Below are 144,179 nucleotides of genomic sequence, written 5' to 3'. Positions count from 1 at the left end.
GTGAGTGGAAAGGAGGGAGTGGAATATAGCAGATGCCAATTTGGATTTTGAAAATCTTGTGGCCGCAATCTTATGCAAAGATGAGTTCCTCACTCGTATTATTTGTCTCTATTGACTTGGTTCCCTGTGTCTCGATCATTCGCATTCGTAAGTGATTTCACGAGGCTGAGTAAGCCTAGTTCCAGCAATCATACCAGGATTGTTATAATTGGACGAACTGGGAACTGAAATCAAGTTTTTCAAGTAAGAGGTAGCAATGTCCTCTCCAACACGCCGAGTAGTTTTGCATCATACACAAAGGCACTTCTCAAAAAGTGAGAACTACAGTATGCTGTATATATTAAATTTGCCAGCCCATGATAAAGCGAATTGTTCATGACCAAGAACGCCGGCCACGTGGTCTAGGGATAGCGCGCCTGCCTCTCAGTCGGAGGTCCCGCTTTCGGTTCCTGGCTGGTTCGCGGTCTGCTCAGCCTACTTTATTAGTTATTACTAGAGCTCGGAGGTAGAGGAAAAGTCTTTTTCTCGAGTCTCTGAAGACGAGGCCAAACATAATATATGTTCATTCTGGGTAATTTTAGGCTTGAAAATAGAGACGTTTATTTGTCCTTTTTTGCCTTTTTCGGCGTTTGTTGTATTATTTATCCTTCATTAGTCCATTTTCTAGTCCTTTTGAGGTCCTAACCTCTTCATTTGCGACTTCACCTTCTTTCGACTACATTTTTACTGCCCATTCTCAATTCGAATCGTCATTAATTCATCCATTACCTCTTAAACCTCATTTCTCTAGTAAATACAAATATTTGAACCATATCTGAACAGAGAGGAAATGAAATGAAATGAAATGAACCAGTGCTTGAAATAAACCAGGGGTATCAAATTATGGGCAAGATAAGTGAAATATTAAAAGGAGAAAATTTTGATGTAAGTGTTTTTTTTAAAGGAAAATCTCACTTGCTTTTCAAATATGAATCCTTATCATCCATTCTGCCAACAAAGAACTAAACATAATGTCTACCCCAAGTACCTTGGCATCACCTTAGACCGTTCTTTAACATGCAAAAAACACCTGGAAAATACAAGTCAGAAACTTAAGTCAAGAAACAACATCATGAAACTAGCTGGTACGACATGGGGAGCTGATGCATCTACACTACGCACTAATGCCGTCACCATGGTTTATCCAGTGGCTGAATATTGTGCCCCGGTGTGGCAACGTAGCGCTCATACTAGGAAGATAGACGTCCATTTGAACGAATGTATGAGAACCATAACAGGCACACTAAAATCCACCCCCATCCCGTGGCTACATACGTGAGTGGAAAAAGTTACACATCCTGATCATCCACAGAATCTCCGAATCCATGAGGTCCTTACTGACCTACCTCCTTCTCGTCTTAAATCAAGGAACCCAATATGACATGACATAACTGGCTTCAATATCCAGGAAAGGTGGCGTCAAAGCTGGAGCTCTGCATCTGTGCAACACCAAGGCATCCAAGACCCCACAACTGGACTCCCAGGATTTCACCTGAAGAGACACCAATGGTCTAAACTCAACCGTTTAAGAACAGACCACGCTAGATGTAATGCCATGCTACATAATCCCCTGCCTGTGATTCCGGAGCCCCTTTCCAGTCAGTGCAGCACATTATTGAAGAGTGCCCTCTGAGGAAGTATGGTAGACCAGTCTAAGAAGTCATCAGTGCTACACCCCCTTCTTAGAATGGCTAGAGCAACTGGACTTTGATTTGTAAATGTGAACGCTACTAACATTCTTGTCCTTGTATATAGTGTAAATTACCGAGCTCGATAGCTGCAGTAGCTTAAGCGCGGTCAGTATCCAGTATTCGAGAGAGCGTAGGTTCTGAACCCTTTAGGTCCATATTGAGGGATACCTACCTTTCTTACCTATCAGCAAAGTTCATGAGATCAGTCTCTTGGGTCGCACTGTCGGCAGCCCTGAAGATGGTTTTCCGTGGTTTCCCATTTTCACACCATTCAAATGCTGGGGCTGTACCTTAATTAAACGCCACGGCCACTTCCTTCCCAGTCCTAGCCCATTCCTGTCTTATCGTCGCCGTAAGACCTACCTTTGTCGGTGCGACGTAAAGCCAATAGCAAAAGAATAATGTATATAAATAGTGTAAATTTTCTTTTTCGTTTGATTACTTGCCATACGATAAATAATAAAAGTAAAATCCACTGATGTGGAGAGAAGTTTCTCGAAGATTCGCAATGTGTTGTCTGAAAACCGACGATCCTGTTACACGCAAGAACCTGGAGATGACTGCTGGGATATACTGAAAAGCCAACTGAGGTAAGGCTTCCGAATTCCAATTTCTGTAACCCTAGTGTGGTTAAGCCAAATATCATTCCAGTTATACTAATTTCAATTTCTTTCTCCAGGATGTCCATTGCAGGTTCACTGAAGTCATTGTAGGTGGAAAAAATATTTCATTCTAAATTTTGCAGATACTTTTTAACAAACACGGAATTCCTTTTTTTGTATTGCATGTTCAGTCCGTCAGCGATACCGCTGGTGGTATCCTCAACAGCTCTGCCATCAGATGTCATAGATGGCCTAGGCATCACTGAAGAGGCGTACTAGGGAAATGAGGAGGGAATTAGTTTCCCGTTGCTTTCCTCACCGAGCCAGAGTTGCTATTACATATCAGTCGGCCAAGCCCACTGAAATGCATGCATCAACCGACCCTATGAGCAACATTTTCACACCATTCATAGCGGGGACTGGCTGCATATGGATTGACATTACTATCATCGCTCATACCTCAGTCACTTTCATATTGTTAAAGCCAAGGATAAGACAGAGACAGATCTATGAAAGTAACAAAATTGTTCTAGCCTATACCAGAAAACATAGTGCACTGTAAACACTAGGTCCCTCCAACAAAGGCATGATTCCTTTTTGAAATTATGTTTATTTTAAAACTAGCTGATGTACCCGTGCTTCGCTACGGTATTCTCAGAAAGACTGACTTGGTGGTTTTCCTAACTTAGTCCAACATAGGTCATTACAAAAACGTCAGTAGGAATGTAGCGATTGAAAGCAATGTTATCATATAAAATACTCGATCAAATGAAACACCGCAAACTTTCTCACTTTCAACGAACAGTACTACGGTGCCGATCTAAGAGTCCGCAGTTCCAGAGCTGGAATAACCAGGTCGCAGACTGCCGTGAACACTCCTCTGTCATTATTCCGTTAAACATGCACACTACTCATTCCAATCAGTGCCTCCGAGTAGGGATTGAATAGCTCGAATACTATGATGAACCAATGTGTTACGAACCAGATATATCAGAATATGTATGAACCAGAGGAATGGCATGCTACTTCCCGCCAATATACAGGCAGGCTGTTTCAGTCGGTACGACCAGGCGAGTTGGCCGTGTGGTTAGGGGCGCGCAGCTGTGAGATTGATATATATAGATTTATCTATACGACCAATAATGACATAAATAACTTATTTGAGAATTACATTTCAGGCCTTCCCCTAAACTACCATTTCACTCAGCGTGAATAAAATAATTTATAGCCTAGATTGTAGTGGATCATCACCCGACATTACATGACGATTTTCATTAAATTCTCTTCAGCCGTTTCCTCTTGATGCGTGTACATACATACATATAGACGGACAGACAGAAATTACGGGAAAGTAAAAAAATGCATTTCCTTGTTACTGTAGACATGACAGATACAGAAATACCATTCATTTCAAATTCTGAGCTATGTACAGGCAAAACACTTATTTTATATATAGACTAGCTGATGTACCCGTGCTTCGCTACGGTATTCTCAGAAAGACTGACTTGGTGGTTTTCCTAACTTAGTCCAACATAGGTCATTACAAAAACGTCAGTAGGAATGTAGCGATTGAAAGCAATGTTATCATATAAAATACTCGATCAAATGAAACACCGCAAACTTTCTCACTTTCAACGAACAGTACTACGGTGCCGATCTAAGAGTCCGCAGTTCCAGAGCTGGAATAACCAGGTCGCAGACTGCCGTGAACACTCCTCTGTCATTATTCCGTTAAACATGCACACTACTCATTCCAATCAGTGCCTCCGAGTAGGGATTGAATAGCTCGAATACTATGATGAACCAATGTGTTACGAACCAGATATATCAGAATATGTATGAACCAGAGGAATGGCATGCTACTTCCCGCCAATATACAGGCAGGCTGTTTCAGTCGGTACGACCAGGCGAGTTGGCCGTGTGGTTAGGGGCGCGCAGCTGTGAGATTGATATATATAGATTTATCTATACGACCAATAATGACATAAATAACTTATTTGAGAATTACATTTCAGGCCTTCCCCTAAACTACCATTTCACTCAGCGTGAATAAAATAATTTATAGCCTAGATTGTAGTGGATCATCACCCGACATTACATGACGATTTTCATTAAATTCTCTTCAGCCGTTTCCTCTTGATGCGTGTACATACATACATATAGACGGACAGACAGAAATTACGGGAAAGTAAAAAAATGCATTTCCTTGTTACTGTAGACATGACAGATACAGAAATACCATTCATTTCAAATTCTGAGCTATGTACAGGCAAAACACTTATTTTATATATAGATTACATTTCAGGCCTTCCCCTAAACTACCATTTCACTCAGTGTGAATTACATTATTGATAGCCTAGATGATAGTGACCTATTCCCAGACTTTGCATACCAATTTTCGAGAAGATACAACCACTAATACAATAAATGTTTGACAATTAAATTTTAGGCCTTCCCCTAAACTACCATTTTTCTCAGCGTGTATAGCCTATATTGTAGCGACTTATTTCCAATGTTTGTCTACTGATTTTCATTAAGGCACGACCACTAATAACATAAATATTTGAGAATTAAATTTCAGGCCTTCCCCTGAACTATCATTTCACTCAGCGTGATCAAAATAATTTATAGCCTAGATTGTAGCGGTTAATCACCCGACTTTATATTCCGATTTTCATTAAATTCTCTTCAGCCGTTTCTCGTGATGCGTGTACAGACAGACAGACAGACAGAAATTACGGAAAAGTAAAAAAATGCATTTTCTTGCTACTGTGAACATGACCGATACAGAAATACCATTATTTTCAAATTATAAGCAATGTACAGACAAAACTCTTATTTTATGTACAGGATGAAGCGAAATTCGCGCACTCAGGCGTCGCAGCGCAACTGCTCACATGCCAGCAATAAAAAAATGTCTCTCACAAAAGTTCGTCCTTCGAGTATATCATCATCATCTGTTTACCCTCCAGGTTCGGTTTTTCCCTCGGACTCAGCGAGGGATCCCACCTCTACCGCCTCAAGGGCAGTGTCCTGGAGCTTCAGACTCTTGGTCGGGGGATACAACTGGGGAGAATGACCAGTACCTCGCCCAGGCGGCCTCACCTGCTATGCTGAACAGGGGCCTTGGTGGGGGATGGGGAAGATTGGAAGGGATAGACAAGGAAGAGGGAAGGAAGCGGCCGTGGCCTGAAGTTAGGTACCATCCCGGCATTTGCCTGGAGGAGAAGTGGGAAACCACGGAAAACCACTTCGAGGATGGCTGAGGTGGGAATCGAACCCACCTCTACTCAGTTGACCTCCCGAGGCTGAGTGGACCCCGTTCCAGCCCTCGTACCACTTTTCAAATTTCGTGGCAGAGCCGGGAATCGAACCCGGACCTCCGGGGGTGGCAGCTAATCACGCTAACCACTACACCACAGAGGCGGACCCTTCGAGTATATCCGGCAGAAAAAGGGCGTTGAAGAGTGGCAATCTGGCAACACCGTAACCACATGTAGGGTAACTACCTCTGTCAGCACGTATACTTTGTGCTGTACAGTTGGTGCAGTGGTTACAGTTTTGGGTTAGCATTCAGGAGGTCGAGGGGTCGATCCTGGGTTGAAGCGTATTTTTTTTATTTCATAAATGTAGTCCAGGTGGTATGGTATCTGGCAACTAAATCGTCAACAGCCATTGCAGCGGGTCCTCTAGAAACCCTTTGCACTTACATACTACGATCCTACAAATGGACGAATAATCGTTTCCCTTGGTCAGCTTTGAAAGACGTCCTTTCCACGTCGTGGGCGTGAATTTATTCGCACAAATTCATATACTAAATGCGAAACCTGTTTTCTTTCTACCGTCCTCCAACGATCACATAGATTAGTAGCAACTGTTATTCTTGCCTCGTTCAAGTCCATTGTATTTCGTAAGGGCTTACGTTACCAGCAGGCCTAGCAAGGTATTTGTTGTGTTCAGCGTTACAAAATGTTGTAAATGTAGGATACATGAGACCTAAGGTACGGTGTATTACTGTATTACAGTATGTAATGTCCGATGGAAATTAGTAAACAGAAAATTGCGTCTTAACACAGGATCGAATCCTCTACCACCTGCATGCCAACCCAAAACCCTATCCAATGCACCAACTGCTCAGCACGGATATATGATGCTGACAGAGGTACTTACCGTACATGTGGTTACAGTGTTGCCAGATTGCCACTATTCAACGTCCTTTCTCTGCCTGATATACTCGCAGGACGAACTTTTGTGAAAGACATTTTTTATTGCTGGCATGTAGGGAGTCGCACTGCGACGCCCGAGTGCGCGAATTTCGCTTCACTCTGTATATAGATTACATTTCAGGCCTTCCCCTAAACTACCATTTCACTCAATGTGAATAACATTATTGATATCCTAGATTATAGCGACCTATTCCCCGACTTCGCACACCAATTTTCGTGAAGATACGACCACTAATACAATAAATATTTCACATTTAAATTTTAGGCCTACCCCTAAACTACCATGTTTCTCAGCGTGTATAGCCTATATTGTAGCGACTTATTTAGCATGTTTGTCTACCGATTTTCATTAAGACACGACCACTAATAACATAAATATTTGAGAATTAAATTTCAGGCTTCCCCTAAACTACCATTTCACTCAGAGTGATTAAAATAATTTATAGCCTAGATTGTAGCGGTTCATCACCCGACTTTACATTCCGATTTTCATTAAATTCTCTTCAACCGTTTTCTCGTGATGCGTGTACATACATACAGACAGACAGATAGACAGACAGACAGAAATTACGGAAATGTAAAAAATGCATTTTCTTGTTATTGTGAACATGACCGATACAAAAATAGCATTCTTTTCAAATTCTGAGCAATGTACAGACAAAACTCTTATTTTATATATATAGATTACATTTCAGGCCTTCCCCTAAACTACCATTTCACTCAGTGTGAATTACATTATTGATAGCCTAGATGATAGTGACCTATTCCCAGACTTTGCATACCAATTTTCGAGAAGATACAACCACTAATACAATAAATGTTTGACAATTAAATTTTAGGCCTTCCCCTAAACTACCATTTTTCTCAGCGTGTATAGCCTATATTGTAGCGACTTATTTCCAATGTTTGTCTACTGATTTTCATTAAGGCACGACCACTAATAACATAAATATTTGAGAATTAAATTTCAGGCCTTCCCCTGAACTATCATTTCACTCAGCGTGATCAAAATAATTTATAGCCTAGATTGTAGCGGTTAATCACCCGACTTTATATTCCGATTTTCATTAAATTCTCTTCAGCCGTTTCTCGTGATGCGTGTACAGACAGACAGACAGACAGAAATTACGGAAAAGTAAAAAAATGCATTTTCTTGCTACTGTGAACATGACCGATACAGAAATACCATTATTTTCAAATTATAAGCAATGTACAGACAAAACTCTTATTTTATGTACAGGATGAAGCGAAATTCGCGCACTCAGGCGTCGCAGCGCAACTGCTCACATGCCAGCAATAAAAAAATGTCTCTCACAAAAGTTCGTCCTTCGAGTATATCATCATCATCTGTTTACCCTCCAGGTTCGGTTTTTCCCTCGGACTCAGCGAGGGATCCCACCTCTACCGCCTCAAGGGCAGTGTCCTGGAGCTTCAGACTCTTGGTCGGGGGATACAACTGGGGAGAATGACCAGTACCTCGCCCAGGCGGCCTCACCTGCTATGCTGAACAGGGGCCTTGGTGGGGGATGGGGAAGATTGGAAGGGATAGACAAGGAAGAGGGAAGGAAGCGGCCGTGGCCTGAAGTTAGGTACCATCCCGGCATTTGCCTGGAGGAGAAGTGGGAAACCACGGAAAACCACTTCGAGGATGGCTGAGGTGGGAATCGAACCCACCTCTACTCAGTTGACCTCCCGAGGCTGAGTGGACCCCGTTCCAGCCCTCGTACCACTTTTCAAATTTCGTGGCAGAGCCGGGAATCGAACCCGGACCTCCGGGGGTGGCAGCTAATCACGCTAACCACTACACCACAGAGGCGGACCCTTCGAGTATATCCGGCAGAAAAAGGGCGTTGAAGAGTGGCAATCTGGCAACACCGTAACCACATGTAGGGTAACTACCTCTGTCAGCACGTATACTTTGTGCTGTACAGTTGGTGCAGTGGTTACAGTTTTGGGTTAGCATTCAGGAGGTCGAGGGGTCGATCCTGGGTTGAAGCGTATATTTTTTATTTCATAAATGTAGTCCAGGTGGTATGGTATCTGGCAACTAAATCGTCAACAGCCATTGCAGCGGGTCCTCTAGAAACCCTTTGCACTTACATACTACGATCCTACAAATGGACGAATAATCGTTTCCCTTGGTCAGCTTTGAAAGACGTCCTTTCCACGTCGTGGGCGTGAATTTATTCGCACAAATTCATATACTAAATGCGAAACCTGTTTTCTTTCTACCGTCCTCCAACGATCACATAGATTAGTAGCAACTGTTATTCTTGCCTCGTTCAAGTCCATTGTATTTCGTAAGGGCTTACGTTACCAGCAGGCCTAGCAAGGTATTTGTTGTGTTCAGCGTTACAAAATGTTGTAAATGTAGGATACATGAGACCTAAGGTACGGTGTATTACTGTATTACAGTATGTAATGTCCGATGGAAATTAGTAAACAGAAAATTGCGTCTTAACACAGGATCGAATCCTCTACCACCTGCATGCCAACCCAAAACCCTATCCAATGCACCAACTGCTCAGCACGGATATATGATGCTGACAGAGGTACTTACCGTACATGTGGTTACAGTGTTGCCAGATTGCCACTATTCAACGTCCTTTCTCTGCCTGATATACTCGCAGGACGAACTTTTGTGAAAGACATTTTTTATTGCTGGCATGTAGGGAGTCGCACTGCGACGCCCGAGTGCGCGAATTTCGCTTCACTCTGTATATAGATTACATTTCAGGCCTTCCCCTAAACTACCATTTCACTCAATGTGAATAACATTATTGATATCCTAGATTATAGCGACCTATTCCCCGACTTCGCACACCAATTTTCGTGAAGATACGACCACTAATACAATAAATATTTCACATTTAAATTTTAGGCCTACCCCTAAACTACCATGTTTCTCAGCGTGTATAGCCTATATTGTAGCGACTTATTTAGCATGTTTGTCTACCGATTTTCATTAAGACACGACCACTAATAACATAAATATTTGAGAATTAAATTTCAGGCTTCCCCTAAACTACCATTTCACTCAGAGTGATTAAAATAATTTATAGCCTAGATTGTAGCGGTTCATCACCCGACTTTACATTCCGATTTTCATTAAATTCTCTTCAACCGTTTTCTCGTGATGCGTGTACATACATACAGACAGACAGATAGACAGACAGACAGAAATTACGGAAATGTAAAAAATGCATTTTCTTGTTATTGTGAACATGACCGATACAAAAATAGCATTCTTTTCAAATTCTGAGCAATGTACAGACAAAACTCTTATTTTATATATATAGATGTACAGACAAAACTCTTATTTTATGTACAGGATGAAGCGAAATTCGCGCACTCAGGCGTCGCAGCGCAACTGCTCACATGCCAGCAATAAAAAAATGTGTCTCACAAAAGTTCGTCCTTCGAGTATATCCGGCAGAAAAAGGGCGTTGAAGAGTGGCAATCTGGCAACACCGTAACCACATGTAGGGTAACTACCTCTGTCAGCACGTATTCTTTGTGCTGTACAGTTGGTGCAGTGGTTACAGTTTTGGGTTAGCATTCAGGAGGTCGAGGGGTCGATCCTGGGTTGAAGCGTATTTTTTTTATTTCATAAATGTAGTCCAGGTGGTATGGTATCTGGCAACTAAATCGTCAACAGCCATTGCAGCGGGTCCTCTAGAAACCCTTTGCACTTACATACTACGATCCTACAAATGGACGAATAATCGTTTCCCTTGGTCAGCTTTGAAAGACGTCCTTTCCACGTCGTGGGCGTGAATTTATTCGCACAAATTCATATACTAAATGCGAAACCTGTTTTCTTTCTACCGTCCTCCAACGATCACATAGATTAGTAGCAACTGTTATTCTTGCCTCGTTCAAGTCCATTGTATTTCGTAAGGGCTTACGTTACCAGCAGGCCTAGCAAGGTATTTGTTGTGTTCAGCGTTACAAAATGTTGTAAATGTAGGATACATGAGACCTAAGGTACGGTGTATTACTGTATTACAGTATGTAATGTCCGATGGAAATTAGTAAACAGAAAATTGCGTCTTAACACAGGATCGAATCCTCTACCACCTGCATGCCAACCCAAAACCCTATCCAATGCACCAACTGCTCAGCACGGATATATGATGCTGACAGAGGTACTTACCGTACATGTGGTTACAGTGTTGCCAGATTGCCACTATTCAACGTCCTTTCTCTGCCTGATATACTCGCAGGACGAACTTTTGTGAAAGACATTTTTTATTGCTGGCATGTAGGGAGTCGCACTGCGACGCCCGAGTGCGCGAATTTCGCTTCACTCTGTATATAGATTACATTTCAGGCCTTCCCCTAAACTACCATTTCACTCAATGTGAATAACATTATTGATATCCTAGATTATAGCGACCTATTCCCCGACTTCGCACACCAATTTTCGTGAAGATACGACCACTAATACAATAAATATTTGACATTTAAATTTTAGGCCTACCCCTAAACTACCATGTTTCTCAGCGTGTATAGCCTATATTGTAGCGACTTATTTAGCATGTTTGTCTACCGATTTTCATTAAGACACGACCACTAATAACATAAATATTTGAGAATTAAATTTCAGGCTTCCCCTAAACTACCATTTCACTCAGCGTGATTAAAATAATTTATAGCCTAGGTTGTAGCGGTTCATCACCCGACTTTACATTCCGATTTTCATTAAATTCTCTTCAACCGTTTTCTCGTGATGCGTGTACATACATACATACAGACAGGCAGACAGACAGACAGACAGAAATTACGGAAATGTAAAAAATGCATTTTCTTGTTATTGTGAACATGACCGATACAAAAATAGCATTCTTTTCAAATTCTGAGCAATGTACAGACAAAACTCTTATTTTATATATATAGATTACATTTCAGGCCTTCCCCTAAACTACCATTTCACTCAGTGCGAATAACATTATTGATAGCCTAGATTATAGCGACCTATTCCTCGACTTCTCATACCAATTTTCGTGAAGATACGACCACTAATAAATTAAATATTTGACAATTAAATTTTAGGCCTTCCCCTAAACTACCATTTTTCTCAGCGTGTATGACCTATATTGTAGCGACTTATTTCCCATCCTTGTCTAGCGATTTTCGTTAAGACACCACCGCTAATAACATAAATATTTGAGAATTAAATTTCAGGCCTTCCTGTTCCGGCCTAGCTATGGCTAGACCACCTAGTTGCTCGCTACCACTTCCTAGGACAGATAGCAGCACCCTTCAGCACCCAGCCGGAAGTGGTGTGGATGGAAGGGGATGAGAGACTGTTATGCTTGGGTGCCTCGTGCGAGAGGACACGAGAACATGTGACTGACTGTTATCGAGGGCATCTGCCCATCAATACTCAGTATTATGTATTTATAATGTGTTATATAAGTGTCTTAAATGTAATAAATGTTAGTATTTAATCAAGTGAGTGAGTTTACGTTCAAAACATGGTCCAATTACCGGGCCGGATTATCTACACCACGAGGACCTCGTGAAAGCAGCGTGGCGTGTAGTATGGACGACTACTTTCTACAGTAACATGGAAATACTAGGAAGTTCACTTCAATGACATCATCTGGCAGTCCCAGGTTCGATGTTCCAGCACCAGAGGTAAACTAAACTGAAGGCAGGTCAGTACTATTCATTTAAGGCTCTCCTTTTCTCCTTGTTATTGTCTTACCCCCTCCATCATGGAATCTTCAACAAGACAAAAGCTTCTTAAGCAGAGGTCGCGATTTAAAGCGCAACTTACCCGCTCGGAAACATTCGTTGAAAATTTCATCGCTCAACAGCATTCGAATTCGCATGAAATTAAACTGCGATACGAAGACATGAGTGCATTAATGTCGAAGTTTGATGACGTGCAGTCAGAATTAGAATTAGGAGACGCTGAAAACGAGCAAGCTCATGATCAGGCGCGTGCCGAATTCGAAACCAAATACTACAAGGTAAAGGGCGAAATGAGTAAAATAATAGCGAACCTTGAAGAGTCATCACGCGACACGGTAGATTCAGGAAGAACTCAGGTCAGCAGTGTCGCGAGTTTAAAGTTACCGGCTATTAACATTCCACATTTCGATGGAAAATACGAAAACTGGCTCTCATTCGCAGACAGTTTTCAAGTTATGATTCATAACAACAATAATCTGCCAAGTGTCCAGAAATTTCACTATTTAGCATCTGTTCTCGAGGGCCCAGCCAGCCAATTAATTCAAAATTTACCCATCACAGAGGCAAATTATGAGGTAGCGTGGAAAATGTTGAAGGACAGATTTGAGAACAAGAAACTAATAGCAGCTACTCATGTTAAGGCACTCTTAACTTTAAAATCAGTCTCCAGTGAAACAGCCACAGAACTGTTAAGGTACTCTAACACTTTTAATAGTCATTTGAATGCACTCAAGGCCCTAGAACTAAACATTCCACTGCATGAAGTTATTTTGACTCAACTGTATGCTCAAGGACTTGATGCTTGTACTAGACGAGACTGGGAATTATCACAGGCAGACACTCGGGTTCCATCACTTGATGACTTGCTGTCATTTGTTGAGCATAAACGGCAAGCTCTGGAGAACTTCCCTAGCTCACAGCACACTGCACCATCGCACAGACAACAAGCTGACAGAATTAAGCCTAAACCTCAAGGGGATACTCAACCACGTTACACTTACACCACTACCAGTCTCATAAAGTGTCCCTGCTGTCATGGTAATCACCCGATATTTAAATGTGAAGAGTTTGCAGCTCTCAGTGTGGAAGATAGACAAAGAAGGGTTAAGGAAATGGACTTATGTTTTAACTGTTTGCGTACACAGCATTCTGCCAAACAGTGCAAATCACGTGGCTGTAAATTATGTAGTAGGAAGCATCACACCTCATTACATAATCCATCAGGTAGAGAGGGAGGTACAGCCCATCAAACTGCATCCAACTCCTCTCACACATACTGCAATACAAAAGACCCTGTAGGGGTTCTGCTGTCCACTTCCATGGTCAAGGTACTAGATTGTAGGGGGCAAATGCAGGTCTGCCGGGCACTTCTTGACAGTGGCAGCCAGGTTAATCTTTGCACTGAAAGTCTAGCACAGCGATTAGGCCTTAAGAAAATGAAGAATCCCATACCAATCAGCGGCATAAATGATTCCATTTCTCAATCAAGGTACAGTGTTCAGTTAGAATTGCAATCCACTGTAAGTAACTTCACTGTGAGTATGACTTGCTCTGTCTTTCCACGTATCACAGGTAACATGCCCAGTAGTTACATTCAGCATGAGCATTGGAACTTGCCCACTGATTTGAAGCTCGCTGACCCCAAGTTCTTCCAGCCAGGTGGCATTGAATTGTTAATAGGCGCAGAACATTTCTTTTCATTACTGAAACCTCGGCGCAGAACTCGATCACCAGATTATCCTATCCTTCAAGACACTGAACTAGGATGGATTATTGCTGGACACTACCATCGTAGGGAAGAGAAAAATCCTACTCTAACTACATGTTTCTTGAAGTCAGAGGACAGGTTAGACACCCAACTACAACGGTTCTGGGAAATAGAAGAGCTTACGTCACGAGTCATGACAAGAGAAGAGAGAGCCACAGAAAAACATTTTACAGAGAATACTACTAGGGATGCTACAGGTAGATTCATAGTTCGCTTACCCCTCAAGCAGAAACCTGAGGTTCTGGGAAACTCCTTTAATCATGCCATGTCAAGACTAACTCAATTAGAACGGCGTTTCAGCAGGCAGCCCTCACTTAAGCACGAGTACTCTAACTTTCTTAACGAGTATGAGGCGATGGGGCATATGGTTAAGGTGGATACATCTACTCAGTCAGGGAATGAAGATGGAAGCTATTATCTACCCCATCATCCAGTTTTTAAGCTTAGTAGCTCGACTACCAAAACTAGGGTAGTATTTGATGCATCTTCTAAAACTTCTAACAACATTTCATTGAATGACATATTAATGGTTGGAACGACAATACAAGAGGATCTTTACTCTATCATTCTAAGATTCAGAATGCATACCTTTGCCTTCACCGCAGATATTGCTAAAATGTATCGGCAAGTCATGGTTCATGCAGATGATAGGAAACTTCAGCAGATTATCTGGAGGGAATCACCTAGGGACCCACCCTCTCACTATGAACTGACAACTGTAACATATGGCACAGCATCAGCACCCTTCCTAGCTACCAGATGCCTGCAGCAACTTGCTGAAGATGAAGAATCGAGGTTCCCCAGAGCAGCACAAGTTGTTCGCAGAGATTTTTATGTTGATGATTTATTAAGCGGCTGTGACGATATCCAGGATGCTCTTCAGTTGCAGTCTGAAATTATTAATTTACTAGAGAGTGGAGGATTTCACCTCAGGAAATGGTGTTCAAACCACCCAGCATTACTAGAAGCAGTTTCAGAAGAGGACAGGGAAACCCAGCTGCCTTTAAGTCTTGATGAAGGCACTAGTGTGAAATCTTTAGGCCTATTATGGCATCCAGTCACTGATCATTTTCTCATTTGTGGCAATCTGTATTCAGACAGTCTCTATCATGCTGACTCTCATGTAACTAAACGAAAGGTCTTATCTGTTATTGCATCAATATTTGATCCACTTGGGTTGGTCAGCCCTTTGGTAATTTCTTACAAGGTTTTTATGCAGAAACTTTGGCTAGTCAATCTGAACTGGGATGACAGACTACCATCTCAACTAGTCAGAGAATGGGAAGAACTTCACTTTAAGCCACAGGCAGTAAGAGAATTTTATATTGAGCGGTTAGTCACATGTAAGGGACCCCCTGTTGATATACAAATTCATGGTTTTTCTGATGCTTCAGAACAAGCTTATGGAGCTTGTCTTTATGTACGGTCTGTCGACAAAGGGGGACAGACCTGTGTCAGATTATTATGTTCTAAATCCAGAGTAGCACCGGTGAAGAAACTGACACTACCAAGACTTGAACTGTGTGGAGCGCTACTACTTGCCCGACTACTCCACAAGACCCTTCCAGCTTTGTCTCTGCCAGTCAGCAAGCTGTACCTGTGGACAGACTCCACCATTGTATTAGCCTGGATCGCATCTCCTGCTACTCGCTGGAAAACATTTGTGGCCAACCGAGTCTCTTCAATTCAAGAATACACTCACAAGGCTGAATGGAGACATGTTCCTACCAGTTGTAATCCAGCAGATTTAATATCCAGAGGTGTTGCTCCAGAACAACTACGAGGTATGAACCTGTGGTGGCACGGACCATCCTGGTTAACTGAGCCCACTGAATCATGGCCAGACACAAGCTCAGCCCATGCAGAAGAGGAACTACCTGAGTCACGAAGCACACTTCCTGTAGTTATGTTGATAGGTACAAACTGGGATGAACTTATGCTGAAGTACTCGTCACTGTCCCGACTGACTCGAGTTACTGCATATTGTTGGCGATTTATTCACAATAGTGCCAATCCTCAAGACAAGAGGTTGGGGATATTAAGTACACAAGAGCTGCAGATGGCCTTGCACTCCTGTATCAAAATTGCACAGCAAGTGTGTTATGCTCAAGAGATAGCCAGTCTCAACTCTAAGTGTTGCATTTCAAGGAAAGTAAAATTGCAGATTTACATCCTTTCTTAGATGATAAGGGAATGCTAAGGGTAGGAGGAAGACTAGTAAATTCAAAACTACCTTATGACAATAAGCACCAGCTTATCCTTCCTCCCCAGCATGCTCTCACAAACCTTGTTGTGATGGCAGAACACATTAGGCTTTTACATGCAGGTGCTCAATTAGTAATTGCATCATTAAGAGAAAGATTCTGGATTCCCACGGCTAGGGCAGTTGTTCGAAGAGTCATCCACAAGTGCCTGACCTGTTTTAGATTCAAGGCGTCAACAGCTGAACAGCTGATGGGACAGCTCCCTGTTACCAGAGTGCAACAGAGTCGCCCATTCCTTAATGTAGGAACTGATTATGCTGGTCCTTTCTTCGTCAAGAGGGGAAATGTAAGAAGCAAACAGACAACGAAGATCTACATTGCATTGTTCATCTGTCTGGCTACCAAGGCTCTTCACCTGGAGGTAGTGAGTGATCTCTCTACTGATGCCTTTATGGCAGCCCTGAGGAGATTCATAGCTCGACGTGGGAAATGCTCCATCATCTATAGTGATAATGGGACTAACTTCATTGGTGCCAATAGAAGAATGCAGGATCTCCAAAAACTATTCCTTTCAACCAGCTTTTGTGAAGAGATAAGGAATTCATTAGCGATGGAAGGCATCACGTGGCACTTTATACCTCCCAGCTCTCCACACTTTGGCGGACTGTGGGAAGCAGCTGTCAAGTCCATGAAGTACCACTTGAGAAGAGTTGCGGGTAATGCGCTATTGACATTTGAGGAGCTATGTACCCTTACTGCACAGATAGAAGCCTGTCTTAATTCTCGCCCCCTATCTGCCTTATCTAATGACCCCAGTGACCTTAATTATTTATCACCTGCTCATTTCCTAATTGGTGCCCCCCTTACAACCATCCCTGAGCCTGACATTACTGACCTGCCCATCAACAGATTGTCTCGATGGCAGCGTATCCAGTCAATGCAGCAGCAGTTGTGGAAGAGGTGGTCTGCCGATTACCTGAACTCACTGCAGCAGAGGAAAAAATGGACCTGTCCCAAGGAGAACCTAGCTACTGGTACAGTTGTTCTTCTGAAGGAGGACAATCTTCCTCCTCTCTGTTGGAAGTTGGCTGTGGTGGATACTGTTCACCCTGGGAAGGATGGACTTGCACGAGTGGCTACCATCAGGACAACCAGTGGTCTTTTTAAACGACCTGTTAACAAGTTAATTCCATTACCTATTGAAAACTAAACAGGATCGTTGTGGCTAAAAAATAATGTGTTTCGTGTGAATATTTTTTCTTGTTCATTTCAGAGTGTAATTATGGTGTTGTGTGTGTGATTTGAACTGAGAACTTACAGTGTGCTTAATTCATATTGCATAATAATGGATGAGGACACAGTCAACCTACTTAGTACCTTCTGTTAACAGTGTAAATATTTTGTTGCTTGTGTTTCTGTTTTGCCTATGTTTATATGTACATTTTGTTGAATGATCAACTCATTTTGGTTACTGTACATGAACTCTGTATGTCAGTGCCTGTGATATTTGAACTGAACTCTCATGAGGGCATATCAGGCAATTAATTCGGTTGAATCATGGTGATTCAACGGTGGGGAGCATGTTCCGGCCTAGCTATGGCTAGACCACCTAGTTGCTCGCTACCACTTCCTAGGACAGATAGCAGCACCCTTCAGCACCCAGCCGGAAGTGGTGTGGATGGAAGGGGATGAGAGACTGTTATGCTTGGGTGCCTCGTGCGAGAGGACACGAGAACATGTGACTGACTGTTATCGAGGGCATCTGCCCATCAATACTCAGTATTATGTATTTATAATGTGTTATATAAGTGTCTTAAATGTAATAAATGTTAGTATTTAATCAAGTGAGTGAGTTTACGTTCAAAACACTTCCCCTAAACTACCATTTCACTCAGCGTGATTAAAATAATTTGTAGCCTAGATTGTAGCGGTTCATCACCCGACTTTACATTCCGATTTTCATTAAATTCTCTTGAGCCGTTTTCTCGTGATGCGTGTACATACATACAGATAGATAGACAGACAGACAGACAGAAATTACGGAAAAGTAAAAAATGCATTTTCTTGTTACTGTGGACATGACCGATACAGAAATACCATTCTTTTCAAATTCTGAGCAATGTACAGACAAAACTCTTATTTTATATAGGGCCTATATAGACTAGCTGATGTACCCGTGCTTCGCTACGGTATTCTCAGAAAGACTGACTTGGTGGTTTTCCTAACTTAGTCCAACATAGGTCATTACAAAAACGTCAGTAGGAATGTAGCGATTGAAAGCAATGTTATCATATAAAATACTCGATCAAATGAAACACCGCAAACTTTCTCACTTTCAACGAACAGTACTACGGTGCCGATCTAAGAGTCCGCAGTTCCAGAGCTGGAATAACCAGGTCGCAGACTGCCGTGAACACTCCTCTGTCTTTATTCCGTTAAACATGCACACTACTCATTCCAATCAGTGCCTCCGAGTAGGGATTGAATAGCTCGAATACTATGATGAACCAATGTGTTACGAACCAGATATATCAGAATATGTATGAACCAGAGGAATGGCATGCTACTTCCCGCCAATATACAGGCAGGCTGTTTCAGTCGGTACGACCAGGCGAGTTGGCCTTGTGGTTAGGGGCGCGCAGCTGTGAGATTGATATATATAGATTTATCTATACGACCAATAATGACATAAATAACTTATTTGAGAATTACATTTCAGGCCTTCCCCTAAACTACCATTTCACTCAGCGTGAATAAAATAATTTATAGCCTAGATTGTAGTGGATCATCACCCGACATTACATGACGATTTTCATTAAATTCTCTTCAGCCGTTTCCTCTTGATGCGTGTACATACATACATATAGACGGACAGACAGAAATTACGGGAAAGTAAAAAAATGCATTTCCTTGTTACTGTAGACATGACAGATACAGAAATACCATTCATTTCAAATTCTGAGCTATGTACAGGCAAAACACTTATTTTATATATAGATTACATTTCAGGCCTTCCCCTAAACTACCATTTCACTCAGTGTGAATTACATTATTGATAGCCTAGATGATAGTGACCTATTCCCAGACTTTGCATAAAAATTTTCGAGAAGATACAACCACTAATACAATAAATGTTTGACAATTAAATTTTAGGCCTTCCCCTAAACTACCATTTTTCTCAGCGTGTATAGCCTATATTGTAGCGACTTATTTCCAATGTTTGTCTACTGATTTTCATTAAGGCACGACCACTAATAACATAAATATTTGAGAATTAAATTTCAGGCCTTCCCCTGAACTATCATTTCACTCAGCGTGATCAAAATAATTTATAGCCTAGATTGTAGCGGTTAATCACCCGACTTTATATTCCGATTTTCATTAAATTCTCTTCAGCCGTTTCTCGTGATGCGTGTACAGACAGACAGACAGACAGACAGAAATTACGGAAAAGTAAAAAATGCATTTTCTTGCTACTGTGAACATGACCGATACAGAAATACCATTATTTTCAAATTATAAGCAATGTACAGACGAAACTCTTATTTTATGTACAGGATGAAGCGAAATTCGCGCACTCAGGCGTCGCAGCGCAACTGCTCACATGCCAGCAATAAAAAAATGTCTCTCACAAAAGTTCGTCCTTCGAGTATATCCGGCAGAAAAAGGGCGTTGAAGAGTGGCAATCTGGCAACACCGTAACCACATGTAGGGTAACTACCTCTGTCAGCACGTATACTTTGTGCTGTACAGTTGGTGCAGTGGTTACAGTTTTGGGTTAGCATTCAGGAGGTCGAGGGGTCGATCCTGGGTTGAAGCGTATTTTTTTTATTTCATAAATGTAGTCCAGGTGGTATGGTATCTGGCAACTAAATCGTCAACAGCCATTGCAGCGGGTCCTCTAGAAACCCTTTGCACTTACATACTACGATCCTACAAATGGACGAATAATCGTTTCCCTTGGTCAGCTTTGAAAGACGTCCTTTCCACGTCGTGGGCGTGAATTTATTCGCACAAATTCATATACTAAATGCGAAACCTGTTTTCTTTCTACCGTCCTCCAACGATCACATAGATTAGTAGCAACTGTTATTCTTGCCTCGTTCAAGTCCATTGTATTTCGTAAGGGCTTACGTTACCAGCAGGCCTAGCAAGGTATTTGTTGTGTTCAGCGTTACAAAATGTTGTAAATGTAGGATACATGAGACCTAAGGTACGGTGTATTACTGTATTACAGTATGTAATGTCCGATGGAAATTAGTAAACAGAAAATTGCGTCTTAACACAGGATCGAATCCTCTACCACCTGCATGCCAACCCAAAACCCTATCCAATGCACCAACTGCTCAGCACGGATATATGATGCTGACAGAGGTACTTACCGTACATGTGGTTACAGTGTTGCCAGATTGCCACTATTCAACGTCCTTTCTCTGCCTGATATACTCGCAGGACGAACTTTTGTGAAAGACATTTTTTATTGCTGGCATGTAGGGAGTCGCACTGCGACGCCCGAGTGCGCGAATTTCGCTTCACTCTGTATATAGATTACATTTCAGGCCTTCCCCTAAACTACCATTTCACTCAATGTGAATAACATTATTGATATCCTAGATTATAGCGACCTATTCCCCGACTTCGCACACCAATTTTCGTGAAGATACGACCACTAATACAATAAATATTTGACATTTAAATTTTAGGCCTACCCCTAAACTACCATGTTTCTCAGCGTGTATAGCCTATATTGTAGCGACTTATTTAGCATGTTTGTCTACCGATTTTCATTAAGACACGACCACTAATAACATAAATATTTGAGAATTAAATTTCAGGCTTCCCCTAAACTACCATTTCACTCAGCGTGATTAAAATAATTTATAGCCTAGGTTGTAGCGGTTCATCACCCGACTTTACATTCCGATTTTCATTAAATTCTCTTCAACCGTTTTCTCGTGATGCGTGTACATACATACATACAGACAGACAGACAGACAGACAGAAATTACGGAAATGTAAAAAATGCATTTTCTTGTTATTGTGAACATGACCGATACAAAAATAGCATTCTTTTCAAATTCTGAGCAATGTACAGACAAAACTCTTATTTTATATATATAGATTACATTTCAGGCCTTCCCCTAAACTACCATTTCACTCAGTGTGAATTACATTATTGATAGCCTAGATGATAGTGACCTATTCCCAGACTTTGCATACCAATTTTCGAGAAGATACAACCACTAATACAATAAATGTTTGACAATTAAATTTTAGGCCTTCCCCTAAACTACCATTTTTCTCAGCGTGTATAGCCTATATTGTAGCGACTTATTTCCAATGTTTGTCTACTGATTTTCATTAAGGCACGACCACTAATAATATAAATATTTGAGAATTAAATTTCAGGCTTCCCCTAAACTACCATTTCACTCAGCGTGATTAAAATAATTTATAGCCTAGGTTGTAGCGGTTCATCACCCGACTGTACATTCCGATTTTCATTAAATTCTCTTCAACCGTTTTCTCGTGATGCGTGTACATACATACAGACAGACAGACAGACAGACAGACAGACAGACAGACAGACAGACAGACAGAAATTACGGAAATGTAAAAAATGCATTTTCTTGTTATTGTGAACATGACCGATACAAAAATAGCATTCTTTTCAAATTCTGAGCAATGTACAGACAAAACTCTTATTTTATATATATAGATTACTCTGTGGTGTAGTGGTTAGTGTGATAACCTGCCACCCCCGGAGGCCCGAGTTTGATTCCCGGCTCTGCCACGAAATTTGAAAAGTGGTACGAGGGCTGGAACAGGGTCGACTCAGGCTCGGGAGGTCAAATGAGTAGAGGTGGTTTCGATTCCCACCTCAGCCATCCTGGAAGTGGTTTTCCGTGGGCTCCCTCTTCTTCTCCAGGCAAGTGCCGGGATGGTACCTAACTAAAGGCCACGGCCGCTTCCTTCCCTCTTCCTTGTCTATCCCTTCCACTCTTCCCTTACCCCCACAAAGCATAGCAGGTGAGGCCGCCTGGGCGAGTAACTGGTCATTCCTCCTAGTTGTATCCCCCGACCCAATGTCTCACGTTCCAGGACACTGCCCTTGAGGCGGTAGAGGTGGGATCCCTCGCTGAGTCCGAGGGGAAAACCAACCCTGGAGGGTAAACAAATTAAGAAAGAAAGATATTATTATTAATTGAATATGTAATTCAAACTAAAATTATGAATGAATTTGGATCGCATTTTCACGTCCTTATTTCCAGCTTTTAGGTCTTTTTAGGATATTGCAGGTCTTTTTAGAGAATTTATGGGTCTTCAACTTTCGAGCCCTAGTAATTACAATTGAGGAGCTGTCTGACGTTGGGACAGCGACTCTGGTCTATAAAGCCAAGGATACGTCAAAGAGAATTCGTCACGCTGAGCACGCGTCACCTCGTAATCTCCAGGCTTTCGGGGTGAGCACCCGTCGCTTGGTTCGCAATGCCCAGCAGAGCTGCAGTGCCATGAGTACTTTTTTACAAGAGAAAGACCAAATTCACTTTGGACCATTTAATGATGATAATTATTCTTCGCCCTCTGCTGTTTTTCCCACACCCTAGTGGGAGCGTAGGTAGAATGGTTTCAGCACGTGTTTACCGTGAGCCTGTTTCACGGCCGGATGTCCTTGCTAATGACAACCCTAAGTGGAGAGGTGTGTTCAGTACTGTGTGTTTCCGGGGTGGTTGTTAGTGTGATGTGTTCTGTGTCTGTGAATATATCTGTACTAAAACGAACACAAACACCAAATCTCTAAGGCAGAGGCATTAACCAGACGGAGCTAAAATTCCGACCTAGCCACGATGCAAACCAAGGACCTCCTGAACCAATGGCCACGACATTGATCAATTAAGGAGCTGGGTATCTAAGTGCTAAGAGAAGAGTATTAGTTTGCTTGTCAGAAAGGCAGGTAGATTGTGTAAACGTGGCCCACAGATGGCCGTAAATAATAGAGCTCAATGTGGCAGTGAAATTACAGTCCAGGAAGTGTTATAGATGGGAAACAAAATACATTGTCGTAAGGGAGCATGAATAGATGAAATTAGACCTAAAATAGTGAAAATATAGTGAGGATCCGGGGGTGAAATATTTTTATAGTGTAGTAGGATTAGCACGGAATGAACGTAGCTTTTGATTGTACGAAAGCAGTAATTGCATATGTGTATAAGCAAGGTGACAGGAAGGTATTTTGGAAAGGAGGATGTGATCAATGGTGGATTAAAAGTTGGATGAAAAGCAATATGGTTTCAGACCACAAGATCAGAATTTCAGAATGCGTGAAATGACTGAAAAATTTAATGAGAAGGATAGACAGTTGGGCCTATGTTTATGTTTCGTAGATCCAAAGAAGGTATATGGCAGAGTACCTGGGGAAAATATATTAGCCGTAGTGAGGGATTAGAAATGTAGGGGTAAGCTGTTACAGGTAAACAATGGCATTTATTTATGGTGAGAATCGGGCAGCTGTGAGAATTAATGGTGGAATGAGTTCTTGGTCCAATACTGTGTTCATAGTATAGCCAACATTGGCCGTTTACTGAAAGGTGTAAGATAGCACGGAGAGATTCAATTGGGTGGAAATGTAGTAAGCAGTTTGGCGTGTTTCAACGAATCAGTTTTAATGGTGGACTGTGTTGAAGGCCTGCAATATACACGGCCTTACAAAAAAGATGAAACACCCAAAAGAAATGGTCGAATGACAATGTAACTTCGTACACGTACACGCTATCGGCGGGTATGCAAATGATTATTGATTAGATTCGCAATTCTCTGTGACAGAACGCCTACGAGAGTGCATTAGTGTAGTTCGTATTTAGTGTCGTTACCAGGCCTGGTAAGGTATACAAGGGGCGTGAACAACGTCAGATGGTGCATGATCACTGTGAAGGACAGGAGTTGCCGCGTGCTCGTGGGAGACAGCATTATCAGCATCTGACGGAGTTTGAAAGGGGCCTCATTGTGGCTCTCCATTTGGTCGGCTGGTCGAATCGTGCACTATCCAGATTTGTGGGGCATTAGGTTGTGACAGTGGTACGATGTTTGACTGCATGGGAATGTGAGGGCAGGCATACTCGTCGTCAAGTTTCCGGTCGACCACGTCTGACCACCACAAGGAAGGATAGCCGTATTGTTCCCCAAGCACACAGTAACCCCTTCACATCTGCGCTTGCCATCCGAGAGCAAGTCATGAACTCTCTGCAACATTCTGTGTCATCCCGCACCATTGGTAGAAGACTAGCAGCAGGACTATGGAATTGTCGTCCCATGCGTAGGTTGCCGTTAACACCATAACACAAACGGCTGCCTTTGGAGTGGTGTAGTGACCGGGAAGCTTGGACTGTTGATGAATAGCGTCGCATTGTGTCAGCGATGAATCGCGGTCGTGCACTATCCCGAATGACCATCGTCTGCGAGTATAGCGGCGACCTGGTGAAAGTTCCCATTCTTCCAATGTTTTGGAGAGGCACACCGGTGTTACTCCTGGCGTTCTGGTATGGGGAGCGACCGGGTATGACTTCTGGTCATGGCTGGTAGTGATTGAAGGAAATCTGACGGCACAATCCCGCGTCCTCATGTGTTACCTCTCCTGCGAAAGTATCGTGGTGCCATTTTGCAACAGGACAGTGCTCGTCCACACACGGCAAGTGTCTCTATGAACTGATGTTGAGGTACTCGCGTGGGCAGCAAGATATCCAGATTTGTCCCCGATAGAACATGTGTGGGACCAGCTTGGACGTAAACTCCGTCCCTGTGCCAGTATTCAGGATATCAAGTACCAGTTGCAACAGTTGTAAGTCAGCTTACCTCAGAAGAGGATACAACGGCTTTGCGACATCCTTCCCAACGGAATCAGTGGGTTCGTACTACCAAGTTCTTTGCAAATTTTAGTCGATTTTGTAACCACTGAAATAACATTACGTAACCTCTCAACACACGAAGATCCATTTCGTTTCCTCCTCCCTTTCATTTTTTTGTCAGGCAGTGGAGCTTGGAGCTAGAAAGGTTTTGCAATGAGTATGTTATGAAGATTTACATATTCGTGACTAAAGTGACGTCAGCAGGGAAGAAACCTAAGAGTATCGAATGCTAGGTCATAAATAGAAAACCGGAGTGGGTGGATGATTTCAAGTATATAGGACGTGTATTCTCCCTGGATGGTAGTATACTAACAGAAATTGAATTTTTGTGCAACAAAACTAATCTAACGAGTGATCAACAGTATTCTGCAAGAAATAAATGAGTTCTCGGACGCGTCGGTGGATGCAGAGTGGGTCTCGACCCACAAGTGGCCACAACTGATCCGTCGTCCACCAGCCCTGCACTCCGACCGGCCAACCGATCAGAGGAGGGGTGGCCACGGCTCTACCGTGGCTCTACGTCTCTGCATTCGGAAGACGGGACAGGGCTGTGCCTTTCTTTTTTTTAATATAAAATGCTATTTGTTCGGGGCGTCGACCTATAGAGATATTTTGCCCCTGGGCTGTACCGTACGGCCAGCCCCAACCGTCGGCTGTTCTGAGAATGGTTTTCCGTAGTTTCCCACTCCTGCACTAAGGCGAATGCCGCAGCAGTTCCTAATATAGGCCACGGTCGCCAAACCCCTCATTTTCTCCGAGCATCTCCTTCACCGTAACGAATCTCCCGGCCTGAGAGACGACGTTACCGTCTAAGAGGCCCGCCATCCCCTTCAGGGGATGAATGGAAACGTTTTAGTAGTAGTAGTAGTTCTCGGACGAAGCAATCTGTATACTGTATACATCTTATGTGGGTGGACTCAGGATATCTTGTTCGTAAGTTAGAATTAACAGAATTGAAGGAGCTAGCATGATTGCTGGAACAAGTAGATGAGAACAATGACAGGAGGGTACTCGGAATAAGGAGATAAAGACTAAATTAGGAACTAACTGTATGGATAAAGCTGTACACATAAGATGGATTCAGTGTTGGGGTCGTGTGAGGCGAATTGAGGAGGATAGGTTACTTAGGTGGGTAATGGACTCAGCCGTGGACTGTACGAGATGGAAAGCTATTGCGACGAAGGTTAGACTTAAGTATTTAATGATTTAATAATGGGAGGTGTGGAATGAAACGAGGCCACAAAGCTAGCAGCAAATAGACGATTATCGAGGCGTTTAGGTAATTCACAGAGGCTTGCAGACTGATTGCTTGGAGGAATAGCGATCTATAATAATAATAATAATAATAATAATAATAATAATAATAATAATAATAATAATAATAATAATAATAATAATAATTTAACGTCTCTTCAGTTGCTTATTTATTAACAGTGTTGGATCGTTGTGCTACTTGAACTCATTAACGTGTCGGACGCTTATGCAACATACATACATACATTACATACATTATCATTATAGACTGTTATGCCTTTCAGCGTTCAGTCTGCAAGCCTCTGAGAATTTACTAAACGTCGCCACAATTCTCGATTTGCAACTAGTGTTGTGGCTTCATTTAGTTCTATACCTCTTATCTTTAAATCGTTAGAAACCGAGTCTAACCATCGTCGTCTTGGTCTCCCTCTACTTCTCTTACCCCCCATAGTAGAGTCCATTATTCTCCTAGGTGACCTATCCTCCTCCATTCGCCTCACATGACCCCACCACCGAAGCCGGTTTATGCGTACAGCTTCATCCATCGAGTTCATTCCTAAATTAGCCTTTATCTCCTCATTCCGAGTACCCTCCTGCCATTTTTCCCACCTGTTTGTACCAACAATAATTCTTGCTACTTTCATGTCTGTTACTTCTAACTTATGAATAAGATATCCTGAGTCCACCCAGCTTTCGCTCCCGTAAAGCAAAGATGGTCTGAAAACAGACTGATGTAAAGATAGTTTCGTCTGGGAGCTGACTTCCTTCTTACAGAATACTGCAGATCGCAACTGCGAGCTCACTGCATTAGCTTTACTACACCTTGATTCAATCTCACTTACTATATTACCATCCTGGGAGAACACACAACCTAAATACTTGAAATTATCGACCTGTTCTAGCTTTGTATCACCAATCTGACATACAATTCTGTTGAATTTCTTACCTACTGACATCAATTTAGTCTTCGAGAGGCTAATTTTCATACCATACTCATTGCACCTATTTTCAAGTTCCAAGATATTAGATTGCAAGCTTTCGGCACAGTCTGCCATTAAGACCAAGTCGTCAGCATAGGCCAAACTGCTTACTACATTTCCACCTAACTGAATCCCCCCATGCCATTTTATACCTTTCAGCAGATGATCCATGTAAACTACGAACAGCAAAGGTGAAAGATTACAGCCTTGTCTAATTCCAGTAAGTACCCTGAACCAAGAACTCATTCTGCCATCAATTCTCACTGAAGCCCAATTGTCAAGATAAATGCCTTTGATTGATTTTAATAATCTACCTTTAATTCCATAGTCCCCCAGTATGGCGAACATCTTTTCCCTCGGTACCCTGTCATATGCTCTCTCTAGATCTACGAAACATAAACACAACTTCCTATTCCTCTCGTATCATTTTTCAATTACCTGGCGCATACTGAAAATCTGATCCTGACAGCCTCTCCGTGGTCTGAAACCACACTGGTTTTCATCCAACTTCCTCTCAACGACTGATCGCACCCTCCCTTCCAAGATGCCAGTGAATACTTTGCCTGGTATACTAATAAATAATCAATGAGATACCTCAATAGTTGTTGCAATCCTTCCTGTTCCCTTGCTTATAAATAGGTGCAATTACTGCTTTTGTCCAATCTGAAAGTACCTTACCAACACTCCACGCTAATTTTACTACTCTATGAATCCATTTCATCCCTGCCTTCCCACTATACTTCACCATTTCAGGTCTAATTTCATCTATTCCTCCTGCCTTATGACAATGGAGTTTATTTACTATCCTTTCCACTTCCTCAAGCATAATTTCACCAACATCATTTTCCTCCTCCCCATGAGCTTGGCTGTTTGCAACCCCACCAGGATGATTTCCTTTTACATTGAGAAGATGTTCAAAATATTCCCTCCACCTCTCCAGTGATTCCCTGGGATCTATTATGAGTTCACCTGAATTACTCAAAACACTGTTCATTTCCTTTTTCCCTCCCTTCCTAAGATTCTTTGTTACTGTCCAGAAAGGTTTCCCTGCTGCTTGACCTAGCCTTTCCAGGTTATTACGAAAATCTTCCCATGACTTCTTTTTGGATTCAACAACTATTTGTTTCGCTCTGTTTCTTTCATCTACGTACAAATCTTTGTCTGCCTCGGCCCTTGTTTGGAGCCATTTCTGATAAGCCTTCTTTTTACGTTTACAGGCTGCTCTCACTTCATCATTCCACCAAGATGTTCGCCTTTTCCCATCTTTACACACAGTTGTTCCTAGGCATTCCCTTGCTGTTTCTATTACAGCATCCCTGTATGCCACCCATTCACTTTCTATATCCTGAACCTGCTTACTGTCTACTGTTCGAAACTTCTCACTAATCATATCCATGTACTTCTGTCTAATTTCCTCGTCCTGGAGATTTTCTACTCTTATTCGTTTGCAGACAGATTTCACTTTCTCTACCCTAGGCCTAGAGATACTTAGTTCACTACAGATCAGATAGTAGTCTGTATCATCGAAAAATCCGCGAAAAACTCGTACATTCCTAACAGATTTCCTGAATTCAAAGTCCGATAAGATATAGTCTATTATGGATCTGGTGCCCCTAGCCTCCCATGTGTAGCGGTGAATAGCCTTATGCTTGAAGAATGTATTCGTAACAGCTAAACCCATACTAGCACAGAAGTCCAGCAAACGCTTCCCATTCCCATTAGCTTCCATATCTTCCCCACATTTACCAATCACCCTTTCGTATCCTTCAGTTCTATTCCCAACTCTCGCATTGAAATCGCCCATTAGCACTATTCTATCCTTGCTGTTGACCCTGACCACGATGTCACTCAATGCTTCATAAAACTTGTCAACTTCATCCTCATCTGCACCCTCACATGGTGAATACACGGACACAATTCTAGTCCTAATTCCTGCAAGTGACAAATCTACCCACATCATTCGCTCATTTACTTGCCTAACAGAAACTATGTTGCGTGCAATGGTATTCCTGATAAAGAGCCCTACCCCAGACTGTGCCCTTCCCTTTATAACACCCGTCAAGTACACTTTATAATCTCCTATCTCTTCTACGTTATCTCACCTTTCCCGAATATCACTTACTCCTAGTACATCCAGATGCATCCTCTTTGCTGACTCAGCCAGTTCTACCTTCTTTCTTCCATAAGCCCCATTAATATTGATAGCTCCCCATCGAATTCCATTTCGTTCGCCAAGTTGTTTCCAAGGAGCCCCTCGCCTGTCAAATGGGAGTGGGACTCCATTACTCCCATAGGTCCGAGGCTTGCTTAAAGTGTTCTGAGCTCGGTTAATTCATGAAGCAGGATGCTGCCCTACTTGCACATAGTCCAAGTGAGGATCTCTCCTCTAACGGGTTATGGACCACCGGTGAATTGTATAGTCCTAGCCGCCTGAGCACAAGGAGGGCCACGACTCAGAATATGTCCGAGATGCCCACTCCCATTCCATAGCAACTGGTATCCCGACTCTCAGGACCACTTATTAGGCCACTCAGCCGTTGCCCATGGTTCACGAACTAGGACGTGACTACAGTAACCCACAAACATGAAGCAATTGTGGTTTAAATACAGACACGGATAATATAAGTCCAAAAATACACAGTGATATTTATTCATGCAAGAAGATAGATAGATAGATAATGCCTTTATTGGTGGCGAAGTTAGGGCTCAAGGCCCTCTCTTACACTTAACCACTAGACGAGTATACATGTACATAACTTATACAGTATTTACAAATACAAATAAAACAAATAATATTAATAGCAAAAACAATAGTAATAATATTAAAAATGACAGCAAAAGAATCCTTAATTTTAAAATACACAAAGTAATAATAATAATGTTATTTGTTTTACGTCCCACTAACTACTTTTTAAGGTCTTCGGAGACGCCGAGATGCCGAAATTTAGTCCCGCAGGAGTTCTTCTACGTGCCAGTAAATCTACCGACACGGGGCTGTCGTATTTGAGCACCTTCAAATACCACCGGACTGAGCCAGAATCGAACCTGCCAAGTTGGGGTTAGAAGGCCAGCGCCTTAACCGTCTGAGCCACTCAGCCCGGCAAATACACAAAGTAAAATCCACTGCAATAATCCGTTCATTCATCCCATTCGTTCTTTCATTCACTCAACAATTATCCAGCAAGTCAGCAGGATCTACTCAACAAATACTCGCGGCACGCCACTTTAAACTTGCGATGAGAGGGATTGTCCCTAATGTTCGCAGGTAGCAAATTCCATGCCCTGGACGCAGAGATTATGAAGGAGCGGTTGTAAGCAGCAGTGCGGTTTAGAGGTGTGGTAAGAGAGGAGCCAGATCTCGTATTGTGGTCATGATATGAAGAGAGGTAAGAAAAAGGTGAAGAAAGATAGTTGGGAGTATTAGTGGAAAGTATTTTGTGCAGAAGTGATAACATGTGAAATTCACGGCGCTGGTGCACTCGAAGCCACGACAATTCCTTATAATATGGTGATATGTGAGCATCATATCGCAGATTAAATATATATCTTACGCAGCTGTTGAGGCTCCGGTCGAGTTTCTTGTTACTGTCGCAGGTAATTTCAGTCAACACAGTGTCACAATAGTCAAGTATAGGTAGTATAAGAGAGTGAATTAGTTGTACTTTAAGTCGAACCGAGAATGCATTGCAGAATCGCTTCAGAGGATATAAGCATTTGTGTACTTTATTACATGTGCTTATCACCTGTTGAGTCCAATTTAGGGTCTCACTAAGTTAGTCACTGAAGTAGAGTAGGGTATGATTTCATTGTTTGAAATTATTGGAGAGATGTCCCGTTGCTTAAGGGAATATAGGTTTTTACTGGTACTAGTACAAGACAATATGTAAAAACACACCTTAACCCTTGTACTTACGTCAGATCCACCCTTCTTTCTTTAACTGTAGCAAATATCTCGATCATAACTAGCGTATTTTTACTTCTCAGTTGCCATTACACTTCTCAGGAATATCTCTATTCTGTTTCATGTACGAAGGCTGGTTTTTATCAACGTCCGGTGTGCTATAAAAATAAGACACATTGACATAACAAAATGAGTTATCACTAAACGTTTGGTAGTTTCATGCTCATTTTTCCACATAATTAGCAAAACGGTTCAGGCGTTTGTCATATCGTGACACCAAATTTCTGTTGCCCTCTGCAAAGAAGTCTGCCGCCAGTGAGTTAGTGTGCGTCTGGACAGCCTCCTGAAGTTCTTCGTTTGTCGCCACAAATGGAGGTATATGATCAGTGAACTTTCTACAGCAATTCCAAATATTTCAAGGTCTTTTCTGTACACAACTGTGACTCAACATTTAGGATACCGGGAACTTTGTTGACGTTTGGTCCCAACAATTTTGACTGACGATCATAAAACTCTGCGAATGACTTCAGCCGTAATGTTTCTCACGCGTTACCATAGTGGTGGTGGTGGTGGTGGTGGTGGTGGGGAGAGTTTCTAAAGTCTATCGTTACTGGCGATAAAACTTGGATCCTGTATGACACTCCGGAAAATAAAGAACAGTTTAAGCAGTGGATGTATCCTTCTCCTCCAAACAAGCCAGAAATGTTTAAACTGACACTGTGCAACAAGAAAACAATGGCTACCGATTTAGGGACCATAAAGGTGTCTTGTAGGTGGACTATATGGATCAGAAGGCTGTCCAGACGAACATTACCTCATTGGAGGCAGACTTCTTTACAGAGGGCATCGGAAAGCTGGTGTCACCATACGACAAAGGCCTAAATTTTTTTTTTTCGATTATGTGGAAAAAGAAGCATGAAACTGCTAAACACTAACTGTTAAAATCATTTTGTGATGTCAATGTGTCCTTTTTTTATAACCCACCGGCTGTTGAAAAAACAACCTTCCTAGATGAACACCTTTCTCTCTTGACAGTAGCCATTGGGACTTCCAAAAATAGCACATTTGGAAATACAAGTAAGTGAACTGTGTAGCTATCTTTTCTTGCTTTTCATCGAGGCTCTTTGATTACAGCAGGCCTCTTCTCCAGAAAATATAGCCAATGGCAACGTTTGGAGGCCATATACTTTAAACGCCTGCTCTACAGTCACATGGAGGTTGTGATACACAGGTAGGCCTCGTTATACACGTTAGTTATGTTCCGCGGAATTGCCGCTCATACCAAAACCGAGAGTCATTGTATATGGTTAAGTTTCCGTTTACTCACATATTAAAATAGCAGAGATTTTTAGTTTAAAAAAAATAACATTATCACGTTTCTGAAACGCTTTTTAATGCAAAATTCATACACTTAAAACTTTAACACAGAAACACGCCTTAATATGCTAAACTCTGCATACAAGCTCTTGGCTTTAGCTTCAGTAGCAGCTCCAGGGAGAGACATGTGTTGTTGGTTGTGATGCTCGATCCAATGGCTCAGCATTTCCCCCCCATTCTTTCCATCGCTTCCGAGCGAGATTTGGTCACTAGTCACACTTACATCAGTACAAGGTTTTTCGAATTGATTGCGCATTATCATGGATCTTTGCGGTGGATTCACTAACAGTAAGTCCCTAAGCACGCTGAATATCAACAATACGCTCACCCATCTCATAGCGATCCAAAACTTCTAACTTTGTTTCTAACGAATACGACTTTAGTGCACCGAGCTCGATAGCTGCAGTCGCTTAAGTGAGGCCAGTATCCAGTATTCGGGAGATAGTGGGTTCGAACCCCAATGTCGGCAGCACTGAAGATGGTTTTCCGTGGTTTCCCATTTTCACACCAGGCAAATGCTGTGCTGTACCTTAATTAAGGCCACGGCCGCTTCCTTCCCAATCCTAGCACTTTCCTGCCCCATCGTCGCCATAAGATCTATCTGTGTCGGTGCGATGTAAAGCAACTTGCAATAATAATAATAATAATAATAATAATAATAATAATAATAATAATAATATTTTCTTTTACCCGGATTTAAAGTACGAAACCTGTCACATGCAACTTCACAGCTCTTCTGACCAGAACTGACGATTCATGTCTCGATAAACACGACAGATGATGCGCGTAGAGATATGCTTGCCCCGTTCAATCTTGGCGCGCAATGTACAGTGTAGGTTACAGAGTTCGGAATGCATTTCTGTACCCGCCTTAAGGCAGTACAGTTTCCGCGTACAGTTATCAGGTGGCAATACAAGACTTAAAAGAAAAATCGCGCATATGAAAAATCGCGGTTAACGAATCCGCGTATAACGGGGTTTACCTGTATTAGATTTTACGCTCTGTCCTGAAGCCAGATTTCTCAGTTTAGAAGTACTAGTCACCTTCCTTATGATCTGTGTCCTGTCTACAATGTATGGGAAAGTTAAAAAAAATGTGATGGCACGTGACCCTGTGACGTTTTGGGCCGGCCACCACTGTGTTGTTGCATTATAACAGCGTCAAATACCACTCTCCTCTGTTGGAATTGAACCCGTTTTCTTCGAACCGATTGCGCCCATCAGGTTGGCTAAGTGTATAACAGGGACTTTTCACCCATTGTGCTCTGCAGTTTTCTGTTTACTATCCGTATTCACAGTATTATCTTTCACCTTGTATGTATGTATGTATGTATCTATGTATGTATGTATGTAGAGTAGCCTAGTTACAAATATGGCCAACTCTATTTTTTTTAAATCGGGGTTTTTGCCGATTCATACTGTAAAGAATATGGGGAATCTCATTACGAGATTAGTTAGTATCAAAATCGGCCATAACAGTGTTAATTTATCATTATAAAATCAACCTAAGTTACATAAACGTCCAACTCCTTAAGGCATTGGTAACAAAATCGACCAATTCCACGTCGACCAATCATAATTTTTAATTTAATCACGTGACTGGCACAGATGTTTGTGGAAACTGGAAGTAAACAGTGGTTGTTGATATTGTGTGATATGGACGATTGCTGTACTATAAATTTTTAGCTGGTGTTAATAGTTTTATTTTACCGTAAAAGGAATTAGGTAATTATACATCAAAAGGTTACTTTGTGATATGGAGAAAAATAACACTGGCCATTCTTACATGCCGAGCGATAGAGTTTTTGGAACAATTGAAAGAGATTTAAAGAAAGTGGATACAATTGTTCAACTAGAAGACTACCACGATGATTTTAGGAAACATGGAATGGTAAAGCTCCTGAAAATCCACTGGAATAATCTTGATTGGAAAGCTGAAGCTAAAACGTGTGTGAAAGATCCTGGAGCACTTCACTTTAAAATTTCACAAATTAAAAGACTTGTGCTTACAAGGAAGTCAAACTCGATTACTGTTAGTGGGGAACTCAACTATAATTTTGAGATTGCGCAGTCATTGTCACTTACGAAAAAGGTAAACGGTAAAGGTAAAAGGTAAACGACCGAAAGATATAAATCCTACAGAACTAGTTCCTGGCATCAGAGTAAAGCCATTGAAGATACAAGATGTGAGAAATTTGCTTCAGAAACACTATGGAGAGGAGTGGAACAAACATGAGAAACTGAAATGGTTTCAAAAGATTATTGACGAAAATGACACCAAGCCAGAGGTACCTGCAGCGGCTGATTGTTGTGAATGTCTCATTCAGAATACTGAGGGTGATTTTGAAGTTGTTGAAGTGATTCTGCAGTTTCAAAAACTGAAAACTATCATAGAATGTATGAAAGATCAACTTTCTTATATTTGTCTCATTTATAAAATAATCGCATTTTCTTCATTAAAATTGACAATTTTACATATTACATGTTTGTTGAATGCATCTGTCATAAATTTTAGAATTACTGACCATTTTACTATGTTAAATCAGTGCATTAGGCGTGGAGTTCACTTACAAAGGTGGCCAGCTCCATTGTTTACTTACAAACTTGGCCAACTCCATATTTCAACAGTGATTTTCTACTTACCTATGGAATATCATATGAAAATATTTATGTAAATATGTTTCTGATATTGCGGAGAATCTGCATTCAAAAAATTAACTCAAAAGGTAAGTAGGAAATGTATTAAACAGTTTTTTGCCTCTCCTGAAAAAATTTAAGAAATGGAGGTGGCCATGTTTGTAACTGGACTACGTATGTATGTATGTTCAGTTCTCAACCCTAAGGCTGGTTGGATGCTCAACAGCTCCGCAATCAGCTGTCATAGATGGCCTAGTCATCACTCAAGAGGCGTACTAGGGAAATGAGGAGTGATGTAGTTTCTCGTTGCTTTCCTCACCGAGCCAGAAGTTGCTATTACATATCAGTCTGCCAAGCGCACTGAAATGCATGCATCAACCGACCCTATGAACAATATTTTCACACCATTCATAGCAGGGACTGCCTGCATAAGGAATGGCATTACTAGCATCGCTCATACCTCAAAGCCAAGGGTAAGACTGAGACAGGACAATGAAAATAACAAAATTGCTCTAGCTTCTACCAGAAGACTGTAAACACTAGGTCCCGCCAACAAAGGCATATCTTTCACCTTATGATACACTATAATGACCCCTTTTCGCAATTTAAATGGCTCTTTATTTTCCATTTTGATTTATCCATAGCTCCGGATGACTTTTCTCGCCTCTACCATAATAATATGTTTATTTTAATTGTTTATAAGTGAAACAGTTTATCCGAATTGACATGTAATATTTTGTTTCTTTTTAAGGCTTTTCCAGCCAACTGGAAGAAGTTAGATGGAAGAGTGCCATTAATCACAGTAAGTAGAAAACATTTATTTTTAAAAGCACAACATTTCTCATTTGGTATTGTAAGGGTTGAGGTTTCGTGAACGTAATATATGCTACATTCATCATAAACTATTTTAGTACAGTAGTACAAAAAATTGTATTTTGTAAGTGTTCATCTTGAATTTGAAATGAGCTTTGCATTACTAGAGAGTCACACATGATAAATCTGACACGGATGGATCAATCAAGTTGGTTCTGTACTGAGGTTTTTACTTGCCTGTAAATACTTTGCAGAGTATATTGGTAATTTCAGTCAGCGGATTTTCTTTTACTTTCACGAGCTTCAAATTCAGTACTAAAGATGGACATCAATGAATGCAGGGAACATACTGGAGATGTCTGTTACTTTTAATATTAAACAATTGCTCTTTTAATTTTCATTCTTAAACTTTATAATTATTGTATGTGGATACCGCCTCATAATCCTAGTATATGAAGACTCCACTTCCAAAACTGCCTACATCCTTAACAAACGATTTTGTAAAAATCGCTGAAATTAATAACTCCTTTTGCTGGCAATGGCCAACATTTTTCAGTTTATAGCTGAATTATGAAAATCAAGACTCGATATTTGCGAAGTTATTAAAGATTTTGGTCGGATGTAGAATGTTTTGGAATTGTTCGCTGGAATGAGAGAATTTTGAAAATGAATTCATCATTTAGATTAAAGTAATATTATAATTATGTACTGTACATACCTGTAAGCAGAAATCATAAACTTGAAATACTATTATCATTACCATAAAACTGTAAAATATTGCCGTAGGTTTCTGAAACTCAAACCATGCATATAATATTAAGCGCAGTGACATCATACTGATTTTTCCCTTTGCTATGGAAAATGTTTGAACATTAAATCAAAATTAACACAACAGTTCAAATCCTCAGGTCATCGTCTACTTCAATGTAATTCCACGTCGTCTTAATTTGAGTATGAATTACCCTACATGTGCATATTTAAAGAATGACAAATCATTCATATTTCTCCACTCGGACCCGCGTTTATCATGGTCTATTTTGAATAGTTGGCATAAAAGGCTGCATGAAATTTTCGTATATCTTGCACAACCATAAATACACTGTTTTGATTACGTCCCGGAAGAATAGAGAGTGAAGTAGGCCTATATCTGAAAATAAATAAATTAAAAGAATCAGTATTGATATTATTTTGTATTATTTATACCAACTATTCAATTTACACGAAATTGTTTGAAGCATTAGGACTTGCACCGTCGGAATTAAAAATGATAGGTACCCTTACCTCTAATATTTCCCTTGGTTTCCCTCTATTTTGACGGATCATTCAATCTCTTTCGTCCTCTGCCAGGAGGTGATAACAATCAAGCCTATACAGTTTTGTTAATTGTTGAAAACATGAATTTAAATTGACCTTGTAGGAAAAAGTAAAAGAAGGATGGAGACAGTTTTAGAAACAAACAAAATAATGTAGGGTAATCTTTCTTATGGATTGAAGAAGTTCTGAAAATAATTCATGTAGGGAAAAGAAAAGGTTTGGAGCAGTATACATGGTGGAAGGGAAGAGTTTTGAAAAATCACATTTTTGATGCTAAGTTACAAAGAGAAAGAGCAGGTTCAGCCATGAAATGGGTAACAGATTTGTTAGAAGATTTTGTTTAAGAGTGGAAGGGAGCAGCTTTGGAAGTGGAGTCTTCATGTAGTGCTTGTTACTGGCGTGTGTGCAATTACATTACGTTCAGTAATAGAATCCGGACAATTCAATTGTGTTTGTATTGGGGTGAACAGTTGTGCAACCATGTGAGGGTATGTCGGGCTGACTGTCCGCGGTGATTAAGGGCATGCTCTGTTCACCCAGAAGGACATGGGTTCGATTCCCTACCAGTAAGTTCGAACATTTGAAATGAATTCTCCACTTGTAGAGAGTGACACAGTTAGGGAACATAACATGATAAATGTTAAACGCCGGTACAAAGGAAGTAGAAATAGTCCATCATTTTTTATATTTCACTATTACTCTTAACTTTTGGATATGAAGATAATTTGGTTGGAATTGAGAAGGAGCACTGGGGACTTGAGAAATAATTCTCTACCCTAAAAGTAACTTAGTTGTGGAAAAATAGGCCTATATTTCAACCCACTTTCAGAATGGATGTTATCGATGGAACGGTAAGTCATGAGGTTGTGTTTCGGATTTAATGGAAAACTGTTGGGCCCGGTTTATTCAATCTCAGTTAAAAGAACGCTAACGCACTGTTTCTTAACACAGGATTAACAATTTAGCAGCATGTTAAGATTCTTGCATTTAACCAAACATTTCCTGGGAACTGTTAGCTGACATGGGGTTAACTCTAAAAAGAATCACGATCAGTGGGAATCTAGAACCATGCAGTTTTTGAGCGCTCTCCGATGCGCTTCTCTTTAAAATCGTCTGTAAACCAAGGCCCTCGAAGTCAATATTAGAATGTTTCGTCTTCACAGTAAATTTCCTGTTGCTCTGTAGACAAATATGAGAAAACCGAGAAGAGAATGCATGGTTGAAATTTGTCTTCTTTTGGAAATTATATACCTACGAGTATAGAAAGTAAGCAAACTAATGGACCCGTGCTCAAAGCTGAAAGTGACGCTTGACAGAAGATTTGTAGTGAATTCAATGTACATAATGACGTTAGCCAACGTAGGATACAGCAACTGAAAAAAAAGGCTGTAATATCACGATATAATAATGAAAGATCCTGAATCCCGTATTTGTGATCTGATCATGTTTGTGTGTTGTAGTAAGACGCCGTGATAACTGGCGGGAAGGCGTAGAACCTTGCGTCCCTGTGATAAATAAGTGTACGGTAACTAACAAGTATGTACTTGTTACTAACCGTAGAAGGATATAACATTTCTATTTTAATTCTTAAATCAAATCAGTGAGTGGAGGTAGTGCGCAAGCAAAGTCCTAAAACACTCGAAGAAGAAGAACTGTAGTAAAATAATCTCTTCTGTTTGTCTTTCTGGAAAAGCTATCGTATTCCAATTACAGAAGTTCTTCATATAATGCACCTGCCATATATTGAGCTGTCTGAGAATTTAACTGCTTGAACCTGGATAGTTAAATTAACTGAGAGTAACATATTGTTAGTTTTAACCAATGTTGTTTAAATGCTAATTTGGTTAGGTTCACCGTTAAATTATTTTAACATGCAGTTATTCTACAATTGGTTTTACGTCGCACGGACACAGATAGGTCTTATGGCGACGATGGGATAGGAGCGGCCAAGGAGTGGGAAGGAAGCGGCCGTAGCCTTAATTAATGTACAGACCCAGCATTTGCCTGGTGCGAAATGGGAAACCACGGTAAACCATCTCTAGGGCTGCCAACAGTGGGGTTCGAATCCATTACCTCCCGGGTGCAAGCTCAGAGCTGCGCGGCCCTAACCGCACGGCGAACTCGCCCGGTAACATGCAGTTAAATGTTAACTGAGGTTGAATATACCGGGCCTAGCTTTTGTGCCCCATGAGTTAACAGTAGCAGTCCCTTGCTAGCTTTGTATGACTGGATGCCTTTGCCGCTAGGAATGAATCTGCTGCAGTGAGAATGTGTTTTAAGGACATACTCCTCTCTAGAAGCTGAGGAGCTGGAGAAATATCGCTTCTAAATTATTTGTATTACTGACGGAAAATGGAACCCTCATCCTTCGGAATGAACCAAGGGCGCCTTAACGGCCTAAATTAGTCAGCCCTCATCAGGAGTTGAAGGAGATATTGAACGCAAACAATTACATGAACCTACATTGCGATGATATTGGACTGACTGACTAATCTTTTCTAAGTTTTTTGACTATTAACACTTCTGAGTGGCACACTTGAACTTGAGTGACAAAATTAACTGAGGCTCGATACTATCTCATTCACTAATCCAGGACCTTGTTTCGGGTTGTCTCTCTGCCTTGAGTGGTCAGAAGTAGTGTAAAAGTAGAATGTTTTATTGTCGTCCGGCTAAAGTTTGTGAAAGCTAGGGACGAAGGTTAGGGGCTGTGGAGGGTTCTGTCCGAGAAGACAGGAGCGGCTAACCTTATGTTGAAATGAACTTATAATAGCTTCTGCTGTGATGTTAAAATGACTTCTTACTGGGCGAGTTGGCTGTGCGGTTAGGGGCGCGCGGCTGTGAGCTTGCATCCGGGAGATAGTGGGTTCGAATCTCACTGTCAGCAGCCCTGACGATGGTGTTTTCCGTGGTTTCCCATTTTCACACCAGGCAAATCCTGGGGCTGTACCTTAACCGGCGAGTGGTTGCTATATGAGATTTTCTCTCACATTATGTTGTATTGTGAGGTTACTTCTCAGTGATGCAGGGGAGGTGACTGGTCCTTCTTCTAGCTGAGTTGGTAACTGTCGTGAGTAAGGCGAAGATTCGTCAGAACGAAGATTCGTATGAGTTCGTGCACCTTGTGTGAGAGGTTCTGTCATCGCGGCCAAGTGTCCCAGTACCGGTGTCGCTTTAGCGATCCTCACCTGGGCTGTTTAGAAATAGTTTTAAGAATAATAAAAATATATTGTTGATTGATAATAATAATAATAATAATAATAATAATAATAATAATAATAAAGGTTGTGGAAAAAATGCGATGATGTTGGATTGCCTTGCCTTCGCAGACGATGTCGTTCTTATTACAGACAACCGTCAAACAGCCAAGAAACAAGTCGAAGAACTACAAAATGTTGCAGTCAAAACAGGGTTAAGAATCTCTTTCGAGAAAACAGCATTCATGGATTCTATAAAAAAAGGCGACACAGACAGACTTGTTACATTGTATGGGGATATCCAGCGTGTGCAAAAATTTAAATACCTGGGAGAAATACTCACCCCCAATGGAGATGAAAAGGAGGGATTAAAGGAGAGGGTGAGAAGGATGGAGCTGGCATTCAGACTATGTCATGACACCTATAAGTCCAAGTCTCTCTCAATTCAGGCCAAGTTAAAACATTACTGCACAGTGGTTAGAACAGAGTGCCTTTATGGAGCAGAAACCTTGACGAGGATGGCTGACCCAGTCCTTGAAAAAAGAGAAAGAAGATTCTTGCGAAAAATCTTAGGCCCTAGAAAGTCGACGAGTGACCCAAACACATTCCGGTTAAGATCGAATTTGGAGTTCTACAAGACAGTAGAAAGAATCACGACTGTGATGAGAAAAAGGAGACTGACGTTTTATGGACATATCAAAAGAATGAACCCTGAGAGATTGACCAACAGGATACTTCTTCTGCAGGAAAGGTGGAAAAAACAACCGGGATGGCTTACACACGTGCACAATGACTTGGCAGAAATAGGTATCAAGGAGGAGGATATAAAAGAAAGGACATCATTTAGGAAGAAGGTTGCGGGATTGAGGGATGCGTCTGAAGAGCAACATGCGAAGCCACGGAACATCTCGGTGGAAGAACGAGCAAGAAGAAGTCAAAGACTCAAGAATCTTTGGCGAGAGTGTAAAGAGAAGGGTATCAGTCTGCGTGACAGAAGGAAGATTGTGTAAACGTGGCCCACAGGTGGCCGTATCGATTAATAATAATAATAATAATAATAATAATAATAATAATAATAGATGTGTTGAAATAGTGGCATTCATAGGAAGAATGTCGGATATTGAGCGTTAGCTTGGCGTTCGAACGTGTGGTTTCGTTTCATGGCTATTGTGATAGTTCCTGTTAATGTGTGTTTCAATGACAGGCAGCTGACTCGGTGGTCGCCCATCCAGGTACTAGCCATGCCCAATGTTGCTTCACTGCGGTATTGGCAGAGATGGCGCCAGAGGGCCCTGTCATTGTTTGGTACGCAATTAGTTTGCGCGTGCGTGGTGTTAGTAGCACTGAAAATTTTTGAACTAATTTAAAAGTAGCATCGTAGTTTGCAGCTTTGTGTGTGACCCGCCTCGGCGTCCAGTTGTTTCCAGTGCTTCTGTTATGGTGGATTTTGGATTGTTTTTATGGTGTTTGTGGTAGGTAGTTGAGGTTTGTGAGCAGGTTGTTGCTGTTTAGATCTGCTTGTGGGGTTGGTGCAAGGCTTGAAGGCTGCTGTTATTTAGTAGGAAGTGAGGACTTTGCATTGATCTTCTTGGGCTTGGCGGGGTTTATGCTTGGTTGGGGCAAGGGGTGGGAGTCGTGATGATGCTGGGGGGTGTGGGTATGGTGGTTGGTAGGTTGATCTGGTTGGATAGTAGGTTCAGTATTAATAAATGTAGAAGTGTGCCTGTATCTGGGGTGTGAGGTGTGGGGACGGTTATGAAGGGTCTTGGGTTCGGGTGTGGTGGTGGTGGTGGTACTGTGAGGTTGAGTAGTGGGGGTGGATTTGGGTTTGCGACCACTGGTGTTGGTGATATCTTGAAGTCGAGAGGGAAACTGTCTCGTGTTGTCGACGTCATTATTTGACTTAAGTGGCGCGCGAAACGTTTTCCATTTGCAGTTACTGATAAATGAGTCTTCAAAAATTGAGGCGAGGAACGATGCTGGGTAATAAGCGCTGTTACAAAATCCAGCTAACTCAAATATTAGAGAGAACACTATTGTACTTTATTCTTGCATTCGTATTGCGTCTGTCAGAAAGTCCTATATTCATAACAATGTTATTGGTTTTACGTCCTAATAATTACTTTTATAGTTTCCGCAGATGCCGAGGTTCCCGAATTTTGTTCCACAGCAGTTCTTTTACATACCAGTAAATCCACGGCTGACGTATCTGAGCACTTTCAGATAACTACCGGACTGAACCAGGATCGAACCTGCCAACTTCGGCTCAGCGCCTTAACAGTTTGAGACATTCAGCCCGGCACTCTTGTGAATATTACGTACTGACATGTGACTGAACTAGTGAATCATTTCCATTAAGTGGTATTTTTTCTGTAATATACGGCTAATCACTTCATTTTTAATCTAATATGTATAACGCAGATTTTGCGTCTCATTTCAGTAATTCATTTCATTCTTAGTCCCCGCCAAATTTATGGAGATGTATTTATTTTAAATGAAGTTTAATGCGAGAGAAAGTCTCACGTGCGACCACTCGTGTTACAATTCGCCTAGCGACCACTCGCGGGTTAATTAAGGCCACGGCCGCTTCCTTCCAACCCCTAGGCCTTTCCTATCCCATCGTCGCCATAAGACCCATCTGTGTCGGTGCGATGTAAAGCCACTAGCAAAAAAAAAAAAAAAAAAAAAAAAGAAAAAAAAAACTTCTTACGTCTGATCACGTCCAATAATCACAACTTGGAAGGCGGGGAAACTCTTATATGATACTTTCACGGCCCGAACTTGGAGACACGATATAGGCTTTTGGGTTTTGCCGTGTGAAGAAAGCAAGGTGAAACTCTTTTACGTTTTGCAGAGGATTTTGTTCCGCGTATTCAGAAGAAAATCTTCACGAGGAAGAGGAGCGTACCACTACAGCAACTAACGGTAAACCCTCGTTATTGTAGAAGTCTTCCTCGTGAACAGCCGAGATTTCCTTCTGAAGACGCGGGCTAAAGTTCTCTGCGAAATGAAAAGAGTTTTACCTTGACACGGCATAAGCCGAAAAGCCTATATCATGTCTACTAATGATGCTTCCTTTTTGTCATTTACTATCCGGATTCGGCCGATCCACTCAGACCCAATACCGACGTCAGACTGTCCAGGAGCTGTGCACAATCTACTTCAGTTGGTGAGGGGAAGTTGATTCCCCGCCCAGGTGGCCGCGAATGCTGGATCGAACACGGGACTTTCAGAGACTTCAACCAACCACTACATAGCCATCCTTACGCCGGAGTTTACTTCTCTGGTACCGCCAGAAGCCAAACACAAGACCTTCGGTATCAGAGTCTCAAATTTCCCGGGTTCAAACTCCGCGATGTTGTTCTCTTTCGGGCACTGATGACCTAGATATTAGGCCCCATAAAACAATATTCACCATCATCATCTTCACCTTCGAATCTCCCCACGTTTTATGCAGTGACTAATTTTGACCCCAAGTACTCTCAAGTATTAGCACTTTTAACGGCAGCAATACAAACTGTCAAAACATGTGGTGTGCAGCAGTCACATGTTTGAGTAAATATTCAAGACAGAGCACAAACTCCTGCACATACAGTAGCATATAATATTTATGTTTGATCGTACGGCAAATTACTTGTCCATATTTATTGTGCACGAAATTGGGCTTCTGCAATGCTTTAAGTTATTCTAAAGTGGTTTACTTATCCTGTACTGTACCGAGTAGTCCAGTTCCGGCTCGCTGTTGACAGTTCATATCTTTGGACTACAGCGATTCGAATGCGCGGCCTCTGGGTAAGAGGAAGGCACGTTATTCCTAAACCACTGCGCTGGCATCATAGTAATACACGACTACACTAATAAAAGAAAGAAAGAAAGAAAGAAAGAAAGAAAGAAAGAAAGAAAGAAAGAAAGAAAGCTGTGGCTTATCAACCCAGTAAGGCTCTAGGCCTGCTATTGCGACTGCTGCCGAGCCGGTTGGCCTGCAGGTATTGAAGTGTCACGTGATCGACCTTGTTACCGTTGTGTATACAAATAAATTTACCCCAAACTATTTGAATTATACATTTTATAACTAATTATTTTTGTATAGGAAATTCAAATCCTTGTGACTGTGTCTATGGCAGAAGCTACAGTATTCACACCATGTGCCATTAAAAAAAAGGTAGACTCACATATCTCTGAATTTTATTAATCACATGTTTTAGAGAATTTTTTCGAACCCATTCGATGAGACTGATATTCTTTGCGGTTGTTACAGGGTTCTAAATAATTGAACTGTAGGCGTGCTGAAGTTTGGTCCTTAAGTAAAGAAAAATTAGGAGGGTCTGTGGGCGAAATGAGAATAAATTCTGTCGCTTGTATAATAAAAAATATAATTCATAATCTTGTTCAAAAGCAGAAATTTCTGAGAGAACTTTGGTCACTTTTTGATTATGGTTCATTAAATCATAAATCTCATATTTATTCCTATATTATGATGATTATCACCATTATTATTAACGTTCGTTTCTTAAATAGAGAGTGTGAGAGAGAGAAAGATTTTAGAAGAGTCCGTTGCCATTTTACTACATTCCTGACATTCTGCACACTTTAATTAAGGCAAAGCTGAAAGTAGCCCTAGCTGAAGTTTAAGTAAAGTAATTTCTTCTATCAAGGGACCAATTTGTTATTTAGGGATTAGCGCAGTAACGAAACTTACTGAGCGCCAATATTGCTACAGGACTAATCATGCCTCCAGGTATTCTCTAGAATATCTGTTTTGATACAGGTTATCTTCTCTTAGTCATACTTTATATTAATCGTTGTTCTTTTCCTTTTTCAGATTACGGATGAGGACACTTCCGAGTCGTCCGTAAGTATGAATTTTCTCTCTGGAGGTTCTTTTATTTTTTATTTTTTTCAGAGGGAAGTTCGTGTATAGTGATTAATTTAGTGTCTAATTTCTTGATTGGTGATAACCAGGGAACGGATTTCTGTGTAATAAATATCTATTTAATTAATTCTATTTTGTATTTCTTTAAAAATCATGATGTGTGGAATTGAAAAATGCAATGTTAATTTTTCTTATTTTTTCGTATTTTGTAGTTTAGCCCATATGTTCCATATTCTTAGTTATCAAAATCAATATAGTCCGTATTTCGGGGAAAATATATTAAATTAATGGTACTCTCAGTAATGGGGAAACAAATTAACACTTTATATTTAATCATTGAATATTTTAAATTCTTGTACAGCTCAACAATCGGCAGTGTTCCAGAGGTTTCCCTATTATTTCGTAATTCGGGCATTCACTTTCATTGCTTTATGGTACTCTATTAAGAAGTTAGACTCTGAAGATCCAGCCTCAACTAAAGCTGCAAAACAGTTGTATGTGACACAAGTGTGTGGAATGACTTTTCTTATAGTCAGCATAACTTTTCATGTATCACAAGAGCACTCAAAAGGCTCCAATACTTGCATCTGTCATTTTCTGATAGTTTCGAAATTGTGAATAATACTGTGGAACAACTGAATCGTGATAGAAGTAAATTTGCAAATGTAGCGAAAATGAAGATGGGCACTGTACTTTTAAAGAAGAAATCGGAAAGTTTGCTACAATGTTGTGGGGAGATTTAAGCGTGAAGTTTACGTTGAACTTAATCCCCAGCAGACATTGTGAAGATCAAATATGCCCTCATTACCCCTTCTGATGTTGAATGCAGTTTCAGTCAAAACATAAAACAGAAGATCTTTCCAACACTTAAAAGAACATTTTTAATCCATTGTTTTGTTAACATGGAATAAAAGATGGAGAGTTCTTCGAGGTTCATATTAAGGTGAGAAGTGCAACATTATGTTCCAATCAATCAATCAATCAATCAATCAATCAATCAATCAATCAATCAATCAATCAATCAATCAATCAATCAATCAATCAATCAATCAATCAATCAATCAATCAATCAATCAATCAGTTAATCAATCAATCAATTAACCAATCAATCAATCAATACTGATCTGCATTTAGGGCAGTCGCCCAGGTGGCAGATTCCCTATCTGTTGTTTCCTAGCCTTTTCATAAATGATTTCAATGAGATTGGAAATTTATTGAACATCTCCCTTGGTAAGTTATTCCAATCCCTAACTCCCCTTCCTATAAATGAATATTTGCCCCAATTTGTCCTCTTGAATTCCATGTAGGGCTACTTTATTTAGCTTCATTGAACTATTGAATATAACTGATATTTTTTGTAATTTTAAGTCCGTATATAATTCCATATTTCACATCGGCTCCGTGGCTAAATAGTTAGCGTGCTGGCATTTATCTATGTGGAAGGGAAAGAAGGAAACTTAGGTAAACTACATCCGATGGCGTTTGGTAAAATGATTTATCGGGAGTGTCTATCTCAACGTCGAAATATCAAAGATATTTCTTGCATCGGGAAAAATCGTCTTAAAATGGAATTCCATTCAGCACAAGCAGCAAACTGGTTCGTTAGTTCTCCTTTCTTTTCCTCACATCAATTAGAAGGTTACATCCCGTCTCACGTCATAACTCGACAGGGTGTCATTCGAGATGTGCATACAGAAATAGAGGAAGACGAACTACTACAAGTGGTAGATTCTTCTGTTAAAATCAGATGAGTCCGTCGTATGTATAGGTGCACACTGAAGGACAATGTTTCAAATGCTGTTCCAATACGGAGTTGTGTGGTTACCTTTGACTCTCAGACTCTGCCAGACAGTGTGTCAATATATGGAGCACGTTGTGAGGTTTCTCCATATGTTGCTCCAATACGTATTTGCTACAATTGCTTGCGCGCCTCGGACACATTAGTAAACACTGTCGCTCTGAGGGTTGATGCAATAACTGTGGTGTGTCACACGCTTCAAACCCCTGCTCACTGCCTCAGCCTCAGTGCATACATTGTCGAGGTCAACACAGTGCCCTCAGTAAAGAGTGCCCCGAGTATAACAAATGATTAGAGATAAACGAGGTTTGGGCCAAATATAACATGCAATTCAAGGAAGCTGTTATGAAAAATCATATCCTGAAGTGGTTCAGCCATTACCTCTCACAAATGAGCATGTTTTTCGTCCCTTACCAAGACAACAAAGTCACGAAATTACCGTTTTTCAACGTCGGCGACCTCCTCCGGAGTTACCCAGAACATCCATCGCTCACCCGCCGTTATTTTACCATCCCCATGAAGTCAGTGTGGGTCCAGTTGGCCCAAACCCTTATCCACCTCAGCCGCACTTAATAGCACCCCACAGTGCAAGTCCCTTGCCTGGCAGCTCTTCTCAACTACCACTTACCTAATCAGAATCTCTTATTAGTGGTATCCTTAACCTAGTTACACAGCTTCTACACGGCATTCTTCTATCAAATCGTGGTATCCCTTCGGCATCGGAACTTCGCGAAATGATAACACAAAACATTCATGGAAGCTTTTAAAGTAAAAATATTGCAGTGGAATAGCCTATCAGCGCTGGCTCATAAACACAGTCTTCAAAAAGTATTACATGATCGGCACATCAACTTGGCAGCATTATCTGATATTTGGTTTCGCGCTGGTGTACCAGTTATGTTTCCTGGATATCGTTTTCTGCGTTCAGACTGAGATGATGGATATGGAGGAAGTGGTCTATTAATAGGCAACAATATTCGTCACAGTGCAATATCCATTACTTTTCCCGGAGTTCTTTCATTCCAAGTGGTAGCTGCTCGTATCTTCCTCCCCACGGTTGCATTTACATTAATATCCATCCATTGCCTATCACGTATTGTAATTCAACCAGGCGAATGGGGCAGGTTATTTAACCAACTGAAACCTCCATACATTATATGTGGAGACCTTAACGCCCATAGTGTAGCTTGGGGATGTGCTTAAACGGACCGTGCAGGAATAGCCCTTCAAGATATGATGGATGACCACCACCTCGTCATACTCAACGATGGCAGTCTTACCCTGATATCTCGGCGTTGACATCGATCATCGGCAGTAGATGTAACTATTTGTTCTCCAGCCATTGCTGACAACCGAACCTGGGAAGCACGACGATACTCCCTGGGATCTGATCATCTTCCTATCGAGATTCATTTACAAAACACCTACGCCTTACCTACAACCTTCTACCCCACCACAAAATGGAACACCAAACGAGTAAATTGGATTGCCTTGAGCGGGAACATAGACACCGATCTTCGTACTGCAACTCTTCCTACCGACCCACTTAAAAATAGGACTGTTTAATACACATCACAAATGTTGCAGCTTCGGTTAGTATTGCAGTGAAACAGCCTTTCTGTTTTCCGAAAGATACCCCTACGCCGTGGTCGGACACAGAATGCTCCCGAATGATTGCAAGAAGAAAACGTGCTTTTAAACAATATCGACCTCATTCTTCCTGGGAAAATTTATCTATCAACGCATCAACGCACAGGTCAAAAATTTTAAAACAAAAACAGCGATCCAGTTGGCGAAGGTACTATGAAGAAATCAGTAGTGACCCCGCTTACAACAATCTGGAATAAAGTAAGGTCCTTAAAAGGGGTGGGGAGTAGCTCTCCACGTTCTTCATTTCCGTCTGATTGCGTCGATGCTTTTCATATTCCTATTGCTCCACCGAATGTGCCGCAATTACCGGGTTGGCGCTTTTCATCCAGCTGGAATCGCAATCATTTTCTGTTACGGTCATTTACTTACACGGAACTCCAGCTGGCGTTAAAATATAACAACAACACTGCCCCTGGTAAGGACTACAGCCAGTACTGGATGTTCTCCCATCTCTCTCGCTCAGCGCATGTTGTATTACTAGACATTTTTAACAACATATGGTCACGGGAAGAATTACCTTTGGACTGTATTATTCAAATTGTCATCCCTATTCTGAAGCCTGGAAAGGACCCTCGCGACCCTTGTCCTTATAGAGCAATTGCTCTTTCCTCGTGTGAGGTAAAGACTCCGGTTAGGATGGTGAAAACACGACTTGAGTGGTGGTTAGAACACCGGCAGCTTCTCCCTCAGTCGCAGTATGGATTCCGCCGTGGGAGAGGAACATTGGACCATCTCAGTGTATTCACTTCTGCAATAGAACATGCTTTTGCGATTAATGGATGTCTTACGGCTCTCTCACTGGATATCAGCTCAGCTTATGATAACGTCAGTATACCAGTTCTCTTCAGTAAGCTTCAAACATTCCATATTCCTTCAGCCTTTATTTATGGTCTTCAGACATTGTTACAAGAACGATATACCTACGTACGAGATGGACACAGTCGTTTGCATGGCCCTCGTCGCGTGTGTAAAGGTCTCCTACAGGGCGCTGTGTTCTGCCCGCTATTGCATACAATTTATACTGCTGATCTTGAGCATCTGTTCAGCCCCTCGATTCACGTTTTACAATTTACACTACTTCCTCTAGCTTCGAGGTTACATATCTTCGTTTATATTATGTGGCCTGCGATCTGGCAAAATGGTTGCATAATAGTGGACTTGAATTGTCTCCATCGAAATCTACTGCGGTGACTTTTACTCAGAAGAGGACTTTACTTCAGCTTGGTGATACCCATTTGGGACCATTCACATTTCCAGTGAAATCATCATTACGCCTATTGGGTATGCACTTTGATAGTCGACTAATTTGGAGTTGCCATATTGCTCACATTCTTCCAAAAATTGAACGAGCGATTAATCTTCTCCGCTTTGTGACCCGTACCTGGTGGGGAGCTGATACTGTTATACTTTTGACTCTCTATCGTTCTATGATACGCTCCATGATCCATTATGGGAGTTTTTGTATGGGAATGCTCCTGCATACGTCACGAAGAAACTCGACACCATACAATACTACCTTGTGTTTCCATCTTTGATCTACGAGAGAGATCACAGCTTCTTCCCCTCCAAGGAAAGTGGAAATTTGCGTTTGAGTGAGAAATACGAATTAAATTCTACACAATATTTGACCAAGGATGTGTAATCTATGATTTATTGGGACCTTCACTGAAGGAAGATTTTTCTGTTGTTTTCACTTTAGGACAAAATATTTCAGATTGGTATTACTTAGGACTATTCGTGAGGAGTCCGCTTCATTCCGAATGTGGTGAGATAAAAATAAAAGGAAATAAAATAAAATAAAATAAAATAAAATAAAATAAAATAAAATAAAAGAAAATGAAGGGCTGAGGGATTAGGACTGTACAGTCGAGGCTGTAAGTTCTTTCTCTCTTTTATTTCAATTTGTTTTACGTTGAACCGACACAGATAGGTCTTTTGGTGACGATGGAATAGGAAAGGGCTAGGAGTGCGAAGGAAGCGATCGTGGCCTCAATTAAGGAAAAGCCCCAGCATCGAGTCTGGAAGTTCCTTCTCTCTTTTATTTCAATTTGTTTTACGTTGAACCGACACAGATAGGTCTTATGGTGACGATGGAATAGGAAAGGGCTAGGAGTGGGAAGAAAGTGACCGTGGCCTCAATTAAGGAAAAGCCCCAGCATTTGCCTGGTATGAAAATGGGAAACGACGGAAAACCATCTTCAGGGCTGCCGACAGTGGGGTTCGAATCCACTATCTCTCGAATGAAAGCTGACAACATCGCGACTCTAACCGCTTGGCCACTTGCTCGTTATGTTCCACCTCAATTTTTCACATGACGCTAAGTAAAACTTCCATGAAATCCTACAGCCGGCTGTATAGCGCAGTTGGTTTCCAGCTTGCCTTCTGTACTCAAGGTGACAGGTTCGGGTATTGGCCCCATCAGTTTGTGCTAAAGACTGTTAAAATGTGACAGACTTGTAAAACGTAAGAGAACTACTTTTCTGGTCAAAAGTATGTCACTGCGGCGTCTCTTAAATCGATAGTTATTATTATTATTATTATTATTATTATTATTATTATTATTATTATTATTATTATTATTAGATTTTCAGTATGCGCCAGGTAATTGAAAAATGCTACGAGAGGAATAGGCAGTTGTGTTTATGTTTCGTAGATCTAGAGAAAGCATATGACAGGGTACCGAGGGAAAAGATGTTCGCCATACTGGGGGACTATGGAATTAAAGGTAGATTATTAAAATCAATCAAAGGCATTTATGTTGACAATTGGGCTTCAGTGAGAATTGATGGTAGAATGAGTTCATGGTTCAGGGTACCTACAGGAGTTAGACAAGGCTGTAATCTTTCACCTTTGCTGTTCGTAGTTTACATGGATCATCTGCTGAAAGGTATAAAATGGCAGGGAGGGATTCAGTTAGGTGGAAATGTAGTAAGCAGTTTGGCCTATGCTGACGACTTGGTCTTCATGGCAGACTGTGCCGAAAACCTGCAGTCTAATATCTTGGAACTTGAAAATAGGTGCAATGAGTATGGTATGAAAATTAGCCTCTCGAAGACTAAATTGATGTCAGTAGGTAAGAAATTCAACAGAATTGAATGTCAGATTGGTGATACAAAGCTAGAACAGGTCGATAATTTCAAGTATTTAGGTTGTGTGTTCTCCCAGGATGGTAATATAGTAAGTGAGATTGAATCAAGGTGTAGTAAAGCTAATGCAGTGAGCTCGCAGTTGCGATCTGCAGTATTCTGTAAGAAGGAAGTCAGCTCCCAGACGAAACTATTTTTACATCGGTCTGTTTCCAGACCAACTTTGCTTTACGGGAGCGAAAGCTGGGTGGACTCAGGATATCTTATTCATAACTTAGAAGTAACAGACATGAAAGTAGCAAGAATGATTGCTGGTACAAACAGGTGGGAACAATGGCAGGAGGATACTCGGAATGAGGATATAAAGGCTAATTTAGGAATGAAGTCGATGGATGAAGCTGTACGCATAAACCGGCTTCGATGGTGGGGTCATGTGAGACGAATGGAGGAGGATAGGTTGTAACGTTCCAGACGTTACAGTGTAATTATGTTAATTTTATTATGTGTAATTAATTTAGGAATTTAACGTCATGATATTTATTTTAGTATGTAATTGTATTATAATTCATGTTTAATCATTTGCTCACTATCATTTCATTACTTTGTAACTACGACTTATAAACGAGGGCTGAATATTCTAAGATTCACTTAGATTCTTGCGACATTTGTTTAAAATTAACTTGCAGTAGATTTCCGCTATCTTGCCACATCACCGAGGAGGGAGAAAGGACAAATTTAGACACCAAGTTCTGGGAAAAGCGAGCACGTGTTCACGCTTCCTAACGTAAGCTACCGTATTTCGACCAGAATTATTCAAACTGTTCAACGCCTATATTTTGAAAGGAGCGTCATATTGCCATGGATACTGAGAGAATGGACCAATAGAAGAACAGTTAATATCAGAGTTAAGACCCGTCAACTCTAATATCTGGAGTGGGGAGAGACATGTCATCTGATTGGACCATGTGTAGCGACCTGTAATTAGCACCAGTGAAGGTTATAAAAGGGCATGTTGGAGCTCGTGGCTTCATCTCATCTTGGATCTTGGATCTTGCATCTCTTCTACCAGATCTTCTACGTGACCGGCTACTTATTATTCTTCATTTGATTCTGCAGTAGTATTCTACATTAATTACTTCATTTACCACGACGTGGTACTTAGAAATTCTGAATGAGGGGTGTATAGCCACTCTCATCAGGAAGTACGTACAGCTCGGCTACAAGACCGGTTTGAACCAGTCTAAGTCAATAGGTAGTATTAATCTAGATAGAAATGAAACTTCAGAGAACATTTTCAGTAAAGTTGGAAGGATTCTTAATTGAGTATCCTCTCCAAATAACCCAAGGTGGTTCTTCTAACTATGACTTAGGGCTTATCTCCAATATATGGGATAAAGCATAATAGGGAGTGTTAGTTTTGAAGTCATCTTCCAATTAGTGGTGGGTGCAATTTGCAAGGCAGGAATGGTACTTAGCTGCAGATGAAGAGATATCAAAGACGACCGATGATGTTCCAGCTACAAGGATGGAAGCTTCCCAAGGACCAGCAGAACAAGACTAAATGGTGAGCAAGCGAGTTAAAGATATTGCAAGTTTTCGCGAAGTAGAGTCATTCAATTCTTTATTAAATTCATTTTCTATTTTAAATTCAGTCTTCGTTAAACCGTCGTCATTTATATTAAATCTAATAAATAGTATTTTTCTAGTTCACTTTAATCAATCTGCCTTAATTAGCCTTTTGATTTTTAATTCTCCTGCTTAATGATTAGTGCACTTTCACCCCACCCCTGTGATAAGAGTCCGTCCAAGCTTGATTATAAATTTTTATCTTTAAGTCTTCAACTTAAAGATTGGCGCCCTTAGCTTGAATGGTTGCATTTCTCGTTTGATGATTGTTCTCCGAGAGGGGAAGTCACATAAATGCCGCTCCAACGTGTGGCGAGAAAATCATTAAGTACGGAGCAGTTAATGACAGTAACGATATCAGAATTCGTATTATGGGCAAAATTTGGATATCCACGTTTCATTAGGAGTGTTTGATTGTGGGAAGGGTCATGGCTGATCAGACGAAAGAGGAGAGGATGTTGCGCAGTGGACGGGCGATAAAAGGCAATAATGTATTGAGTTCAGAGGAAGAGTTGTGTAGTCTTGTAGAGGAAATTGAAGATAGAAGTGTAAGTAGTATGGAGAGTGAAGGCAAGCAGAAAGAAGTCAGTATGGAGTCAGATGATAGTAGGATGGGGGGCGAAGCGGAAGTAAACACTAACAATGATCAGTTAATGGGAATGATGCAGTTAATGTTAAGTAAGATAGAGGACAGTAAAACTGAAATAAAAAATGAATTGGAACAAACTAAATCTGAGCTTAAAGGTGAATTGGAACAAATTAAAACAGATGTAGAACAAACTAACAATAAAATTGAGAATATTAAATATGAACTTAAAGAACAGTTAGAGCAAACTAAAGCTGAATTAAGCAGGGAGATGAGGGAAAATAAGGAGGAAGCGAATCGGAGAATGGACGAACACAGTAGACAGTTACGCGATCTGGTGTTAAAAAATGAACATTTTAATAAGCGATTAGAGGACCAGAAAAGTGAATATGAACGGCGAGGAAAAGAGGTAGAAGAAAAGTTTGCGGGGCAGAGAAGTGAATTCCTGGAATTAATGGGGAAGGAAAACAACTCTACTAGGGAGGAAGTAATGAGGCAGGTCACTAGTATTGATAAGAGAGTTGAGACTCAAGGAGGGGAAATACGGATATTTAAAGACCACGTCCAACAAGAGATTGACACGGTAAAGCTTAGAATAGAAGATGAGACCCGGGCAAATGAAGAAAGGTTTGCGATAGCTGAAGAGAATAAGATTGAAATTAGGACATTGAAAGAGAAGCAGGTTAATTTGGAGAGAGAAATTGATAGGAGAGACAGAGATGTAGAATGCCGGATGGAGAAAGCAGAAAATCAGTTAAAACAGGTGGCAAAGGATAAACAGGTTTTCACGGGAAGGCAATGTCTAGGAAATAGCTACATTAGGGAAATAGAACTACCTAAATTTAATGGGAAACAAACGAACCCGCTAGATTTCCTGAAGATGATAGAAAAACGATTTGAAAAGCGTCTAGAGGAAGGGTCTATGGACTGGGAAGACGTTATGGAAAATATTGACCATGCTTTTGTAGGAGAAACACGGTCTTGGTTCATGGTATATAGGCAGACGATGACGAACCTGAAAGAATTCAGAAATAAATTTAGAGAGAAATTCTGGAATGAAGCGATACAAGCTCGGGAGAGAGAAAGGGTGGTATTTGGGAGGTACAAACAGCATGAAGGAGTCACTATGACCGAGTACTTCCTGGCACATGTCATGATTTGTCAGAACTTAGATGGTATAACCGAGGGGTCTGATGTAGTAAGACTACTTTTAAGACATTTTCCGGACAGGGTGAGAGAAGCAGCCTGCATGCAAAAAGTTGGTACTATTCAGGAGATGGAGAACCTACTAGGCAGTTTTGATGCGTTAGGTAACCTTAGGAGTAGAACGGAGAATATTCAGAACTTTAGTCATCACAACGGAATGAGACATAACGGTAGAACACAGAATCACGAAGCTCGCAATCAGTTCAGACCTCAGCAGAACAGCAGGAGCGGAGCACAGGAATATAGGACAGGAAATTCCCAACGGAGGCCAGAGCAATGTACTAATGAGTCCAACGTCAATACACAAAGGGAACCTTTAAACTAACTAGAGGCTGTAATGTTAGGTCAGAATTCCAGCCTAGTACGAAGGTAGCGAAGTGTCTTGCCATGAAAGTGTTACCATATGACCTCGATGTTAGAGACGATTTGTTGTATGAACCCGAGCAGAATAATGGAGATTCAAGTAATAAAGTAGTCAATCCCGTTGTTAAATTGAAAGTCTGGGGGGCGTGGGTTAAAGTTTTGATTGATTCTGGTAGCCAAATATCATGTATTGGTTCTCAGTGGTATGAGTCATTAGTGAAACAGGGTATTCAGTTGGAGGAAATGCCTGTTAAGTCTACTTTCATCATTACGGCTGTTGGAAAGAAGTCTAAGCAAATTTGTAAACAAGTAGCTGTCCCGATCTGCATTAATAATTCTATTAGCGTTCAGATATGTTTGGTAATTCCGCATTTGATATTTGATCTTATCTTGGGATCTGACTGGTTAACGTTAAAATTGGCTCAGTTAAATTACAATGATCTAGTGCTAAATTTGAGGTGGAATAATGAGGATATCAAGGTCAAGTTTGAGGAGGAAATTCAGAGGAAAACGGAAGTTAGTACAGTGTGGAGAATGAGAGAGGTTTCTAAAGTAAATGAAGAGGCTAGTGAGGGCCTGAAGTTGTGTCAGTTGTGGATTAATGAGGATAAGATATGTGGCTTGAAAGAAGCCGTAAGTAGAAGTGAAGTAAATGAAATCCAGAAGGACAAGTTATATGAAGTGTTGTGTGAACACGTGGAGATTTTTTCCGAGAAACCTGGTGTTACCCATCTGTATGAACATTCTTTTTCTGTGCTGGATAAGACTCCATTCAGCGGACCGCGGTATCCGATACCACACAAATATGCAAAAGCCGTAGAGGATCAAATTCAAGCTATGTTAGCAGACGATGTGATTGAGTTATCAAACAGTCAATATGTTAATCCCTTAATTGTCGTGCCTAAGTCTGATAGATCAATACGTCTGTGTATTGAATGCGAGAGCGTAGTGAGAGTGTTAGGTTTGCCTGAGGAACCACCTCGTAATACTGAATTTTACGTCCGACTGGCACGGGAGAACCTGATTAAATCTGGAGATAAACGTAGAAGGCAACAGAAACGTAAGGTACTGGATAACTTTGAAGTAGGTGATATGGTTTTGGTGAGAGTTCCTATGTTGTCAAATAGTGAGGATAAGGTAACAAAGAAATTTTTTCTTTTATATCAAGGCCCTTATAAAGTACATAGAAAACTTGGACCCTGTGCTTACAAGTTAGCGGATGGCGAGAGCGTAATGAATGGTTCATATAACATTAGTAGTTTACGGAGATACCTGTCGTGTGAGGTGTCTGAACCGGATTGTGAGATATAGGTCAGTAACTCGGAGAAGTTGCTACCTGTTATGTCAGACTACGAGTGGATGAGTTTACGTCTCTATTGTGGTGGTATTTCCTAGTTGTGTTTGTAAACAAGGGAGGTGTTTGTGTGGCGGTAGAGTTACGGTCGTTCATTGACGATAGATCATCTGTTTTCCGTATGTGAGGCCATGAAATTTTATATATTTGTTTTCTGAGATGTTACAGAAGGCTAATTAAAGCCGACGACGGCATATAATTAATTTTCCCGTATGTGCATTTCTAACTTGCAATAATTTTACCGTGAGCTTAAATCACGTGTGTATTCGAGTGAAGTGTATTGCATCCTGCTTCAAGATAAGGTTGAAACATTCGAAAGAGTGATAAAAGTGTAAATTGTTTGTGTCATTTGTTTTCCATGTTTCTAATGTAAAAGATTGGAAGAGAATGTGTTACTGCTATCTAGCAAAGAATGTCGGAGAGATGTGGGGAGTAAAAGGACAGATAGACACTCGGCAGAGTCTGTAATCTGAATTGTATATATATTATGTTATATTTTCTAGGATAATCTTTTTTTTTTTTACAAAAGTGAAAAGTTGCTTGTGTTGGGCATAATTTTGTAGCTATACCTCAAGATGAACTGAAATAACAGACAGTCGCAATGGTAAGCAGTCTAAGAGAGATATGATGGAAAGAGTGAGATATAATTAATTGTATGAAAATAATGTCGCTCGTTATGGGCAGGTAATAGAGGTATTTCAAGTCAATGTGGGAGTAAGTGTGTGAGTTCTCAACTCATGTGATATTTGTTAAGAACTCATGGGGGCGTATGTAACGTTCCAGACGTTACAGTGTAATTATGTTAATTTTATTATGTGTAATTAATTTAGGAATTTAACGTCATGATATTTATTTTAGTATGTAATTGTATTATAATTCATGTTTAATCATTTGCTCACTATCATTTCATTACTTTGTAACTACGACTTATAAACGAGGGCTGAATATTCTAAGATTCACTTAGATTCTTGCGACATTTGTTTAAAATTAACTTGCAGTAGATTTCCGCTATCTTGCCACATCACCGAGGAGGGAGAAAGGACAAATTTAGACACCAAGTTCTGGGAAAAGCGAGCACGTGTTCACGCTTCCTAACGTAAGCTACCGTATTTCGACCAGAATTATTCAAACTGTTCAACGCCTATATTTTGAAAGGAGCGTCATATTGCCATGGATACTGAGAGAATGGACCAATAGAAGAACAGTTAATATCAGAGTTAAGACCCGTCAACTCTAATATCTGGAGTGGGGAGAGACATGTCATCTGATTGGACCATGTGTAGCGACCTGTAATTAGCACCAGTGAAGGTTATAAAAGGGCATGTTGGAGCTCGTGGCTTCATCTCATCTTGGATCTTGGATCTTGCATCTCTTCTACCAGATCTTCTACGTGACCGGCTACTTATTATTCTTCATTTGATTCTGCAGTAGTATTCTACATTAATTACTTCATTTACCACGACGTGGTACTTAGAAATTCTGAATGAGGGGTGTATAGCCACTCTCATCAGGAAGTACGTACAGCTCGGCTACAAGACCGGTTTGAACCAGTCTAAGTCAATAGGTAGTATTAATCTAGATAGAAATGAAACTTCAGAGAACATTTTCAGTAAAGTTGGAAGGATTCTTAATTGAGTATCCTCTCCAAATAACCCAAGGTGGTTCTTCTAACTATGACTTAGGGCTTATCTCCAATATATGGGATAAAGCATAATAGGGAGTGTTAGTTTTGAAGTCATCTTCCAATTAGTGGTGGGTGCAATTTGCAAGGCAGGAATGGTACTTAGCTGCAGATGAAGAGATATCAAAGACGACCGATGATGTTCCAGCTACAAGGATGGAAGCTTCCCAAGGACCAGCAGAACAAGACTAAATGGTGAGCAAGCGAGTTAAAGATATTGCAAGTTTTCGCGAAGTAGAGTCATTCAATTCTTTATTAAATTCATTTTCTATTTTAAATTCAGTCTTCGTTAAACCGTCGTCATTTATATTAAATCTAATAAATAGTATTTTTCTAGTTCACTTTAATCAATCTGCCTTAATTAGCCTTTTGATTTTTAATTCTCCTGCTTAATGATTAGTGCACTTTCACCCCACCCCTGTGATAAGAGTCCGTCCAAGCTTGATTATAAATTTTTATCTTTAAGTCTTCAACTTAAAGATTGGCGCCCTTAGCTTGAATGGTTGCATTTCTCGTTTGATGATTGTTCTCCGAGAGGGGAAGTCACAAGGTTACCTAGGAGAATAATGGACTCTGTTATGGAGGGTAAGAGAAGTAGAGGGAGACCAAGACGACGATGGTTAGACTCGGTTTCTAACGATTTAAAGATAAGAGGTATAGAACTAAATGAGGCCACAACACTAGTTGCAAATCGAGGACCTCGGCCACTTCCTTCCCACTTCTAGGTATTTCCACTCCCATCGCCACCGTAAGACCTATCTGTGTCGGTGCGACGTAAAGCAACTTGTAATAAAAAATATTGAGGGTATCTTTTATAAATTTCTCAGCTTCTTGACGGGGAATCGATCCCATGATCTGGATGAACCGAGAGCGCCATGGCTAGGAACACTGACATTCATGTCTGACTGGTGTGTGATTTCTGTTCCCGGCCTGCTTTATACTCATGTCCGGCTCCATGGCTAAATGGTTAGCGTGCTGGCCTTTGGTCACAGGGGTCCCGGGTTCGATTCCCGGAAGGGTCGGGAATTTTTAACATCATTGGTTAATTTCCCTGGCACGGGGGCTGGGTGCATGTGTCGTCTTCGTCATCATATCATCCTCATCACGACGCGCAGGGCGCCTACGGGAGTCACATCAAAAAGACCTGCACCTGACGAGCCGAACCCGTCCTGGGATCTCCCGGCACTAAAAGCCATACGCCATTTCATTTTTTTCATATTCTTTTTCACTATATAATAATACATACATACATACATACATACATACATTTTCATTATAGACTGTTATGCCTTTCAGCGTTCAGTCTGCAAGCCTCTGTGAATTTACTAAACGTCGCCAAAATCCTCAGTTTGCAACTAGTGCTGTGGCTTCATTTAGTTCGATACCTCTTATCTTTAAATCTTTAGAAACCGAGTCTAACCATCGTCGTTTTGTTCTCCCTCTACTTCTCTTACCCTCCATAACAGAGTCCATTATTCTCCTAGGTAACCTATCCTCCTCCATTCGCCTCACATGACCCCACCACCGAAGCCGGTTTATGCGCACAGCTTCATCCATCGATTTCATTCCTATCTTAGCCTTTATCTCCTCGTTCCGAGTACCTTCCTGCCATTGTTCCTACCTGCTTGTACCAGCAATCATTCTCGCTATTTTCATGTATAACTTATGAATAATATGCCGAGTCCACCCAGCTTTCGCTCCCGTAAAGCAAAGTAGGTCTGAAAACAGACCGATCTAAAGATGGATTCGTGCGGGAGCTACTTTCTTCTTACATTCAATTCTGTTGAATTTCTTACCTACTGACATCAGTTTAGTCTCCGAAAGGCTAATTTTCATACCATACTCATTGCACCTTAGTTCCAAGAAATTAGACTGCAGGCCTTCGGCACAATCGACCATTATGACCAATTCTTCAGCATAGACCTAACTATTTACTACATTTCCACCTTACTGAATCCCTCCCTGTCACTTGGTACCTTTCAGCTGATGATCCATGTAAACTACGAACAGCAAAGGTGAAATATTACAGCATTGTCTAACTGATGATGACGATGCTTGTTGTTTAAAGAGGCATAACATCTAAAGTCATGTCCGACTCGTTGGCTGAATGGTCAGTGCACTGGCCTTCCATTCCGAGGGTCCTTGGTTCGATTCCCGGCCGGGTCGGGGATTTTAACCTTAGTTGGTTAATTCCAATGGCTCGGGGGCTGGGTGTGTGTGGCGTATTCAACATTAGAAATCATCCTAGGTAGGGCCCTCATCTTCACATACATGCCCGTCGCCTGAACGGCCGTCTACTAGAAAAAGACCTGCACCAGGCCTCTCTGGGGGCATACGCCATTAATTAATTAATTAATTAATCTTATGTCATCGGCCCTAACCTCTGTAAGTACCCTGAATCATGAACTCATTCTACCACCAATTCTCACTTAAGCCCAATTGTCAACATAAATGCCTTTGATTGATTTTAATAATCTACCTTTAATTCCATAGTCCCCCAGTAGGGCGAACATCTTTTCCCTTGGTACCCTGCCACATGCTTTGTCTAGATCTACGAAACCTAAACACAGCTGTCTATTACTCTCGTAGCATTTTACAATTACCTGGCGCATAGTGAAAATCTGATCCTGACAGCCCATTTGTGGTCTGAAACCACACTGGTTTTCATCCAACTTCCTCTCAACGACTGACCGCACTCCCATTCCAATATGCCAGTGAAATACTTTGCCTGGTATATTAATCAATCAGATACCTAGATAATTGTTGCAATCCTTCCTGTTCCCTTGCTTATAGAGAGGTGCAATTACTGCTTTTGTCCAATCTGAAGGTACATTACCAACACTCCACGCTAACGTTACTACTCTTTGAAGCCATTTCATCCCTGCCTTCCCACTATAATTCACCATTTCAGGTCGAATTTCATCTATTCCTGCTGCTTTATGAGTAGTAGTAGTAATTTATTGAACATTACAGGCTGTTCGCCCAAGATACATGTTCACAGTGCCAGATCACAAGAAACAGAAAAAACCATTAAAATAAACGAAACTAAACAATTATAGACAGATCCATAAACTCACCGACTAAATCTACTGAGCGGTCTCTTACATGGGCGGATGTCCAGTCCACATGTAAGGGCCAACCCTGCAACCCTATAATAATTCTATTAAGTTGCCACTACATGAGACAGAAAGAACCATTAAAACAAACGAAACTAAACAATTATAAACATATCTATAAACACTCCAAATAAATCAACTAAGCGGCCTCTTACATGGGCGGATGACCAGTCCACATGTAAGGGCCAACCCTGTAACACTATAATCTAATCCTAAAGTAAAAACAAGAACTAAAATTAAGAACATCTACCGCTGCTGCCCGGCCGTGTCATCACCCCTGGTGAGAAGAAGCCGCCCTCCCGATGATGACACGACCGGCCCTATCCGTGGGGCCCTAGGAAGGACCCCCACAACTTACCAGATGATCGTGTGTTTCTCTCACCATTCCATTGCGGCCGGCCACGTAAAGCTGGAGCCGCTCTCTTCCCTACCACTAATCTACTGAACGGTCCCTTACATGGGCGGATGACCAGTCCACATGTAAGGGCCAACCCTGCAACCCTATAATCTAACAACTAACTTGGTGGCCCCCCACACGAGCGGGATACCAGTCTCCATGCAAGGCACCACCTCTAGACTAAATCTGCTAAGTTGCCACTCCATAAAACAGAAATAATCATTAAAGCAAACGAAACTGAACAATTATAAACAGATCTATAAACACATCCCACTTCTCACATTTCTCCCTTTTACATATTTCGGGTGGGCCCGTCCCACCCATTCTTTTACGGTTATATCCTGTTCTCCCTTGCCCCTCATTCCTTACCATCCCCTTTACGGTTGTATCCTGATCTCCCTTGCCCCTCATTCCTTACCATTCCCTACTATGCGTGAATAGTGAGAGAAACGCACTTGCCTAAATGTACACCTACATCTGCATCCTACCCTGTCAGCATGTCTAATGAATCACTGCTACAAGCTGACGTTTCTAACATTTAAAATGCCAAGTGCCAATCTCCTACTGACCTATTTATGCTATCTACACCACTATTTACATTCCAAGATCTTGCATCATATACAACCTCGTATTTCTTTCATACATTGCTTTTTCACTGCACATAAGAACTTATTCAGGCCGTTGCCGTTTCTCCACTGATTCGCTACCCATATAATAATTTTCTGTTCATCTTTTTGTCTACACATTTCCAGTTGCTTGGTATTTAGAAATTTTTCTCTTAGTTCCTCTGTTCCTATACAGCCACAAAGTAAATGTAAATCATCATTCTTAGCTTTACATAGTATACACTGAGAGTTCTCTTTACTTCTGATCCATCCTTTGTTTCTATGCAGCCCCAACAACCACCATAATAACCCACTCTTAACTCTTCCATCTCCAAATCTTATGCTTAAGTTGGAGATCTGGTAGACCTTATAGAATAAGCTGAGCGAGGGCCTTTCTCTACATTCTTCCAAGCATTTCTGCATCTGAATGTCTTTAATTCTCAATGTCAGGGCCCTCTGCATTCTGCTATTATTCCCCTTCCATCCCTCTCGCCAGATATATCCCATACCCAATCCCTCAACATAACTTTTGATTTTTGCTAACCAACTCTCATCATACATTCCTTCCAGTTCATATCTATATACTTCCTGCACCAGAAAACCGCCATCTCCCCGTCTTAGTCTGGACCAATAATTTAATACTCTTTTGACACAGTTTAACTCGATAAACTCTCCGCATAAGATTAATGCCCCCACATTAGCTGTACATTGCGGTAGCCTCATAACAGCCTTACTGAAATTATATGTTATTTGATTCAGGCTTACCCTTTTCTTTTCTAATCCCCACAGTTCGACCCCATATAAAGCTCTGCTCAGGACTAGAGATTTCAGTATTAGCCTGAGTATTTTATAGCTTACTCCTGGACACTTAGCTACTAGAATTTTTATTGCTGCGAGGGCTGCTATCCCTCTAAGTTTGCATCTCTTGATGTGGTCTTCCCACCCTCCTTTCTTATTCAGTATCATCCCTAGATATTCTAATCTGTCTACTTCCTCTATTCTTGCTCCCTGTACCAACCATTCCTTTCCTTTTCTTACCCTCCTTCTCTTACTTACAATCATCACCTTCGTTTTAGTATAGTTAATTTTCAGTGACCATTTATTTGCGTAATCTGCTAGTTTATCCAGACTTTTCTTCAATCCTCCCCTAGTCAGCGTCATTAGCAAAATATCGTCCGCGAAAATCAGGCCTGGGATCTCCATATTACCTACCGTTGGTACAGCCCACTTTGCCTCACCGTGTTCGTCTAGTATATCATTAATAAACAGAATAAATAATATGGGTGATAGTTTGCATCCTTGTTTGAGCCCCAGCTTACACTCTATCGGATTACTTATTACATTGTCTTCTAGTTTAACGCTATTATATACTCTATGATATAGCGCCTCTATCGCACGTATCATTTTCCTAGAAACGCCCAGCTTCCCTAATTTTTCTATTAACGCCTTTCTGCTTACTGTATCAAACGCTTTCTCAAAATCGACCGCTGCCAAAAATATGCTGCCACTTCCCCGTACCGTGTATTTCTCGGTTAACATTTTCACAATCATGATATTATCTATTGTTTGTCTTCCCCTTCTAAATCCTCCCTGGTATTTTGAGATTATACCGTTATTTTCAGCCCAGTCCCTTAATCTATTAGCTAAGACTCCTGTGTAAATTTTGCTCAATGTATCTAAAAGAGTTATACCTCGGTAGTTATTAGGTAAATTTCTATTCCCTTTCTTTTTAGATATTGGGCATATTATCCCATACTCCCATTCCTTCGGTACCTTCGCCCCATTGAAAATCTTATTGAATAGCTTAACAATTCCTTCTACCATCGGACCGTATTTACTTATTTGTTTCCAGCATTCATTACTAATACCATTCCTCCCACCCGCTGATTTCAACTTAAGTTTCCCAGTCACCCCCTGTACTTCTTCTATCGTAAAATCCCTATCTAGTTCGTGTATACTTACTTCCACATTAGACCACAAGGTCTGTTTTCTTTCCTTATACTCCCAATCGTCCCTTCCTCCTAATAGCTCACCGAAATATGTCACCCATTTTACATAGTCGATATTTCTTTTCTTCAATCCCTTCCCTCCTTTATTGATCATATTTATTCTCTCCCATATTTTTTCCGTTTGATTATTTCTGCATTCGTTGTTTATTTGCTCTGATTCCTCCTTCAACCATTGTTTCTTCTTATCTGCAATTTTGCTTTTATACTCTTTCCTCAACCTGCAGAATGCTTCACGCTCTTCTCTCCCTCCTTTTGCTCTATACTCTTTTAGCGCTCCCAGCGTTGCTTTTCTGAGAGCCTCACATTCCCTGTCATACCAACCCTCCCCTTCCGTTTTTTTCCTTTTGCTGTGCCCGACTGTACGGGTCACTCTCTTCACAGGATACTGCAATAATTCGAGCGCTCTATCTGTGTTGTTTTCCATCAGCGCCCTTTCCCAGCCAATTCTAATTAGATGTATCTCTTTATCCATGAATGTATCTAGTCTTCTCTTTGAGTTCTCTGCCCATATATATTTAGTATAGCCACTACCCCACTCTGTCATTCTTTTTCCCTCTTCCTCTTTATTTTCCTCTCGCCTCACCAAATTGACCCATACCGGAGCGTGGTGCGATTCAATCCAGTCTTCCACTATTATGTTTTTAATGTAACCTAGCAAGTCCTGTGAGCTCATTACTAAATCAATAACGCTCCCTCCTTGTTCATTGACATAGGTCATTTTACCTTCTTTGTCCCCCTCCCAAAAGCCATTCAAGATGCAGAAACTCCCGACTTCACATAATTCTAAGAGTTTTCTACCATAGTTATTGATTACCTTATCATTACTACTTCTTCCTGCTCCAACTATCAATTCTTCTTCTTTACTATACCTTGGACTTCGCTCGCCTATTCTGGCATTCCAGTCTCCAAGTAATAATATACCGTCCTCCTCATACCTCCCTCTAATGATACCAATTTCTACTAATAATTCTTCAAAGAACTTATCATTTGCATATGGAGATTCCCTGGGGTGACAGTAGGCAAAAGCCAAGCACACATGTTTCTCTCTCCCTGCCTCTCTCCCCATATTAAATCTTATCCACATGACCCCTTCAATTTCACTCTCGATATGCTCTATACATTCGTTCAGCTCTTCTTTGACTAATACTACTATTCCTCCTGGCATGCGGCCCATTTTGCTTAATCTCTTCCTTGACTTGTGCCTTACCGTGAATCCTCCCCAAGTTATCTCCCTGCCTACTTCTAGCCATGTTTCTAAAAGCGCTACAATATCAAAGCTTTCTATTAATGTTTTTACTTTTATATTGTCTATCTTTCTCAGTACACCTTCAATATTAACAAATCCTATTTTCCAGCCTAGTTACAGCTTTTTCTCCCTACCTTCCAGACCGCCATCTTTAATCTTACTTCTCGTCACCCTCTCACTCTCAGCTTCTACCTCCCTTCCATCATTCCTCGACGGTTTATTGTCATCCTTCTTCTCTTTATCTTCTACACCTTTATTTCTTTTCCCCCATAGGTCTTTCAGGCTCCTGCTTCTTCCCCTGGTCGTAAGGTCTCCCTCTTTCTTATTCCCCCCCAGATCGGTAATCAGAGCACCCTCTTTTCCTTTCGGAACCCTGTCTGCTAACACTTCTTGAACCTGCACAATTGATCTTTCACTCACACTATCTTGCACTGTACTGATTTCTTGCCTCGTTGCTTCAGCCATGGTTACCACATTTCCTCCCTCCTCTTGAGCGTACTCCCGACTCTCTCTTGGCCGTTTCGAACGTTCCTCTTCCTGTTTCAGCCCTTCCTCCATCCTTTTTAGTTTTGTTACAGACCAAACACGCCACCATACACCATTTGTTACCACTAGCCTTTGATCCTTGATAAATGCTTTAAGGCCTTGATGTTTAGCTCTGCCTAAATGTTTCCGTAGGATTTTTATATTCTCACTCCCTTCTTTTCCCAAGTCTTTGTTTATCCAGATCCTTTCGCCTTGTAGGTTCTTTGCGTTTCTTAACACTATGTCCGCCATTATGGTTGACATCATCTTCACTTTCACTGGTCTCCTACCTTTCACTTTTCCTACTCTTTCGATGTCGTCCATATCCACTTCACTGAAGTTAAGTTTCAACTTATTTTGTATAAGGTACACCACTTTATATATAAGCTTAACTCTATCTTCATTTCGTTCTTCCTGTAACCCATATATATATATGCATTTCTTCATCCTTTGTTGGTTAACAATGCCGAGCTCGTTCTTCAGAAACGTCACTTCCTTTTCCAGATCTTTTACCTGCTCTTTTAGCACTCTCGTTGCTCTCTCATTCTCTTCTATTTTTTTTTCTGTGGCTCCCCACTGATCCTTGAACCAGGACTTCATATCTTCGAAACCCTTGGCTTGTTCCTTTTTGAGTTCATTTACCAATATCTCTCCAGTGCTTGTTTTTATCGCTTCACCTATCATTCCCTTAATTCTCTCCCAGTCCTCCCAGCTCATGTCAGGACCGGGATTCATCTCTACACCTCCTATAATTAGTAGCACCGTTATTACCGATGCTACCAAAATGACTTCACCAATCTTCCCCAGTTCTCCATTATTCGCCGCTTGCTTTGACGCCTTCTACTGCCTGCCCATCCAGCCACCTATCGCCGCACGATATTGCTCTATGCCGATCATGATATGCTGTTCACACCTTACCTTGTCAAATACTCACTTAGTCTTGAGCTTGAAAACTCCTTTCTATCTCTTATACAGGACCACACGAGACCCCACACAACTTGGTTCACCCAGGGGATAGACACTGCGGTTGCACTAAGTGTTAGCGTGTAATAACCAAGATTGCATGCACTGACTCACTTTGGTAAGGGAAGACACCTATGCAATATTGGCACTCAGTCGTTCACACTGGCGAGAAAAACCACCGCTGCAATCTGTGCGGCAAGACATTTACTGGTATCACGGTCGTGGGATGATTGACCTTGGCAGGCTCTTTGTTCAACTAGACGGTATGCAAACTTACATTACTTAACCTCACTATTAGCCCAGATTCACGTGCAACCAAAATTTCGCTTCCTACTCCACTTTACCCAAACTTTACCACTTACTACCACCTCCTCATATCCAGAACACTTAACTGCATCTCACTAATCAACTAAACATTACGTCTTCACTCGATCCTTCTTCTATTTCACTTATATATCACTCATTGCTCCCTCGCCAATCTGTAGTACTCCAATGTCCGCCGAAGAGTGTGCTGCTTTATGACAATGTAATTTATTTACCATCGTTTCCATTTCCTCAAGCGTAATTTCATCAACATCATTTTCCTCCTCCCCATGAGCTTGGCTGTTCGCAACACCACCAGGAAGATTTCCTTTTACGTTGAGAAGATGTTCAAAATATTCCCTCCACCTCTCCAGTGATTCCCTGGGATCTATTATGAGTTCACCTGAATTACCGAAAACACTGTTCATTTCCTTTTCCTCTCCCTTTCTAAGATTCTTTATCACTGTCCAGAAAGATTTCCATGCTGCTTGACCTAGCCTTTCCAGGTTGTTACCAAAATCTTCCCATGACTTCTTGGATTCAGCAACTATTTGTTTCGCTCTGTTTCTTTCATCTACCTACAATTCCCTGTCTCCATCACCCCTTGTTTGGAACCTTTTCTGATAAGCCTTCTTTTACGTTTACAAGCTGTTCTCACTTCATCATTCCACCAAGATATTCGCCCTTACCCATCTTTATACACAGTTGTTCCTAGGCATTCCCTTGCTGTTTCTACTTCAGCATCCCTGTATGCCACCCATTCACTTTCTGTATCCTGAACCTGCTTACTTTCTACTCTTCGAAAATTCTCACTAGGTAATCATATCCATGTACCTCTGTCGAATTTCCTCGTCCTGGAAATTTTCTATCCTTATTCTTTTGCAGATAGACTTCATTTTCTCTATCCTAGGCCTAGAGATACTTAGTTCACTACAGATCAGATAGTGGTCTCTATCATCGAAAAATCCCAGGGAAAGTCGTATATTCCTAACAGACTTCCTGAATTCGAGGTCGGTTAACACATTGTTGTCCCGGCGCGCGCTGCTCCATTCTTTCCTGTGGACCGGCAACAGATTCACACCTAGCATGAGAAGTAGGATGAAATATAAATATCAGTAAAACCTGAAAATGGTTCTAGGACTCAGTTTTCATCCTTATATATCCATCCATCAACCTCACTATCACTACTATCACTGGCTTCTTCACTCGTACTATTGTCGCCGTCAGCAGACTTGTCTGAACTGAATGTCGCCCATTCGCTTCCGCGCGTATAAATTTGATGTTGACGGACACACATCTTCACAATCACTAATGCTTACACTTTCGCAATCACTAGGGATATCAGATAAACTATCAGCATGTAATTCTCCAAATATTTCATCATCGTTCAAGCTGTCTTTGCTACGGCGCGCCGTGCTGACATCTGACAATACACTCGGTCCCGCGGTAGTGAGTGTTATGAAACCACACTTCCTGTGCCAAAAGCATTATCAAGGAAAGAATATATCTATCTAAATTCCGATTAACAAAGACTTTAGTTTGTAAACAACACGGAATATTTCGATTAATAAATGGGGGAGAGGATAAAATCACATAAGAATGAAGCAATGTGAGAGAACGTTAATTTACGTAGCCGATCGCTCGCGCACCAATACGAAACTACGTTAATTTACGTAGCCCGTCATTAATGTGCTAAGATTTAGTCTATTATCGCTCTGGTACCCCTAGCCTCCAATATGTAGCGGTGAATAGCCTTATGCTTGAAGAATTTATTCGTATCTGCTAAACCCATACTAGCACAGAAGTCCAGCAAACGCTTCCCATTCCCATTACCTTCCATATCTTCCCCACATTTACCAATCACCCTTTCGTATCCTTCAGTTCTATTCCCAACTCTCGCATTGAAATCGCCCATTAGCACTGTCCAATCCTTGATGATTACCCTGACTACAATGTCACTCAATGCTTCAAAAAACTTGTCAACTTCATCCTCATCTGCACCCTCGCATGGTGAAAACACGGTCACAATTCTTGTCCTAATTCCTCCAACTGCCAAATCTACCCACATCATTCGCTCATTTACGTGCCTAACAGAAACTATGTTGCGTGCAATAGTATTCCTGGTAAACAGCCCTACCCGATACTCTGCCCTTCCTTTCCTAACACCCGTCAAGTACACTTTATAATCTCCTATCTCTTCCTCGTTATCTCCCCTTACCCGAAAATCACTTACTCCTAGCACATCGAGATGCATCCTTTTTACTGACTCAGCCAGTTCTACTTTCTTTCTTCCATAACACCCTTTAATAATTATAGCTCCCCATCGAATTCCATTTCGTTTGCCAAGTTGTATCCATGGAGTCCTTCGCCTGTCGAATGGGAGTGGGACTCCGTTACTCCCATGGGTCCGAGGCTTGCTTAAAATGTTCTGAGCTCGGGTAAATTCGTGAAGCAGGATGCTACCCTACTTGCACATAGTCCAAGTGAATATCTCTCCTCTAACGGTGGATCGTATAGTTCTAGCCGTCTGAGCACAAAGAGGGCCATGACTCAGAATATGTCCGAGATGCCCACTCCCATTCTATAGCAACTGGTATCCCGACTCTCAAGACCACTTATTGGCCATTCAGCCGTTGCCCATGGTTCACGAACTAGGACGTGACTACAGTAACCCACACCATGAACCCGCACCGGGCACACATTTCTGAATGTAATTAAAAAGGTAGGGATTTTTCAGCCAGGTACTGAGACAAAAAGTAATGAAATAAAAAAATAAACATTTTTCACTCTGAGACAAACTCTTTATTGTGTTTGGGTAAGTTGATGGCATGTTCTTTTCATGTGCAGAGATGCGTGCTGTATGAATCCTGCGTTTTACCTCGTTCGAGAATTATATGTTAGGTAATAGAGCAGTGAATTCAGTTAGCAGAAATATTACATAGTGTGATAAGCTGTTCATATAGTACAATTTTCCACTCGGCATTTAAGTTTCTTCGAATGAAGCACTTTGGTTCTGCCTAGCCGAAGCGGTGAAAGCCTGCTCGGTTCACTCGGAGGAACGCGAGTTTGATTCCCCGTCAGGAGGTTAGAAACGACATCTCTACTTCTGGAGATGCACATGATCTTGAGGTTCTCTCAGCCTACACCAAAGGTGAGTACCAGATAGCCTGTCTATCCCTCTTTATGAAGAGGTTATGGATAGTAGAAGCCTTTACCTTCTACTCCTCCGAGGCCAGTTCTGAGATGATTTCACTTTCTGTTTCACTTTTGACTGTGGTAACTCACAGCCGCGAGAGCACTTTTATTCATCCGCTTCTCTATACAGAACATCTATTCCGGAGTAGACCTTTAAGTCGCAGACGATAAAAGCTATTACATTTACTACTCAGTATTATTATTTGGTCTGGACAAGGAAATTAATGAATGGAATTAATAATAATGCTATTGGCTTTACGTCCTACTAACTACTTTTTAGGTTTTCGGAGACGCTGAGGTGCCGGAATTTAATCCCGCCGGAGTTATTTTACGTGTCAGTAAATCTACCGACACGAGGCTGACGTATTTGAGCACCTTCAAATACCACCGGACCGAGCCAGGATCGAACCTGTCAGCTTGGGGTGAGAGGGCCAGCGCCTCAAACGTCTGAGCCACTCAGTCCGGTTTGAATGGAATTGTGAACAATACTATCGATATTAAGAATCTGTCTTCTCCTGAACCTGGAGCGATGTCGCTCACCACGTACCGTCGAAATCTGTGAGTTTGAATTCGTTGTTCCTTGTTAGTATCAAGTGTACGAAAAGGAGAAGCCTCTACCGTGTACTCCTTCAAGGGATCAATGACCTAAAATGGGAATGCTCTTTAGCTGTTTTATATCACACAGATTCAGACATGTCTTATGGTGACGATGGGATATGACGGGGCTAGGACTGGGAAGAAAGTGACCGTCGCCTTAACATTAGGACGGCGGCGGTCAAAGTGATTAACACTTTTTGTTTCATTTTTTCTTACAAGTTGCTTTACGTCGCACCGACACAGATAAGTCTTACGGTGACGATGGGATAGTAAAGGGCTAGAAGTTGGATGGAAGTGACTGTGACCTTACTTAAGGCATAACACAGCATTTGCCTGATGTGAAGAAATGGCGTATGGCTTTTTGTCCGAGACATGTTCGGCTCGCCAGGTGCAGGTCTTTTGATTTGACTCCCGTAGGCGACCTGCTCGTCGTGATGAGGATGAAATGATGAAAACAACACACACACTCACAGTCTGCGTGCCAGATAAATTAACCAACTGAGGTTAAAATTCCAGACCCTAGCGGGAATCGAACCCGGGACCCCTGTGACCAAGGGCCAGCACGCTAACCATTTAGCCATGGACCCGGACGCCTGATATGATATTGGGAAACCAAGAAAAAAAAACATCTTCAGGGCTGCCAACAGTGGGATTCAACCCACTATCTCCCGAATGCAAGCTCACAGCTTCGTGCCCCTAACCGCACGGCCAACTCGCTTGGTTTATATTTCCTTGTAGGCACTATGTTTTTTTTTTGCTGATATTATTCGTACTCCGCAAATGTATCCAGTTCCCTCTGTAATACCTTTATACTATTTTTTAATTTCTTTCTCCGTCCGGCTCCATAGCTAAATGGTTAGCATGCTGGCCTTTGGTCAAAGGGGTCCTGGGTTCGATTTCCGGCAGGGTCGGGAACTTTAACCATAATTGGTTAATTTCGCCGACACGGGGCCTGGGTGTATGTGTCGTCTTCATCATCATTTCATCCTCATCATGACGCGCAGGTCGCCTACGGGAGTCAAATCAAAAGACCTGCACCTGGCGGGACGAACTTGTCCTCGGACACTCTCGGCACTAAAAGCCATGCGCCATTTCATTTTTTATTTCTTTCTCTGATTTGATCAGAGCAGAATGACCGATATACCTATAAGGACGACAAATGGGTCGTTTTTACCTATCATTAACATAGGATCTGGATTTTAAACGTATTCTGGCCTTTATTATTAGATACCTTGTTATCAACAACAATGCGCATAGTAGTAACACATACTCAAACTGTATTTGGAAGTTGGGTGTAAGTGATCATCATCATCATCATCTGTTTACCCTCCAGGTTCTGCTTTTGCCCCGGACTCAGCGAGGGATCCCACCTCTACCGCCTCAAGGGCAGTGTCCTGGAGCTTCAGACTCTTGGTCGCGGGATACAACTGGAGAGAATGACCAGTACCTCGCCCAGGCGGCCTCACCTGCTATGCTGAACAGGGGCCTTGTGGAGGGATGGGAAGATTGGAAGGGATAGGCAAGGAACAGGGAAGGAAGCGGCCGTGGCCTTAAGTTAGGTACCATCCCGGCATTCGCCTGGAGGAGAAGTGGGAAACCACGGAAAACCACTTTCAGGATGGCTGAGGTGGGAATCGAACCCACCTCTACTCAGTTGACCTCCCGAGGCTGAGTGGACCCCGTTCCAGCCCTCGTACCACTTTTCAAATTTCGTGGCAGAGCCGGGAATCGAACTCGGGCCTCCGGGTGTGGCAGCTAATCACGCTAACCACTACACCACAGAGGCGGCAGGGTGTAAGTGATAATAAGTACAATGTCTCTCTCTAATAATGTTTGTTGTTGAACAGTTTGTTTACTGTAGTGTTAGTGTGAGAGCAATCTTGACTGAGATCTTTCCGTACCAGTATGAACACAATAATGTACTAGTAATGTATTGATGTTTAATGTGGCAGTTTTTTTTTTCCTAAGTATGTATTTAGTCCGCCTCTGTGGTGTAGTGGTTAGCGTGATTAGCTGCCACCCCCGGAGGCCCGGGTTCGATTCCCGGCTCTGCCACGAAATTTGAAAAGTGGTACGAGGGCTGGAACGGGGTCCACTCAGCCTCGGGAGGTCAACTGAGTAGAGGTGGGTTCGATTCCCACCTCAGCCATCCTGGAAGTGGTTTTCCGTGGTTTCCCACTTCTCCTCCAGGCGAATGCCGGGATGGTACCTAACTTAAGGCCACGGCCGCTTCCTTCCCTCTTCCTTGCCTATCCCTTCCAATCTTCCCATCCCTCCACAAGGCCCCTGTTCAGCATAGCAGGTGAGGCCACCTGGGCGAGGTACTGGTCATACTCCCCAGTTGTATCCCCGACCAAGAGTCTGAAGCTCCAGGACACTGCCCTTGCGGCGGTAGAGGTGGGATCCCTCGCTAAGTCCGAGGGAAAAACCGAACCTGGAGGGTAAACAGATGATGATGATGATGTATTTAAATGTCAAAAATAAAAAGATATCTTTGAAAACATTCATATCGAATTAAATGGGATTCTGTGGGATAGGTAGAAAATAACGTGAGAGCACCATGTGTGATACGGTGTTTGCCGAAATTATTTAAAGTGAATTAAATATTTTTTCTACGTTGAACAGGGGCTGCATGGCCGAGGCGGTAAAGGCGTGCTCGTTTCGGCCGGAAGGACATGGGTTCGAATCCCCGTCAGGAAGTCGTAAAATTTAAGAGACGAGATTTCCACTTGCGGAGGTGCATATGGTCCTGAGGTTCACTGAGCCTACACCAAAAATTAGTACCAGGTTAATTCCTGGGTGCAAAGGCGGCCGGACGTAGAACTAAGAACCCTACCCCACCACGCGCCGAGGTTAACAATGGTGGAAGCTTTTACCTTCCACTCCTCCAAGGGCCTTCATGGCCTGTACGGAGGTGACTTTGCTTTGCTATTGTGGATATAACTCCGATCAGGAAATAATTAGTATGGCGTGTTGTTTTTCAACTTTGCATTATACGCATTTCTTTTTTCCTCTTACCTTCTCGGGTTTAAATAATGACTTTCTCTTTTTGTGACGAGGTAGAAGTACAGTCATCACTCTCCGACGTCGAATCCACTTCAAAAACCACAAAAACTTAAAAGGGAAACACCAGTTAATACAACACGTCTATGTTGACACGCGTAACGGTAACTCGGATGTTACATCCGGAACGCTTCTCCAAAGATGCTACAACCTACTTATTTGCACTTTCCAAGATCATATACTGTTGGCGACAGTTACCCTATGTTTAGCTGAAGCGAGGTGGCAGGACAATTGAGGGTTCCTGATGACAATACACGAAAATTCGTTCAGATAACAAACGAAACAATTATGGGGCAAATGACGTCCCGCGCGGGACCTTAAAGAGTGGGACGTCCCGCGAAATGGGGGCGGTTGGTCCACCTAACACCAGTGTTTCTCAACCTTTTCTGGCTTCCAATATTCGCGAAGTACCCTCGTATAAATAGCATAAGAATAATAACTTGCTGATTTTAAAGTGTAGACCCTAACATCCATTGTGAAAGTTACTATTAACTTATACCAGGTGTATGCATAACTTTTTGCCGGTTTTTGTGGTAAAGAAAACAAGTAATTTTTAAGGGAAATTCTTATTTTGTTTATTCAATATGTTGGCCATCGGCTTCTACACACACTGCCGATCTTTCAGGTAAGTTATGAATACCATTTCAGAAAAGGTGCTTGTCATTGGCGGCAAACCATTCGTCGAGCCTTTTTCCAACTTCCTCGAAATTGCTGAAGTGCTGCTTTGCGACCGCGTGCCCCATTGATGAGAAGAGGTTGATTGTCAGATGGCGCCAGGTCGGGGCAGTACGGCGGGGGCGGAAGGATGTCCCATCCAAGCGATTTCAAGGTGTCTTTCCCTGGTTTTGCTGTGTGAGACGGCGCGTTGTCGTGTAACAAAATCACTTTGCCATATCTTCTGGCCCATTCCGGTCGTCTTTCGATCAGTGCGTGATTTAAATTAATCGTTTGTTGGCGATAGCGTTGTGCATTAACGTTTTCATCCAGTAACGCCTTCAGTTGCTCGTCTTCGCACTTTTGTGGTCTACCAGAACGCGCACTCTCTTTCACATTGAAGTCACCACGTTTAAAGTGTCGAAACTATGTCTCGCATGGTCTAATCCAGGGATGGCGAACCTATGCCACGCGTGTCACTAGGTGACACGCGAACAAGATTTCGGTGGCACACCACCTGCATTTTAACAATTTTATGTACGTCTTGTACTATAGATTATACATATCTCGTGCATCGTATAGTCATAGGGTTTCAGGTTTAAGAAATAAATACCGAAAATGTACATTCTAGTTCCATTCGGACATGCATTATGGCAACACTGATAGGTCCGGAAGTCAAGTGAGATAAATGTCAGATGCAGCCGACGAGCCATTTGCTCACCCACATCAGTCAATTAGTGAAGTTTAACTTGTTTGTGGTTGCCAGCATCGCGTATTTTTTCTTTCAGTTACTGTTTACTGTTTAGAATTTTGTAAGACAAATAGTTGCCAATGGATTATCCCAATTTCGAGATTTGGAGAAACCCACACTTTATTTCAAAACCTCATACTGTATTGCACAAATGAGCGATATGAAGGTCAATTTGTTGAGTGGTTCACAGTTTAGAAATGGACTTGACTGAATTTCAAGAAAAAAGTAGGTACATGGCTGAACAAATTCGTACAACTTGGTGTAGCATTGATGAAAATCGAGGTTGATGGTGAATACTCTCTCCAGAAGCCGGAGAACTTAATATTTGACCAGTGGAACAGCCTGCCACAAATGATGTTTTCGGCCATGAAGAAACTTGCTACAGTGCTACTTACTTTGTTTGCGAGCAGCTGTTTTCTATAATGAACCTTGTGAAGTCAACAGTTAGAAACCGTCTTGGTTCAGATCTAATAGTTTCTCGTGTGTTATTGAAGACAAAAAGTTATAAACCTAACATAAATGACATGGCTACTAAGTATATTGCGGTATTGGCAAAATATGACCATGAAACATGCAATGGAATGTATTATTTTTACAATGTATATATGTATAAGTAATAACGTATTAAGAAACACAATTTTGAATTAGGGATGAAAGTCGGTGTAGGTGGTGGTGGTGGTGGGGCGGGGGGGGGGTGGATGGTAGCAATTACAAATGAAAATAACAAGTGGCACAGTAGACAGTTGAGAATAATAAACCAGACTGAAAATGGCACACTAGTTGGAAAAGGTTCGCCATCCCTGGTCTAATCGATGGAGCGTGTTCACCATATGTTTCTACCAGCAAACGATGACTTTCCACAGCCTTTGTTTATTTAAAAAAGAAAAGCAATGCGTGCCGCAAAATAATGTTCGTTTTTCAGGCACAAACGTCGACTGAAAGACTGAACGATACAACACAGACGCTAGTGTTTGGCGGACTCAACTCGTGTGTTTTGGTAGGTTAATATCAGACGAACAAACTGACGTATGTGTCAAATTCATACGCTGCGTACTCTTCGCTGCCGCCATCTCTTAGTGAAACCGGAAATTACTTATGCATACACCTGGTACAGTCGCGATCACAAGAATTCCGGGTGGAAAGGGAAACAGGTAACGTTTGGGCGAAGATTTTGGCCAACTCTGTGGATTATGGAGAAGTAACCAAGGCAACGTCACATGACATGTGTTGGCCTTCCAGGAGGTGTGGCTTGCGACGTTGCGCACTCAGAGGTCACTCCCAACTCCATTTCTTCGGGAAGTTAAGATGTTTCTATGGTTAAACATTCTGCCTATACTAGCTTTTCCTAATCAAGGAAAACAATTAATAAACTGTAATTTAATTGCGATGAAGTGTGCTCGATGTAATCCCACCCCAATATATGGCATTTAATTGTTTGATTAGCGCTGACAATAACTTAGCAGTAGTATTTAACAGGGCATATATTGACGAAAATAAGGGTCACTATTCCTTACAGTGGTTGAGCGCGATGCCATTTGATAACGAAGTCATAGTCGAGACCGCTAACATTTCAGCCAGACTTCGCACACAAGAATTACAAAGTAACTGGAGATTTTTTTTTTGCAAGGTGCTTTACGTCGCACCGACACAGATAGGTCTTATGGAGACGATGGGACACGAGAGGTCTAGGAATGGGAAGGAAGCGCACGTGGCCTTAATTAAGGTACAACCCCAGCATTTGCCTGGTGTGAAAATGGGAAATCACGGAAAACCATCTTCAGGGCTGCCGACAGTGGGGTTCGAACCCACCGGAGAATTTAATAACAATGTTATTTGCTTTACGTCCCACTAACTACTTTTTAAGGTCTTCGGAGACGCCGAGGTGCCGGAATTTAGTCCCGCATGAGTTCTTTTACGTGCCAGTAAATCTACCGACACGGGGCTGTCATTTGAGCACCTCCAAATACCACCGGACTGAGCCAGGATCGAACCTGCCAAGTTGGGGTTAGAAGGCCAGCGCCTTAACCGTCTGAGCCACTCAGCCCGGCACCGGAGAATTTGGCCCTCAATGAGTTGACATACACATTACGTCTGTTGCCTTGAAGGAGCCGTGCGGTTCCTTCCTTCATTCCGCTCTCCCTTCATTGTTGAGCCAGTTGGACGTATGGGCAGGCGGGAAAGCAAGTACCTTCCCCTCCGCGTTTGTTTCGTTTATGCTAGATATCCTTGTACTTCATTTTCTCCACCTTCCCTCACTCTTCAGATGTGTGCATGTATTAATGCGTCTAATGGATGTGACCAATGAGGGAGAGAGTGTGTAAGCAGGTTCTGGTTGGTTCTGAGGGCTGTACTGATTTCTTGCCTTAAATGAATATTTCTGGCCACGAGATACTGAAGATTTCGAGTGTACAATCATGAACATATTTTTGTTTTGTGAAATCTGAAGTTGAGAAAGGTATTTTAGTTATTCAATGATACAAAATAGTAATTAATAATTGTCGTAACTTAGGCCTAAAACCACATAAAGGTAAGTTCGGAGCCTTAATCGTTAAAATTAAGGTATTAAGAAGCCGGGAAAGGTTGATATTGGAAAGTTAATGGGAAATCTGAGTTTGTTTTCGTGATATCTATCAGTTTGCGATAGGTAGTTAAGGAGTAGCCGGTCCCGTGGTGTAGGGGTAGCGTGCCTGCCTCTTACCCGGAGGCCCCCGGTTCGATTCCCGGCCAGGTCAGGGATTTTCACCTGGACCTGACGGCTGGTTCGAGGTCCACTCAGGCTCCGTGATTAGAATTGAGGAGCTATCTGACGGTGAGATGGCGGCCCCGGTCTAGAAAGCCAAGAATAACGGCCGAGAGGATTCGTCGTGCTGACTACACGACACCTCGTAATCTGCAAATCTTGGGGCTGAGCAACGGTCGCTTGGTAGGCCAAGGCCCTTCAAGGGCTGTTGTGCCATGAGGTTTCGTTTGGTTTTTAGTTAAGAAGTAGGCCTATTCCTCTTGTACTATACCATACACTGGCAACATATAGTAATTTTCGAATAAGTTTTGGTTGTTGTTGTTGTTGTTGTATATTAGCAACATGGTAGGCGAAAGTTGTACCAATTCGGTTCTCTCCAAGTACCCGTGAACTTACTCCCAGTTGAGATGCATTGTTTTAAAAGACTTCTGACGAAGTCACCATGGACATGTTGAGCACTAAGAGGCCTTAGCAGGTCTTCCCAGTTGACGCTTTTTTAGGCGACCTGCGCCTCTGCGAGGATGGGACCCTGAAGACGGCACAAAACACCCAGCCCCTGGGACCCGGTTTCATCAACTTGGGTTAAAACTTAACCCTGTGTTACACAGTTTTCACTCTGAATTTTACTACTCATTCTGTTTCATCAAAAAATGGTTAGTTTTAACTCTACGTTAAGGTTGGTGTTATGTCAACTTTTCCTTTCCCCTGGGTTAAACTATTAACTCGAGGGTTAAAGTAGAATTGCTGCTGTAAATCACGCGTTGGGTGCAGAGCACCTTTATCAAGATATGTTAAATGGTGTTCTTGACAGAAATAGACCTGTAAGGAGGAACTCTTTTTCAAAATCTATCCGAGGAACAATTTTTAAACCGTCGTCAGTAAGGTCGTGGATGAAATTCGCGAGAGGTTAGAATACACAACAGACAAAAGCAAGCCTCTCTTTTCTGTACTGCAGGTAATGATTGCATAAAGATTTTACGCTACAGAGTCGTTCCATACACGGCAATGATCAGAGACAACTTCCGCGTAACCGTCAGGAGAATGGTCTCTAAAGTGTCTGCCGCTATAGCATTAATATTTTTGAAGAACTGTTTAAGTTGTTTGCTAGTTCGCACTGTCAAGTGGGCAATGCTATTAAATTACCCTGTAATTTCTTTCCGCGTGACCTCTTTTTCGTTTAATCTCTCACTATAAGTCTTCTTGTGTTCTAAAATGATTTGATAATTAGTGACTAACTCCGTGAGTAATGTTTGATTTGTGGTCCAGTTTCTCTTCTGAATCTCTTCCATTTTAGCATCACTCCTATCACGCTTATTTAAAGAATAATTCAGGCTTATGTGGAACTGTGGAAAAACATGAAGTACCGCACAAAACGGGAACAAAAGAATCGCACAAGAAGTGTGTTCATAACCTCTTTCTGTCACAGCCTCCTTGATTGGTAATGGTTCTTTTTGCTAGTTGCTTTACGTCGCCCCGACACAGATAGGTCTTATGGCGACGATGGGATAGGAAAGGCCTAGGAGTTGGAAGGAATTGGCCGTGGTATTAATTGAAGAACAGCCCGAACATTTGCCTGGTGTGAAAATGGGAAACCACGGAAAACCATCTTCAGGGCTGCCGACAGTGGGATTCGAACTCACTATCTCCCGGATGCAAGCGCACAGCCCGCACGGCCAACTCGCCCGGTGATTGGTATTGTAGAAGTTTCCGGTGAGGGTTAATATGGTGTTAGTTAACCCTCTACAAAATAGCTCGGTGAAACGCGTGACTGACAAAAACAAGTTAAAATACTAACCCTATGTTAGCAAACCCAGAGTTAGAGTATATTTAACCCTCCTTGATGAAACCGAGCCTGAGCCGCTGGAATTAAGAAATAAAGGTTAAAATCCCCGATCCGGTGAGAAGTCGAACCGAGGACCTCTTGGATCAAAGGTCAGCACGCTAACCATTTTGCCATGGAGCCGGGTTCTCTCCACTCTTTCAAATAATATACTGTTAACTCCCAGTTATTCGGTCTAATGTCGGGGAAAAGATTCAGGAAAAGTAGAAAAAACACATAATCCAATTCAATGATAGTTCATGGAATAACTTGAATTTTTTTATACACATTGTACCCGTGACGTAAACTACTTTCATCCCTCCATTTATTTATTTATTTATTTATTTATTTATTTATTTATGACCAGAGTCGTACAAGTCAGACATCTAGTTCTGGATATGTACAGTAGAGGATTTAAAACTTGTATGTTTTGAAGGTCAACCACTATCACTTTTCCGCCCAAAATCCTTCAGCTTTTCTTTTCTTCAAATTGAGGGCAGTTAGTACAGTAAGTTACTCCTAATATATAATCTGCCGCCAACTTAACAGTCGACTTTCCCTTCTTGAATTTTATCTATTTAGTTCTGCAGCAATGTTTGCTTTGTTGCTGGTATTTTAAAGCATTTCTGCCATGATAAGATAAAACTGAAGACCATACAGAAAGATGAACAATAACAACGATCTATTTTCCCAGAGACGCTAGCCCGATAACAACGGTTAGGGTGCCTTATTATCACCAGGCGCGGAATGTATTGCTGTCACATATCTTAACAACTCAACTTAGAGAAAGCCCAGTCCAAAAGCAGAAAAAATAATATACATTACAGTGTGTTCATTTATTCATTTATACGTTTTTCATTTTAACGACATTCTTAAGCGACCAAACGAGTAGCTTGTGTTGCGTAGCTGTCAGCTTCCATTCAGGAGATAGTGCGTTCGATCCCCCTGCCGGCAGCCGTGAAGATGGATTTCCGTGGTTCTCCATCTTCACACCAGACAAATGCCGGGGCTGTACTTTAATTAAGGCCAAGGTCGCTACCTTCACACTCCTTGCCCTTTGCTACCCATTGTCGTCATAAGACCTTTCTGTGACGGTGCGACGTAAAGCAAATGGTAAAATAATAATCATAATCTATATAAATAAAATTGTAGGGGGTCCGCTGTCTGTAATTTCTTTTGTTTTGCCAATTTTTCAGATATTTATCCGTTTTAGGTCAACTCAAGACCGAATCGGTGGTTTTTACGTTTCGTGTCTGTTTGTTTGTCTGTTTGTCTGTTCCACCATCACGTCGAAACGGCTGGATAGATCTCAACCAAACTTCATATTTAGAGTATACTCATCCCGGGGAAGGTTTCGATATGCATATCATTTTAAAATCCTTGAATACACGGGGGGTTTATAGGAAAACCAGAATGGTTTTTCCACCATCACGTCGAAACGGCTGGATAGATCTCAACCAAACTTCATATTTAGAGTATACTCATCCCGGGGAAGGTTTCGATATGCATATCAATTTAAAATCTTTGAATACACGGGGGGTTTATAGGAAAACCAGAATGGTTTTTCCACAATCACGTCGAAACGGCTGGATAGATCTCAACCAAACTTCATATTTAGAGCATACTCATCCCGGGGAAGGTATTGGTATGAATATCATTTTAAAATCTTTGAATAGATGGGGGATTTATAGGGAAACCAGAATGGTTTTCCTCCATTTTCTGTTATACTATTGATTTTCTGTAAATTCCGTTTACCGTACGTGAAACGTCTCTTCATTATAAACAACTTTCGTTATGTTCATAATTGACCTTACTCTTCACATGACGGAGAAATTTACAATTTTCCGCTGGTATCATGCTCTGCATTGAGTGACCGACAGACCGACAACGAACCTACAGGTTACCATGGCAACGTCTCTGACTGCATGCCAGCAGGGAAGTAACGTATTGCCATTTTCCTCATCATGCTTTTCAATTCGTGGTTGTTCTTGGGTAGAAGGCAAGCGAGGCGTCAATCGGCCTATCTGCGGGATATTGGCGGAATATCGTTGGATGTTATAACCGCTCTGGAATAGATTAAGTAATAACACCACTAGTCATCTTCTTATTATTTGTTTACCTAGGAATCACTGGACCTAAATTTCTCCTCTGTTACCGCTTTATTATATCCATAACTCACACTAGCATAATTTATTGAGGGGCATTTGATTTTCCAATACATTCACTTGGCTTTTGCATATTTGTCGTTATTCGGCTGTCCTTAGTTATAATCCATTTTCTATTACTTTCAACTTTCTTAACTGTATTATTTTCTTCCTTAATTACGCCGTATGTACGCGAGTGCTACAAACTAGTGGATGTATTTCCACCAAGACTCATATTTAGAATACACCTGTCCTTGATAGGTTTAAGGGCAAATATTGTTTGTAAATCCATGAACTGACTGGGGGTTTATACGAAACCGAAACAGTGATTTTGCAATTTCACAAAATATACACAACCAACGTTAATTTAAATCTACCTGCCATGGTAGAAATTAATTTCTAAACCTTTTTTCTCATGTGCATCATTTCGATACCAGGATTAATAAGGGAGATATCATTAACGGACCGTTTTTCGGTACAAGTCCCATCGGACTTAACTCACGAGCGGGTGCGTGTAAAGCGTATTCCTTACAACTTGAAAATTACTGAAGACATTCGAACCAAAATTTATATTTAGCATCCACCTGTCCAAAGGTAGGTTTTAAACGTAAATAACATTTCATGTTCCGGAATGGACTGGCGGTTTATAGGGAACCGAAATGGTGATTTTTCTCTTCCACAATATATACAGAACAAGACTAGCCTGACTGGAAATCGACCAAACGTGATGGAATTCCACCTCTAAACCTTATTTTTCATGTGCATTTTTTCGTCAGGAGGATTAATAAGGGAGATATCATGAATGGTCAGTTTTGCAGGTTAAGTCCAGCGGACATAGCCCAAAAGGTGTTTTACATGGAGCAGATTCCTTATCTATATAAATCAAAGCGTAACGACTGTGTGCCTCTACACTGACTATTTTGGCGAAATTTTCGTACAGCTTTCCGTTTAAGGGGTAATAATGACCATCTGCATAATTTCTGATTTAGTTTCCTGAAAGTCCTAATTTTTACCCGCCTCGCCCACAATCCAGATTGCGGCATAATCTGCCAGAAGAAAAAGAAGATAATTGAAATTTGATAAAATTATACGTTTTAGCCTGTAACGAACGGAAAACATCCAAGATCATTAAATTTTTCACTTTTTATCCCCGAAGAATAACGAAATATGCAGGCAATTTTAATTATGGTGCAGACCTTCGGAAATTCCTATCACATAACAGATTGCACAATCTCCGTTCAATTTGGAATGATCTACAACCTTGATCTTATGACTTTTTGCCGTATCTGTATCCCTTTTACGTTTTATTTTTCTCTATTAATCGATGTTAAGTCAATTTGGAATTTTCACATGCATAATTCATACTTTCGATTACTTATTTGAAATACAGAATCATCAAACTCTTCACGAAAATTGGCCCACCCAGTAGCCATATGTGAGCCAAATGTATGTATGTATGTATGTAGCTGTCGCATAATTATCCGAAAAGTAATGTAAAGTGAGACAATCTTACAAAAACTTTACCCTGTTCCACGTTTATAACTCAATATCACCTAAGAATAGATGACATATCATAGGACCAGCCATTTAGGGCACTAAATCCGGCGTGTCTTATGGTATAATCCTTTGTCGATATGACGTGCGTTTAGTAGCAGTTAATCTGCAAATGAAAGTCTTCAATATTGTAAACACGCCTATACTTTCGTATGTCGATCTATATATATTCACTGATGTCGATTTGTAGCGATCGAGAAAGGGTGGGTCTGCTATTGCAATCAGTACTCCCCACACCGACTTTGGCTGGCAGTGTGAAAGCGTTCCTTCTCCAACTCCTGTGTAACTGTCATAAGTAAGGAAGGCCTACAATTGTAATGAATAGTTCACTTCTCGATTTGACTTTCAGAAGGCAAGTGAGCATGCAGTTTTGTTTAAAACTCCCCTAGCGGATTGTGTTTGGCAGTAGGCAAGGGTGCCCGCCATTATAAAGAAATGTCCTCATCTAAAATGTAACTGGCATTAGGCATAGTGGCCTGCTATTTTGATGGAAACTCACCAACTTGGTGTGACTGGCAGTAAGCTGGCTGGATGTGGGAAAATGGGCCTGGCATTATAATGATAACTGCACAACTCAATTTCGAGTGATAGTAGGGTAATTGCCTGCCATTATAACAAAAACTCCTCAACTGGTGTAATCTGTCTGGAAGTAGGAAAGGGGGCTGCCATTTTAACGAAAACTCCCCAAATCGATTCTGTCCGCGTAGTAGGCAATGGGGCCTGCAATTATAATGTAAACTTCCCAACTCGATTGTGAATGGCAGTAGGCAAGTGAGCCTGCCGTTATATCACAAACCCGTAACAAACACTTTACATTGGAAACAACGTACGGGGATCTCCCCGTCCTCTTTCTCGGATAACGCTAAGAGAGATGCAATTTTAAAACAATCTTATTTACTGCATGTACACTATTTACTTCGATATTCGAATACAATGTAGAATACCGTAGCGAAGCACGGGTACATTCGCTAGTAATTATAATAAAGTAGTGGTAGCAGCACTGCTAATATCCTTTTAAACCATTACTATTTCTTGTTACACGTGTTATTTTCTGAGTGAGAAACTAACAAAGAGATTCAATTAATAATATTTAATATACATTGTATTATATTTCAGTTGAAAAAGGAACATTCAGATATTCAGGGTGCGGATTTAAACTCTTGTGCCGGGCTGAGTGGCTCAGACGGTTGAGGCGCTGGCCTTCTGACCCCAACTTGGCAGGCTCGATCCTGGCTCAGTCCGGTGATATTTGAAGGTGCTCAAATATGTCAGCCTCGTGTCGGTAGATTTACTGGCACGTAAAAGGTCTCCTGCGGGACAAAATTCCGGCACCTCGGCGTCTCCGAAAACCGTTAAAGTAGTTAGTGGGACGTAAAGCAAGTAGCATTATTATTATTAAACTCTTGTTTTCCCCCTATCCCTCTTGCGTACACCACTAAGTTTAAGACGCATTTACTGTTGCTGAGATACTGCGGTTAATAAGGTCACAAACGATGAGGTAGTGAGACGAATGGGAAAGAGAAAGGAAATTGATATTAAATACTATCAAAATCAGAAAACTTCAGTATCTCGGTCATGTGATGCGAGGAGATAAATATAATCTACTGCCGTTGATAATTCAAGGAAAGATACAAAAAAAAAAAGAACAGGAAGAAGACGATTTCTTGGAGTGATAATCTGAAAACTTGTTTCAACTGTCCCACTATTGAGTGTTTCGCGCTGCATCATCTAAAGCAAGAACCTTCCTCAGTTGGCACTTGAAGAGGAGGAAGAAGGCTATAAAATACCGAATGTCACTAACTTTTGGCTAGTGAATTGTGTGACTCCTCTTAAATGAAACAACATGGAAGCTCTGGGTTATGGCATGGCTGAGGTCAAGTTCCAAGAGGCCTGGTGAAAATATTCTCACATCACACCAGACCACGCCAAAAAATGGTTGAAGGAACATGGAGATGTGTGTGTCTTCGTGCTTCTGCCATTCAACGAGGAGAGAGGTTGACATTGTCCTCTTTAAAGTGTCAGATTTATTACGCCAGCTAGGTCTGCTCAACAGCAGGGAATTTAACCATTTACTCGTCAGCGCCCTTCGTAATACAGGCAGGACAAAAATGTTCCCTAAGCAAATGTTTCTCTTTGTTGCATGGTAGGAGGAAGAGTATGCACATATTTGGACTCAAAATATTGTAATTAATTCTCTGACAGGCTGCGTGGAACAATTGATTGTGCGCTTGCCTCGTGTGTCGAAGTTTATGGGTTCGAATTTGGGCGTAGTATTTGATATTTCATTGTATATAGATGCGAATAATTCCGTGCAAAACATGTTTTGTAGTGTAAAATTCAAGCACTTCCGCGCTAGTCTGGTTCTCAATTTTTGTTTCTGGAATTATCTATGGAAATTCACTAATGTGGACAATAGCCTCTTCTTGCCTTTTGTAGAATTACGAAATATAAAAGTATTTGTCTATTTCTCGTGTAGTTTACTAAACTATTTGTTATCACTTAGTCTAGTGTATTAATAACATAGAGAGCTGGATAGTTCACGCGCAAGTTTTCTTGTTTGCCGAATTGGTACGAGTAATGCTTTCGTCCAATCATATGGCTGTATGTCTGAATTTTATACTTTAAAAAATATGTGCAGCCATTTTAACACTATAAATCGTCTGGCTACTTGACTGAATGGCCAGCATCGAACTTTTCGATTCAGAGAGCCCTGGGTTCAATTCGTGGGTGGGCCGAGGATTATTTTGTTACAATCTGCTTTACGTCGCACCGCACCGTCTCATGACGACGACGGGATAGGAGAGGATTAGAAGTTTGAAGGAATCGGCCGCGGCCATAATTAAGGCACAGCCCCAACATTTGCCTGATATGAAAATGGGAAAACACGGAAAATCATCTTCAGTGCTGCCGAGAGTGGGGTCCAAACCCAACATCTCCCGGATGCAAGCTCACAGATGTGTGCCCCTAACCTCACGGCCAACTTGCCCCGGTGCCGAGGATTTTAACATCGTATGGTTAATTGCTCTGGCTCGGGGACTGGCTTTTTGTGTTTGTCTTAAGAAACATCTCTTCACCTGCATACAACGCATCACCCTGCCAACCATCGCTAAAACACACATCGAGCGAATTGGCCGTGTGGTTAGGGGCGTGCAGCTGTAAGTTGTGGAGTTCTGGGTACAAACCCCACTGTCGGCAGTCCTGAAGATGGTTTCCATGGTTTCCCATTTTCACACCAGGCAAATGCTGGGGCTGTACTTTAATTAAGGCCACGGCCGCTTCCCTCTTCCTTCCCCCTTCCTTCCCACTCGTAGCCTTTTCCTCTTCCATTGTCGCCATATGACTACCTCTGTCGGTGAGACGTGAAGCATATTGCAATTTAGAAAATCCTTTCACATTTGTTTGGTGTCAGGAATGGCATCCGGTCGATCAACCGAGTTAAATCCACATTAGTGCCGAGCCCATGCAACTTACAGTGCCTAACACAAGTGTAAAACCACCCTATTGCTGATAAATTTAGTTTACCAAGAACAAAATAATCAGACTATTGTTAATAAGAACACCTTCATTTCCATTATGTTTAACATTATCTATTAATTCTGAAGTTTTGTTTTTTAACGTTAAGGGCACGTTTAATGATTTTTTTTCCGGAAAAGTTGTAAAGGAGCTAAACATTTCGAAATAATGTTATACACGAAGTTTAATTTTCATTCAGTTACACACGTGAACATTATTTACTGTATTCGCATAACACTATTTAATACTTCTCACTATAACCACACCCGGGCGACTGGAGTGGGACATTGATGATGATGATGATGATGATGATGATGATGATGATGATGATGATGATGACTTCTGACTGTTTCCTCAATGTTTTAAAATTTGATGGACATTTTTACAAATTAAAATAAACAAATAAAATGAGTAACAATTTTGAAGTCCGCCTCTGTGGTGTAGTGGTTAGTGTGATTAGCTGCCACCTCCGGAGTCCCCGGTTCGATTCCCGGTTCTGCCACGAAATTTGAAAAGTGGTACAAGGGTTGGAACGGGGCTCACTCAGCCTCGGGAGGTCACCTGAGTGGAGGTGGGTTCGATTCCCACCTCAGCCATCCTCGAAGTGGTTTTCCGTGGTTTCCCACTTCTCCAGACAAATGCCGGGATGGTACCCAACTTAAGGCCACGGCCGCTTCCTTCCCTGTCCTATTCAATCTTACCATCCCTCCATAAGGCCCCTGTTCAGCATAGCAGGTGAGGCCGCCTGGGTGAGGTACTAGTCATCCTCCCCAGTTGTATCCCCCGACCAAATTCTGGTGCTCCAGGACACTGTCCTTCAGGTGGTAGAGGTTGGACCCCTCGCTGAGTCCGAGGGAGAAACAGACTCTGGAGGGTAAACATATTAAGAAAGATGAAAGAAAGAACAATTTTGAAGTCATGTTAACCGAAATTAAATAAAATTTGACTGTTGTCACACTGATTATATTTTGGTAGTCAAAGGACCCCCTTTATGCCCTAAACATATTTTCACATGCTTTCCCATGCTTTTTGATTAATTTCTGGCATTCCTGGGATGTAATCGTATTCCAAACTTCCCAAATCCTCTCGTCAAATTCACGGACACTCCTTGGTTTGCAAGGAATTACTCGACAGCCTATGATATTCCACAGATTTTTGATAGGATTTCTGGCAGGTCAATCCAGTAATGCAGTTTCGTATCTGTCAAACCACTCCATTCTTGTCGTGGATTTATGACAAAGAGCATTATCTTGTTAGTACACAAAATATCCTTTGTGAAGCTTGCGGGCTGATGGGAGAATGTTTTCTTGCTTGGTTTCTGTGTACTGGTGTGATTCCATTGATCCATCAATGAATCTTAAAATTCCAATCCCTGCAGCAGGCATTCACCTACAGATCAGCATGGAGCCACCTTCTCTTTTTACAGCTGGTACAAGAACTCAGAGAATTAGAGTAGTGAAACTTTATCTGATCCTGTAATCACTAAGAGGGGAATTACTCAAGGCAGTATTATTGGACCTTTTTGTTTTCTTATACTGTACATATAAATAATATGAGTAAAGAACTGGAATCGGAGATGAGGCTTTTTGGGGAAGATATTATTCTGTACAGAGTAATAAATAAGTTACAAGATTGTGAGCAACTGCAAAAAGACCTCGACAATGTTGTGAGATGGACAGCAGGCAATGGTATGATGATGGTATGGTTTCAATTTTTGGGACCCTCACCTGGATCACTTGATTCGAGAACTGGAAAAAATCAAAGAAAGGCAGCTCGATTTGTTCTGGGTGATTTCCGACAAAAGAGTATCGTTACCAGAATGTTGGAAAGTTTGGTCTGGGAAGACTTTGGAGAAAGGAGACGAGTTGCTCGACTAAGTGGTATGTTCCGAGCTGTCAGTGGAGAGATGGCGTGGAATTATATTAGTAGAATAATACTGAGTGGTGTTTTTTAAAGTAGGAAAGTTCACAATAAGAAGATAAAGTTGGAATTTAAAAGAACAAACTGGGGCAAATATTCGTTTATAGGAAGGGGAGTTCGGGATTGGATTATTACCTTACCGAGCTCGATAGCTGCAGTCACTTAAGTGCGGCCAGTATCCAGTATTCGGGAGATAGTGGGTTCGAACCCCACTGTCGGCAGCCCTGAAGATTTTTTTCCGTGGTTTCCCATTTTCACACCAGGAAAATGCTGGGGCTGTACCTTAATTTATGCCATGGGCGCTTCCTTCCCACTCCTAGCCCTCTCCTATCCCATCGTCGCCATAAGACCTATCTGTGTCGGTGCGACGTAAAGCAAGTAGCAATTATTACCAAGGGAGATATTCAATAAATTTCCAAATTCTTTGCAATCATTTAAGAAAAGGCTAGGAAAACAGATAGGGAATCTGCCACCTGGGCGACTGCCCTAAATGCAGATAAATGGTGATTGATTGATTAGACAATGCGGGAGAAAGTTTTCCGTCACTGTCCTACGAACGTTTGCTTTTCTTAAACTGTAGTGCTGGACTCGCTATTCGTCGCTGAACAGAACCTTGCATAATATTCCAGATACCAATTCTTCTTCCTTCTGCACCAGTTTCTACGATTTCGCTTGTGCATGTTGCTCAGCAATGGTTTCTTCAGAGGACTGCAGGACTTCCGTCTATTTACCCTGAGGTGGAGCGAAGCGAAATATTCATTGTTGAGGTTTTTGTTATTCGTAGTGTCTTCATATCTGCCCTACTAAGCACAGTGGGGGTAACTGCTAAATTTCTACTTCTGAGATATTTAGACTGTTACATTTTATATTATGCTGCTTGCTTTTCTTTTTACCAAAAACGGTGTGAACCTTTCTCCGCAATAATATTTTATACGATACTAGCCGTTCCTCGGTACTGTAGTAAGGCAATATCTGAAAGTCCCTAAAGTATAAAACCTCACCGATAAAATGAGTTTCATTTACCCCAGAAACACGTTTTAAACCACGTTTGTGGTATTGCCTTTTGGGGCTAAGATGACCATGCGATATAGAACTGCACACGTGAAAAACAGTCTTTACTCAAATTGGAAAAAAGAAAGTTTATGTTTAGCGGAGATTCCAAATACCTATTTCCACGTCTTTAACATCTTCAGCTTTTGAAAGATAAGTATCCCGTAAAAAATTAATTCAGCTCTTCTTCACTTCTTTTCACCACCGTTCCTTTTCCGAAAATAAAAACAAACATGTTCCTGTATTTATAAATGACTTTCCAAATACCAAGTTTCTTGTCTGTAACATGTGAAGTTTTTGACATATACTGTAGATATACCGGTACTCAATTTAAAATTTCGCCTGCTTTTTCAATTCTTTTCAGCCCCTTAAGTGGATTTTATGAAAACGAAAAGCTACATGTTTATTTTTAAAGGAGATTCCAAATACCAATTTTCACGTCTGTAACATATTCAGTTTTTGAGGTATAAGTATCCTCATAAACAGAATTCAACTCCTCCTTTACTTATTTTCACCCCCACCCTCTAAGACGATTTTCCGATAAAACGTGTTTCTTTATTTATTTTAAAGGAGATTACAAATACGAATTTTCACGCCTGCAATAAATATCCTCATACAAAGCATTCACACAGTTTTTCAATTCATTCACCCCCCCCCCCCCCGTGGATATTCTGAAAACAAAACAATGCGCGGTTCTTTACTTTGAATGAACATTCCAAACACAAATTTTCATGTCTGTAACATCTTTTTTTGTAGGTATATCATCATAAAACATAATTCAACTCCTATTTCACCCCCCTCCGTTGATTTCCCACCGAAAGAATGCGCGTTTATTTATTTTTAAAGACGATTCCAAATATCAATTTTCACGTCCGTAACCTTCAATGTTTAGGCCCTTAGGGTATATGTATTCACAGAATAAGAATTACATTTTTCACTTCTTTTCACTGTCCGCCATTAAATTTTCCGAAAACAAAGGAATACATGTTTCCTTATTAATAGAAGAGCTTCCAAATACAAATTATCACGACTGTAAGAACTTCAGTTTTTGAGATATACGTATCCTCATGAAAACAATTCAACTCCTTTTTCACCGCCCCCCTCCTAATTGATTTCCCTCCCAAAATGCGTGTTTATTTATTCTTAAAGGAGATTCCAAATAGCACTTTTCACTTCGGTAACATCTTTAGTTTTCTTTAGATATGAGTATCCTTATAGAAATAATTCCGCTAATTTTTCAATTCTTTCACCCCCGTTAAGTGGATTTTCCGAAAACAAAAAATGCGTACTTCTTTATTTTTAATGGAGACCCCAAATACCAATTTTCACATCTATAACATCTTCAGCTTTTGAAATATCAGTACACTAATAAAAAGAATTCAACCCCATTTTCAGTCCTTTTAACCCCCTCCCCCATTAAGTGGTTTTCCCGAAAATAAAAAATACATGTTTCTTTATTTTTAAAAGAGTAAAAATACCAGTTTTCACGTCTGTAACATTTTACTTTTCTGAGATAGGTAGGGCCGATAGTCTTTTAAAAAATCCACCCACTTTGTCACTCCTCACATAAAGCAGTGGAATTTTAGGAATACATACATATTAGAGTGTAGGTGCTCACTACGGGAGGATTTTTGGATATACCGTCGCTAAGGGGGTGAAACGGGTGGTAAATTGTTTAAATGACTATATCTAAATCTCAAAATTTTAAAAGTTTACAGAGATAAAATTTGATATTAAGAATCTCCTTTAAAAATTAAGAAATACTTATTTTTTGTTTGCGGAAAATCCCATTAAGGGGGTGAAAAAAGTGTAAAAGGCGTTAAATACCTCATATGAGGATTACTTACATCTCAAAAACTAAAACGGTTACGGACATAAAAACTGGTACTTGGAATCTCCTTTAAAAATAATGAAACACGTATTTCTTTGTTTTCGGAAAATCCATTTAAGGGGCTGAAAAGGATTGGAAAAGCGGGTGAATTTTTAAAATGAGTACCAGTATATCTACATTGTATATCAAAAACTTAACATGTTAGAGACAAACAACTTGGTAATTGGAAAATCTTTTAAAAATACAGCAACATGTACCTTTTTGTTTTCGGAGAAGGCACTTAACGGGGGTGAAAAGAAGTGAAAAATAGTTGAAACATTTTTATGAGGATACTTATACCTTAAAAACTGAAGATGTTACAGACGTGCAATTTGGTATTTGGAATCTCCTTTTAAAAATAAAGAAACATGTATTTATTTTTCGACTTCAGGTAAGACTGTTTCTCACATGTACACTTCTATGTCGCATGGTCGTCTTAGTCTCGAAAGGTAATACCACCAATATGGTTTACAAATAATTTCTGCGGTAAAGGAAACTCAATTTTTGGTTGAGTTTTATACTTTAGGAATTTTCGAACGAATACTTTGATCAAATTTCGAAATCCACGCCAGTGGATCAGCGGGTAATTGCAAGTTATAAATAATAATGTTAGTGGCTTTATGTCCCTTTAACTACTTTGACGGTTTTCGGAGGTGCTGAGGTGCCGGAATTTTGTCCCACAAGAGTTATTTCACGTGCCAGTAAATCTGCCGACGGGAGGCTGGCGTGTTTGAGCACCTTCAAATACCACTGGACTGAGCCAAGGTCGAACCTGCCATGTTGAGATCAGAAGGCCAGTGCCTCAACCTTCCGAATACTCAGCCCGGCATTAAAATACGGTACAAGAACAATATGATCAAGGCGTATAGTTTTACGGTGAATGGTATGTTCAGATTACAATCTAAAATCTAACTTTCTAGGCTTCTGGAAATTTATCGAACGATTCTCTTGACAAATTATTCCATTCCCTTACTCCTAGTCCATAAATTAATATTTGACCATTTGAATTCCAAATTTATCTTTATATTACTTATGATCTTTCCTATTTTTAAAAGTACTGCCCCCGTTTTGCCGGGCAGCTCAGCCGGTAAGCAAAAGTTCCCAGAGGCGGAACGTTCGCTTACAGGCGACGCTAAATTATAGGGGTCAGGGACAATCTAAGGACTGCCGACAAATGAAAACACTAAAAATAAATGGGTTTTAACATTTATTAAATAAAATATTAGCACTTTCCAGGTTCTAGAAATATTTTCAAAATCTTGAAATAAAATTAAATAATTCTTCCCTGCCGGAATTCTTCCGCAATTCTCCATTAATTTGAATTCTGTAAACAGACGAAATTAAGCCTTAATAAATCGTCCTAAGAAATTAAACAAATTATTATTTGAGAAAAACCTATCTCAAAATCTCAAAATATGAATTATATCTCCTTTTCTTGAATTATAATTTAAACTGACAATACTCTGCGATTCATTTAAATTGTAAGTCAAATTTCTACGTCACATGAAAATCCAATAACTCCCTTCTATTAATTAAAAATTATTTCAATTAATTATTTAAGCTTCAAATTATATAACGAAATTATTTTGAGATCAAATATCTAACTCATTTGATTCTTATTCTTACGTCAATTGTCCTAGTGTTGTGCACAACTCACAATAAAGGCTTAAAATTTTCGCATTATAGCGTTACACATTTTACATTTTGTGAGCTTATTTCATTGACGCGATCCTTGCTTAAGTATTTTTTTCTCGAAGCAAAGATCCTAATCTGTCTTATTTCGTCATAAAATCACTTAAAGATTCAAAATTGAGCCAAATATGCTCGCCGCAAAACAACAAAATAATCGAAACTTTACGCGCTCAGCGTACACATAACATGACGAAATATAACCATGGAAATCACAATTATAAATAAAATCAATCATTCATCCATCTCACATTCAAGCTTTGGTCCACGTTAATATTATTAAATAAATTTATCGAATCCTATCTTTTGATTTTTATTTTTAAAATTTATCTGAAACATGAGAACTTCTCTCGATGACCATATCAGACAAGGGTTACCATTACAAACGTCTGACGTGTGATTGTGACAGGATTACCACTTTTCCAATGAAATAAATTCCACAACGATGTTCCAGAATAATTTTGTAGTAGAAATCGTCACTAAAAATTCCATAGAACTGCCTACAGTCACAGATAAATAAACATTCGCGCATACGGTCTATGAGTCACGACTACGTTATTTTTAATCTCTCATTATCACAAATTATTGACCAACATGTGCTGTACAAGAAGAAATTATGTTTAAAAACACACTCTCTTCCTTAATTGACTCATGTAATGGACACACAAATAAAATCCTATCTTAAGATCCATTTACAAGTCTCAAAAATTACCAATAACAGTAAATGCAAAATCTGTGGACATTCAAGCCACGACCAATATTCCAGGTCACATCTACTTCAAAATAGCACACATTAATCACTTATAAGCACAGCAATAATTACACTCATGACCTTTAAATATTCTATTAGACCGTAATAATGTCAATTATTATTATTATTATTATTATTATTATACGCGCGCGGTCGCGTCATCGCAGGCTATGTTTTAAGGAAATCATAGATGACTCTATTCTATTTCGGATCTATGGTAAACCACAAAACATCAAGGAAAAATCCTAAATTCACAGAACACGTCGATATTCTGTCCCAGATAAATCAAAAATTATTCCATCATTAATTTATAAATTGAAAATTATTATCGCGTGGGTCAAATATTTTTAACACTTCCCTAGACTTAACATGGGACAGTGAGAACATGTCACGAAGCACTCACTCACATAGAACAAATTATAGGTCCCAAATACACTCTCACACACATCAAATCTACCAACACCAGTGAAAGAAGAGTGAAATTTCTAACTACAAAGACTATTAGAAATGACTTTAAATATTCAAGCAAGGACTACGTCTACATAATTATTACAACAGAGAAAAGAGAAAAGTATAATTTAAAATCTTAGCTGTAGTAGACTTGGCTTCTGGACTCGGCTGATGATCAATGAATATTTAACCAAACTCCATCTCTGATGTTATTCTCTCCCGGGCTGAATTATGCCTCACATTTTAAAGATACATGGCTGCAGCAGGCGAGGACTTAGGATAAACACACACTTCGTCGTAACGCTGAAGTTCCATTCTTCCAAACTATTTTTGGGTTGCTGGGGATCTTGCGTCTTCTGGTTGAAGCTGAAATTTATAAATTCTCTTCAGGTTTATAAAACTAAAGAAATCTGAACTGCGGCGTTTCCGATAATTTTATGTCCCAAAATTTCCTCGGAAGCAGAAATTTTTTCGTCTTTCCTTAAATGAATACTGGTAAGATTCCACGTCGAATACGTCGCTTCCAGTAACACATGCGCTCGAACAATTCTTCCCGTAGACAACTGAGCAAAGACCAAATGAGCACTGAGCGAATGCAAATGAGCAAAGAAAGCAAAAGAGCGCAAAGAGAATGATTTCCTCAAGTACATGGGTATTTATTCCTTCAAGACGTAGGTGTGTCTGTTAATTAATTTTTATTGGCTAAGACTTTGCGATCAGGCTAACCTTGCGGTCCAATTGGTTGAATATCATGACGTCAAAATCTCAAAGTATTGATCGCTTTTAATCTGGTCGAGTTCCTGTCCACGTGCCACCTTCTGCTGTCTTCAACAAGGCACAAAAAAAAACCCAGACTCGTATGCACGGCACGGGAAAAACCTGTTCCCCTCGCTGGCTAGCAAACAGTGCAGAGTTGAAATCACCTTCCTGGATGATAAATTTATGCATGGTTCCACACTAGAAATAAAATATTCTTCCCAAATAAACTAATAACCAATTTTCAAGGGTGCATATTTCTCCCGTGGCTGAAATAATGATTTGATGGGCAGATTAAATCATTATTATCTGGAAATATAATTAACATGTCCCTTGAAAATTTTGAAGTACAGTTATGTGTCACACTATTCCATAATTATTCCAGATGACGTTCCAGCACGTAGCCTACTATTGTCCAGTTCCAGCGCAGCACAAAGCAAGAGTAATTGACTCATAGTGGAATCTTGTAACTCCTGACATTCTTTGCATACTTCTTCCGTCATATCGACCTGCGTTGAAGCATGAAGGTAGATCGGATCCTCATCTTCGTTCCATGACGTTACCTCTTCCAAGATGACATTTATTTGATTTACAGCAGATTGTTTAGGACAGTGATAGCTCTTCAAATTTGAACCATTATGAACTCCTTCATATGATTGATCAAGACTTTGTATGCGGTAGGCATTGTTCCCATAGACTTTAATAATTTTGTACGGCCCAATAAATAACGGTGCAAACTTGGCATAAAATTTACTTGTGGTTTCTGAGGAAGCTGGTTTTTTGAGTAACACGAGCTCATGTAATTTTAATGGACGACGAAACTTCTTGTTTCTGACACGTCTTTGTCTTCTCTCAGCTTGTTCCTTTAGAGATTTAGCTGCCTTCTCAATATTCTCCTCCAGGGTAGGTTTGACATTTCCTGGGCATTGAATGATACTATCCCAAGGTCGGTAAGGTCGTCTGTCAAAATGAAGAACAACTGGAATCTGAGATGTTGCCTCGTGCACAGTGTTATTTAAGCATTCCATCATAATTGGTAATACATCTACCCATAACCAATGTGTATTTCCGCAGAAAATACGGCAGAATTTTGACAGTTCCTGCATTACTCTTTCAGCTGGATTGCTCGATGGATGGCGGACAGAGTTCAATATATGCTTAATGCCTAATTGTTCCATAGCTTGACGAAATTCAGCGGAGGTAAATTGTGATCCGTGATCAGTCAATATGGCTTTTGGCTTGCCCATATGAGGTATCAGATTGCGGATTATCCGACGGATTACAGATTTTGAATTCGCCTTTTGGATAGGATACAAGGCAATATATTTAGAAAACACGTCGATAGTGACTATTACATGTCGGTTTCCCCTCCTAGAGATCGGGACTGGTCCAAATAGGTCCACTGCAAATAACTGTTTAGGCCCTGTAGGTAATATGGGAATAAGATTATGCTGAAGCAGATGAGAGCTGGGTTTTACTCGCTGACAAGTATCACATGTGCGGACTACATTACGAACAATGGTTCGAAGTTTCTCCCAAGTGAATTTCTCTTGAATAGTGGCAACCGTCTTGTCAATACCACCATGACCTGTTATTCTGTGCGTATGCCAGATAAGGGATTCCTGTAATTTTGGAGGCACCACAACTCTAAGTTCAGATTTTGCAGAATCAATGAATTTAAATAATATTCCATCCAAATATTGGTAACGTGAGGCTTTCCTCTTATATCTTCTGTAATTAGGTTCTCCAGGTTTGATTCTCTTCTCCAAAAAGTCTATGATGTTTCGTAAATCTTTGTCTCTCTTCTGGGCTTGCCGAATATAACGTAATTTTCTTAAAAATTCGTGGTCCTCTGGAATTAATTCAATCTGATGGATTTCCTCAATATCGGCATTCGGGTTACGACTTAAACAGTCAGCTAACAAATTGCTTTTCCCAGTACAGTGCTCCAGTTTGATGTCAAATTGCTGGACAAACATCGTCCACCTGAATATTCGTTCAGATGCCATGGTAGTTTTCAACATGAACGTCAGAGCTTTGTGATCAGTCCTGATAATAATTTGATAACCATATATTATCTTCTGCCAGTATTTGAGAGCATATACTATTGACAACATCTCCAATTCAGTAACCGTGTAGTGCTTTTCGTGATTTCTCAATTTTCTGCTGACGAAGGCAAGATAAATTCTCCTTTCAGGGTCTTCCTTATTTTCTTGGAATAGCACAGCTCCAATCCCAATACCTGACGCGTCTGTTTGTAATATGAATGGTTTTCCAAAGTCTGGATATCCCAATTTGACGTTTTGTATCAGCATTTCCTTGGTCTTATTAAATGCTGTCTCACATTCATCATTCCATTTCCATCTGTTTCCCTTTTTTAGCATATCCTGTAAAGGTGCGACAGTCTGCGTAAAATTAGGGCAATGGTTGGCGAAAAAGTTGGCCATTCCTAAAAATTGCCTTACATGTTTCACTCTTAAGGGCCTTGAAAATTTACTTATGGCTTCAATCTTGACCGGGTTAGGTCTGATTCCTTCACCATCTATTATATGTCCTAAAAATAGAATTTCAGTCTGACAGAATTTTGACTTGGCTAGATTTATGTGGAATCCTGTTCTAGAAAGATTCTCCAGCAATTTCTCCAGTTTAGATAAGTGATCTTCGAAGGTTTCACTGGTCAACAGTAAATCGTCAATGTACTTAGTCGTGAAGCTCTTTACTTCCTCCGTAAGACACCGATCCAATGCTCGGATAAGAGCGCTTCCTGCATTAGATATGCCAAAGGGCAATTTTCGGAAGACGTAGGTCTGTTGATTAAACATGAATCCAGTTAGGAGTCTAGATTTTTCCTCCAGGAGAATGTGATAGTATGAGGAAGTGAAGTCGACTGACGTAAAGAGATTCATCCCTCGAAATTTCCTTAGAACTTCCTTAATAGCAGGTGCCTGGTCTCTTTCAGGGATCAACTTCCGGTTTATCTCACGAGCGTCTAAACACAAACGAAGGGATCCATCTGGCTTGCTTACGATGACCAAAGAACTAAGAAAGGGTGTACTAGCTTTCATTATGATCCCATCCTTTTCCATGCCTTCGATTAATTTTTCCACTCTAGAATGGAATTTCTCCGGGATCGGGTATGGCTTCTTCTTGAAAGGAGTCCAGTCAGTTACCACCAATGAATATTTAAAATCTGGAATTTGTCCCGGTTTGTCATCAAACAAGTTCTTATATTTTAATAATAGATTTCGTAGTTGTTCCTTTTCCTTGTCATTTCCCTGAGCTGAATTCACCTTCTGATTTATAAGATCCAAGGGATGCGTTCTATTTTCGCCCTCTTCAATGATGTCATCCAGAACCTGATGAATTTCTTCTAAGGCCTCATGGTCTTCTTTCTCCCTCGATGGTAAGGCGCAATTTATGTGGAACACCTCTTGGTCGGTTACATCAACAGGATTCATGACTGTAATTTCTGAAAATTCCTCCAGACGAAATACTATTTGGTTGGAGTCCAAACTAATGTTTGCGTGGTATGATGTAAGAAAATCCATTCCAAGAATGATATTAAATTAATATTTGTCATGGCCAAAAATATATTAGGGAACTTGGTGTTTCCGATTTCCACATCGAGAAATGTCTGCTGCTTGCAAGTTACAATTTTGTCAGGGATAATTCCTTTAATTTTAACATGTGAGACGGGAATGATAGGTATTTCATGCCTTTCTCTTAAGTCATTCATAAATGATGTTGATATTACACTAATAGTGGAGCCGGTGTCAACTAAGCATTTAACTCTCACGCCACAAATTTTAGCTAATATTATCGGTAATGTCCTTGCATCATTTCTACTAGTCTCAAGATTTTCTTCTAACAGATCATCAGATTTAGTAACCCATGAATCAATCTGAACTACAATCCATTCCTTCGGGACCTCTGAATTACAAGAGTTAGGATTCGAACTATCATTTTCTAGTTGGATGGATGTTTTTTTTTTTTAATAGCCCCTTGGCTATAATCTACCTCTTCATAGCGCTGGCGATTTTCTTCTTGCTTAGCCCTTTGGTATTCTAAGCTTTCCGCTCCTACTATATCTGGGTTCACGTCCTGGTCCTGAATTGCATGACGCCACTTGGATTTCTCCTGATTTTCCTTGCGTAATTCCTGGATGTATTTCTCTCTCTCTTCTTGTCTCCAGTTTCTTTTTCTTCCTCCCGTATAGTTATTTTCGCTATTTCTTCTCCACCTTCCTCGAATATTTTCATAGGGTCTGCGTCGTACATTCCTTCGGTAATAATCTCTCTCCTCGTCACTTCTGTGTCCTGACCTAGGAGAACGGTCTCTCGATGACATTTCCTTTGTAGTTCGACCGCTAGGTTTCCCTTGGTTGAACGAAGCTCCACTGTCGGCTCGGACGACTGTAGTTTGTAACACCTGTTGATCTTGACCTAGATTACGCCTTGGTTGCTCTCTCGAAGTTAGGTCGAGCTGTCGGAGCACGGCTTCTGCCTGAATTGCGGTCTGCGCGTTCGAAGCAATCATTATACGTTGAATGTCCGCTGGAAGTTGCCTTATTATTACACGGACTACTTCAACTTCTGAGGGTGGCATATCAAGCTCCTTTAGTTTACGTAGCTGGGCTGAAAAATAATCGGCATAGCGTGTGGGCGTAGAAGAAGCGTACCTCTTAGCGTAAAGTTCTGTTTTTAAATTATGCTGTAGGTCACTGTTCCAATATCTCTCCAGAAATGCCTTCTTGAACCCTTCAAAATCTTCAAATGAATATTTGAATGCTTCATACCATGTTAATACTGAATTCTCTAAATAGCGTTCAGTTACCCTTAGTTGGCGTTCAGGAGGTATCTTGTTATCTCTGAAGTATTCCTGAAGTTCACGAATGAAGCTTTTAGGAGTAACGCCTTTAACGTTGTTGAACTTCTTCGGTTGTTCCTCATGAAGTTTAATAATATTAACAATTTGAGTCTGACCTGAAACATTTGCCGAATTTATCCCACTACTGTCCTGATTTATGTAAGGATTGGTGTTATTTAATGGATTAGCCATGTCCACCACTTTTGGAGTCGAAGACGGGACTTCACCAGACGTCCGCTTCTCTAATTGACCTTGCCTTTCCAATAATGTAGAAGTGACAATATTATGCCTCTCGCCCTGAAGTTTAATTATCTTAAGCTCTTCAACAAGCTCCTTAATTCCGTCCTGAAGTTCACGCTTCGATGCTTCGGACTCAGCTTTTACTTCGCTAATTTCCTTGTCTATTTCAGTTTTTATTTCTTTGAGACCTGTCTGCGTCTCTTCGATAGTCTCATAGAAATATTCTAGCCTTTCTGACGTGGTTACTTGGGAAACTTTTATTTCTGCTATGACTCCCTTTTCCACTTGTTTCAAAGTTTCGTAAAGGCCGGTAAACTTCTTACTCCATGCCGCCTTAGTTGCTGTAAGGTCGTCTGCATTATCCACAATTTTCTCCTCGATATTCTGAAAGTTTTTCTCCACCTCATTTTTGTACTTTTCAAGCCCCTGTAGTACGTCTGTCTGGACTTTAGCGAGTCTCTCACTAACTTCGTTCGACATCTCAGCTAACGAACTTGTAATACCCGCCTGTATTTCACCTTTAAAGTCTGAGAAATTCTGTTTCACTGCTACAAGTTCACTTTGAATGGATGCTATTTTCCCATTAAATAATTTCACGTCCATGTGCAGTTTATTAATGTTTTCGTCCGTCCTATTCTGTATTTCTTCCAATGCATTTTTAAGATCGGATTTAAATTTATCCTGTCCCTCGTTCAGTTCTAATTTCAGTTTTTCATTATTCTCACTAAGATCCTGTTTTAATCGCTCCTGATTTTCACTAAATTCAGCACTAAGTTCCTGCTTTAATTTATCGTTATTTTCACTTAATTCAGTGCTAAGTTCCTGCTTTAGTTTAGCACTACTTTCACTTAAATCCTGCTTCAAACTATCCTTCAAATTCCCTAACGCATTCTCCAAAAATGCACGCCATTCATCCATAATAACAATAAACTTTTCAAGAAACGGCAGTTCAGACCTCGGGGAGAATAATATCAGAGTATAAACCAGAGTCCAGTTCCACGTCTACTAATGAATTAAGCTCACCTCCTTAGGGGAAGATTTGTATATCATTTCAATAATATTTAACTATTAAAATCCGAAATGTTGCGCAAATGCAGTCGCATAAAAAAAATGAAATTTTCCTAATCTCCAAGATTTTGTTTCAAACATTCAACATGGCCCTTCCTAACTTTAACTAAAGTGCTCTCTGCCACAGAGATCTGGGCTAATAAATGTTATCAAATAACCCAAAAATCCTATTGTCGCCGCATCTTCCTTATGTCCAAATTTTGGACTACAAGATCGAGTCCTTAGATTGGCGTCGTCAATTAAATTCGGGCCAAACACGTTACGGGCGCCAAATTTGTACTACCTGCCCCCGTTTTGCCGGGCAGCTCAGCCGGTAAGCAAAAGTTCCCAGAGGCGGAACGTTCGCTTACAGGCGACGCTAAATTATAGGGGTCAGGGACAATCTAAGGACTGCCGACAAATGAAAACACTAAAAAGAAATGGGTTTTAACATTTATTAAATAAAATATTAGCACTTTCCAGGTTCTAGAAATATTTTCAAAATCTTGAAATAAAATTAAATAATTCTTCCCTGCCGGAATTCTTCCGCAATTCTCCATTAATTTGAATTCTGTAAACAGACGAAATTAAGCCTTAATAAATCGTCCTAAGAAATTAAACAAATTATTATTTGAGAAAAACCTATCTCAAAATCTCAAAATATGAATTATATCTCCTTTTCTTGAATTATAATTTAAACTGACAATACTCTGCGATTCATTTAAATTGTAAGTCAAATTTCTACGTCACATGAAAATCCAATAACTCCCTTCTATTAATTAAAAATTATTTCAATTAATTATTTAAGCTTCAAATTATATAACGAAATTATTTTGAGATCAAATATCTAACTCATTTGATTCTTATTCTTACGTCAATTGTCCTAGTGTTGTGCACAACTCACAATAAAGGCTTAAAATTTTCGCATTATAGCGTTACACATTTTACATTTTGTGAGCTTATTTCATTGACGCGATCCTTGCTTAAGTATTTTTTTCTCGAAGCAAAGATCCTAATCTGTCTTATTTCGTCATAAAATCACTTAAAGATTCAAAATTGAGCCAAATATGCTCGCCGCAAAACAACAAAATAATCGAAACTTTACGCGCTCAGCGTACACATAACATGACGAAATATAACCATGGAAATCACAATTATAAATAAAATCAATCATTCATCCATCTCACATTCAAGCTTTGGTCCACGTTAATATTATTAAATAAATTTATCGAATCCTATCTTTTGATTTTTATTTTTAAAATTTATCTGAAACATGAGAACTTCTCTCGATGACCATATCAGACAAGGGTTACCATTACAAACGTCTGACGTGTGATTGTGACAGGATTACCACTTTTCCAATGAAATAAATTCCACAACGATGTTCCAGAATAATTTTGTAGTAGAAATCGTCACTAAAAATTCCATAGAACTGCCTACAGTCACAGATAAATAAACATTCGCGCATACGGTCTATGAGTCACGACTACGTTATTTTTAATCTCTCATTATCACAAATTATTGACCAACATGTGCTGTACAAGAAGAAATTATGTTTAAAAACACACTCTCTTCCTTAATTGACTCATGTAATGGACACACAAATAAAATCCTATCTTAAGATCCATTTACAAGTCTCAAAAATTACCAATAACAGTAAATGCAAAATCTGTGGACATTCAAGCCACGACCAATATTCCAGGTCACATCTACTTCAAAATAGCACACATTAATCACTTATAAGCACAGCAATAATTACACTCATGACCTTTAAATATTCTATTAGACCGTAATAATGTCAATTATTATTATTATTATTATTATTATTATACGCGCGCGGTCGCGTCATCGCAGGCTATGTTTTAAGGAAATCATAGATGACTCTATTCTATTTCGGATCTATGGTAAACCACAAAACATCAAGGAAAAATCCTAAATTCACAGAACACGTCGATATTCTGTCCCAGATAAATCAAAAATTATTCCATCATTAATTTATAAATTGAAAATTATTATCGCGTGGGTCAAATATTTTTAACACTTCCCTAGACTTAACATGGGACAGTGAGAACATGTCACGAAGCACTCACTCACATAGAACAAATTATAGGTCCCAAATACACTCTCACACACATCAAATCTACCAACACCAGTGAAAGAAGAGTGAAATTTCTAACTACAAAGACTATTAGAAATGACTTTAAATATTCAAGCAAGGACTACGTCTACATAATTATTACAACAGAGAAAAGAGAAAAGTATAATTTAAAATCTTAGCTGTAGTAGACTTGGCTTCTGGACTCGGCTGATGATCAATGAATATTTAACCAAACTCCATCTCTGATGTTATTCTCTCCCGGGCTGAATTATGCCTCACATTTTAAAGATACATGGCTGCAGCAGGCGAGGACTTAGGATAAACACACACTTCGTCGTAACGCTGAAGTTCCATTCTTCCAAACTATTTTTGGGTTGCTGGGGATCTTGCGTCTTCTGGTTGAAGCTGAAATTTATAAATTCTCTTCAGGTTTATAAAACTAAAGAAATCTGAACTGCGGCGTTTCCGATAATTTTATGTCCCAAAATTTCCTCGGAAGCAGAAATTTTTTCGTCTTTCCTTAAATGAATACTGGTAAGATTCCACGTCGAATACGTCGCTTCCAGTAACACATGCGCTCGAACAATTCTTCCCGTAGACAACTGAGCAAAGACCAAATGAGCACTGAGCGAATGCAAATGAGCAAAGAAAGCAAAAGAGCGCAAAGAGAATGATTTCCTCAAGTACATGGGTATTTATTCCTTCAAGACGTAGGTGTGTCTGTTAATTAATTTTTATTGGCTAAGACTTTGCGATCAGGCTAACCTTGCGGTCCAATTGGTTGAATATCATGACGTCAAAATCTCAAAGTATTGATCGCTTTTAATCTGGTCGAGTTCCTGTCCACGTGCCACCTTCTGCTGTCTTCAACAAGGCACAAAAAAAAACCCAGACTCGTATGCACGGCACGGGAAAAACCTGTTCCCCTCGCTGGCTAGCAAACAGTGCAGAGTTGAAATCACCTTCCTGGATGATAAATTTATGCATGGTTCCACACTAGAAATAAAATATTCTTCCCAAATAAACTAATAACCAATTTTCAAGGGTGCAGTACCACTCAAATTTATTCGTCTAGTGACGTTATTTTACAGCATCTATGCACTGACAGTTCGGAATACACAACTTTGTGGAGTAGTTTGTCTCCTTACACTAAAGTCTTCCAAGACCAAAGTCGGCAACATTTCTCGTAATACGACTCTTTTACCGGAAATTTTCAAGAACAAATTTTATTTTGGGTGCCTGCCAGTTTTCGTATCAAGTAGTCCTGGTCTGGGCACCATACGCCGGTTCTTTGAAAATATTTAAGAAAATGTAGGTAAAAAGTTTATACTTGATACGTAATCTACCAACTAGGCTACAGCCCTAATTGCAGATGATTGATGTTTGATTGACCGGTTGAGTGTAAGAAAGGGAATACATCCCCAACTTTACCGGGATGAATAAAGCGTGTTATCCTATTGATATCCGGATAACGTTCGGATAGTACTGAACGGTATCAAATCCTGGTACAATTAAAATAGTTTAACACTGTGGAACATTTTTAATTAAGCGCTGAGGAACGAGCGTAGGAACGCTGGGTGACCGTGTATATATACGTGTCTAACCCGTAGCAAGCAGGGTGCGGCGCTGTTCCCGCAGACGGACCAAGGCAGGATGCCGTAAGTTTACTGTTGTAAACCCCGTCGACGGCTTGGGTACGCGAGGAGAAGAGAGAATAGACGAAAAGCATGCAAGAGACAGAGCGAGAGATTTTAAAGCGGGGAACTACCGAGCAACGCCAGGGTTTCTTCTAACACGAAATATCCAGGTCTGGAATCATTTGAATTCGATTCCGCATATTAGTCACAGATCCAAGAAGAGGATAATTCCTTTTGCTATTTTCGAAGTAGATTAAGCCATAAAAATGATGTAAGTGTGCCTGTTTTGTTCATTTCAACTTCTTTGAAATATGGTGCTTGTTGTTTAAAGGGGCCTAACATCGAAGGTCATCGACCCTGTTTGAAATATCCCAGTTATATAAAGATAAATTTGGAATTGAAGTGGTCAAGTATTAATTTATAGGACGAGGAGTAAGAGAGTGGAACACAAAGCGAGCCGAGTTTATCTCGGGGATGTACTGAAAGGCGCGTCCCTCTACTCAGTCTATAAAGGAAGGAAGCGTTAGGGCAACGGTCTCATTAGTTTCATTGGTATATTTTTTTCTCTAGTATCTCCAATATTTCAGTGCCCGCAGTAGCTAAGTGATATTCGACGAGTGCGTATTTTCAGCGTAATCAACAAAGCTTATTGTATCAGTGATAGAGCAGACTTAGTAATGGTGTGCTTATGCTCACCCGAGCAACATTTACTCCGCTAATAAACGTTTTAACACAAGTTCGCGCTGTGTAATAATTCCGCGTGCGGCTAATGAGGGCTAACCGCTGACAAGGACTTGATCGGAACCGGAAAATATCCCTTAATTTGGTAACTATCGTATGGCCGGACTAATGTCTTGATAGGGGATATTGTCAATTGTATCCTTACCACGGTTACGACGGTGCATTCGCGTACGAAGGAAGTGGTGAAGAGAATTGAGATTGACAACCGTTACCAGGTTACAGGGAACCATCTGCAGCACGTGACCAAAGGCAGCACGTCATGGGACCAGAAGATCCGAACCAGCAGACTCCTAGGTCCGTCGACAGCAACGGTGTCATGAAATAAATTACACCAATGCAGCGGTCCCGCGGGTACCGCTATTGGCAGAAATGGAGATAAAGATAAGTTGAACTGTTTATAAGCATGAAATGTAGTGATCAGATTCATATGTGGCCTTTCGTTAAATGTAAATAGTATTTGTAATGTAAGCCAGAGTGACACTGGTTTGTTTTCATTTATTGTGGTATCTAAAGTTTGGGGCTGGATGCATGCTATATTCCAGTTTTATTTCAGTGTTATTTAGAGTTGGGAAACGAGGACTATGGCAGGATGTAGTGTAGTTTTTCTGTTGTTATGTGTCGTGTGTACCCGTGTCATGCAGACACTAAGGTAATATATAAGCGATGTCAAAGTCATCTATGCAAATTGGGAGGCACTGGACCTGCTGAAGATCGAACGGGAACTTACAAGATGTGTACAACTAATCTATAGACAGGTTATGCAAAAAATAGTTTTATTGCATGTTTGTTTTTTAAGCTGACGATGATTGTAGAGGGCTATCCCCATCGTTGAATTTAGTGACGGTCATTTATAAAAAAGTGCAGGCAAAGCCTATCTGTGCTCCATAACTGAAGCGGGGACTGTTGAATATGAGGCCGTGATGAGCCATGATTATTGTGTTGAGGCCTAGTATTATGGCTGACGGAATTAGTTTTACCTGGTTAGTGAGAGAGTGTACCCCAAATCAGATGTTTTAATGAATAATATATCTTAGGGCCTATAAGCCGAGATTGTCTTTCTACTAGGCACGTTTTGTCTCACAGGTAATGAGCGAAGAATGTGTATATCCCGCTCAAGGCTCCGAGTGAAAGTTTACGCAAAGTCCCGTTAACTTCAAAGGGTCGTATTTGGGGATTGCTTGAGCCATGCAGACCAAGGTTGTGATTGTTTGTACCATGCCAACCAGCTGACAGCCTGTTTGAGAATATGTAGCGAAGAATAGCCTGTGTAATGTGACTCTGATTGTCACGAAAACTCCGTAAAACCGCAGAGCGTTTCCCGCTCGATCCGATGTTGAATGAGTACCAACCAAGCTCGATAGCTGCAGTCGCTTAAGTGCGGCCAGTATCCAGTATTCGGGAGATAGTAGGTTCGAACCCCACTATCGGCAGCCCTGAAAATGGTTTTCCGTGGTTTCCCATTTTCACACCAGGCAAATGCTGGGGCTGCACCTTAATTAAGGCCACGGCCGCTTCCTTCCCACTCCTAGCCCTTCCTTGTCCCATCGTCGCCATTAGACCTATCTGTGTCGGTGCGATGTAAAGCAACTAGCAAAAAAAAAAAAAAAAAAAAAAATAGTACCATTCATGTCTTTCTTTTTCAACTGAGCTGGATAGCTGCAGTCGCTTAAGTGCGGCCAGTATCCATTATTTGGGAGATAATGGGTTCGAACCCGATTGTCGTCAGCCCTGAAGATGGTTTTCCTGGTTTCCCATTTTCACACCAGGCAAATGCTGGGCTGTACCTTAATTAAGACCACGGACGCTTCCTTCCCATTCCTAGCCTTTTCCTGTCCCATCGTCGCCATAGGACTTATCTGTGTCGGTGCGACGTAAAGCAACCTGCAAAAATAAATTACTTTTCAGAAGTGGTTTAATTGTGTTCATTGATTATATGTGTCTAATGTATGCGATAGTGTTGTCATTTATTTGTGTTGATTAGTTTTCCACAGTCCGTTGGCTGTAGTTGAATTGCGAGGTTTCCAAACCTCTGTCTTATGCATACGATCCGGATATCGTGTATTAGAATCAGTGTTGTTTTAGTGGTTTAAACTTTGGGCTAGTCCCAAACAAAGTGTTTTTTATTATTTTTATATCCGACGAATTCGAAATTAGTGTATTTAGGCCAATATTTGAATCGATCATTATGTATTCATGGAAGAGACGGTTCTTAATCGCAGCCTGCGGGCTAATCAGAGTCGACTTATCTCTATCTCCGTCACAAATAGGTTAGATTTCACGTCCCCGAAGTTATTGAACTTTAAGTGCACGGATTTTCAACCCGTAGGCTTTTGAACGACCTTCAGTGTCAAATTTTCTATTGTAGTTTTATTTGTAATATATATTATAAATATATATTGGAGTTTTCGTGGGTGTATAGTTCTTGTTTGAATTTGATCTTTATGTTTTGACTTAATAAATTATGGTTTTACCTGTTTTGTAGTGTTGACTTCTCATTTACGAATATGTATTCTAGATTCTGTCCCAGTCTTTTAGTGTAAGTTTGTTAGACATACGAGTTTTTCGCACGCACGACGCAGCGTCTCTGCTAGAGCTAGGCCATTTGGGAGAGGGGAAAGGTGCAGTACAGGAGCAGCCAACACGTCAGGCGGCAAGCCATGGCAGGTCGCCCATGGTGGTCTGTGTGGTAATTACTAATTACTGTGTCGTTGTTGTATGACTCTCCGTGGCGGGCGACTCTGTCTACAACTGAGCTTTAAAGACAGGACGACAGTTATCCGCAAAAGAATGTAAAAAATATGGCTTACTCGCAAATGCTGTTGAATGCTCTAGGATGCCTTTCAGGTGGCAACTTTGCCGCCTTCCCAGGGTCTTGAAATGTACAGAACTAACCATGACATTTGTTATGGCAGTGTTTAAACATTAACGTCATTATCATTCATGAATATTGATTAACCAGGTGTATATGCTTCAGTCAGAGTGTCCCAAAACCAGGGCCGGGGTTTATACCCCTTAAACTCCAAGTGCACGACAACGGGACTGTAGACACCAGATAAGTAAAGGCGCATTGGCCAGAGATAGGGCGTTACCCTCTATTTGGCGCGCCTTACCCTTTACAGGTAAGGAGTAAAAACAGTCCATGATGATGTCACGTGCATAGGAGGGGAGGGAAGGGAATGCGTCCCATGCTCCTCCATTACTCCACTTCACCGATACTCCGAATGACAATTAACTTAAATTTTTAAGTACAAACCCATAGTCCTCCTCATATAATGAATGCTTTGAGAAATAAAGAGACAATAAATATGTTATTAAGTATTTGAATTGTAAATAATCCATGCCAGTTTTCAGTACAGTATTGGCCTTTAATATTTCTTTTTTCAGTTTGTCATCATTAGTCGATTATGTATATAAGTAGTGATTTCTGAAAAATGTATCCCTCAAACCTAAAACAGCTGGCTTCTACTAGTGTAATATTTCATATGGTGATAGAAAATCCAAAGGAAGTATTCCGAGAAGTACGGAGAGTATGAAAAATGGTGTTTTAGGTATTGTGGGCATAAATTTTTGCAGTTCGAGTGTATTGTTCAATTTCTGGCTGAAGTATTTCAAAACGTTCTATTTCTTTTATTTTCAGTCTACCAGTGATGCTCAGTCTTCTTCTATGGTAAGTAGTATCTTTTGTACATGTCAAATTAAAAGAGAGCTATGAAATTGATCAGCATCTCAAATGTTCCCAGATGTGTTCAAAATCTTGGTTTCCTTGAAGGAAGAAATGTTCATGTATATATGACAGTTCCCAATGCCTTAGGTCAGATTTTGATTTTCAAGTAACTTTCGCAGTAAGTTACGTAACAATACAGCCGTGCAGTTCGCAGTTTTATTGAGAGATATGGAAATATGGAAAATGTGTGCTAATTAGCAGATAGATCTGTAGAGTAATGGATTAATTAAAAGCAAAACTAAACAAAGCAAAGCAAAGGTGAACCAATTGCATTCAGGCCATGAAGGTGCTTGAAGAAGCGTGACCTTAGGCCGCTATTAGCCGTGGGCGACTAGTGGCGCAACCATACCCAATGTAACGATGCATTTTCTTTCTTCCATAGTCTGCTTACCCTCCAGTGTTGGTTTTTCCCTCGGACTCAGTGAGGGATCCCACCTCTACCGCCTCAAGGGCAGTGTCGTGGAGCTTCAGAGTTTGGGTCGGGGGATACAACTGGGGAGGAGGACCAGTACCTCCCCAGGCAGCTTCACTTCTTATGCTGAACAGGGGCCTTGGTGGGGGATGGGAAGATTGGAAGGGATAGACAAGGAAGAGGGAAGGAAGCGGCCGTGGCCTTAAGTTAGGTACCATCCCGGCATTTGCCTGGAGGAGAAGTGGAAAACCACGGAAACCACTTCCAGGATGGCTGAGGTGGGAATCGATCCCACCTCTACTCAGTTGACCTCCCGAGGCTGAGTGGACCACGTTCCAGCCCTCGTTCCACTTTTCAAATTTCGTGGCAGAGCCGGGAATCGAACCCGGGCCTCCGGGGGTGGCAGCTAATCACACTAACCACTACACCACAAAGGCGGACTATGCAACGACACATACGGCTTTTTACAGGATCAAGTAAACAAATCAGTTCTTGGAAGCCATCAAGTATGCAACCTTACTATATTCCAGGCAACTGGCTGTTAAAAAAAAAGTTTTATGCAGTACTCGAACCTCCCACATTCTGCACTGACCACTATCATGTATCTCCCCGCCCGCATGCTATGTGCGCTAGTGCGACACTGGGCGTTAAGCGGCCACTTCCCAGCCTATACAGTATCGTGCTCCCGGACTGTGCTTCCACCTCCTGTTTCAAAGAACGTGTTCTGCGTATCTGTACTCGTTTTACGGGTTCATTCGGGGTATCCATAATGAATTAATAGTGGCGCTCACGATTCCTGCTGTCTTGTTGCCCGTAAACACACATCTCGTTATATTACCCCGGTTTAGGGACAGGACCGATAGTTTTCAGAATTGTAGTAAATGTGAAGGGATGCATAAAACTGAATCGCAAGAGGCTGGTGGACCACCCGATATATATACACACATATCCTACCTATATATATATATAATGATATGAGTAAAGAACTAGAATCATAGATATGGCGATTTGCGCACTATGTTATAATGTATTAGTAAATGAGTTGCAGGCGCACATGCACGATGATGTGAGATGGACAGCAGACAATGGTATGGATGTAAATAAGATGAAAAGTCAAGTTGTAATTTACACCAAAAGGAAAAGCCCTCTCAGTATTAATTACTGTGTTGATGGGGGGTGATAGTATAGTACGCGAACCTTTTCTTGAACCCTGAGCTCCATAGTGCTTAATGAGAACTAGGGCTCATGTGGAACACTATAAGCATCTAGGTGTTTATAACCTTTAAGGAATGATCTTAATTTGAGATAATTACATTAACGAGGTAAAAGAGAAAGGTTACAGATATCTTCACATGGTTATGAGAGTATTTAAGAATTGTAGTAAGGATGTAGTCCGCCTCTGTGGTGTAGTGGTTAGCGTGATTAGCTGCCACCCCCGGAGGCCCGGGTTCGATTCCCGGCTCCGCCACGAAATTTGAAAAGTGGTACGAGGGCTGGAACGGGGTCCACTCAGCCTCGGGAGGTCAACTGAGTAGAGGTGGGTTCGATTCCCACCTCAGCCATCCTGGAAGTGGTTTTCCGTAGTTTCCCACTTATCCTCCAGGCGAATGCCGGGATGGTACCTAACTTAAGGCCACGGCCGCTTCCTTTCCTATCCCTTCCAATCTTCCCATCCCTCCACAAGGCCCCTGTTCAGCATAGCAGGTGAGGCCGCCTGGGCGAGGTACTGGTCATACTCCCCAGTTGTATCCCCGACCAAGAGTCTGAAGCTCCAAGACACTGCCCTTGAGGCGGTAGAGGTGGGATCCCTCGCTAAGTCCGAGGGAAAAACCGAACCTGGAGGGTAAACAGATGATGATGAGTAAGGATGTAAAGGACCGAGCTCGATAGCTGCAGTCGCTTAAGTGCGGCCAGTATTCAGTAATCGGGAGATAGTGGGTTCGAACCCCACTGTCGGCAGTCCTGAAAATGGTTTTCCGTGGTTTTCCATTTTCACACCTTAATTAAGGCCACGGCCGCTTCCTTCCCATTCCTAGGCCTTTCCTATCCCATCGTCGCCATAAGACTTATCTGTGTCGGTGCGACGTAAAGCAAAATAGTAAAAAAAAAAAAAAAAGGATGTAAAGGAGAGAGGCCGCAGTTAGAGTGTTGGTTCCAATGTATGGGACCCTCACCAGTTTTACAGTTATTCAACAGTTAGTATGGTTCTAAAGCGCTGGAAAAAATACAACGGAAATCACCACTAATTGTTCTGAATGATTTTCGAAAAAGGGGTAACGTTACGAAAATGTTGCAAATTTTGGGCTGGGAGGACCTGGGAGTAAGGAGGCGAGATGTTGGACTATGTGATATGTTTCAAGCTGACAGTGGAGATTTGGAGTGGAAGGACATGCGTAGACGAATAAGCTTGAGGGGAGCTTTTAAAAGTAGGTAAGATCATAACATGAAGACAAGATTGGAATTCTAGAGGACAAATTGGAACAAATATTCATTTATAGGACCAGGAGTGAATGATTTGAATAAATTATCAATTACCGATAAAGTTCCAAGTTCTTCAAAAATGTTTAAGGCAAAGTTAGGCAAACAGTTAATAGGGAATCTGCCACCATCGTCCAGACAGTCGTAAATACAAATCATTATTGATTGATTGCTTCATATTTTGACGCGTTAATTTTGAGACCGCACGAGGAAAACCATGTCGCAATGGTAAGGTGATCTTGGTTCATTCTGTATTGAGGGAAGATCATGAGGAAGTACATGCAGGCGTTCAGGAAATGTATCATCGGCATACATATGGTGCACACTGCCTCAGGTTCTGAGAGACAGTATTAACATACTGTATACACAGCAAAGAAACGGATCTACATCTGAAATGTGCAGTATACCACTCATCAAGAGACGTCACAATTATATATGCTTGCCGTCAATAATACATTGTCGCCGGTTATAAAAATAAGAGGTAATGTGGATTAGGACAATTTCAGAGAAATTAAGCGAGTAGAGTTTAGAAATTACTGTGCCGAAATCTACAGTGTCGAATGCTTTACCTAATCTAGCAGTACAAGAACAGTTGTCTGTCTTTTGTCCATTGCCTTACGTTTCTCGTCTGTAACTTTCAGCATAGCAAGAATAATACTGTGACTTTGTCTGAAACTTGACTGCAGATGATTGAGTGTGTAGTTGTTTGAAGTAATTCGTTATCTGCTGATGAACGATACACTCAGCAGCTTCAGATATAGCTGGTGGTACACTCATTGGCCTAACATTGGTGGGGAATGATGTTTTTCGTTAGGGCTGTATCCCAGCCGATTTCCATATGGTGGGAAATGTCCCATCAAGGAGAAATGAGTTGAAAATATCAGCTATAAGGGGAAGTACAACGTCATGTATTGTTTTCCTCTGGTCATTTCCAATATTGTCTGCCCACTTCGGCTTGGAATTTTGTCCGACTCACTGTATTTCTATCCTAGGCGTACGTCATGGGTTGGAAATAAATGTTTCTTTTTAGAGTACTGCTTTACGTTACACCCTGAAGATGGTTTTCGGTGGTTTCACATATTCTCACATATTCTCTACGTACTTACAATGACCCTCATCAACAGAGTAACTAAAATTGAGGGAACATTTCATCTTTGTGAAATTGGCAACTGACTCTTCAAACCGTTTACCATCATACCATTGCCTTCTGTCCATCTCACAACGAGGTCGTTTAGAAGTAGCTCACAATCTTACTAGCATTTGTACCAGTTCTTCGCACGGGAATTTGCAGTAGATTACACGATACGTCTAATCTGTTTACCCTACAGGGTCGGCTTTTCCCTCGGACTCAGCGAGGGATCTCACCTCTACCTCCAAAAGGACAGTGTCCTGGAGCTTCAGACTCTGTGTCGGGGGATACGACTGGGGAGAATGACCAGTACCTCGTCCAGGTGGCCTCACCTGCAATGCTAAACAGGGGCCTTGTGGAGGGATGGGAAGATATGAAGGGACAGGCAAGCAACAGGGAAGGAAGTGGCCGTGGCCTTCAGTTAGGTACTATCCCGGCATTTGCCTGGAGAAATGGGAAACCACGGAAAACCACTTCCAGGATGGCTGAGGTGGAAATCCAACACACTTCTACTCAGTTGACCTCCGAGGCTGAGTGGACCCCGTTCCAGCCCTCGAACCACTTTTCAAATTTCGTGGCAGAGCCGGGAATCGAACCCGGGCCTCCGGGGGTGGCAGCTAATCATGCTAACCATTACTCCACAGAGGCGGACTACGTGATAAATACCTTCAGAAAAGTATGCGAAGTAACATGGCTCTACTCACACCTTTAATGCGACATGTTAAGATGATATTTTCGTTTGCAGTAACGTGAAATATAATGAAGCTGAACAAAATCTAGAGAAAATAACAATTTCCGAATTTATTATACGGTACAGTTCCTCGGTTCAAAGAGTCCCGGGTTCGATTACCGGCCGGGTCGGGGATTTTAATCGTCTCTGATTAATTCTTCTGGCCCGAGGACTGGGTGTTCACATTCAGACAACACATTACACTAGCGACCACCACTGAAACACGCAATAGTGATTACATCCTTCCATATAGGGTTTGCGTCAGGAAGGGCATCCGGCCGTAAAAGGGGGTAAATCCTCATGTGCATCCCCGACCCAACAGGTGTGGGAAAAACTGTAGAAAAGGAAGAAGAGTGATCATGTTTTAGTCTATTTTTTTGCAAGTTGCTTTACGTTGCACCGACACAGATAGGTCTTATGGCGACGATGGGACAGGAAAGGGCTAGAAGTGGGAAGGAAACGATCGTGGCCTTATTTAAGGTACAGCCCCAGCATTTGCCTGGTGTGAAAAAGGGAAATCACGGAAAAGCATCTTCAGGGCTGCCGACAGTGGGACTCGAACCTTCTATCTTACGAATACTGGATACTGGCCGCACTTAAGCGACTGCAGCATGTTTTGTCTAGGCGCGTGGGATATCACATTCATAATCCATCTTCTGAAGAGTACAAACAGACTCTTATACACGGCTAAACTGTGTCGGCTCAGGCTCCTTACCGAAAATTGACAAGAAAACCAAAGAAAGACATCCAGAAAAAAAATTGTGCAAGGGCAAAATGGTGAAATGGACAGATTGCACTTTTGAAATGTGTTTCATGTAATGTTTCTACAAAGCTTAAATGTTATCGTTAGCTTAAAATATCTTATGAATGAAAGTGCTCGTTATTGTACAATTTATTTACTTTAAACACTTTTTCGTCATCCTAATGTTATCGTTACCTTAAACATATATTCTGAATGAAAGTGATTTCAACTGAAGCTCGTCATTTTATGGCTTACTGATGTGTGGCGAGAGTGGCCAAGAGAAAATCACAGGTCTGCTGCTAGTTGTGGAGTTCGGATGTTGAACAAGTAAAAGTTGTGGAGTTCGTGTGAGCCGGACCTAGCCAAGGCTTTTTATAGGGCAGATCATGGAAGACTCCTGACGGTAATTAGGGCTACTGGACTGTACAAATGAGTGGTTGAATGGCTGACTGAATGTTTAGAAAACAGAACTCAGAGAATTACAGTAGGTGAAGCATTAGGTGATCCTGTAAGAATTAAGTGGTGGCGGGAGGGTTTTCCGTAGGGCATCATTTACGTTTTCTTATGTATATGAAGGATGTTAGTTAAGAACAGATCACAGATAAGGCTTTTTGAAGATGATGTTATGCTGTACAGGGTAAAAAATATGTTGGTTCCAGTAACATTTCTATTACGCAAAATAAAACAGTTAGTTAGTAGAAGTCAAAATTGATCAGCCTATTTCGTGTTCTTCACATCAATCAGTCATCATTGATCTGCATTTAGGACTGTCGCCCAGTTGGCAGATTCGATATCACTCCCTAACCTATATAGCTTCCTCTTAAATGATTTCTAAGAACTTGGAAATTTAACAAATATCTCCATTGACAAATTATTGGATTTCCTAATTACTCTTCTTATAAATGAACTTTTTCGCCGATTCGTCCTCTTCAGTTCGAACTTTATCTTAATATTATGGTTCTTCCCACCTTTTAAGTCCCCGCTCAAGCTTATTCTTCTATTAATGCCATTCCACGCCATTTTCCCTCTTACAGCTCGGAACACACCGCTTAAACCGTCCGACTCGTTGGCTGAATGGTCAGCGTACTGGCCTTCGGTTCAGGGGGTCCCGGGTTCGATTCCTGGCCGGGTCGGGGATTTTAACCTTCATTGGCTAATTCCAATGGCCCGGGGGCTGGGTGTTTGTGCTGTCTCCAACATCCCTGCAACTCACACACCACACAAAACACTATCCTCCACCACAATAACACGCAGTTACCTACGCATGGCAGATGCCGCCCACCCTCATCGGAGGGTCTGCCTTACAAGGGCTGTACTCGGCTAGAAATAGCCACACGAAATTATTTATTACCGCTTAAACCTAGTCCTCAATATATTTAATAAACTGTTGTGAACAAACTTGCTTAACGCTCTGTCCACCCCGAAAATGCTGTTTGTGAGATTACAGTGGATAGGGTTAGGAAGAAGAAAGTAGAGTGGAACCCCGATATCTAGAATCACCTCGTGAGGTAAATTTAATTTCGAGTTATCGAAATTTGGAGATAAGGGGAATACCGTTTTTGAGCATGTATAGCACATAATTGAATCATATGTAGGCCTACTTACTGGCTTCTACTGAATACATTATTTTTAAGAGTATTTAAAAATGTACAAACAAACCCTATATTTTACGGAATCACTTTAATTATACATTATTACAATTATTACGGTAACTTTTTTTTTTTTGCTAGTTGCTTTACGTCGCACCGACACAGATAGGTCTTATGGCGACGATGGGATAGGAAAGGCCTAGGAGTTGGAAGGAAGCGGCCGTGGCCTTAATTAAGGTACAGCCCCAACATTTACCTGGTGTGAAAATGGGAAACCACGGAAAACCATTTTCGGGGCTGCCGATAGTGGGATTCGAACCTACTATCTCCCGGATGCAAGCTCACAGCCGCGCGCCTCTACGCGCACGGCCAAGGTAACTTTTTAGAAGACAGGATACAGTACATACAGTAGTGAAACAAGAAACATACCTCAGTTAACATCTTTGGAAAAATCCTTTAGTCTCTTCTCTTTGTTACTGTTAACCTTTCCTCCCTTCACGCTGAAACTTCTCGTCAATACCACGCAGCCGAGATTCCTTAATGGAGCTTGACATCCTCAACTTCGGTGGTTGCTTTCGTATGTGACAGCTAATTAATTCACACTCGAGAAACAGCGAGGCTTCACCGATTTTAGGATTTCTAGAAGTTATAGTTTTTCCGTTGCCGTCACATTAGCCCCCAGCATCACTGTAACCCTTTCTTTATTTGCTATCTGTTCCTCGAAAACCACAAATGCCGTATTGCACAGTTAATGATGCACAAATGAAATGAAATGGCGTATGGCTTTTAGTGCCGGGAGATCCCAGGACGTGTTCAGCTCGCCAGGTGCAGGTCTTTTTATTTGACGCCTGTAGGCGACCTGCGCGTCGTGATGAGGATGGAATGATGGTGAAGACAACACATACACCCAGCCCCCGTGCCAGGGAAATTAACCAATGATGGTTAAAATTCCTTACCCTGCCGGGTATCGAACCCAGGACCCTTGTGACCAAAGGCCAGCACGCTGACCATTTAGCTATGGAGCCGGACAATGTTGCACAAAATTCGAGTTATTGAATATTTTTTGCTTCAAGGGAGGAAATGTTTGCTTCGAGAAATCGAGAAATTCGTGTAACGTGAAAATTGGACAAACGGCCGGGATATTTAAGTTACTTCGTGATACTGAAAATTCGAGTAATTGAGGTTCGAGATATCGAGGTTCGACTGTAGCTTTCGGTATTTTAGTGTGTACAGTTAAGACAAAAGCACAGGCGCAATGTGTGGCAAAGAAAAATATTAGAAAGGCTTTTAGAATTAAGCTTGCAGAGAACACTTGTGTCAGAACTTTTAATTTATTATGCAACAGGCCAGTAGCGTAGCCAGGATCGACCGATGGTGTATAGTTACAATATGATGATGGAACATAACGTACGTGCATGTGCGTTTTAGCTGCGTGCATGCTAAGTTAACGTGTTATAATGACACTGATAACATTGAATTATGTTGATATTCATATTGCAGTACCGATACACTACGAAAATCCTACATTAAAATACAGAACAAGAACAGTAAGATCAAGATCAACAGTTCACATCGAATAGTATGTTCAGATTACAATCTAAAATCCAACTTTCGAGATTTCTTAGAAAATTGATTGAAGAGCTGGTTTCAAAAATCATTTCTCTCTGAATGTTCAAAAGAGCCAACAAACTGAGTCGACTTCCACTTATTTATTGCCATTTTCTGTTTATTTTCTTTTGTAAAGAGAGTGGGGTGCGCCTCTGTGGTGTAGTGGTTAGTGTGATTAGCTGCCACCCCCGGTGGCCCGGGTTCGATTCCCGGCTCTGCCACGAAATTTGGAAAGTGGTACGAGAGCTGGAACGGGATCCACTCAGCCTCGCGAGGTCAACTGAGTAGAGGTGGGTTCGATTCCCACCTCATCCATCCTGGAAGTGGTTTTCCGTGGTTTCCCACTTCTCCTCCAGGCAAATGCCGGGATGGTACCTAACTTAAGGCCACGGTCGCCTCCTTCCCTCTTCCTTGTCTATCCCTTCCGAACTTCCCATTCCCCCGCAAGGCCCCTGTTCAGCATAGCAGACGGGGCCGCCTGGGCGAGGTGCTGGTCATCCTCCTCAGTTGTATCCTCTGACCCAGGGTCTGAAGCTCCAGGGCACTGCCCTTGAGGCGGTAGAGGTGGAAGGATCCTTCGCTGAGTCCGAGGGGAAAACCGACCCTGGAGGGTAAGCAGATTAAGAAAGAAAGAAAGAAAGGGGATGGGGGTGTCTAACCCCCGGTACTTGGCTACGCACCTACAGCAGGCTTTCAAAATTTTTTGAGAATGACAACACATGTCTTTCAGTTCTTGCTGACAGTAAATAGGCCTGAAATTCTAAGAAATGATGCAAGTTATCGGAAAGCCATCTCCATTAATGGCAAGGTAGGTATTACTTTAATATTGCTACCAGCTGGTGACTTCACTAATGTATTGGTCTAAGAGTTACAAAACAAAGCTATTTCAGTTACTCTGGTTCAAAAAAGTGAAGCTTTACAGAACAATCTCAAGGAATTGGTAAAGGTACGGAACAAAGAAAATCTTCATTCAGCCCATTTGTGGTTTCATGGCGTGCACGACTGCCCTGTCCGACAGAGTGAGAAATGCAACAAAAGAAACGCTAGGCAAATGAGTGTCGCGCCAGAGACATAACACGGAAACGCGCGTCAGCCGAACAAAACGAACACAATGGTTCAATCGTACCCACATAAAATAATGCTGATTCACCAGCTCCAGGATATTCTTTCGATAGATTCATTAGTCCGTATGAGATTACTGTCTACATTTGCGGACGTAAAATGTACTTCCGATAAGGAACCATTCAGTTTACCAAGCTCGATAGCTGCAGTCGCTTAAATGCGGCCAGTATCCAGTATTCGGGAGATAGTGGGATCGAACCCTACTGTCGGCAGCCCTGAAGATGGTTTTCCGTGGCTTCCCATTTTCACACCTGGCAAATTACCTTAATTAATGCCACGGCCACTTCCTTCCCACACCTAGTCTTTTGAACAAGTGTATAAGGAAGGCAGATTATTCGGCGGGAAGAGAAGCTGGAAATGAAACTACATTAGACTATAGCTAAAATAATAGGTATACTTAACACAATTAAAAATATTGTGTATTAGAACTTTCGCTTCCGATTCTATATTCGATTTTTAGAAGAAGTAAGAAAGCTTCCTTACTAAGGTGGGCACTGAGACTTTCTTATTAGCAATTTGTTACTCTTCCTCGGATGACATAAAAAAATTTATGTTGATTGTTTACATCCTGCTGCAAAGTCCCCTCAAACGGTGATTAAACGTAGGTTTGAGTAGTATCTTCAATTTTTCTGATAGATCGTACTGTCGTCACCTGTTGGTAATACGAGTTTTTAAACGCTCTCCTGACCACCTCGACTTAGTTCTCGTACTAGATGATGGAGAGAAGGTGCTTCGGTAGATCTGTTGTGTTGATCACTGCAGCGGATAAAATATTCTGCTATCATCTGGTGCAATGTTAAGAGTTGAGCTCTTACTTTGTTAGCACGGGTACATTAGCTAGTATACCATATTCTTACAATTTCTTGTGGAGGGATAGGAAGATTGGAAGGGATAGGCAAGGAAGGGAGAAGGAAGCTACCGTGGCCTTAAGTTAGGGACCATCCCGGCACTTGTCTGGAGGAGAAGGGAAAGACCACGGAAAACCACTTCGAGGATGTCTGAGGTGGGAATCGAACCCATCTCTACTCAATTGACCTCCCGAGGCTGAGTGGACCCCGTTCCAGTCCTCGTACTACTTTTCAAATTTCGCTGGTACGTTAAGTTCTTAAAATCCGTTTTTTGTATAACTGTTGCAAAAATTTGTAGCAGAATTCCATTGTGTGATAAAGTTGACATCGGCGTTCAGTGCTGTATCTTTTATAGTAATGACGTAAGATGGCGGCGAGCGTAAGTTTCCGGCTTCACTAGCTCCATTCCTCGGACATAGGGCTCTCGCCTGTCTATTTACTCTATGCCTGTAATCAGGCTGTTGTGTGAATATGGCGTCATCCTGGCTGTGGTGTGCAATTGTGATGTCTTCGGCCTCTATTGTCTTCATTTCATGACGTGCACGTTGGTTAGACTCCGTAGTTTCTAGGGACAGAATGTGTATATAGGTGCAATTTTTCAATTGTTCGCTGGATATATCTTCCTGTCAGTAATATAAGTGGATGGTTCTGCCGCCTCCACCTCCACTGGCCCACCGCAGAGGCCTCCTCCGCCTCCACCTCCACACGCTCTAGGGAGAGGCCTCCTCCGCAAGCCACGTGCTCTTGTTTGTAAAAAAAGCCACGTGCATTTTTGACAGCCACGTGCTTTTCTGACAGCTGTCATCCGCCATCTTTAAACAACAACGCATCGCTAACCTCAGTGCCGCTATCTTGACGGGGCTAAACCTCATAAAAGCCACGTGCTTTTTTGACAGCCACGTGCTTTTTCGACAGCTGTCATCCGCCATCTTGCATCGCTAACCTCAGTGCTGCCCTCTTTACGGTACTAAACTTTACGAGCGGGTAATTTAAAATCCACGTGCTTTTTGACAGCTGTCATCCACCATCTTGCATTGGTAACCTCAGTGCCGCTATCTTGACGAAGCTAAACCTCATAGTTACCAACTTAGGCATGTGGTGGCTGGCAGTTTCCACATGCCTATTTGACAGCTGTCATCCGCCATCTTTAATCAAGAGAGCACCGTGCTGCTATCTTTACGGCACTGCGGGCAATTTGAAAAATTCCACGTGCTTTTTGACTTTAATTAAAAGTGCGTCATGTTGCTATCTTTACGGCACTAAACCTTACGAAAAATCACGCGGAAATTGCCCGCCACTACATTTCAAAGGTAGTAGCTAAAGATGGCAGCACGATGCTCTGTTGATTTAACATGGCCGCTTGTCAGCTGTCATAAAGCACGTGGGTTGTAAAGCATGTAGAATTTTTTAAATTGCCCTCCACCACATTTCAAAGGTAGTGGCTAAAGATGGCATCACTGGGGTTAGCAATGCATGATGGCGGACGCCAGCTGTCAAAAAGCATGTGGAATTTTTCAAATTGCCCGCTCGTAAGGTTTAGTGCCTTAAAGGTAGCAGCACGATGCTCTGTTAATTAAAGATGGCGGATTTCAGCTGTCAAAAAGCACGTGGAATTTTTCAAATTGCCCGCAGTGCCGTAAAGATAGCAGCACGGCCCTCTCTTGACTAAAGAGGCGGATGTCAGCTGACAAAAAGCATGTGGAATTTTTCAAATTGCTCGCAGTGCCGTAAAGATAGCAGCACGGTGCTCAGTTGATAAAAGATGGCGGATGACAACTGTCAAAAAAGCATGTGGATTTTAAATTACCCGCTCGTAAAGTTTAGTTCCGTAAAGAGGGCAGCACTGAGGATAGCGATGCAAGATGGCGGATGACAGCTGTCAAAAAAGCACGTGGAATTTAAATTGCCCGCTACCACGATGAGGTTTAGTGTCGTAAAGATAGCAGCACTGATGTAAGCGATGCAAGATGGCGGATGACAGCTGTCGAAAAAGCACGTGGCTGTCAAAAAAGCACGTGGCTTTTATGAGGTTTCGCCCCGTCAAGATGGCGGCACTGAGGTTAGCGATGCGTTGTTGTTTAAATATGGCGGATGACAGCTGTCAAAAAAGCACCTGTCTGTCAAAAAAGCACGTGGCTTTGTTTACAAACGAGAGCACGTGGCTTGCGGAGGGCCTCTCCCGAGAGCGTGTGGAGGTGGATGCCTAGGAGGCCTCTCCCGAGAGCTTGTAGAGGTGGAGGTGGAGGTGGAGGTGGAGGTGGAGGTGGAGGTGGAGGTGGAGGTGGAGGAGGCCTCTGCGGAGGGCCGGTGGAGGTGGAGGCGGCAGAACCATCCACTTATACTACTCCTTTCCATGTGCCTTTTGGCTCTGTGCTGTTAGAGAGGGATCTTGTCGCTGCTCCGAGTACGCTTTTTCTTTTCGAATACATCAGCCACCAGTCGAGCGTGCCTGAAAGGCGTGGTCTCTAACCACTCCGTATGAAGTTGTTCCTTCACGTCTTCGGTGTGACTGCTGTGTAAGTATGATGTCGGTTTGAAGCAGCCGGTTTTGTGCTTCTTTGCCGCTAGTGTGTGGAGCTGGTGAATCAAAATTATTTTATATGGGTACGGTTGAACCATTGCGTTTGTTTTGTTCGGCTGACGTGCGTCTTTCCGTATTCTGTCTCTTGCGTGACGCTAATTTGCCTAGGGTTTCTTTTGTTGTTGCTTTTCTCACTCTGTCGGTCAAGGCAGTCTTTCTTAAAGTGATCAGGAGAGTTGCAATAAAAACAGGGCTTCGGTTGTCATAAAAACTAACTGTGCCCTATCTCCGTCAACACTGATTAGTGGTGGAACGTGAATTTTATGATTTGCACGAAGTGACCTGCTACACTGTATATGTTAAATTTGTAAGATACAGAATAGCGTTCATTCCATTTACAGTCGGCTTTACGTCGCATCGACACAGATGGGTTTTATGGTGACGATTGGTTAGGAAAGTTCTAGGAGTGGAAAGGAGTGGCCGTAGGCTTAATGAGGGTACAGCCCCAGAATTTGTCTGGTGTGAAAATTTGTAACCACGAAAAGCCATCTTCAGGGCTGCCGACAGTGGGGTTCGAACCGTTCATTCCTAATGTCCCTTACTTTGTCATATCTAGAGAAGAACAAGGATATTCTTTTCTTAGGAAGCTCAGTCGGAAGATTCATTATCCATATAAGATTACTCTCTACATTTGCGGGATTAATATGTACTTCGGACAAGGAACCATTAAATTTACAGAGAAACCGGGCGAGTCAGTCGTGCGGTTAGGGGCGCACGACTGTGAGCTTGCATCCGGTAGATAGTGGGTTCGAATTCCACTGTCGGCAGCCCTGAAGATGGTTTTCTGTGGTTTCCCATGTTCACACCAGGCAAATGCTGGGACTGTAGCTCAATTAAGACCATGGCCACTTCCTTCCCACTCCTATTCTTTCCCTGTCTCATCGTCGCCATAAGACCTATCAGTGTCAGTGCGATGTGAAGCAACTTGTAAAAAAGAAGCCATTACACTTTCGTACCTGTGAGATCCCGTTCGTTGCAGAGATGATCTTTACGACGAGAAGATTGTTGACGAGTTTAATGTATACAGCCTTTTCCATGTTGTCCAGGTTGATGGTCTCTTTCTGGTCGACGTTTAGGTGCAAGGTGTCTGAAATCCACTCGTAAATTTCGGCAGGTCCTGGTTTGTTTGTCTTTTCCGTAAAGAGTGTTTTACCTTGTCATATTTCACTATTTCACAATATCCATAAATAATAATACTGCGGAGCCTATGTGGCACAGGCGTCAGTGCGCCAGCCTCTCACCGCTGGGTTTCATGGTTCTAATTCCGGTCACTCCATGTGAGATTTGTGCTGGACATTTTTTTCTCCGAGTACTCAGGTTTTCCCCTCATCTTTCATTCCAACAACACTCGCCAATATAGTTTCATCCCATCTGTCAGTGATTAATTATTGCCTCAGAGGAGTGCGACAGACTTCGGAAGCCGGTACAATTCCTATCCTCGCCGCTAGATGGGGCTTCATTCATTCCATTCCTGTCCCGGTCAAATGACTGGAAACTACGATTTCGTATTTTTTTATTCGTGCCGCTACTTCAGCCCATGACGGTACGTGGATGTATGTATTCATTTTATAATAATTTTTCTACTGTTTGCTTTAACCCGTCCCGATGCAGATAGGTCTTATGGCGGCGATGGGATAGGAATGGGCTAGGATTGGGAAGGAAGCGGCCGTGACCTTAATATATAGCCCCAGCCAAGCGTGAAAATAGAAAACAGCGGAAAACCATATTCAGGGCTGCCGACAGCGGGGTTCGAACCCACTATTTCACGAATGCAAACTCACAGCTGCGCGAGCCTAATCGCATGGCCAACTCTCTCAGTATTTATTCATTATTGCAAATATCCGTGATGGTAGTTAATATGGTGTGTTATATGTACATGAAGAGGAGTATGTTGGGAAAAGCACAGGCACCCAGTACCCCAGTCAGATGAATTAACCAGACTCGTTACTCAGCCGGATATCGAACCCGGGATCCTCTGAACCGAAAGACTAAATGCTGATCATTCGGCCAACGAGCCAGACTACATAGTGTGTCATTATCATCTAATATTTTGCTGACACCAGTGTAGGCCTAAGTATTGATGTTTTCGAATGTACCAAACTAGACAGTGCAGTTGCGACCTCGCAGTCAAGTAAGTTACTCGTTAGACACAAATAACATCACAGATAAAATTAGTGTGATCTTCTCGATAGAAAAAATTATATGAATTTGAAAGTTCTTTTTTCTGCTACAAGGGAAAATATGATTGACTCTTTTTAACTAAAGTCCCTGAATTCATCTCTTTGTTCAGATTTACTGTATCACGGCAGTTTTTTTTTTGGTAATTTTTGAAAAGAAAATCGAAAAACGTGAAAATTGGCAAAGTTCATCATTAAAAAGATACACATAATTTTATAAGACAGTATATCTGAAATTACGGCTTAGGTATTGAGGGATGTAGAATCCAAGTCTGTATTCATATTTTCTCTATCTTGCCCCGTATAATGTTATTTTTAGAAACGAGAATGAAAACTTCAAAATTTGAAGAAGAATATCAATAAGGTAAAATTAGGTATATTATCTTTAAAAACATGTTTTAACACCGAAATATAAAATTCGAGTGCATATAGTCTAACTATAAAACACTGAATTATATTCGTAAAAAGTACATACAGCCATACAGATGTTCAATTTCTCGGTCGAAATGTTGCGCTGTTTTGATGCCCTGCTGTGACTTGGATGTACACCTCTTTATGCACCAGCAATAATCCGCTAACATTGCTTCATTCTACTTGCCCTGGTATCTTATTTCCATCGTTGTAATATCTTAATGAAACCTGTCAAGGAAAGGCATTCATACAAATGTAGAAATGAACTGAGTTTTTTTAAGTATCCTTGCAATATTAAGCATAAAAAATCATATTAGGATACTTTGTTTATAATTTTTAATTTCAGTTGTTTTATAAGATGTTAGTAATTCCATTGTGTCTACATTACCAGATTTAACTCAATAATAAGAGTAAAATTAATGTGTATATATATATATAAATATATATAATTAGTAAATTTCAGTGTGTAGACATTTTCATGAATTTCGAAAACGTATTTTATAAAAAAAATGGACGTGTTGAAACGAAACTACATATGGGCTTTATAACTACCCCTAGGGGTGAACTGAAAAATATAAACAATTCTCTGTAGCAAAATGGTTGCATAACAGTGTAATGCACGTATTGAGAATGAGTTATCTCTCTTCGGCGTGACTTGTTCTTATTCAGAAGAAGAATTTTAACTATATTCCCGCGAGAAATGTGCCAGTATTAGAAAATAGAGTAACATGCTGTATTCTCGCTTGTGAACGACATATTTCTGTGATTCTGCACTGTTTCTATAAATCAGGATTTTCACACTTCAAACCAGGGTCGGTCAAACTTTCTTGTATGGAGGGCCAATAGCTATGAAAGGGCACCAGATTATTATTATTATTATTATTATTATTATTATTATTATTATTATTATTATTATTATTATTATTATTATTATTGACCTCGCTATTAGTAAACATATAAAATCTTCGTATGTTTTTTTTTTTAGTCTTAGTGATTAGTGATTAGTAATATTACACTTACTAATCCAATTTTCTAAATTAAGTAAAAACATGCATTCAGTAAGTACCTAGTGGTCTGGCCCCGTGGTGTAGGGGACAACGCGTCCGCCTGTCACACGAAGGCCACGGGTTGGATTCCTGGCCGAGTCAGGGTTTTTTAATTGTAATTATTAATATCCCTGGCCTGGGGACTGGGGTTTGTTACGTCTTTAATCTTCCTTTCCTCACACACAACATTGCACAGTATCGCCATTCCAATTACACGCAGGTTTATACAATACGAGCAAGATATCCGTGCTTCGCTACGGTATTATACTGAAATTTATAATTGAATGCTTAACATTTTATAAATAATCCGCCGAAATTCGCGATCTGACTCGTTTTCTGAGAGAATCCACCAAAATTCGCGATATGACTCGTTTTTTGAGAGATTACGGCAAAGTTCCTCCAATTTTCATTATTCCCAACAATCGATTTCGAACTTCCCGGGCTAGGTCTAGGTATTCGACCCGGACATTTGGGTCCCTAATTCTTTGCCATCTATTCCTATGAACATTTTTAATATGGATCAAAACCTTGTGGAGATCCTGCGTGGTGTCGTCTTGGGTGCCTTGGCGGTACTGAACCCGCGGCCGGACTGCATTCGTAGTCATTACCCGGCCAGGACCCGTTTCCAGGGCGGTCCGCACATTTGGACGACGGTCCAGAACATTATTATTATTTCTATTATTATTATTATTATTATTATTATTACTATTATTATTATTATTATTATTATTATTATTATTATTATTATTATTATTATTATTAATAATATTCTTGACCCTGCAGCAAGATCCAAGACCGCTACATGGCGCTAAATTTCATCTGCTGCCATTGTCACTGATGACAATGTGAGCAGCACCATTGTCGCGCGTAGGCAAGTGCGCGGGATTTCTGGCGATACGAATGATATTCTTCCGTGCATTATTGACCTTATTATAGAGATGAAAAATTGCACCGTCAATGTCATTCTTATCATTTATTTCAAATGTGTTAAAATTTTTATTTATATGCCAGGAGAATCTACTGTAGACTAATCTAAGAACGTTCTCCAAAGGAAAAGATGGCTCTTGAAAACGAACCCAGGAAAGATTAAAAATGATCGGTTTATGACCAGAATAAGTACATTGAAAATGCACAGCCTGTTTCCAGTCATTCGACCGGGTCAAGAATGGAATGAATGAAGCCCCATCTAGCGGCGAGGATGGGAATTATGCCGGCTGCCGAAGCCTCTCGCACTCCTCAGAGGCAATGATTAGTGAATGACAAATGAAATGAAATGATATTGGAGAGTGTTGCTGGAATGAATGATGACTGGGAAAACCGGAGTAGCAGGATGAAAACTTGTCCCACCTCCGCTTTGTACAGCATGAAACTCACATTGAGAGACCGGGATTTGAACCACGGAACCCAGCAGTGAGAGGCCGGCGCGCTGCCACCTGAGCCACGGAGGCTCCTGATATGTGCATTATGAACAGTAAAATCAATTGGTCTCAACTCCTTTTTCACCACACCACCGTTAATTTGATTCCCCCTCCCTCACTAAAAAGAGGAGGATTGTTTCTATTTCTTCAAAGGAGATTCCAAATACCAATGTTCAGGTCTGTTACCTTCATTTTGAGACATAAGTATCCCCATTCACTTTTCTTCACTTCGTCTCACACTAACCCCACCCCCAAGGTGTCCCCCCACCCAACGCGTTTTTCTTTGTTTTTAAAGGAGATCCAAATACCAATTTTCAAGTCTGTAACAACTCTAGTCTTTATTAGATTTAAGTATCCTCATACAATTAATTCAATTAATTTTTCAATTATTTCACCCCCCCTCCATTGGATTTTTCGAGAATACGTGTTCCTTTACATTTACTGCAGATTCCAAATACCAAATTTCACATCTGTAACATCTTCAGTTTTTGAGATATCACTATCATAATTAAAATAATTCCACCCCATTTTCAGTTACATTAACCCCCCACCCCCACCCACACAAGTGGTTTTACCGAAAACAAAAAATTACACGTTTCTTTATTTTAATAGAGATAAAAAATACCATTTTCACTTCTGGAACATAAAGTTTTTGAGATATACTGTAGAAAATCTCATTTTCAAATTTCACCTCCTTTTTAGTTCCCCTTAAGTGGATTTTCCAGAAACAAATCACCTATGTTTCTTTACATTTACAGGAGATTCCAAATACCAATTTTTACGTCTGTAATATTTTACGTTTCTGGGATGTACTGTACATATTGTCTTTCTAAACATTCACCCCAATTTGTCCCTCCTGTGAAGCCCCATTAATTGGATTTTCCAAAATCAAAAAATACGTGTTTCTTTATTTTTAAAGGAGATCCGATATGCCAATTTTCAGGTCTTTAATATCTTCAGTTTCTGAGAGATAAGTAACGTCATTAAAATCATTCAACCACATTTCAATCCTTTTCACCCCTCCTATGTGATTTTCTGAAAACGAAAAAATACGTGTTTCTTTATTTTTAGAGGAGATTCTAAATACCAATTTTTACATCTGTACATTTTTAAAGTTTTGAGATATAAATATAATCATTTTAAAATTCACCCCATTTTCACCCCCCATTATTTGGATTTTCCAAAACAATACGTGTCTTTATTTTTAAAGGAGATCCCAAAAACCAATTTTCAGGTCTGTAATATCGTCTTTTTCCGAAATATAAGTAGCCTCATTAAAGACATTCAACCTCTTTTTCACCCTTTTTCACCCGTCCCATTGGGATTTTCCGAAAACAAAAAAATACATGTTTCTTTATTTTTAAAGGAGGTTTTAAATACCAATTTTTATATCTGTAAACTTTTAAAGTTTAGAGATATAGATACACTCATTTTAAAAATTCACCCCCCTTTTCACCCCCTTAGCAACGGAATATCCAAAAATCCTCCCATAGCGAGCACCTATATTGTAATATAAATGTATCTTCAAAATTTCATTTCTTTATGTCCAGTAGTTTTGGCTCGACGATGGTGAATCAGTCAGTCAGTCGGTCAGTCAGTCAGTCAGTCAGGACATGTCCTTTTATATACATAGATGGTGCCAGTAGGGGCAAAAGATCCACATGGGTCGACACCCCGAACAAATAGCATTTAAAAAAGTACGTAGTGAGAAGTGCGGAACTCCTGATGTCCGGTTTATGTTCAGCGTTGCTGAGTAGAAACACGTCTTGTAGATGACCATCGTTCAGCGTCGATCTCAGTCTTTACTTCTTGATCTTCAACTTGGAGAGTGTTTGCCCCCATATATAAGATGAAGAAAACTTTGCGATGAAACAGAGAAAGTAGGATGAAAAACCGACGGATATAGGCGAGGGTAACATAACGGTACTGAGATAATGACCTAAGAGCTATTTCCGAAAATCTGTGCTTGGGCGGAGTGAGAGAGAGGTCTAACAATGATTTACCGTTTACCCCCCCCCCCTGCACCTCGGAGCAGAGTTCCATAAACAATTATTATTATCACTACGGTATTATTATTATTATTATTATTATTATTATTATTATTATTATTATTATTATTATTATTAGCGTATTCTCCCAATAATGGAAGACGTTAAGCAAACAACTCAATCAAGCTTTCTTTGGGTTCTTCTTGTTCTTCCAATAGGCTTTAATTCTCTCTGAGAAGGCTTGTTTACGTTCTTCTGACCATTTCGGTCTGCACTGTTTTTGCTTTGGTTGCTCTGATGTAACTTCCCACTTGTTGACTTTGTGTCTGAAGATGTCTCCTTCTAAAATGTCTGTTGCACATATGTTTGCGTTTTTGAGGTCCTTTCGAAGTTCGTCCAGCCAAGGTGTTGAATTCTTAAGTGAGCTAACATAATTTAATATTCTTTTTGACAGTCGATTTTCTGGTAAACTTGTGAGGTGTCCAAAGAATTTCATTCGTCTTTTCTTAATGTCAATTTCAATGTTTGAAACTTTTTCTGTTGTTTTGATTGATTGTAGCCTGTAACCATCTTGGGTATATCTTGCTCCTAGGATTTTCCTGATGATCTTCCTCTCTTGCTTTTCTATTTCTTCTAATTCTTGTTACTGTTAAGTGACAATGTTTCACTTGCGTAAAGGACTGTTGGTTTTATGACTGTGTTGTAATACCGAATTTTTGTCTGTCTTGACATGCATTTTTTGTTGTAGATGTCTTGAACTAACCCTAATGCCTTCTTGACTTTTTGGAGACGGTTTTGCTGTGAGATCTTCTCAAGGCCTGTCGGTTCGATGAATTCTCCGAGGTATTTAAAGTACGAGACCCGGTCGATTTTACCGTATTTTGTTCTCAGGCTCGTGATATCTGTCTTTGAACAGAAGAATTTAGTTTTCTCAAATGAAATCTGTAGTCCCACTTTTTCTGCAGATTCCTTAGGTATCTCAAGCTGCTTGATGGCAGTCTCCTCATCCTCTGTTAAAATCGCCAGATCATCCGCAAATGCAAGGTATGGTACGCAGAGGTTGTTTTTGGGAAAGCCCAATCGGATCTGTTTCCAAAATTCAAGTTTCTTGAGTTCCTTCTCCCATTCTTCCATAACCTTGTCTAGGACGACGTTGAACAGAATAGGAGAGAGTCCATCACCTTGTCTCACACCTGTTTGAATGTCGAAGGGTTCTGAAATTTCTCCCATAAATTTCACTTTAGATTTTGTGCCCGTTAGTGTTTGTCTTATGAGTTCTAGGGTTTTTGGATCTAGTCCTCTCTCTTCTAGAATTTGGAATAGTGAGGGTCTGTCTATCGAATCATATGCCTTTTTGAAATCTACAAATGTGCATACCGTAGGCTTTTGTCTGAGGGCTCGTAGTTTAAGTATGGTTTTGAGGTTGAAAATTTGTTCTGGGCATGACCTGTTTGGTCTGAATCCTGCTTGAAATTCCGATAATTTGGGTTCTAATTGTTGTTGTGTTCTATGCAAGAGACAGGCTGATAGTATTTTGAGTTATTATTATTATTATTATTATTATTATTATTATTATTATTATTATTATTATTATTATTATTATTATTATTAGTATTAGTATTATTATTAGTATTATTATTATAGTCTATGTTGCACTTCCATACAATCCCACGCTCCAGACGAAAGTCTTCAAAATCATATTTTTAATTTGTATATCAATATTTGAGGTTTGCAAAATTTCTTTTCTAAGAAAGCCCATTAAAATATATTTTTGATTTTGGATGCTGGTAGATAATATGAAACTACAATCTTCTCATTAATATGATTCCTGTGTTTAAAAGTAATTTGTAGGCCTATGTTAAAATGATTTGATAATTGTAGATCCCATCAGTATTCTGTGTTAGTTAAAATGTACGAAATGTTTGTTGTTGTATGCAGAATTCTTTGTATTTGTGGTGCTAAGAAGGGGGTAACCAACTTGGCAGGTTCGATCCTGGGTCAGTCTGATGGTATTTGAAGGTGCTCAAATACGCCAACCTCGTGTCGGTAGATTTACTAACACGTAAAAGAACTCTTGCGGGACTAAATTCCGGCACTTAAGCGTCTCCGGAAAACGTGAATGTAGTTAGTGAGACGTAAAACCAATAACGTCAATGAGTAGGGGGTAAATAGACGTAGCAGGTCGCTGTAGAATACACCATGTGGTAAGTTGGCAGACCTTGCTTTCATTCTGTTGGAAACTCTTGTGATGTCTTCTAAACGTTGATCATTTCCCTTAGTTGGATGTTTCCGGTCCTCGAATTTACATTTCCGATAAGTTTTAGTTTTCCTCTCGGTACCCGTTTAGCTGAACTCAGTCACTCTGTCCAGGTTCAATTTCAGCTGAGATCGCTTGTATTTGAAAGCGTCTCAATGCGACAACTCGCTGTTGTTGGCTTCCGGCGCGTTAAAGAAATGCAATGGGACAGAATTCCCACCGACTGGCGTCTCTCAAAATCCATAGCAATTGAAGGGCCGTTAAAACTATTATTATTATTATTATTATTATTATTATTATTATTATTATTATTATTATTATTATTATTCCCACTGTCGGTAGCCCTGAAGATGGTTTTCCGTGGTTTCCCAATTTCACACCAGGCAAATGCTGGGGCTGTACCTTAATTAAGGCCACCGCTGCTTCCGTTCCACTCCTAGCCCTTTCCTGTCCCATCGTCGGCATAAAATATATCTGTATCGCTGTGACGTAAAGCAACTTGTAACTGAATATTATTATTATTTCTTTCTAAATCAGTTTACCGAGCTCGATAGCTGCAGTCGCTTAAGTGCGGCCAGTATCCAGTATTCGGGAGATAGTAGGTTCGAACCCCACTGTCGGTAGCCCTGAAAATGGTTTTCCGTGTTTTCCCATTTTCACACCAGGCAAATGCTGGGGCTGTACCTTAATTAAGGTCACGGCCGCTTCCTTCCCACTCCTAACCCTTTCCTGTCCCATCGTCGCCGTAAGACCTATCTGTGTCGGTGCAACGTAAAACAACTAGCAAAAAAAAAAAAAAAAAAAAACTAAATCAGTTTACCCTCCAGGGTTGGTTTTCTCTCGGAATCCCACCTCTACCGCCTCAAGGGCAGTGTCCTGGAGCGTGAGATTTTTGGGACGTGGGGGATAACACTGGGAAGGAGGATCAGTACCTCGCCCAGGCGGCCTCACCTGCTATGCTGAGCAGGGGCGTTGTGTGGGGACGGGTAAATAGGTAGGCATAGACAAGGAAGTGGGAAAGAAATGGCCATGGCCTTAAGTTAGATACCACCTTTGCATCAGCCTCGAGGAGAAGTGGGAAACCCACGGAAACCTACCTTGAGGATGGCAGAGGTGGAAATCGAACCCCTCTCTACTCTCTCTACTCGGATGATGACCTGAGGCTGAGTGGACCACGTTCCAGCCCTCTTACCACTTTTCAAATTTCGTGGCAGAGCCGGAATTCGAACCCGGGCCTCCGAGGATGGCAGCTAGCCACACTTAACCACTACACCACAGAGGCGGGCATCATTATTATTATTATTATTATTATTATTATTATTATTATTATTATTATTATTATTATTATTACCGTCTCCCGGATGCACGCTCCCAGAGCTGCGAGTCCCTAACCGCACGGCTAAATCGCTCGGTATGATTGTTATCGATGGTTATTTGCTCGGATTCCAATATAGTATATTGTAAGGTAACATTCACGAAGGTTTAGTGTTATGAATGTTTCGAGACCTCAAATCGCAATGGTTTTATGAAATAATTTCTTGAAATGTTTATTTTAATTCTTTTTCAGATTTGTGGGAGTGACGATGATAAGAGCAGGCCTGTAAGTATGAGCCACCTTTTCAGTAGTTAGTTCGTTAATTTTCCGCCTCTGTGGTGTAGTGGTTAGTGTGGTTAGCTGCTACCCTCGCAGGCCCGACCACTTCCTTCCCTCTTCCGTATCTGTCCCTTCGTTCTTCCCATTCCTCCACAAGGACCCTGCTCAGCATAGCCCGTGAGGCAGCCTCCACGAGGTACTGGTCCTTCTCCCCAGTTGTATTATCCGACCCAAAGCCTCACGCTCCAAGACACTTGAGGCGTGAGAGGTGGGAACCCTCGCTCAGTCCGAGAGAAACGCCAACGCTGGAAGGTAAATGGATTAAGAAAGAAAGAAAGAAAGAAAGAAAGAAAGAAAGAAAGAAAGAAGGAAAAAAGAAAGAAAGAATGTTCATTTGTTGGTTAGTTACATACCGTATGGTAGTATGTACTGTAGTAGTCGCCTTTGTGGTGAAGTGGTTAGTGTGATTAGCTGCCATCCCCGGAGGCCCGGGTTCGATTGCCGGCTCTGCCACGAAATTTGAGACGTGGTACGAGGAATGGAACGGGGCCGACTCAGCCTCGGGAGGTCAACTGAGTAGAGTAGATTCCCGCCTCAGTCATCCCACTTCTTCTCCAGACATGGTAACTAACATAAGACCACATCAGGTTCCTTCCCTACTCCTACCTAATTAATCATACCCCCCCCCCCCCATACACAAGGCCCCTGTTCAGCACGGCCGGTGAGGCCGCCTGGGTAGAGTACTGGTCCTACTTCCCAGTTTTATCTCGACCCAAAGTCTCACGCTCCAAGACACTTAAGACGGTAGAGGTGGGAACCCTCGCTCAGTCCGAGAGAAAAGCCAACCCTGGAGGGTAAACGGATTAGGAAAGGAAGTATGTAGTCTTGTATCGATGGTCGCTATTTGCTTGTACTGAATATGCTGATGGATCACCTATCTACATTGTAGTTTAAGTTAATGGAGTAATTTGATCTTTCACTAAATTGTGCTTTTTTTGTTTCTTTTTTTCAGACTGAACAAGATTTAGATAAGCCTGGACCCTCAGGAGTAAGTATTGTCTTCTTCATTTTGTCAGTGAATAACAATTGAGCTTTCTAGTACGTTATTGGGACTCATCGAATAATTTTGACTAGCTGATCAAACGTGTAGGTTGTACAGTTTGAGAATGCTGCCAGAGTGATTTATAAATTTATAAAACGAATTATAGTAGTCCGTGTTTTATTGATATTGAATCGTAGTGTGGGTATATGACTTAATTATTCATTAGTCCCAATCTTTGTTGGCATGGGATGTGTCTTGATAACCTGTAATAGTGTTGAGTCTGTTGTAATGTGTTTAGCTGCAATTATTAATGTGCCTTGGGACTTGAAATAGAGAGCATCATAATAGTACCGCTACATAGGAATGGGTGTTGATAATCCACACTTTTTTAGTTACATAAAATGACTACTCATTTTACGGGCTTTTCAAACATATTCTGTTATACAAAGAACACGTATTGTTAATTTAGCAAAACCATGCACATAAATGTACATCATGTCTTAAATTTAAGACAATATCAGTGCAACTTAAAAAATAATAAAAAGATCACAAATATGGTAGATATTCCCAAGCATTAAAACACTTACACTATTCACCTCTTGATGAACTTCACTATCAGTCCATGTTAAACTTCTTAATGTTGTTTATTTCCCCTTGTCTTCAGTGACAACACGTCCAGTAACTGGAAACTATCTAATATTCACATCCAAGTGTCACACAGTCTAAGTTGCAGCAAATGTGAGCTGAAGATGCATGATTATGTTGAAAGAACATTTAAGTATATTAACAGAAAAGGGAAAAGAGAAGAAGTATAGACGTAGTTCTTATTTGTGTAACTAAGTTGCCTAAAACGAACAGTTGCGAGCTAGTGGGGTCTCGCTGTTGGTCAGCACCCTATTGCTTCCCTCTACAGTGGGATAAACTTCACTTGTTTCACACGGAGTTGTCCGTCGCGTAACTGTTAGCACTATTAGCTGCCGTCCTCGGTGGCACGGGTTCGATTCCCGGTACTGCCAGATGATGATAAACGTGGTTAAAACTCAGGTTGTGAGTTTTACTAGAAGGAAGGGTCCTCTCAGTTTTATTTACTGCGTTGATGGGGTGAAAGTTCCTTATGGGGATCACTGTAAGTACCTAGGTGTAAATGGGATTGTAAATGAAGGGTACAGATCTCTGCACATGGTTATCCGAGTATTTTCTGGTTGTAGGAAGGATGTAAAGGTGAGGGCATATAAGTCTCTGATATGTGTATGGGACCCTCACCAGGAATACTTGATTCGAGACCTGGAAGAAATCCAAAGAAGTGCAGCTCGATTTGGTCTGGGTGATTTTCTAAAAAAGAGTAGCGTTACGAAAATTTTGTAAAGATTTTGTTGGGAAGACTTGGAAGAAAGAAGACGGTATACGTTCCGAGATGTCAGTGGAGAGATTGCGTGGAATGATATTAGAAGGGGAATACATTTTTGGTGGTGTTTTTAAAAGTAGGAAAAATCACCATATGAAGGTAAAGTTGGAATTCACGAGAACGAATTGGGGCAAGTATTCGTTTACAGGAAGGGGGGGTTAGGGATTGTAGTAATTTACCAAGCCAGCTGTTCAATACATTTCTAAATTCTTTGCAATTGTTTAAGAAAAGACTAGGTGAAGAACAGATAGGGAATCTGCCATCTGGGCGACTGCCCTAAATGCAGATCAGCGGTGACCGAGTTATACTTTCCAGTCCGATTCTCAAATCATTTATCAGCCTTCGCTGGATATTGATTGATTGATTGATTGATTGATTGATTGATTGATTGATTGATTGATTGATTGATTGATTGATTGAACTTAAAAATTGTAATGGGGCTGGTGTGTGGTTGAAATGGTACATGCAGCTCACCTCCATTGGGGGTGTGCCTGAGAAGTCTTGCACCACCTCAGGACGAGGGAACTAATTTACTTATTTTCACACGTTTGAGCTTGTGGAGAAGAAAACGATTGTAGATGGCGTTTATCTTTTCTGAACATTTTTAGAAAACTCACTAAAGATGGTTTCTCGCCCATGTGTAGCCTATATAGTGTAGAAAGCCCCTTGACAGCCATGTCCGTACAATACAATTTAACCGAGCGAGTTGGCCGTGCTGTTAGTGTCGCGTAGCTGTGAGTTTTCACTCAGTGGATTGTGGGTTCGAATCCCACCGTAGGCAGCCTAGAAAGACCGGTTAATAGGACTATCGCCTATAACGACTATCGGTATAACCTGTTTCGACTGTAGTCACAAAGTTGTTCTATTGGCGTGTTGTTTGGCGTCAGCGAAACGAATTCTTCGGCGAAACCGTCGGCCAGTGATGTGCTTCATCAGTGGTAGAGAAATGTACTTCTTTCCGAGGTATTTTGTTTATAACCATTTGTCAGAAGTAATTGTTTAATATTTTCCCATCAAGTTTGACGTAAATAAAAGTGGCATCATTTAATTACTGCATTAAGAAATGCACTTGACTCACTGACGTGAAGTGACGGCTCAAAATCACAAAAACTAAACTCCTCTTAATTTTATAAAATTTATCTTCATGAACATACTTTTAAATGCCTGTTTGTAGGTTTTCGATCTTTTGTCCGACAGGAGCAATAAAACTAAGGGTAAGTAATTAATTTTCGTTTTTCCTTGAACCGTAAGAACCTGACCGAACATTTCCCGGCAATTAAGGAACATATAGACGAAAATATCATACATATTTTTGTACATTTCAAAATCATTCACTCTCTGTAACCCGACGATGTGCGTCTCTGTACCATTGATGAAAATGAAATGTTCCTCTTTGGTGGCCTTACGATTGAATACGTTGAAGTAGTCATGAACCACTTGTATGCTTTTAGGCAATTTACGATGTAACTTACTTCTTGGTGTATGGGTAGTTTTTTAAACCAGTGTATCATCGTAATGCAGCAATATACGCCTGTTTCCTTTCAGTAACGCACTGTATTAAACCTTAGCAGCACACTCACAGGGATCTTCCATATATATTCTTTTTTTCTTTAACGAGTTACTGAACGTTTGTCCGCTTAGTAACTTTTACTGCATTTTTCATGATAGTATTCTAGCATTTTAAGGAAGCATTTTATCTATCAGTAGTGCATCATCATCTCGTAAAATCATGTCTTTTTATAAATTTGCCTAAAGTCGCACCGACACAGATAGGTCTTATAGCGACGATGGGATAGGAAAGGCCTAGGAGTGCCAAGGAAGCAGCCGTGGCCTTAATTAAAGTACAGCCCAAGCATTTGCCTGGTGTGAAAAAGGAAAACCAGGGAAACCATCTTCAAGGCTGACGAGAGTGGGGTTCGAACCCACTATCTCCCGGATGCAAGCTCACAGGTGCGCGTCCCTAACCGCATAGCCAACTCGCCAAGTAAAGATTTTTTCCGAAGCCGTTTGTGGCGTTTAAATTCAATGTTGGACACACTATGAAATATTTTCCCACTTTCACTTTCTATTATGCATGTAATCACTGTTGGCACTAATTGGAATTGAAGTAAACAAACGAACAAAAAACACGGCCTAACAGCCGTTGTACTCGCGCAGGAAGCAGGTTGTTAAGTGTTCTATGACAAAAGTGATGTTCAAAAACCAATCAAATCAATCAAACAAGTCAATATCAGTCAATACTGATTGCATTTAGGGCAGTCGCCCAGGTGGCAGATTCCTAACCTTTTCTGAAATGATTTCAAAGAAATTGGAAATTTATTGAACATCTCCTTTGGTATGTCATTCCAATCCCTAACTCCCCTTCCTATAAACGAAGATTTGCCCCAATTTGTCCTCTTTATCTTCATATTGTGATCTTTCCTACTTTTAAAGACACCACTCAAACTTATTCGTCTACTAATGTCATTCCACGCCATCTCTCCGCTGACAGCTCGAACAGACCACTTAGTCGAGCAGCTCGTCTTCTTTCTCTCAAGTCTCCCCTACCCAAAATTTGCAACATTCTTGTAACGCTACTCATTTGTTGGAAATCACCCAGAACAAATCGAGCTGCTTTTCTTTGGATTTATTCCATTTCATGAATCAAGTAATCCTGGCGAAGGTTCCATACACTGGAACCATACTCTAGTTGGGGTCTTACCAGATACTTATACGCCCTCTCGTTTGCATCCTTACACCCCTAAAAACTCTCACAACCTTGAGCAGAGATCTGTACCCTTTATTTACAATCCCATTTATGTGTTTACCCCAAAGAAAATCTTTCCTTATATTAACACCTAGATACTTACAATGATCCGCAAAAGGAACCTTCACCCCATCAACGTAGTAATTAAGACAGAGAGGATTTTTCCTATTTGTAAAACTCACAACCTGACTTTTAATTCCATTTATCATCAAACCATTGCCTGCTGTCAATCTCACAACATTATCAAAGTCATTTTTCAGTTGCTCACAATCTTGTAACTTATTTATTACTCTATACAGAATAATATCATCCGCAAAAAGCCTTATCTCTGATTCCACTTCTTTACTCATATAATTTATATAATTATATATAAGAAAACATAAATGTCCAATAATACTGCCCTGAGGAATTCGCCTCTTAACTATTACAGGGTCAGATAAAGCCTCACCTACTCTAACTCTCTGGGATATATTTTCTAGAAATATCGCCACCCATTCAGTCACTCTTTTGTCTAGTCCAATTGCACTCATTTTTGCCAGTAGTCTCCCAAGATCCACCCTATCAAGTATTTTAGTCAGGTCAATCGCGATACAGACCATTTGACTTCCTGAATCCAATATATCTGCTATATCTTGCTGGAATCCTACAAGAAGAGCTTCAATGGAATTTCCTTTCCTAAACTCGAACTGCCTTATATCGAACCAGTTATTAATTTCGGAAATATGTCTAATAGAATCAGAAAGAATGCTATCCCAATGCTTACACGCAATTCATGTCAAACTTACTGGCCTCCATAGTCTCATTTAAATCCCCAAACACCTCTCAATCAGTATCCCTCCTACACAGTATTCCACTGTTAACAATATCTGCTTCCTTAAACTCCACCCGTGCTGCATTTACCAGGTCCCACACATTCCCAACTATGTTGGTACTTATACCTGCTTGTCTTACGTTGTTAGTACCAACGTGAAACACTGCCACATTTTCCTTTCCCTCCTCCTTCTCTTCTACTTTCATTAACATCTGCCTTAACCTAATTCCTGGATAACACTCTACCCTGGTACCCTTTCCTCCACACACTTTCCCGACATGTATAACAATGGAATCCCCCATGATCAGAGCCTCAACCCTACCCACTCATTTAATCCCCTCCCCTCCTGGTCAGTCCTATCTTTCCTGACAGCTGCAGAAGCTACTTCCTCCTCCCTTTTCTTCATTCCATGACCCAGTACCACCTGTCTTTTCCTATTCACTACATCGTATTTTCCTTTCTTACCTTTTCCCTTTCTCCTACTTCCACACTTCTCAGCAACAGTTCCCTGTTCCTCATCTTCCCTCGGTTGTTCTATGTGTGGTGACTCGTACTGATTTCTCATAGACACCTGTCCTGAATTCTGATCCTGAATGGAGCCCTTAGCCTGCAGTCTCCTTCCCCTTAAAACATTAGACCACCTGTCGTCTACAATTCCCCCCTTTCCTTCCCATCCCTCATTTACACCCACTGTATCCTGTACATTGTTTGAAGGAGGCCTACTTTCCTTCCTGTCCTGTTATGTATCTGCTTGCCAGGTCGAACACGTGCAGGCCGCTTGAACTGACATTAATAATCACTTTTAAAGGCAGGCTAATATTTGTTTTAATTCTTGGAGATTTTTGTGAATGTATTAATCATTCGTTAAGTTTGCATATTTTTCTCCTTTCAGCTCTGTGTAGGCGCTGCTCGTCGCGGCTCCTCAGGTGTAAGTATTGTCTTCTCTATATTTTCGTCAGTAACATTCCAGTTTTCTAGTATGTAAGTATTACTAAACGAATACAGGGTCTCTCATGTAAACTCAGACCGAACGCACGGTGTTTGTTCTATGCGCTATGGCAGATGCCACGGCCGAACTTCATGTCGCGCGCGGCCGCCCTGATTTGAGTGTGTATTCAGTTTTATATGACATCTTACCTTATACAAGATGCTGGAAGTGTCGTCCTTCCTGGGTTATACAGGCATTGCATCTGGTAACCACATTCTGGCTGACTTGAGTGAGTTCTGCTACTGTAATGTTATCTTTCAATTCGTCCAATGTGTGAGGATTTGTTGGATACACTTATCTTTCAGTTTACCAATCAAGTATAAATTACGCACTGGTTCGTCTGTCTGCAAAAATTTCCGAGACTACAAGAAGGTTATCTTTTATTGTAAGAGCAGGGGCTGAATCTTGTTGAAACCGGCCACACGATTTTTCTTCTTCCGTTATTTGATGGAAGACGGCGTCAAAATGTCACCTTGATACCTGTCTGCATTTGTACTGTCGTCTCGAAAAAAAAACATAGGCCCAGTTATTTACCTTGCACTACCAGCGTATCAAACACCAGCCTTGCTATCATAATCAGGGACTTCATAAACAACATTACGACTTTCTGTGCACCAATAGCGAGAGTTATGACAGTTCACACGACTATTAAGATGAAACCGGAACCTTTACATACGTAAATACTGTGTTGCAATGATAACTGTCTCACAATGTTAACAGCTGTGATTCAGACTGGCGACTGACGCTTGCCAGGTCGAACATGTGCTTAAAGGTCAAGAACAATTCGTGCGCCTCCCATACTGCACCAGCCGTAGCTCAGAGTATAAACACCATGCGTTTGGTCTGGATTTATATGAAGACCCTGTAGATTTAACTAATATATTAAAAGTGTTGGTTGTGCGGTTTGAAAGTCGTGCTAACTTTTTTTAACTTTTAAAAACTATTTAATGTTTTGTTGACATTGAATCTAGTGTGGGTAGGTCTGTATAAATTCATTAGTCACGAGTCCCAAACTAGGTTAGCATGGGAAGGATCTTCATACCCTGTGTTATAGCTGAGTTTGTTGTAATGTGTTTAACTGCAATCATAGCACCTCGAATGGGGGTATTGGCGTGGGACTTAAAATAGATAAAATCACAACAATATAGAGGGCGAATCACCTAACATTTGCACACCAAATATTTCTGAAATGGAAGGCGTTATTGATGTGCTGTTTTCACAGAAATGAACACAGAGTTTAACAATTATAAAAATGTGTATTTATTTTAGAAAGTTTTATTGTTTCAAACGGAGCAATGCCCATTGCCATTAATAAAACAAAATTATTGTGATTTAGAGGGTCAAAGGTGGTTTTTCCATGATTCTGGTACAAGTAGTTTACGAGCCATCGTAGTTTGAAATGTGTAAATACTGGCAGTTGTGTGCTCCATGTGTCAGCACTAACTGAAGTAAAATGTGAATAAACAAATTCATAGGGTTCTGAAGAAACAAGAGATTTTGGCTCTTCAAAAAGTTGTGTTCAAAATGACGACCACCAAATTCAATAAAAATTTCTAATCTGCCATGTAAAGATTGATGCACACGTTCTAGCATTTTATCAGAAATGTAGGTACATGTGGAAGTAATATGTCGCTTCCTATCATCTGGGCTAGTCGGTAGGCCCTTTTAAACAATATATTTTAGGTTTTCCACAGTGAAAAAATATAATGAGTTCAAATCTGGTGAACGGGTCGTCCAATACAACGATTTGGAAACAGTCGATGGAGAGCAGCTTTGCGTTAGTACGTCATGCACTATGCGCTGAACAGCCATCATACTGGTACCACATGTTCCGCCTAGTCTTCAGTGGAACGTCTTCTAACATATGTGGATTGGCTTCTGTTAGGAGGTTGAAGCACTTTTGAGAATCTAGTGTTCATTCTATGAGAAATGGGCCTATGAGCTGATGGTTCATTATTCCTCACGACACATTTAAACTCCATGGACGCTGACGTTCCATCTGACCAAGCCAATGGGGATTGGTTACGGACCAATAGTAAATGTTCTGGAGGTTTACTTGGCCATGATTTGTGAATGTTGTCTCAGAGCTATACGAGATACATCATGCTTTTTTGTATCTTGTCTTTATGCCAATGTACAAAATGCAATGCGATTCTCAAAGTTGTTTCCATGCAGGTCTTGATGGAGGAAAACTTG

The sequence above is a fragment of the Anabrus simplex genome, chromosome 2 (assembly GCF_040414725.1).
Source record: "Anabrus simplex isolate iqAnaSimp1 chromosome 2, ASM4041472v1, whole genome shotgun sequence".
In the NCBI taxonomy this organism is placed as follows: Eukaryota; Metazoa; Arthropoda; class Insecta; order Orthoptera; family Tettigoniidae; genus Anabrus; species Anabrus simplex.
Note: the sequence above shows the minus strand (reverse complement) of the source record.